This window comes from Eleutherodactylus coqui, chromosome 3 (assembly GCF_035609145.1).
Source record: "Eleutherodactylus coqui strain aEleCoq1 chromosome 3, aEleCoq1.hap1, whole genome shotgun sequence".
In the NCBI taxonomy this organism is placed as follows: domain Eukaryota; kingdom Metazoa; phylum Chordata; class Amphibia; order Anura; family Eleutherodactylidae; genus Eleutherodactylus; species Eleutherodactylus coqui.
This window is the reverse complement of record NC_089839.1, coordinates 288,627,757-288,771,935: the sequence shown is the minus strand read 5'-3', so window position 1 is coordinate 288,771,935 and position 144,179 is coordinate 288,627,757.

The following is a 144,179-nucleotide window of genomic DNA, read 5'->3' as shown; positions in this document are numbered from 1 at the left end:
GATAGATTGTACATTTCAACCAGGCCTCGGACGCAATTTGAAAAGGCGTTGTATGATTCTAACCCTAAATCTAGGAAAATCGCCGCCTTACGAAGACACCTTATCTCTCCAACAGGGCCAATTAAACCCACCCAATTCTCACTTGGTGGGAAAAAGAATTGGAAATTTCTCTTTCCACTAATGATAGCAAGTTAATTCTGAGCACTTCATTTGGCCTCTCTCCCTGTATCCTGGCTCAAGAGAGTCACTATAAATTATTGGTCAGATGGTATAAGACCCCTCAGTGGTTCCATGCCTATAAATTAGCTCCCCATGGAAGATGTTGAAGGTGTAATAGAGAGGAGGGTTCATTTCTACATATATGGTGGAGATACCCGATCTTGACACCCTTCTGGCAGGGAGTGGAGAAGGTAATGAAGAAAAATTTCCCCGGATCTGGCCATCTCCCGTGAGATAATTTTTCTGTGGAAACCCTCTGCGTCGTTTCATCCTCTAAAAAACAAATTGCTGGCCTTTTTAATTGATGCGACTAAAGCCTTGATACCCATACACTGGTTACAAAAAGAACCACCCTCCTTGATACAATGGATTGAGAAGGTTGATTTGATTTTCAACCTGGAGGAGCTTTCTAGTTGGTCTAACGGCATGCACGACAAATTTTTGCAGATATGGAGCCCTTGGAAGAGTTTGAGGCCTCTGATTGGACATTCAGGCTGAGTCATAGTACCTTGTAGATCTTCCCCTTGGTTTAATTAGCTCTCAGTGAAACGATTCTGATTGAGGGGCATTGTATGGAAGTCGCCAAGTCCTTTTCTCTGCAATTCCTTTGATATTATGCACTCTTGTTGGGATGTGCCCCTCTTCCTTCTTCCCCCCCTCCCCACCCCTTGTCCCATTCCTGCCCTTCCCCACCCCCTTTCTATGTGTTTTTTCTTAATTATTTGAGACTCTCTTTCTGTTTTTCACGAGGATGAAGACACTTTCTAGTTTTGCCAATATCATAGCTGTGTCGTTATTATCCAAGCAGTATAGGTTGGATTTTGGCAAGATTCGCTATCTTCACTGAGTAATTCCGATAAGTGACGAGAGTCGGTTGTTATTGTACTTTGAAAGACTTTTCAATAAAAACTGATTTACCCAAAAAAAAAACAATGTATAGTCAAAATAATAACTTTACTGGAGCATTTAGTTGGAGGAGATATTGGTTCTAGGGAATAATAAGGCTTGCAGTGTAGGAAACATAACATCCTCCAAACTCACGGGTAAATTATGTCAATGCTTTCACTGGTCCAAGAGCGTTTCTACTTGGTACCATTGTTCGTTACAACAAATGATTGATAAAACCTTTTGAGATATTTCCTAATGTCCTTGCTGAAGAAAATATTATTCTGCTCTGACAAAACCGTTACGAACTATTATCTTTTCAGTATCACAAAAGTTGAAGTCGCATTCAGACAGTGAAGAGCGAAGATGTGGAAGGACCGTGAACCTTCTCATAGAAGTGTGCAATTCAATTAATTCTGGAACTGGAAGATTTTACTTTGTTGTGCGGCTTGCTTCAGCTCCTTGGGTCAAGAAGGAAATTTCTATGGAATATTTTATTAAGCGGGGTGTCAATAAGGCTGAGAACATCTATTCTGAATATAAAGACTACTGGTATGCTTAATAGAGACCAGCAACAAACTAAAAATTTTGTTTTTCCAAATCTGCCTATTCTAGCTTAAAGTGAACCTGTCACGAGCTTTATATAGACCAAACCACGGGCAACATGAACCCGGGTCAGATATGCCCATTTGGTTCATGTATTTTTATTCTGAAATGCTGCTATTTCTCTCATATCTATCTATCTATCTATCTATCTCCTATCTATCTATCTATCTATCTCATATCTATCTATCTATCTATCTATCTCATATCTATCTATCTATCTATCTCCTATCTATCTATCTCATATCTATCTATCTCATATCTATCTATCTATCTATCTATCTATCTATCTATCTATCTATCTATCTCCTATCTATCTATCTCATATCTATCTATCTCATATCTATCTATCTATCTATCTATCTATCTATCTATCTCATATCTATCTATCTCATATTTATCTATCTATCTATCTCCTATCTATCTATCTCTCTATCTATCTCATATCTATCTATCTATCTCATATTTATCTATCTATCTATCTCCTATCTATCTATCTCTCTATCTATCTCATATCTATCTATCTATCTATCTCCTATCTATCTATCTCTCTATCTATCTCATATCTATCTATCTATCTATCTATCTCCTATCTATCTATCTATCTATCTATCTATCTATCTATCTATCTATCTATCTATCTATCTATCTCATATATATCTATCTCATATTTATCTATCTATCTATCTCCTATCTATCTATCTCTCTATCTATCTCATATCTATCTATCTATCTATCTCATATCTATCTATCTATCTCATATTTATCTATCTATCTATCTCCTATCTATCTATCTCTCTATCTATCTCATATCTATCTATCAATCTCATATCTATCTATCTATCTATCTCATATCTATCTATCTATCTATCTCATATCTATCTATCAATCTCATATTTATCTATCTATCTATCTCATATCTATCTATCTATCTATCTATCTATCTCATATCTATCTATCTATCTATCTCATATCTATCTATCTATCTATCTCATATCTATCTATCTATCTATCTCATATCTATCTATCTATCTATCTATCTATCTCTTTTATCTTTCTTTCTCCAGGCAAGCCGGACAGATCTTACACTTCACCCTTCCTGCCTTATTGTGGTATAAAAGAAGTAAAATTAGAAGACTTGACACTAAAGAAGAGGTCAGTGGCCGAATGATGAGTGACAGGACATGGAGCAGCAGATGACTTCACTTTTAAACTCTATCTCCCTCAGGCCGTTCCTCTGTAAGGAGAAGCAATGAATGGATTTTCCAGATTGGGTCCGGTGGCCCCGCATGTTGACACAGCAATAATTTTTAATGAGAATTTTTTCAGTATTTGTGTGGGGGAGCAGCGAGTGTTGTGTACACAGATGCAGTTGTGCCCACCATGCTGGGAGCCGGGGCACTCCCTAACATGCTGAGTTCAGTCCTAAAACAGATTCCTTTCAGGCTAAGAGAAACATTTAGGCTTACTCACCTTTGAACTGCTTGCAATTATGTTTACTTTGGCAAAGCCAAGAGGCAGCTTTACAGATATTAAATACAGTCCAAAGGGGAATCTGGAGGCCTTCCTAAAATTTAATCACCCAATTTAGCAGATTTTAGTGAGGGGTTACTAGCAAAGAGCGGCTTCTCATCGTACAGAATAAGCTAAGCCTGTGAAGTGTATTTGTTTATCTCTTCCTAGGCTTGGAACCACATTAGAATTCTGGATCACAAATACTTGGATGGAATTAAGCAGCGAGATGTTATTCTTGGTAACAGTTGTGCTGTCAAGTCATGTTCATGTCAGTCGTCGTTACATCATCCAGCAGGAACAGCGGTTAGGATAATAAATTACGATAGATAGATAAATAGATTATATTAGATAGATATTAAATATGTGGATAGATAAATAGATAGATAGATATGAGACAGATATTAGATAGATAGATAAAGATATGAGAGATAAATAGATATGAGATAGATAGATAGATATGAGATAGATAGATAGATAGGAGATAGATAGATATGAGATAGATAGATATGAGATAGATAGATGGATAGATAGATATGAGAGATAAATAGATATGAGATAGATAGATATTAGATAGATAGATAGATAGATATGAGATAGATAGATATGAGATAGATAGATGGATAGATAGATATGAGATAGATAGATAGCTAGATAGCTAGCTGGATAGATAGCTAGATAGCTAGATAGATAGATAGATATTAGTTAGATATGAGATAGATAGATAGATTAATAGATAGATATGAGACAGATAGATAGATATGAGACAGATATTAGATAAATAGATATATAGATAGAGATATGAGAGATAAATAGATATGAGATAGATAGATAGATATGAGATAGATAGATATAAGACAGATAGATATGAGACAGATAGATATGAGATAGACAGATAGATAGATAGATATGAGATAGATAGATGGATATGAGATAGATAGATATGGGACAGATATTAGATAGATAGATACAGATATGAGAGATAAATAGATATGAGATAGATAGATTGATAGATAGATAGATAGATAGATATGAGATAGATAAATAGATAGATATGAGATAGATAGATAGATAGATATGAGATAGATAGATGGATATGAGATAGATAGATATGGGACAGATATTAAATAGATAGATAGATACAGATATGAGAGATAAATAGATATGAGATAGATAGATTGATAGATAGATAGATAGATAGATAGATAGATAGATAGATAGATAGATTAGTAAGGGGTTGACTTCCCCTCCACAAGAGAGCTCACCTTTTATGAGACCGCTGTTGCACTGATAAATCAAAACACTCTTGCCCTATTCATGATGGGGTGACCTAACTCGTGCGTCAGCCACCCAGAAGGACTGAAAAGAAAGAGCGCTAGTTCCTTATGTGACGAGCAGTGACACGGATAATGTATTTCCCCTTCTATCGAAGCAGTAGGTGGGGCCAATCCATAAGCACAGTAGATGACATTTTTGAGTATACTGTATAGCAAACTCTCACATCCCTGCTGGTGGTGACTGCATGACAAGAGGCCTCAGTGGACAGTAAAGGGCCAGGAAGGACCAATGCATGGAAAGCAGTGCAGCCCAAGAGATCCTCAGGGCCAGGGAGGCCTAAAGAGAGACTGTGGTTGTAGGCTCAACAGTTGAGAACCAATGTGTACAAGAGGAGAAGGAGTCCCCTTCCTGCTGTATGAGCTGACTACACCTGAGCGATATTCCTGGCTGGGGAAGAACGCAGTTCCCATAGCTGCAATAAGCTGTAGATAACGGCAGCCAACATTGTGGAAAAGAGATGACAACAGATAGCTACAGCAACCAGCAGGCCGTACACCAGTAACAGTGGGGTGAGCTGACGAGATACGCATGGGAGGACAGGGAGTATTCCTTCTTGCTATATAGCTAGAGGAGGCAAGGTTCAGGAGAAAGAAACACCCAACATCTCGGGCTAGGCGTGGCAAGTTATCAAGGGTTCATGCTTTGGCACATGCCTCAGCCCCTAATGGGCACAGAACCATCGGACACATAATGCCCCGGATAAGTGGATACCACTGTAGGACAAGAGACCCCAAGCCAAAACAGTTACCTGGAGGATAAGACTAAAAGAACTGGTGATAAAATAGCGCAACACTCGAAATGTGAAAGAAATATTGAAGATGAGGCGAAACGTCTCTTTTACTAAATATCGTGCGTGGCCAGCATGGGAAAACGCATTTCGGGGCCAACCCCCTTCATCAGTTCAGCTAGTTAAAATATACAGACTAAGCAATACATAGTAAAAGGTAAGATTCAGAGCGAAGAATAAGAAGTTAATAACAAATTAGAAAAAGAGGGAAATACATCTAAAACACATCATTAGGCCTTAGTCACACGGGCGTTTTTTCACGCGATTTGCGCATCGCATGACGGATGCGCATGCGCAAATCGCGTGACCGGCGCCGAAAAATCGGCCCAAAAATCGCCCGAAAATCTGCTCCTAGCCGCGTTTCATTAGAAACGGGCCGGAGCTGTCCAGCTCATTGCATTCAATGGAGCCGGCAATACAGCGGCTCCATTGAATGCAAGCGCTGCGGGCGAGCCCGGGATGAATTGTCGGGGAGGGGTTAAATATATAACCCCTTTCCTGCAATGCATCCTTAAATGTGAAAAAATAAAAAAAAAGGATGTACTCACCAGCTCCCGGCAGCTGGAGATCCCGGCGGGCGGCCTGCAGTGGGTGTGAAGGAGGTGTGACTCAGACTTGCCCCTGATTGGCTCAGCGCTGAGCCAATCAGAAGCAAGTCTCAGTCACACCCATTCATGAATTCATGAATGGGTGTGACTGAGATCAGCCTCTGATTGGCTCAGGCTGAGCCAATCAGGGGCAAGCCTGAGTCACACCTCCTTCACACCCACTGCAGGCCGACCGCCGGGATCTCCAGCTGCCGGGAGCAGGTGAGTACATCCTTTTTTTTAATTTTTTCACATTTAAGGATGCATTGCAGGTAAGGGGTTATATATTTAACCCCTTCCCGACAATTCATCCCGTGCACGCCGGCAGCCCATTGCTTTCAATGGAGTCGGCTGTATTGCCGCTCCATTGAATTTAATGGGCAAACATTGTTCTTCTCTGCCACAGCTGTTACAGCTGTGGCAGAGAAGAATGATTTGTCTTCTGTATGTTCTCAATGGGGTCGGCGCTGCTGCCGCCGGCCCCGTTGAGCGCATATAGAGAAGAGAACAGGAATCGCAGATCGCAGATAGGTGCGATCTGCGATTTCTGTTCTCTAATTTATCGGACGAGCGCATAAAAAGCGCTCATGTGTCCGATACCATTGCAAAGCAATGGTTTTAAAAAGTCGCCGGACGCATGCGCATGCGCAAATCGCGGCAATAAACGCCCGTGTGACTAAGCCCTTACGGTGACAAAGCACAGTGAATAAAAATTACATACAATAGAATATATGGTATATAAAGTAAACACAAATACTTATGGACAATAATGATAATAGTACAAACTATATGAGAAAAGGTGTCTAAGACATATATGTAAATTAATGTAAAAATGAACATGAAGTGTTACATAAGAAGGTTAAAAAGAGACTGACAGAAATATATAGGTGAGTATGAGACCACAAATGGGGAACCACTACAGTAGTGTAGGATAGAAGTAAGACATAACATGTCATGAAATCACAAGTTAATAGGGTCTTAATTATATAAAAAACATTCTTTAAAAGGTACCCGCTGGGCTCTACAAACAGCTCCTGGGGGCCCTTTTACACGCAAATGAAGGTGATAAAGTGCTACTGGACATGTCCATTAACACTTTCTGCAAAATGATTGCTTAAACTTTCAATCTTTCAATCGATGGAAAGATTGTTTTTGTGTGTAAATGAACCTTAAGGAAAATCATTTACCCAGGAGCTGGATTCTCGCAGACATTGTGGAGTCAGGATGCAAATTAGGGAAAAATATTTTAATAAATATTATTAGTTGTGTGAAGGTCGTAGCCTGATATAAATTATATTTTCACAAGCGGGCGGGCCAGCTGAACAAAATTCACATAAACACATTGGGGTGCGGCACCCAGAACACCCCTGAATGGCATATCCACGTACCTGGTTATAATTTACGTGTCATGTTTGCTATCACTAAATAGTTAAAATCTTGACAGGAAATATGACAGGCATATATTTCCTATTGGAGGTTCTCCTGTGGAAATAGCTGAAATGAGGAATTATGTTTTTTCCACAGGTCCATACACATTCACCCCACCCTTCTTTCAATGACCTCAGATGGGGTGGGGGGGGGAGTTGTGTTTTGGGAAAACTTTTAAACTTAGGGTCTCGGAAAGACCCAGTGTCAGACTTCCGAGATATGCCCAGGAGTAAGGCTGTTTCCATTTGCTTCAGTGACTCTGCATGAATCAAAACCTTGGGCCGGATATTCCCAATCTAGTATCTTTCTTTTATCTTTCTCCTTGTTTTATTTTAAAATACTGTCTTGTTGTGTATGGCTGTATTCCTTTATACTCCTGTGTAACAACCTTCTTGTATATCCTTTATATATATATATATATATATACATACATATATATATATAGACTAGCAGTGCATATACATACATATATATGCACTGCTAGTCTCTTTTAGAATAAATCTGCAATTTATTAGTCGAGCATTGTCCGTTTTAAAACGAACCATAACTCTGAAGAGATTTTGATCATAATTAATAGTCTGTGTTCCAGCTTACCTTTAAAAGTTGGAGGGGCATTGTAGAGTGCTGCGGTGCGTTAGACCAGATCAGCTGGTGATTTGTGCTTTCGGTCTTCACTTGGCAGTACCCTGTAAAAACTGGTTACAAATCTATCTGTAGTCTGGCGACTCCACACTCACAATCTCTCTAGAGTGATTGGACTCTGTCGTAACAAATTGGACGCAATGGTTAGAGCGATCGTCTCTCCTCTCCCTATCTGTGCTAACCACAATTTCTTCATTAGGAAGAAATCTGGGGTTTGATATTAATACAACAGGTCTAAATCTATTTAGCTTCCAGATCATTTATACAAAAGTTGAATAACACTGAGCCAAGGACAGAGCCTTGTGGTAGCCCACTTGCACATTCTTCCAATTGGATGTGCAGCCATTTATGACCACTCTTTGTATGTGAGAAAGCCTTCTGTATGCTTCCGGTCAACATCATGTATTTGTCAGAGCCTCATGTACATATATGTGTCGGGTCAGCATCATGTATACATCAGAGCCTTATGCACTTTATGCATGGGGTCAGTATCACGTGTGCTTTGGAGACTCATGTATGCATTGGATCAATATCATGTATGTGTTTCATCCTCATGTACACCTTGGGTCAGCATTATGTATGTGTCGGAGTTGTACATATGCGTTGGAGCCTCATGTATGCGTTGGTTGGGTCAGCACCATGTTTGTGTTTCATCTTCATGTACACGTTGGGTCAGCATCATATATGTGTTTCATCCTCATGTACATGTTGGGTAAGCATTATCTATGTGTTTCATCCTCATGTACACGTTGGGCCAGCATTATCTATGTGTTTCATCCTCATGTACACGTTGGGTCAGCATTAGAGATGAGCGAGCATACTTGCTAAGGCAAACTACTCGATCGAGTAGTGCCTTTTTCGAGTACCTGCCCGCTCGTCTCTAAAGATTTGGCAGCCGGCGGGGGGCGGGGAGCGTTGGGGAAGAGCGGGGAGGAACGGAGGGGAGATCTCTCTCTCACTCTCTCCCCCCCCCGCTCCCCCCTGCTCACTCCCGCAAGTCACCGCTCACCCGCGCCGGCAGCTGAATCGTTAGAGACGAGCAGGCAAGTACTCGAATAAGGCACTACTCGCTCGAGTAGTTTGCCTTAGCGAGTATGCTCGTTCATCTCTATTCAGCATCATGTATGTGTTTCATCCTCATGTACACGTTGGGTCAGCATTATGTATTTGTCGGTGTCGTATATATGCATTGGAGCCTCGTGTATGCGTTGGGTCAGCATCATGTATGTGTTTCATCCTCATGTACACGTTGGGTCAGCATTATGTATGTGTCAGAGTCGTATATATGCATTGGAGCCTTGTGTATGCGTTGGGTCAACATCATGTATGTGTTAGGTCAGCATCATGTATGCATTGGGTCAGCATCATGTATGCTTTGGGTCAACATCATGTATGCGTTGGGTCAGCATCATGTATGTGTTAGGTCAGCATCATGTATGCGTTGGGTCAGCATCATGTATGTGTTGGGTCAACATCATGTATGTGTTAGGTCAGCATCATGTATGCATTGGGTCAGCATCATGTATGTGTTGGGTCAGCATGATGTATGAGTTGGGTCAGCATGATGTATGCGTTGGGTCAGCATCATGTATGCTTTGGGTCAGCATCATGTATGCGTTGGAGCCTCATGCATGCGGTTGGTCAGCATCATGTATGTGTTGGGTCAACATCATGTATGCGTTGGGTCAGCATCATGTATGTGTAAGGTCAGCATCATGTATGCGTTGGGTCAGCATCATGTATGTGTTAGGTCAGCATCATGTATGCGTTGGGTCAACATCATGTATGTGTTTGGTCAACATCATGTATGTGTTGGGTCAACATCATGTATGTGTTAGGTCAGCATCATGTATGCTTTGGGTCAGCATCATGTATGCGTTGGAGCCTCATGCATGCGGTTGGTCAGCATCATTAACACGCCGTACCTCATATATCACGCATCATGTCATCTGAGGTAGGAAGCAGTGGAGCGTGGTGCCGTTATATAAAATCATTAGCGAGGTTATAATTACACCTCAGTGACAAATGATTATTCGCGGTGAAATATAGAAACACTCAGCCGCTGTCAAGGTTGGATTCCAGTAAAAATAAAAGAAATGTGTTCTCAGCAAAACACACAAACAAAATCTCTGCTGATGTTAAGAAAACATTAGTCTGCCAATGACTCCCTCCTACGCAGTCACCTCCTCCTCGCACTAAACTTCTCCTTTGTTACTTACTGTCCTCCCGGGGTTTATAAACAGGTCCCTCCATACATCCCAAAAACAAGGGCAGTCACATTACATTAGGATGAATACAAGAGCGTAACCCCTTATTATTGCGCAAGCAGAAAACATTCCATAAATCATTATTACGAGCGCCAAGGTAACATGTAGCGGGGTCTATATACTCCGATATAAGTCAATAATGTCTGCTGCGGCGACCTGCAAATGTTGTTCTGACAGCTAAAGCATTTGTTCACATCGTTAGGGACTCTGCCATCATCTATCTTGTTCGTCCTTCACTTTTACACGTTGTGGAGAATATTTTAGGTTTAGTTCAGATAAATATCATATATAATATAATGCATTTTATATATAATGAGAAAAGTTTGGCACCGGGTTACCAGTAGAGCAACATAGAAGGTGCGGAGGTAGCAGTCACGGAACGCCATGACCCCTCTGCCACATAAGAGGAGACCAGTGTTACAGATTGCACATGGTAGTCGGCGCCTTGTTACACATTTTGCATTGGCACCTTTGCTTCGTGTCACGCTCCGCTTTGCTGCATCTATACCTCTTTCCCGTTTCATTGCTGCTTTGTAGAGTTGATCTTTGTTTAATAATAAGAGAAGGCGATAATGCTCAAACCGATGACAAAGATTTGTATTGTGAAATACAGAATAATCCTGTGTTGCTACCTTGTACAAACAGATGAAAGGTCAGATCTTCGCATTATACACACATACAATACCAATAAAAGCTTTATATTTGTTCTTCATATGGACTCATTGTAAAAACCAATCCCTCCCCTAGAAGTTGTCGGAATAGAAGGAAACTTTCTCTGTGTGATTGTAACGCTGATATAAGTGATTACAGTATCAGAGCAAAAGGATCGTTTGTTGCAGAAAACTGAACACTTAAGGGGAGGCTCTAGTAACCCGTGGTACTGCCTCTAGCTTGGATACAAGATGTGATATAGGGGGCATGGAGGTTCTAGTACCCTGTTGTACCACCACTAGCTTGGATACAAGATGTGATATAGGGCGCATTGAGGTTCTAGTACCCTGTTGTACCGCCTCTAGCTTGGATACAAGATGTGATATAGGGGGCATTGAGGTTCTAGTACCCTGTAGTACCGCCTCTAGCTTGGATACAAGATGTGATATGGGTGGGCATGGAGGCTCTAGCACCCTGTTGTACCACCTCTAGCTTGAATACAAGATGTGATATAAGAGGCATGGAGGTTCTAGTACCCTGCCATACCGCCTTTAGCTTGGATACAGGTTGTGATATAGGTGGGCATGGAGGTTCTAGTACCTGCTTGTACCACCTCTAGCTTGGATACAAGATGTGATATGGGTGGGCATGGAGGCTCTGGTACCCTGTTGTACCACCTCTAGCTTGAATACAAGATGTGATATAAGGGGCATGGAGGTTCTAGTACCCTGCTGTACCGCCTTTAGCTTGGATACAAGATGTGACACAGGCGGGCACGGAGGCTCTAGTACCCTGTTGTACCGCTTCTGGTTTGGATACAAGATGTGATACCGGTGTGCATTGACGCTATAGTACCCTGTTGTACCGCCTCTAACTTGGATGCAAGATTTGATATGGGGGTTGGGATGGAGGCTCTAGTACCCTGTTGTACCTCCTCTAGCTTGGATACAAAATGTGATACGGGCCGGCATGGAGGCACCAGTACCCTGTTGAGCCGCCTCTAGCTTGGATACAAGATGTGATACAGGTGGGCATGGAGGCTCTAGTACCCTGTTGAGCCGCCTCTAGCTTGGATACAAGATGTAATACAGGTGGGCATGGAGGCTCTAGTACCCAGTTGCACCGCCTCTAGCTTGGATACAAGATGTGATACGGGCGGGCATGGAGGCATACAGGTACCTTATGGTATCCTGTGGCATATCAGTCCATATTTACTACAACTGAGCCTCTAGATTATGCAAACTCATAGGCTGTCAAAGTTGGTATCACACCTCATAACAGTCTGGTCAGAACGGCCTGGCGGGGGGCAATTTGTTGATATGATCATCCAGTTTCTCACATTCCAATAATGCGCCCCTCTCAGACTCTGGTAACAGGATGACATCTCTTGTCTGTGTCGTAGAGGCGTTTAGTGGTCATCAAGCTCTACATATGAGGAAAAGAGATCACTACACACAAGGAGCCTCCGAGAGCCTCTTATAGGCCAATGGTGGAACCACTTCTAGGGTCTCAGATGGCAAGACCATTCATCTAATCACACCACAACTCCAATCATTTGCATATCTGCCTGAGATGTGACTGCATGCCGAGTTTTGCTGCAAAATGACAACTTTTTCTAGGGGCTTGAATTTTTTTGACAGATTGTATATACATTCTTTCTCTCCTTAGTTAAGTGCACTTTAAACAGTGCATTTAAACTGGCAATATATCGCAGTCAACACGTCACAGTTTTTGCAGCCTCAAGAATTAACTGTATGCAAACTCTCTGCTACTACCAATCCCGCCAACGACCTCCAGATTCAGGAGCAATGTCAGGTAGTTGTTCTGGCTTGGGCTCTCCTCTCCTACAGTGGTATCCACTTATCCGGGGCATTATCTGTCCGATGGTTCTGTGGCCGTTAGGGGCTGATTCAGGTGCCAAAGCATGAACTCTTGATAACCTGCCACCCCTAGCCCAAGATGCTGTGTTTCTTCTTCCTGGACCTTGAGTCATCTAGCAGTATAACATGTAGGGATACTTCCTCTCTTCCCATGCGCATCTCATCAGCTCACCCCTCTGTTCTTGGTCTGTGGCCTGATGGTTGCTGCAGGTGTCTGTTGTCATCACCCTTGGTCATATGAGACTGACCCTCTCTTCAAATACATGGGATCTCTCTCTTGGCCGCCCTGGTGCCTGCGGTCATCTACAGCTCATCGCACCTGTGGAGGTTGCATTCTTCCCTAGCTAGGAATATTGCTCAGGTGTAGTCAGCTCATACAGCAGGCAGGGGACTCCTTCTCCTCTTGCACACACTGGTTCTCATCTGTTGGGCCTACACAGTCTCGATTTAGGCCTCCCTGATGATCTCTTGGGCTGCACATACATTGGTCCTTCCTGGCCCTTGACTGTCCACTGAGGCTTGTTGTCCTACACTCACCACCAGCAGGGATGTGAGAGTTTGCTCAAAAATGGCATCCACCGGTGCTTATATATTGGTCCAACCTACTGCCTCTATAGGTGGGGTAATAAATTAGTTGTGTCTTTGCTAGTCACAAAAGGCACCAGTGCTCTTTCTCTCTGGGTGGTTGATGGGCTAGTCAGGTCATCATGAATAGTACAGGTCTGTCTTGGTCCATCAGTGCAGCGGCTGCTACTATATATTTAGGGGTCAACATGTATTTTTATTAGACACTTTGTGTGGTACAAGCAGTAGGAAAATGATCAGTTTCACAGTTATTCATCACTGTAACACAATCAATGTCAATTCCCATAAACCCAAAGGTCGATGGGTTACGTTCTTACAGATAAAGTGTTTTCCAATGAGGTCTCCGTAGTTTATTATTTTGTTAATCCTCATATTGGTAGGCATTCTATTGAGTTACATTAAATGAATAGATAATGTCTAATCCTAACAATATTATAACATTTCTATACTATTCCAACTACAAGGCATGACCCAGGGGAGCCGTTAGGGGAGGGGAGGGGGAAGAGGGAAGGTTGGGGGGGACGTAGACAGAAGGATTAGATGAAAGAGGAAGGGTGGAAGAGTGGGCGGGGACAGAGAGGAAGAAGGTAGTAGAAGAAAAGAGAAGAAAGTTGCGCCTCACACCAGTACCAGTCAGTTAACCCCTCGCCGGCTAATGATTGGGTAAGGTCCTGTTCGCCAGACACTGTTCAAGCAGATGTGCAAAATGTCAACCGGGTCTCTGTGATTTTCTTTATGTTTTGCTTTTTTTGTGCACAAAAAACGCTTATTTTTTTTAGAGGAATTGCTTTTGTGTCGCCACAGCATTTTTATTTTTCCATTGACGGAGCTCTATGGGGGCTTGTTTTTTGTGGGATGAACCCTAGTCTTCATTTATCCAATTTCTGGAAATAAATAAAATTTTGATTACTTTTTTATTCCAGTTTTTTTCTAGAAGCAAAATCCGCAACCCTGGCATGTTTTTATTTTTAACGGTTTTGTTTTTCGCAAGTTATTTTTCCGCGTGGCTGCATTAAGACATCTGCTTTATTTTTAGGATAACGGTGCTGTGTAAGGCTTTTTTTTTTGCATGTAGAATTGTAGTTTTTAATAGTACCATTTGTTGATCCATATAATTTTTTGATCTTTTTGTATTCCATTTTTTGAAAGGCAAAATTAGCTATTCCCGCTATATTTTCTTTTCATGGCGTGCGCTGGGCAAGTTAAATAATGCACAACATTTTTTTGTGGGTCATTACAAGTGCAGCCATACCAGATTCAATTTCTTTTTTACGTAGTAAAGTGGGAAACGTGGGTTTTGATGTTTTTATTATTAATTAGACTTTTTTAACTTTTTATTTTCGCCCCATTAGGGTACCTGAATATCATATCTTTTATTTTCTTATAATACTCTGCTATACTTCATACACATGGAATATGGCTTGCATATGGCCTCCGAGTGCCTAAGCAACACATCAGGACCCTGAGATCACATTGCGGGTGTCTGATGGATGACAGAGGGAGCCCCTTCCACCTGTCAGCCCTTTACATGTGGCAGTTGCATTCACCACGGCATGTAAAGTGTTAAACTGTGGAGGTCAGAGGTTTTGCCGATGCTTATTCTTAGAGCAAGTGTCAGGCTGTCATCCGACAACCGAGTATCTGCTTCTCCTGGCATGGGAGACCTGTGCCAGGCTTCTAATGCCGTGCTGTGAAAAGGCACATGCATCAGAATAAGGCCCCTTAATGGCTAGCTGTGTGGTCGTTAATGGGTTAATACAGGGATCTTATTGAAGCGGGGTTGTCCGGTAATGAGACAACCCCTTTAATTAAAGTCTCTTTGGGATGCTACTGGCGAGACGTCAAATTTCTGCGCCAAACAATCCAGCCATTTTTCATTACTCGTCATGAAAGGACTGTACTTTATTATGTTTATTGTGCTGGCTTCATATCAGTAGCGAATGAAGTTGGTAACCGCACACAAACAGCAAACAGTTACACAAAATAGACCCGTGCAAAGTCTGGTAATTCGACTAGTTGCCTATAAAAACTGCCTTTGACTTATTTTCTGCTTCAAAGCATGGTGCTGCCTGGGCTTGATGGGCATTGCCAAGAGCAGCACAATGTAGGGTTGGTATTTTCATTGTTCTGCAACAAAGTATCTACAAAGTTATCCCTTGTGCCAACACTATTCATTTAAAATAGATACCCGGGCTCCACCCCGAGGCTTATCTAGGTCACCCTATATAAGGTAGTTACTAGAGATGAGCAAGCACCCAAATGCTCGGGCCCGCGTTATTCGAGTCGAGCTTTTCGTAAAATTCGAGAGCTCTACTCGAGTAACGAACCCCATTGACTTCAATTCGTCTCTCTCTCTCCCCCTTCCCCTTCCCCTCCCTGCCAGACCCAAAATTTTCCAATGACGCGCGCTGCGTCGTGGCAGGGAGGGGCCGAAACAGGCACGTAACAGCGGGGGGGGAGCCAAAAGCTGGGGTGGGGTTGAACGCGATTTGATGCTCGTTCGAGTAACGTGCACCATCGAGTACGCTAATACTCGAACGAGCATCAAGCTTGCCAGAGTATGTTCGCTCAACTCTAGAAGTTACCTGATAATCTTCTTCCCTTATTAGTCTTTTAGTTGCTGGACAATGCTGATTTTCTGATATACTACCTGAACCACGTGCCACACCAGAAAGGCAGCGGGAGATTAGGAAGGTAAACAAGTGGCTCCAGAGTTGGCGCAGGAAGGACGGGTTTGGGTTCCTAGAGAACTGGGCTGACTTTGCTGTTGGCTACAGGTTCTTCTATAGGAATGGGCTGCATCTCAATGGGGAGGGGGCAGTTGTACTGGAGAGAAGATGGCTAGAAGGTTGGAGGAGTGCTTAAACTAGGGACTGGTGGGAGGGCAACAAGAGAGATAGAGGAGAAGATAGTGCAGACAGTGCACTATCCTGGCACATATTATATGTGCATATAGTGCAAGATAGAGTATGAGGATAGGCGGCACACATCAAGTACGCATGTTCGTGTGAGCCTGGCCTAACTAGAGTCTCTGTGATTTGTGTTGAGTTTTGTATATCCTTTTATCATTTATCAGGGGGTTGGACCCGATGACCTTGGAGTTCCCCTCCAACTCTACCATTCTATGATCTATGAGACCTGTTCTGCACTTTAATCCCATATCCATTGGATCCGTGGTTTTATCGCAGTCCCCTTGTGTTGTATTGTTATATGTGTTTTAGGTATGTCTTTAATAAAGTAATTCTTTGGCATTATACTCCTTTCTGCTTTTGGGTTGAAGCATAGCGTTGGAGTAGCCTCACATTGGCCATTGTTACTATGGCGGCCATTGATATATAACGGAGGATATGGCCAGTCCAATATGTTTTTCTATGTACCCTTATAGATAGCAGCCCAATGGAAGCCAAAAGACCCTTCATCACGTGAATGGGGCTTATGGATCCGCTCTCAACATATATGTCAATACCATAACAAACGTGCAGTGTGAAAGTAGCCTAAGGGCGACTTTACACGAGGGTATGAGCAATTGAGCACACCTCAGAACCACAAATTTGTGCTATAAATTAGTTTTTTTTACATGCATGTCGGCGTCTTTTCCTGCACCCATTGTGCCCACAGGGCATGTACACTTGCGTGCAACAGGCAAACATGCGCCAATTTAAATGGCTATTTAGTCTAAATAGTTCCAGATGTGAATTGCGCAGTGTATTGCACATTTTCTCGCATATTGCACACGCACTTGTACACCCCCCATAGACGTCTATGCGGACCAACCCACAAAGTAGAGCATGCTGCATTTTTTTCACACACGTAAAAGATGGAAATGTGAACAAACCCATTAAAATCAATCTATTCATGTTGCACGCAAACACGCCCGTGTGACGTGGCCCTTAGACTAAACACATCCAGGTAATAATGATAACACTAGTAATAATAATACCTTTAAAAGTATTTTTAGGGGGCAACAACTCAACAACTGATCATCTCTATCTTATGGATTTTCCCGGATCTCCAAAAACCTTCACTTCTTAGTAAATGAACAATAAGTCAAACGTATCCTAAAGGTAACGGCTGGAATGTCAGCCTGTGGTGCGAAATGGAATTCTGCAACGAGGAAAAAAAAATGAAAGCAGGAAAGAGACAAAAAAAGATATTTCCTATAAGTCGGAGCTCTGGCTGCTGAGAGCTTCAGCTTCCCCGACCTGTCAGGCTGTTCTCTGCGGGAACACTATCCATGTTGACTTTACTGAGATGGTTGTTATCCACATTTCACTCCTGATTTATTGGTTTTTAACCAGCTCCTTATGTGGAAACCATAAAAAAACAACTCGGTGCAACTCAAGAAGATGCCACAAATGGACACTCATCACATTAGAGAGGGAGAAGATAAGAATCTGCTTTACAAAGTGCTGCTGAAGCGAAGAGATTTTTACACATTGATGCATTGGCTGAAGAGCTGACGATCTAGGCTCTGCTCAGCGCAGGTGAAATGTGTCTCATCGTTGGATTATGGAAGATATTTTTGTGTATTTTTGTGATTTCCAATTCCTTTTTGTTGGAAGGGTCTCTGGACTGTTTACAGGCTGTATAGCTGCTGGGACCCCCTGAGATCAGCTGTAAGGAAACCCTGAATCAAGTGTTCAGTACTCCTGCAGGGGAAACAAGGCATTACATCCTAAATAGAAGACCCTTTACTTAAAGCGGTTTTCTGGGGCTCAACTATTGATGACCTGTCCTCAACATTTCAAAAGTTCAGGTTGGCCGGTCCATTAATTTGGGTTTGGTTCGCATCCGAATTGGTTCGAACCGAACCCAAGCTTCACCAATACCCATAAAACTGGTGCAAAATACTGTCTAAGACACTGTTTCCCAACCTTTTCAGCTTTGGGGCTCTCCCGCGACCAAATTTTTACTGCGAGGCACTCCTATCAAAAATGGAGTGCGGAGAGGGGGCGTGGCTAAAGTGTGGCTTATCAGAACATTTGATTTTATTGCTGATATTCCAGGCACCCAGCAGCCTCTAGTGAGTGCAGCGCCACTTCCACTTCCACATCACCTGACCAGTGGCGCTGCGTTCACTAGAGGCTGCTGAGGCAGAAAGAAGTAGAAGAAGAAAACATTTTATTGGGTTCAGCTGAGACAAACTGCTTGAAGTTTCTGTTTGCACTGAAGAAAACCTTTTGCACAGTTCAACCCGAAATGTTTGACTGTTTCAGTGCACTCAACACAACTCATCAACATTGATCAGCGGGTGTCTGCCACTCAGGGTCCCCACCAATCAGCTATTGGAGTGACGGTGGTGCTTGGGTGGGCTAAAAAGTTAAGCCTTTTTTAGAGATGAGCAAGCGTACTCGGAAAAGCACTACTCGCTCGAGTAATGTGCTTTATCCGAGTATCGCTGTGCTCGTCCCTGAAGATTCGGGTGCCGCTGCGGCTGACAGGTGAGTCGCAGCGGGGAGCAGGGGAGAGCAGGCGGGAGAGAGGGAGAGAAAGATCTTACCTCCGTTCCTCCCCGCTCTCCCCCGCAGCTCCCCGCTCCGTGCCGGCACCCGAATCTTCAGACCCGAGCACAGCGATACTCGGATAAAGCAAATTACTCGAGCGAGTAGTGCTTTTCCGAGTACGCTCGCTCATCTCTAGCCTTTTTATATTCTTGGCGTGGTGCTAATAACGCCAAGGTCGCGGGTTCGATCCCCATGCGGGTGAGATATTTTTAAGTGGTTCGGAATAAGTTGGCGCTATACAAATAAAGATTATTATTATTTATTATTTCTTTATAGCTCTGTATCTGTGAGCCAAATATGCTTCTAACTTAGTATCTGCCTCATTCTATATCTCTAGGTGTCTATATCATCTACCTCCTATGTCACAATCTGCATGCTGTGACTTTCTACACTGTCTGCCTATTACATCTATATGAATGTCACTCTTTTCTGATATCTCCAGTTGATTTTCACCTGTTTTATGAATGTCAAAAAATATAAACTACTAAATATCCTTTTTCTTCTAGTTTATAGTATGAACTATACGGGCGGATGTGCTTTTAATTTTCCTCTTTGTCTTATGTAAATATGTTTTCTCTTGTGGTAACTTGATAAAGGACCACCCGGTCAACAAAGATGTGCTGCATATACAGTATGGTGGAAACCAAGATGTGAGATTAATAAAAGCCTAAACTGCATTCCATAACCCTGCGGTGCCGTTCTATTCATGAGTGTATGCTTTATATATTGAGCACCCGACAATGGGAACAGAAGCAAGCATACAGGTTGACGAAAAGCATACCTACAGATGGGTGCAACCAATGTGTCTTTATTAACGTTGAATAAAGACTGATTATGGGTCTTGGACAACCCTTTCAATAGTTGAAATTCTCCTTTTTTAGGACCCTCACCTATTCGCTAGAGTGAAGAATGGTTACAAAGAGTGTCTTCTACTCTGGTGGGCCCAACATGTCAATGCATTGCTCAGACAGGCTGTTGATTTCAATAGTAACTGTAAATTGCGTCATTCCCACTAGTGTTGAGCAAACTGAATCAGTAGAACTCTGGTTGGGGATGAATTTTCCTAAACGCTCAGTTTGGCACAAACCTGAACCAAACTTTTAGCAAAGTTCTACCCAAACGAGGCTCTACTGGTTTAGCTTTCTCAACACTTGCCCTGAGCACTGGTGTATAACGCAATCAAAGAGCCATAAAAGCCCTCTGTAATACTCTCAGAGTGTTATACAGGGTTCTTATCTCTCTTAGATGTCTCTTACACCAGATTTAGAGGTTTTGGTGAACTTCTTGTTTGGTTCATACCAGTTCAGACTGAACCAAACTTTTTGCAAAAGTTTGGCGAACCGGCCAAACTGAACTTTTTGCAAAAGTTCGCTCATGATTAATTCCCACTGTGGAGGCACTGCAGGGAAATTAAATAATAGATCCCTCCATAAATTGCAGCTGATTACTGAATGTTTCAGCAGCGAGATAACCTGTGATCAACTTCTATCCAAAGGAGCCTTCTAACAAAAAAGCGTCTGTCTAAAATAGTGCAACTTTTAAAAAATATACTTATTGTTTCAATTACAAAAAGTTTACCTTACTTGTATTTGCTATTCTTCCGTCTTCCCTATAGGACCAATATATGAATAACTCCCCACACATCAGAGAAAATACATTCATTACTGCCTTCCAATGTGTTTATTAGCTTTGAAACTGCAAATCGACATAAGAGCCTCCGAACTGGATTTACACATGTGCAGAACATTCGGTATTTATGAGAAGCAGCCTCGAGTGAGACACCAAACCTGATGTGTGCCATGGGAGCGGCCATAAAGCTGTTTCACAAGAACTGTCATGTCTTCATCTTAGAAAGTATGTTAGGCAATCTGTGAAAAAATGTTAGCGCTTGACATTGTGAGAAGCAGTTAAATCTTTATCATAAAGAGAGATTATTGTCGTGCGCACTCGCCTTAGTCCAGTTCATTGAGCGAAGCCAAAGTGGGTTAACTCAATAAAGGAGTCGAGACATAATATCTTATTAAACTACACATATGTTTTATATTGAACATTCCTGGAAGGAGCCTTTATAAGGTGTATTTATAATATGGAGATTTCCCAGAGAAACTGTGATTATTAGGGTAATTCATGTCTAGACTTCACAGCTCCCGCTTTCCATAATAACCATACCCCGTGAGCGGTATATGATGCTATATCTAGGACTTTTCATTTCCATGGTGCAACCTCTTCTGGTGGGTTGGCACTTATTAGGGATAGTTTATTTTTTAATTTATTTTGGCTGCTTATATAGTTCCAATATATTCTATATAGTATAAGGATCGCCACCATTCAACATCAATCCCTGATGCTAGGTCCGTAGCTCCAACACAGACACAATAGGGTTCATTTCTAACAAGGACAATTGTATGTTTTTAGAGTCTGGGAACAAGCAGATAAACGCAGAGAGAACTCACACAAACAGCCGTAGAACATACAAACTCTACGCAGATCCTACCCTTGTTGGGACTTGAACTCATGGACCCCAGCGCTGCAAGCGTTACAATTGCTTTCTATCTCCACTATTTGTCAGATTGAGAAACCCAAATGATTTAGAGCTTGGCATAATGTCAAAGAACATAGTCCATCAAGAACACAATAATAAACTGACCTAGCAATGTCATAACATTTACCGACCAGAAGAGTCTTGGATGGAGCCACATGCAAGGAAAGTTATGACTGCATGATTAGTTAAGGTGGCCACATACATGAAATAACTGTTGGACGAATGCTCAACTAATAACTATTTCTTGTGACCTTCGTAAACATTGATATTAGGCTTGATCGAGCATGCATTGTCAGGATCAGCTGTGCAACACACCTGTTTGACTTTGGGCCAAATCCATAGGCAATGCCTGAGGAACCCCCTTTCTTCACCATTTTATCCCACCAGGCAGGACCTAGGATTTGCTTCCGGGCCCCCAGGCCTTACACTGGAAGTGGTCCCAGTTACGCTAAAATAGACCACTTGTTGAGGAGAAGGGGAGAACATGTTCTACCAACGAGGGGAGGTGAGGAAAGAAGGTGTCCACACTCGTGAATCATTCCATTCATGGTTATTTCAATAGTTAAAGGGAAATAAGCTGCTGTCTGACACATTTGATAGTGGTTTATATCCCACGGAAGCAAAGGATTGGATATGTTGAAATCCAACATGGCCAATTCTACTTTGCTCCAACATCTGTATTTCCCCAATCTTCACATTGGGGAAATACAGATTACTTCCCATATACTTGGCTAAGTCATCTAATCCTGACAAACATGGTGGGTTTGGTCAAGTTTCATCTAGTGCGTATGGGCATCTTTAGATTTGCAGCTATAGCAGAGTAGTTTTAATATTTTCTTCAATGTATTTCCATTGTTGCAGTTGTTATCTACAAGCAATTCCGAGAACCCATGATCATGTTTCTCAAGGGTTTCTCCTGCATGTTCCATCTTCTAGTTGGGTATTTGGGTCTCTCAAAGTATCGTCTTCCTTTCCATTCAAGAACAATAGATTGTCTTTTCCAATCAGCTGAGGATGTCTCGTCTAGCCTAATGTCTAAATAAAGATAAAGCTTAAATCTGGTCATTAACGCCTCAAGTGGAAGGTCAGACTTCATTTGGTCAAGGATCTCCATGTTTGCTTTCCTTTCAGCCCTTGGCATTCTAAAGGCCTTTGTCAACACAAGAAGCATCGATTCTTGTCCTGCCCTGCTCTTTCATTCTCCAGCTTTCCATCTATAAAGTCCACAAAATTCACCATAATTTAGGTAATGATGACATAAACAACGTATCTCCAAACAATTCATACGAAGACCGGGGTCAGAAATGTAGTGGCTGCGATGTGATCATTTATTGTCCTGAAGAATCAGCAAACTATACAAGAATAAGCACAAAATAGCAATATTGAGGAAATCTGGACTTTTTAGACACAAAATTCTATGTTTTTACTAATATTAATTAATTTTAGTAAAAATGTATTGGAAAAGTGAGGTGAAATGGAAAAAAAACTCCAATTTCGCTATTTTTATTTAAATTTTTTCTTACAGTGTTCATGGTGCTATAAAAATGACCCGTTATCTTTATTCTGCGGGTCAGTATGAATACGGCGATATCAAATTTCTATAGTTTTTTTTATGTTGTACTACCCCGTTTCCCTGAATATAAGACATACCCTGAAAATAAGACATAGCATGATTTTCCAGAAGTTTTGAGGATGCAAAATGATTTTTCAGGCTTTTTGAGGATGCTTGAAATATAAGCCCTACTCCAAAATTAAGCCCTGCTAACAGTTAATTTAAAAAGTCAATTTAAATAGTGTCCAGGCAGCTATACATGTAAAAAAGTTAAACCTTTTTCAACAAAAATTAATATAAGACACTGTTTTATTTTCGGGGAAACTTGGTACTTAACAAAAATAAAATACCTTTTAAAAAAGACAAATAAATTCCTTCCTGTCGCCATCATTGTTTTATTTTTCTGTCGATAGGCCATCTTTTTTTTGCTGTAGCCTCCATTGACACCATTTTCGGGTACATAGGACTTTTCATCACTTTTTATTAGAGATGAGCGAGCACCAAAATGCTCGGGTGCTCGTTACTCGAGACGAATTTTTCGCGATGCTCGAGGGTTCGTTTCGAGTAACGAACCCCATTGAAGTCAATGGGCGACCCGAGCATTTTTGTATTTCGCCGATGCTCGCTAAGGTTTTCATGTGTGAAAATCTGGGCAATTCAAGAAAGTGATGGGAACGACACAGAAACGGATAGGGCAGGCGAGGGGCTACATGTTGGGCTGCATCTCAAGTTCCCAGGTCCCACTATTAAGCCACAATAGCGGCAAGAGTGCCCCCCCCCTCCCAACAATTTTTACTTCTGAAAAGCCCTCATTAGCATGGCATACCTTAGCTAAGCACCACACTACCTCCGACAAAGCACAATCACTGCCTGCATGACACTCCGCTGCCACTTCTCTGTTACATGCTGCCAACCCCCCCCCCAACGACCCAGTGTCCACAGCGCACACCAAACTGTCCCTGCCCAGCCTTCAGCTGCCCTCATGCCACGCCACCCTCATGTCTATTTATAAGTGCGTCTGCCACAGGAAAAGCAGGCATACACTGCAGAGGGTTGGCACGGCTAGGCAGCGACCCTCTTTAAAAGGGGCGGGGCGATAGCCCACAATGCTGTACAGAAGCAATGAGAAATCCAATCCTGTGCCACCTCCATCTGGAGCTGCACACGTGGGCATAGCAATGGGGAACCTATGTGCCACACACTATTCATTCTGTCAAGGTGTCTGCATGCCCCAGTCAGACCGCGTTTTTTTATATATAGTCACAAGCAGGTACAACTCCGCAATGGGAATTCCGTGTGCACCCACAGCATGGGTGGCTCCCTGGAACCCACCGGCGGTACATAAATATATCCCATTGCAGTGCCCATCACAGCTGATGTAATGTCGTGCTTAATGCAGGTGGGCTTTGGCCCACACTGCATGCCCCAGTCAGACTGGGGTTCTTTAGAAGTGGAAACAGATGCATTTACAACTCCCTGTGGACCCACAGCATGGGTGGCTCCCTGGAACCCACCGGCGATACATAAATATATCCCATTGCAGTGCCCAACACAGCTGATGTTATGTCAGCTGTAATGCAGGTGGGCCAAAAATTTATTGGATTACACTGTAGGCGAGGGCCCCCAAAAATTGGTGTACCAACAGTACTAATGTACGTCAGAAAAATTGCCCATGCCCAACCGAGAGGGCAGGTGAAACCCATTAATGGCTTTGGTTAATGTGGCTTAATTGGTAACTAGGCCTGGAGGCAGCCCAGTTAAAATAAAAATTGGTGGAGGTGAAAGTTTCAACGCTTTAATGAGCATTGAAACGTATAAAAATTGTTCACAAAAATTATATGACTGAGCCTTGTGGCCCTAAGAAAAATTGCCCGTTCGGCGTGATTACGTGAGGTTTCAGGAGGAGGAGCAGGAGGAGGAGGAGGAATATTATACACAGATTGATGAAGCAAAAAGGTCCCCGTTTTGGATGGTGATAGAGAACGATGCTTCCATCCGCGGGTGCAGCCTACGTATTGCTTAGGTATCGCTGCTGTCCGCTGGTGAAGAAGAGAAGTCTGGGTAAATCCAGGCTTTGTTCATCTTGATGAGTGTAAGCCTGTCGGCACTGTCGGTTGACAGGCAGGTACGCTTATCTGTGATGATTCCCCCAGCCACACTAAACACACTCTCTGACAAGACGCTAGCCGCAGGACAAGCAAGCACCTCCAGGGCATACAGCGCGAGTTCAGGCCACGTGTCCAGCTTCAACACCCAGTAGTTGTAGGGGGCAGAGGCGTCACCGAGGACGGTGCTGCAATCGGCTACGTACTCCCTCACCATCCTTTTACAGTGCTCCCGCCAACTCAGCCTTGACTGGGGACCGGTGACACAGTCTTGCTGGGGAGCCATAAAGCTGTCAAAGGCCTTAGAGAGTGTTCCCCTGCCTGCGCTGTACATGCTGCCTGATCTGTGCGCCTCCCCTGCTACCTGGGCCACGGAAATGCGCCTTCGGCCACTAGCGCTGTCGGATGGGAAGTTTACCATCAGTTTGTCCACCAGCGCCTTGTGGTATAGCATCATTCTCGAACCCATTTCCTCTTCGGGAATGAGAGTGCAAAGTGGATCGTTTTTTCCGAGTAACTGACTACTTGGACGAAAAGATTTTCGTCCAAGTAGTCAGTTACTCAGAAAAAGCGGTGCTCGAGTGCAAAGACGCCCAAACCAAGTTCGTTCGCTCATCTCTAGTTTGTAACCTTTTGCAGCCTGATGAGCTTCAACAACTCTTCTTCTGAGATCCTCAGAAATCTCCTTTCTTTGTCCCATATCCTTCCACAAACATGTTGTGAAGATCGGACTTTGATAGATCTCTCATCTTTAGATAAAACCCCTTATTGTCATCCCATTGATTGAAAACACCTTAAATTACCTGCTATTCCTAAAGGTTCACATACTTTTGCCAATCACAGATAGATATTGTATCATTTTCCTCAATAAATAAATGACCAAGTCTAATATTTTTGCCTGATTTGTTGGATTTGGTTCTCTTTAGATTCAGGGTTATCCAAAAAGAAGGAGCAGATTTGGGGATGTCATTAGAAACAAACTACAAAAAACCGATACACAATCTGCATATTACTGAAAAGAAGAAGGTTCAAAGTTTTTTGTGACATACCAGTTTCGTCCGCTTTCACATGGGTGACAAAATCGCTCAATTTTCTCGCGATGCGACAGCGCTACAAATCGCATGTATGTGAAGCCCTGCTTTCCGATGTGTTCCTTCACATTAGCGATGTTTTGTAGGCTGCTACATTGCGAGAAAAAACTCGGCATGCTCTATACAGCCACAATTTGCTACATTTTGTAGCCCATGTTTCCCTATAGACCCTTTTTTTGTGTTACATGAGTGCGATGCAACTTTTACTGTTTCTCCCTAAAATAAGCCCTAGCTGCATAAAAATACGAAACAAAAAACACTACATCACCTAAGAGGCGCTGTCCACTCCGTCGCACTTCTCCTCCCGAAGCTTCGGCACACTTATCTGCAGTCTTCAGCCAGTGCTTCCTGGTCAGAGGGTTCGATAATCCCACCTCCAGGAATCGCTGGCTCTGATTGGTTTGAGCGCCGTAGCTCAGCCATTCACTGCAGCACTCGATGAACCAATCACAGCCCTCACATTGAATGAACCAATTACAGCCAGCACTTCCTGGAGGTGGGATTTTTGAACCCGCTGAGCAGGAAGGGCTGGCTGAATACTGCAGACAATTGCCGCAGAACTGCCGGAGAAGAAATGCAGCGAAGCGAACAGCGCCTGTTAAGTGATGTTTACGTGACACAAAGGAAGGCTCTAGGGAAACATGAGTTACAAAACCTAGAAAATTGCGAATGTATAGAGCATACAAGTTTTTTTCTCTCGCAATGTAGCAGCCTAAAAAACATCGGTAATGTGAAGGAACCCACAGGAAAGCATGGGCTTCACATACATGCGATTTGTAGCGCTGACGCATTACAAAAAAATCATGCAATTTTGTCGCCCGTGTGAAAGCAGCCTCACGCTTCTCACATAAAAATGTGGAGCGCATTAGAGGCACCCAGCCCTGCAATGTGACAGAAAATGAAACTTACTGGTACCATGTTTCCCTGAAAATAAGACAGTGTCTTATATTAATTTTTGTTCAAAAAGGTTTAACTTTTTTACATGTATAGCTGCCTGGACACTATTTAAATTGACTTTATTCAATTAACTGTTAGCAGGGCTTAATTTTGGAGTAGGGCTTATATTTCAAGCATCCTCAAAAAGCCTGAAAAATCATTTTGCATCCTCAAAAATTCAGGAAAATCATGCTATGTCTTATTTTCAGGGTATGTCTTATTTTCAGGGAAACAGGGTAGGTCATAAAAAATGTGAACCTTCTTCTTTTCAGTGATGTGCGGATTGTGTACCTCTCCTTTATAGTTCGCTCCTTCTTTTTGATTAACCCTGTAGTTGTAGGACTTGTGTGAAAATCGGATGTAGGTTTAGGTTAATTGTAAGCAGAAATATGAAAAATTCTGAAAGGTTCACAAACTTTCAAGCACCATTGTAAAGTCTTTGCTCATACAAACATCATTTGCTCGTACAACTACAATGGTGGGGACATACGATGCCATATAACACTTTATTGCCCCCAAATCCTAATAGTACAAGTCAGGGAAGACAATATAAACCTCTAAGGAGGACTTTAAATAGACCTGTGGATTGAAGCCAAAGTTCAGACTGCTTGACCCGCCTAAGAATCCTCGTGTAGTTCTCCGCTTTGATATAAACATCTACCTCTTCCATTGTTCCCATCTATACAATGGGTCTGTACTGCTGACTTGGGCTCTTTGTGCTTCTTGTTATATGTGCTCTTTCCTCATCCTTGACCTCTGATTAAAAAGCCTAACAAAGATGCAGAAGGGTTTAATACGGCCTTGTGTTGCCAATATGAAAAAAGAGGAAGAAATAACGAGCCGGCCTGTTCTCCGGGCTCATTGTCAGCAAACATCTGCAGAAATCAGGTCAAATTCCTCTAAATGGGCAAATATTTTCCATTAGCGATGTCACTATAAAACCGTGTAGCAAGGAGACATTGTATTTTCTGCATCTCTTGTATCACCTCATCGCTTCAATAAAGAAAATTGTGGTCTGATCTGCTGTAGATGATAAGCTGGACCAAAAATCCATACTAACTAAATATAATAGGATCCCAGTGATGACAACCAATATGGCCGCCATTACAGCTTCCATGGTTGTCACCCAGTTCCAACCAAGCAAAAGAGCCCACCTGGCCACTGCCTTAATCCTTTAGTGACCGGCTTAGTCTGCACCTTAATGACCAAGCTTTTTTCATTGTGGCATTGAAACCGCCTTAACTTATTCTTTTTTAGTTATAGCTATAGCCCCATTTACACGCAACGATTGCTCAAAATTCATTCAAATGATGGCATATAAGCGATAATCATTGTGTGTAAATGCTACCATCGTTTACTTTTCGACTGAATAATGATTTTAAGGTGCGCTTAAAATCCACCATTCAGCCGGAGAGTAGATAGCAGGGACCCCATGCTGTGTTCTCCACAGGAGTGGCTGATTACATTGTATTCTGCCAACAGCCCTTGCGAGAACAAAGGAGCTGATTTCAGTGCTCAGATCCCCTGCTGTGTTCTGCAAACAGCTTCTGCAGGCTCATTTACACACAAATGAAGCTGATAAAATGCTAATGGACATTAGAGTCCATTACCACTTTATGCAAAATAATCGCTAGAACTGTCAATTTTTTAATCATTTTTGTTCTCATTACAAGATCTGGATAAGGACTTATTTTTTGTGGGATAATCTGCACTTTTTATTGGTACCATTTTTGGGCTACAGATGACTTGCTTTTTGTGCTATAGGGTACCCCAGGAGTAAATATGAAGGCTTCTATTGAATGAAAGTAAGCAAAGATACTGAAAACTGTGAGCAATTGATACAGAAAATATATAGAATTTTTTCTTATAATTTTTCATAAAACAAACAGCAATGGCCATTAAGGCAGCTTGTCGTTTTTGGGGGGCCTCCATGCCGGCCGTGTATTTCTCCCCATTAAGCCATGACTGTGGCACGGCCCAGGCCTCTGCATTAGCATGTCCTATTTCTCTTCTGTGATATAAACAGGAATAGGACATGTGATGAAAGACATCAATGTGCTAATCCTACATTCACATGGACAGCACACGGCCTCAAATACACTATTGTGCTGGGGGCCGTAATAAAAAGCTTGCACTATATTGTATATGTAATCAGATGATCGCCTGTTTAACCCTTTGCAATCCAATTTTGGATTCAGGGTTTCCTAGGGGGCTTTCTCTTTCTGCCATTATACAATGGCACCATCTGCTGGCTAGAGCCAGTACTGCGGTATGGGACATGCTGGACAGACCCCCGACAACAGAGCGGCCAGTAATCTACAGTAAGAATACCCTGCCGGATGTCTTCCCACATTGGAGCTGTACAGCCTTCAATCAGAATGTCTTCAGACGTCAGACGGTGGATTGGAAAGGGTTAAGAGCTCAGTCAGACGAGTGGATATACGCGCGTTTTTCCGCGCGGAAAAAAAAATGCACCATAGGTGCGGGCAAAATTCCGCACCTACCAAAGATAGAACATATGGGTGTCAATGGACGTTGTCATGTGGATTTTTCCCCGCACACGCATTGAGTTTTTTTTCCGTGTGGAAAAATGCGCGAATGGCTACCTGCAGACGGAGAATTCTCGCAGCGGGACCCGACCCTAGTCCCTGCCGGGACCAGTGCGGCGCTCACCTCTCCTGTGGCTCCGGCTCTGTGATATGCCAGCTGCCGGCCAGCTGGCACATGCGCAGGGCGGTGCCGGCTGCCCGGGAGTGACATTTCTGTGCGGGCCTCTGCAAGACCACAAATAGAATATGCCGCGATTTGTTTTCTGCGTGTGATGTTACGCGGACAAATCGCAGCCGTCTGCAGAGGATTGCGTTTTGTAATGCAATCCTATGGCAGCTTCCATGGGTGGACATTCTGCGGGAAATCCCTCCGCAGAATGTCCGCCCGTGTGCAGGGGGCCTAAATCCGCTCGTCTGACTGAGCCCTAAGTCCCCAAAAAACAGTAAAAAATAAGTGACATTACATTTTTGTATTCTAAAAATATTAAAAGATCTTTTTATAAAACACCCTTTTTCCATTTTGAAATAGAAAAATCTAAGCAAAAAAACTGTGGTATTGGTAAACCCGATCTATTAAAATAATGCATAATTTAGGGCTTATTCACACGACCGTATATCGGCGGGGTTTTCATGCCTGGCCGATATATGCTGTCCCTTTCTGCAGAGGGAGGAGGCGGGCCGGGAGCAGTGCTCTGAGCTCCCGCCCCCTCTCTGCCCTCTCTCCACACCCTTTCCGCCACTCGCCACTATTTGCAATGGAAAGTGCGGGGCGGGACGTTCATTTGCACGTGGCCAGTAAAAACGCACAGAATGAAATGTCTAATTCGCCTAAAGAGTTCCAGCTAAATGACACCGCACATTACGCATCTCCTTGCATATTGCGTGCATTTGCTTATCACCCATTGACTTCTATGGGGATCTTCAGTGTGCAAATGTGCAGAAACGTAGAGCATGCTGTTTTTTTTTCTTTTTGCGCGACTGAAATGCGTGCACAAAATATGGAAATACGAACAAACGGATTGAATTTCACTTGGTTCTATTCTCTGGGTATGGCACATTCAAATTTTGCGTGTGCAAATATGCCCGTGTAACGCTGGCCCTACCAAGAAATTGCTGAAATATTTCCTGGACTCTAGCCCTGTCCGTCTTCTCCGGTTTATGTCGGAATGCCTACGATATTACAGTTAGATTTTACATTCATTCCTGAAAATTGCATCAATTTTCAAATTTTTGCATTTCTTGCGACCGGAATGTTTCCGAGATCTTCCCTACACATCACTCCCAGTACAGCCATCGGCTCCTATAACCCCCCTGCGTCTGTCCTCTCCACCGCTGTCCACCAACTGCTGCGCCCAGTTGTCTGACCACCTGCAATGCTTCTTTAAAGTTTGTCAGGCCCCCGCGAGGCGTAGATAATGCGGAATAATAATATATGTGTTCCACATTAAACCGCCCGCTCCGTCACACAGGAGGGAACAACAGTTGGCAACATTTCCGAATACAGAAGAAATACTTTTCCTGCTGGACGACAAGCGAAGAACGATGGAAATGATGGGGCTTTATTCACAGCGCTGATGCAAAGGGTTACACATTGGAGAGCGGACCGTCCTGGAGGGAAGAAGATGTGAGACCCAATGTCAGACATTGCAGGGTCCCGGCACACATCTTCTGCTGGGGCCAGGTCCTTGGGAATCCCTTTCTGCAAGTGGTGACGGTCTGCGCCGTAGCGCTGCGCCGCAGCTGCCAAAACAGACAAACATTCACTTTGTTTATTTGCTTGTTTGGGAATCAGCGCAGGCCTGACCCCCCGCCACTTGTGCCAAACATCTCTGCTGTGGAGGAGCTGGCGTCACGTCATAGAAGCTCCTCTGCAACATCAAACATAGAAACTGTTTTTTTCTTGGCTTGTGTTGTGCAGAAAATAAACAAGCTGACATATACAGGGTTTGCAAAAGTATTCACTCCCTTAAAAATGTTAACTCTTCTGTCCGGATTGCAAATGCAACTTTTTATGTAGAATATTTCAGTCCATATTTCTAATTACAAAGTTTTCAAACTTAAAAAAAGAAAAAAAAAAAAAAGAAAAAACATTATTAAAAACGGAAAAAAATGCAGTTTGCATAAATAAGCAACCCCCTGTGCTATAGGAGCTCCAAGTTTACACAAATTAAGGCCTGCGACCCTGCGTACCAGATTGTGGCTCTTTTCTTTTTTTAAATATTAGCCTGCACTCGGGCGGGTCAGATACCGCATGCAGGATTACCTTAGCAGAGTTCCACCCAGTGCCCCCAGCATACCTCTCCACTGTATTCTTTTCTCCTGATGTGCCAGCCAATGCACCAGCGCACATGCCTAGTACAGAGGACGCTGCACCGTCGATATGGCAATGACTCATCATTGCAGAATGGTTGTGGGACGGACGGAAATTGCGTATTGTCATCGCATGCTATGGCTGGATTTGCTGCAGAATCCAGAGGGGGAATCCCGCTCTAGATTTCGCAATGCAAATCCGCCCGTGTGCAGGAGGCCTTAGTATTTCCTGCAACGTCGTTTACTGATCACATTGGTACTGGTGGCCCTTAAGCAATGTCAATGCATATGGGCTGCTGGTCAAATCCGCAGCAAAATAAGAGCATGCTGTGTCCTCAAGTGTGAACGAAAAAGCAATTTTACATGCTTTTCTATGCCCGTGTTTTGCCGTGGATCATCCACATGGTAGCCGATTGCGGATTCCGTAATTGGAACCTACCCATGTGAGCCCTGCCTTAGGCCTCCCTTACACAGGGCGTTTGCAGAAACGCAGCGTTTACTGCAGATTCTGCCCCGTTTCAGCAGCGCTGGCATACTTTATGCCAGCCTTTTGGCTGCGTTTTCAGCCGAGCTGAAAACGCAGCCAAGAATGCTGATAAGAAAAAAAAAAGCAATACTCAGCTAGCCGCTGCAGTCCGGGTTGCAGCCGCTGGTCTCTGCCGCTGATCCGGGCTTCCTCGGCCCTCCCAAGTCTATTGCCGGAAGCCAGGTTTGAGAACCCCACCTCCAGCAATAGAGTGCTGTGATTGGTTGTCAGTGCTTGCTCGATGCCCAATCACAGCCTTTCATTGACTGTCTCAGCCAATCAGAGCTTGCCGGCGCTGATTGGCTGAGACAGTCAATGAAGGGCTGTGATTAGGCATCGAGCGCGCCGACAACCAATCACCGCACTCTATTGCCGGAGGCGGGGTTCTCAAACCTGGCCTACGGTAATAGACTTGTGAATGCAGGGGAAGCCCGGATGAGCGGCAGAGACCAGCGGCCGCGACCCGGACTGCAGCGGCTAGGTGAGTATTACTTTCTTTTTTTCCCCCTATCTAACTGGGACTGATTTTTGGGGTAGGGCTTCTATTGCAAGCCCTCACTCCGAAAATCGGCATGCAGTTAACGCTGCCAAAAACGCGGCACCAAGTGTTGCCGCGTTTTCACCAGTGCTGAAACCGCTGCCCATTCATTTCAATGGGCGACGCAGGGCTGAAAACACCCCAAAATAGAACATGCATCGTTGTCAAAGTGCAGCTTTGGAAGGCGCTGCGTTTTCAGCCCTGTGTGAGCAGCCCCATTGAAATGAATGAGAGCCTCGTACAGCATTTAGCGCTGGGCTGAAAAGGCAGCGCTAAACGCTGTATAAAACGCCCTGTGTGAGGGAGGCCTTAGGCGGTTTACTGAGTTGTATTTTTTTAGTAAAACCCCGTTCCTCATGTTATAACATAACTAATAGAGATGAGCGAGCATGCTCGTCCGAGCATTAGCATACTCAAAGTACTCGTTACTCGAGCCGGCCACCTCACGGTGCTCGGCTGTTTGAGAAAATGGAGCTCTGGGAGAGAGAGAAAGAGATGCAGGCAGCTACCGAGCATGGGTCTGCATGGAAAATGCTCGAGTCTCCCATTGACTTCAATGGGGATTTGTTACTCGAAACGAGCTCTCGAGCATTACAAAAAGTTGGGCTTGAGTAATGAGCACCCGAGCATTTTGGTGCTCGCTCATCTCTAATAACTAATCAACTTATACTCACTTTTTTCCGCTGTGCCCCGTGGTGCTGCTCAGTCTTCCACCCCTTTCTTTACAAGTATTCACTGGGTGTATCCCCTTAAAAAATAACCTTTATTAAATGACTTATTAAAAACGTTTTGTGCCTCACAACACACACGAGCAAACAACGAAAGACGAACAATGGAACAACAAGTTCCACACTGAACCAGAACCAAAACAATGGTCGTAGCTCCTCAGCCGGTTTATGATAATACCAGATATTGTCAAAGGCCACAATAGGGATAGTTAGTGGCAATGCTAAATTGAGGCTTACGGTGCCCTTTTGACGAGAGAATAACAGACAGATGTCCGCTATTCAGATACGGATTTATGGGTACGATGCCCTCTTCTGGAATTTCCACGTTGTAAACAAGGCTAAAGGCCTGCCCAAAAGTCGGTTGATCTTAGAGGTCCCTTGTCGGAAACAACTAGATACCGGTTATTGTTGCAACTGACTAAAAACTTTACAAGTGGCAGTCTCTTCAGGGTTACAGGATGCCACAGGTGCTGCAGCCAATGACAGAGCTCAGCGATTGAGTGCTGAGCTCTGTCATTGGCAGTAGCACCTGTGAAATCTTGGAGCAGCCTGTAAATGAGATGTCAAGAGGGGAGACGTGGAACAGCGAGTGGGGCACAACCAGTAGCCGGGAGAGGTGAGCATACAGTGGTTGGTTATGTTATAGTCTGGGAATGAGGTTTTACTGAAAAAAATACAACTCAGACAACCCCTTAATGATATTGCCCCAATATAGCCTCTGCCTATGAGTCATTACAAAAGCTCAACTTTTCAGCTTACAACCTTGCAGACTGGCTGACATTACATGGGCCCTATGTGATATGATTATGTACGGTATATATGCTATATCATTGTATTATTTGAGCATTCTGTGGTACATGGTAAAGTTGTCCATACACATTAGATAGCTATTGGCTGAACAGCTATCTAGCCTGATACCCCCATGAACGTGCCAAGTGTGCATGTGTTCATAATGCAGAGAGGGTAGAAAGCTGCTCACAGACACCCCTGGCCAGGGGCGTAACTATAGGGGATGCCGGGGATGCGGTTGCACCCGGGCCCAGTAGCCTTAGGGGGCCCATAAGGCTTCTCTTCTCTATAGAGGGAGCCCAGTACTATGAATAAAGCATTATAGTTGGGGGCCCTGTTACAGGTTTTGCATTGGGGCCCAGAAGCTCCAAGTTACGCCTCTGCCCCTGGCAGTGTTTTATGTCCTCAAGAACAAAATAAGTTTGCTAATAAAATCCAGCTTCTCAACCCTTATCTTCCCTGACAAAAATCTTGTGTCCCTCATACACATTTTTGATTGGCTGGACTGAATGTTGCCAGAACTGGTATCACGAGGCAGGTTCAGGATACGATGCAGCCAAAGGAGTTACAAAAATATGTAATATTTATTCAATAGCAAAGAATTACAGAAGATAACTGTACTAATGATGGATGATCCATTAAACAGCTAAGGTAAAGACTTCCCGCAGCTAGCTGTAGTTTTAGCACTTCCAGTGTTTTAAATAAGATATACAGATATGACCACGAAAACTATACATGCGGATATGCAATGATCAAGGAGCATAGCCAAAGCCTCTTGAGCCCCTCTTCCTTCCCGCAGGTTCTTCGCCCGTGGTCCACCCCAAAAATACTATAAATATATACACATACAGATAGTCCCCGACTTGCGAACAGGTTCCATTCCAGGAGCCTGTTCGCAAGTCGATTTGTTCGCAAGTCGAACAAATGGTTGTATGGAGCGGGATCGCGGGTGGATCCCGCTCCATACAACGTCGGGTACCGGCTGTTCTTACGGCGGGCACCCGGCGGCAGCAGTTCCAATGAGCAGCGCCGCTTATCAGAACTGTTAACACTTTAAATACCACTCTGACAGCGGTATTTAAAGTGTTAACAGTGCTGACGAGCAGCGCGGCTCATCAGAACTGCTGCCGCCGGGTGCCCGCTGTAAGAAACAGCCAGCACCCGACGTTCAGGGGGCCCGTACAGCGTCCCACGATGAGATCGCGGGACGCTGTGTGGTTGCTAGGCAGCCGAGGACCTCCTGAAAGGCCCCAGGGCTGCCTATGCAGAGTGCCCATAGAGCGCACGGCTCGATAGGCGCTCTGCATAGACAGCCCTAGGGCCTTTCAGAAGGCCCCCGGCTGCCCAGCAACCGCAACCTGACCGGACAGGCTTCTATCAGGCTTGATAGAAGCCTGCCCGGTCCCTGCACAGTATGATGTAATGCCATAGCATTACATCATACTGTGCAGGACAGATAGTTCGTATCTAGCGAAATTCGTAAGTCGAATGTTCGCAAGTCGGGGACTATCTGTACATATATATGGCTACAATGGCTAAGTTCTAGTAACTCTAAATAGTGCAATCCCCATATTATAGTCATATACCAATTCCACACAGTGATAGTGATTACAGTGCAGTTACCTCCAGTGATCACAAGTGACAAAATCTCTGATTGGTTATCCACTCTCTCTTTTCTTCTCCATTTGGTCCAAACAGCCATGAAGATTTCCTATATCTCCGACTCGTCTCTGCACACTTTCCATCCTGCCACTATCCCCAATGCCTCTCACAGTATCTCCAACAGTAAAAGTGCCCACTCTTGTGCCCCACAAAGTAATACTACTTGCACTCAGCAATAACTCAGCCATGTTGACCACCACAAAGAATAATGCCTGCTTTGTACCCTCACACTGTAAGAACACTTTTTTATGCCCGACATAGAAATCATATTTTTCAGTGTTCCCTGCAAAGCAATAATGCCCATGTTGTGCTCCAGAAAAGTAATAATACCCCCAATGCTTGGAAAGTAATGGAGGTCTCTTTGTGCCCCTTAAAGGGGGTGTTCAAGTTTTTTTTAATCTCCTACTCGCTATGTATAAAAATAATAAACAATGATATACTCACCTCTCCCAGCTGCCTGCAGCAGCTACATTCTGTCCATCAGAACTGTGTTTATAGGCTGCAGTTGACTTTTTTGGGGATGTTACAGGCTGCTGCAGCCAAACACAGTGATTGAATACTGAGATCTATTATTGGCTGCAGCAGCCTGTGACGTCCTGTACACAGGCTGACTGCAGGCTACCAATACAGTACCATATTGGAGACCTGAGTATGTAGCGCTGTAGCTGCTCAAATTCCTGCCAGTCAGCTGATTCCCGGCACTGCTGTCACTGCAGTCAGGAAGTAGAAAGTGCTGACCACAGTGCAGTGGCTCAGGTTGGTACTGCAAGCGTAGTTCCCATTGAATTCAATAGGAGCTGCACTGCAGTATCAACCTAGGCCACTGCAATGCAGTACCAACCTGGGCCACTGCACTGTGGTCAGCGCTTTCTCCTTCCTTAGCTAACCATAGCAACAGCAGCACCAATATTCAACTGATCTGCAAGGATCAAAGCGGCTGGTCCCTATTAGTCGTAAATAACAGAAATAAAAATAGTCCTCAAATATCTCTATTAACTAATAGAGCCCCCTTGTGCCGCTATAGAGAAATAGAGCCCATTTGTGTCACTTTAATGCTAGAGGCCCCAATGTTCCCCATTAAGGTAATAGAGCTCCCTGCACCCCTATTAATAGAGCGTACGTGACTCTATAGTGTATCCTTTATGCCTCAAGAAAAAAATCTTAATGTCTCCCCTGCTCCCTTTGTCTGGCTGAACAATTAGTGCACAGTAACATCTGTTTCACGCACAGCAGTGCTGCACACAGTCACACGTTGTTTGTCGCTCGACTTCCCCGGTACAGTGCTACGTATTCTCAAGTGCTGCCTGTCGCTTGGTTCAATTAAAGGATAGCATGACTCCTCCTCCCTCTTCCTGTTCATTTTGGGGTCGGGTCACAATTGCGACCCTTATTGGTATGCCAGTGCAATGATCCGAAAACATTTAATGAAAAAATGTGAAAAATAACACACAACTTATTATAAGCTTAACACTCTATACATGTCAAAGTGCAATAACCATATTACTCTGGGATCAATGTTGAATGATGACACAATACTTAACATTGTGGGATGATGGAAGACAACCCACAATTAAACTTGTGATGATTTAACTATATGTCTTAACTCAGTCTTCTAGAGAAGTCTCTTATTGGATACTCAGCCAAAGCTTCTTTTACATAACACAGTCTCTCAATCGGAAATGAGTACTCATAACTGGTAGTAAACTTAGTGTCTATGGTGTTGTCCCTATTTTTGCTAACAGGACTGCTACCTCTGTCCCTTTTAGTGTTGAGGCCGGCCTCACTTACGACCCAATGTAGATGAAGTCCTAGACTTTCTCCTCTGGTTCTGAACCATTTTTCCCGGAGCTCAGTCACACACTTTCTCTGTTCTCCAAACAGTCTTCTCTTTTGACTCTCCAACGGTCTCTCAGACAATGAAGCAGTTTGGCAATGGTACAGTCTCTCTCTCTCTGTTCTTCTTGTCCCTTCTGCAGAATCTCGCTCTCTGCATCTCAAGACTATCACGCTTGAGTAGGTTGACAAAAAAATTGGGGGGGTTGAACAATGGGGTTACGGCTGTCTCTAACTTGCACGGCAAAGGATGGACTTTGATTTCTCCACCACTGATTGTAGAAGTATATTAAAAAAATGCTCTGTATGCAATTGTAATGATGGTCACAGGATGGGTTGGGCTGGAGGAAAGGTCTGCTAAGGACACAGACCTCGGGCCTAGTCTTGCTCTGGAGTTTGGCTGGAGAAATCAGGGACCTATTGGTGTCCATCTTGCTCTTAGAGATGCTCACAGGCCAACCCTTGAAACAGGACAAGCCGGTTCCACATGCTTTGCCAATAACTTTATTGAATCTGGGAAACAGTCAAGAAAAACAAGCAGTTCCTTGTACTTATTTCCTGACACAGGCATTCTGGTGTGTTCACTGTAGTGGAGCCACGGTAGAGTGAGGAGGGTGGCACAGAGTCTGCGGAGTTAATCCAGTTCCACCCACTTTTTATTCTCTGGTAAGGTTGCGGGTTCAATCCCTGCATGGTTCAGGTAGCCGGCCCAAGGCTAGCTCAGCCTTCCATCCTTCCGAGGTCGTAAAAATGAGTACCCAGCTGGCTGGGGGGTAAAGTCGACTGGAGAAGGCAATGGCAAAACACCCCAAAAACAGTCTGCCAAGAAAACATCACGATGTTGTAGCGTCCCAGAACAACATCATGGACACCTCTATAATTGTCATATATGTGTTGTCTTTTATAGATGCACTGTGCAAAGCTGTCATGTCTATTTTCTCTATGTGTGTTGCACAGCTGCAGCCTCTGAAGGGTTAACTCCCTTAATTTAATTGCCTGTCAGCTCTGTCTCCTGCTGAATGTATCTATTCTTACTGTGTCATGTGGTACAAGTGAGGTTATAAAAGTGAGTGTCTGAGAGCGGGAAGGAGTTCGGCCTTCTTTCTGTGTTGGAGCAGGGTTCCATCTTACCTGCTGCTCGGAGCTAACACAGAGCCGCATGGGAGCACCATCAGCTTCCATGTTGGCGAAGATGAAAGAAGAGGAATGACTACCTGTAGCGTATGTAGAGTGGATGTAAACGGAGTCCTGCTTCATACAATCCAGGTACCCGTTTACACTACAGGCGTTATTTTTTTCCTGTGTGGCTGTCCGCCAATAGGATCACCACACAGAGGTAGGTGATTTTGACATCCACGCGGAGAATATGCGGGGTGCATCTAGGCTAATCCTTCTTCTAAGTAATTTCATCTTGCCAGAGAGTATGTGGAGGGGATCTTGTCTTTTTTCTCCTCTGGAGTATATTTCATGTCCAGGACCGGTGACATATAGATACGTGGACTATAGGTCTGTATTGTTCCTATAGTTCCAACCAGGGGCGTAACTATAGGGGATGCAGGGGATGCGGTTGCACCCGGGCCCAGGAGCCTTAGGGGGCCCATAAGGCCTCTCTTCTCGACATAGGGAGCCCAGCACTATGAATAAAGCATTATAGTTGGGTGCCCTGTTACAGGTTTTGCATTGGGGCCCAGAAGCTTCAAGTTACGCCTCTGGTTCCAACCTCTGAGCTTCTGCCTGTAACTGCTGCCGTGAATGTATCTGTAACTACCTGTTTGCAAAGTTAAACTAACTAAAGTTTTACCGGGCATCAACCGTCCCGGAGGACCCGAGGTACGATACACTTGTCCAGTGGTATTAATCCGCCGTGTATGAATGCCGGTGTATGGAACGGTGGCTTCATGAACTGACAACTACTACCCCCGTCATCCTCAGGACTACTGGCCCTATCTTCTGCTGCGGTAACTCCTTCCGGGACCAGGAGTTGGTAAGTGCCATCGTGACAGGTCCACCCACTACAACCTCCCCAACTCCAGCCGGATGCATGGGTAGAGAGCCATGCCCCTGCAGTAATTCCCACAAGGGCCTATTACAATCCTTGGTGCCTCTTACAGGGCATTACAAGGACTTTTGGCGTCCCCAACGGGACAATACAATGTGACGTCACGCTAGTAATCAGTCATGACTCGGTGCTTGCACCATGGGACTTTACCTTTACCTAACAACACTGCCAATGCAATTCACTATCACATCTTTTAGGATCCTTCACAGTTGGACCCCTTTTCCTCTTAAAGTAGAATCTGCACTCCCTTCATCTGCTCCATAGCACTTCTCCCTTTTCTGCTCGATCTCTCCACTTTTGCCCTTACTTCCTCCTCCGCTTGCTCTCTCATGCGACCCCTTTGAGGATTTTTTTGTAAAGAGTCAAACGACAGTTAAAAGGACAAGTGCAACCTATTAATAATAAACCTCAGAACGTGCTCTGTGGACACACTCCCTTCCATAATTCCCTAATCAATATGGAACTACGCTTCCAATGAAAGCATCACTCCCTCAGATACACTATAGAAGATTGCAATGTCAGCCTTCCTTTAAGGGTAGTTGACATTTTTCCAACGTCTTATTAACAGTGGCTGTTTTATGGAGACATCGACCAAAGGAATCCTCGTTTCAGGCCTGGACAACTTCCGATTGAGTGAGATGGGTGCATAGAAGACAGTCAGCTTAAGCCCTACAGAATTGCTGTAGCCAAATGAGGAGTACGGAGAACATCTGCAGAATTCATTAGGCTGGTTTGATTGGTCCATGTTAAACAAAGATGGGATAGGGTTACATGCATTTTCTGTGGGAGTCCGGCTTGGATTTCAGCTTGATGATTTAGTCAGGTGTAAGCATGAAGTTTCCAATTTAAAGAAATAAATCTAAAGTGATTTTATTACCCTCTGCTTTACCCTGACACCCTGCTTCACCCTAGCTCTCTGTCAAAACATATGATGTGTTTATATACGGCCGGCCACACTGTCTCAGACTGCCCCGCAACATTGCACAAGGCATAAAATGCACACAGGCTCCATAGGGCTCCAATATTTCATCGCGGTCTCTCTCCATTCCTCCTCAGTCATTTAGTCCTCTTCCTAAATTCTTTGCATTTCTGCTTCCTGAAACATGTGCTCTGCCCCACAGCTGGGTATCCCACACATAAAAAGATTTCTCAAGGAAAACTATTTTTCACAGATACAGAGACATTTGTTTCAGGTCATTCGGCCTCCCTCACACGGCCCGCTGGTAGCTGGAGGTACATGGGGTTAAGGAACATCTTCTCAAGACAGAAAAGGAATCCCCATGATAGAAAACTTTTTGGGAAAGGCTGGGTGGCTTCCAATATGGCAGCCTTACAGAGGATGATTTCCTTTCCTAGATTTTGTAAAACTGTCTAGTTATCAGTGGTGGGCGGAAAAAGGTTGGGGACTCCATAGTAAAGTTCAAAATGGAGTATGGAGTTGAGTTTTGCAACCAGGGAGCCTAGTATTTTTTCACTCCTCTAAGTCATATTTGCCAACTTTTGGAAACTCTCTTCAGGGAGACAACAAAGTCCAGTGTGCTAAACACGCCGCCGCTTTTTACTGCATATGCAAACCTTACTTTCTGCACGCCGTTTCCCCTTACTATAGGCATGCCCTTTATGAATGAGCATTTGGACACCTGGACTGAGTCCAATGAGGCAGTGTCCAGCAACCATGTACAGGAAACCTTGATTGGGCTTCAGGGACGCCTGGGAGACTTGCCAACTCTTCCAAGAGTCCCAGAGGTCTCCCATTTTTTCAGGAGCTTCCTGAACATTTCAGGTGTATCGGCAAATATGCTCTATGCCATTTCCATGATACTTGGGCCCCTTTTTTGTTTCTCTGAGAGGGGAATGTTGCCCAAGTACACAACACCTAATAGTAGAGGGGTGGGACTTGGGCCTTCTCTCTTCAGGGACCCCATCGTACTTACACTAGTTATTCTGTAATACATTCCTATTCTGAGGTTGCTGCATAAGAAAGCTGCAGCTGCAACTGAGGAAATAAGATTTGCCACTAGCTTTTTTCAAGTCAATGTAAGGACTTCTATCCAATTTTGCTTTAAAGCAATTCTCCAGTTTTGGGATAAAATGTTGTCCTGGGACTGGAGAGGCAGTAATATTACAGGCTGTTGGTCTTCTGTGCTGATGCCCCTCTGATCTTCTGGCTTTAGGTCCCATTTTCAGCTATCGATGATGACACAATCTTCAGACTATCTAATCCACACCATGCATTGGTAATTAGACTGCTTGAATGGCCAGTAGCTCTCATACGTTTGTACATCCAGGTGTTTTTCAAAAAATTCAAATGTGATTTTTTTAAAAATTTGGCACTAACATCTAACGATACTTAACGATTCTCCACGGAAGCAAGGAGAGTTTCCTACTGTTTTATTTGTTGTCTCCTTGTAGAGGACAGACGATCACATCTTGAAACATTTGTCTCCTCGTTTAATTAAAACTGAAAACCCAAGCTAAATGTTTTTCTTTCTTCCTTGCCGGTTCTTCTATTCCCCCTGTGCATCAGACGGAGTGTGCCAGGATGTGCAACGTGCTCCGAGATCCAGGTCAAGGACGGCCGGTGGCTGGGACCTGGCTTCCATGAGCGGATTGCTTTAATTAGCTTTTGTTTTGTGTTATAAACTGGCTGATATTTGCCAACCAAAAGGCTTTAGTCTGGCATCCAGGCAAACAAAACCAATTCTAAAGCGGCCATGTTCAAATGCTTTACTAGCTGCGAAAAGAAAACAAGTGAAGCAGAATATTAGAGCGGCTTCTTTTAGTCTTGCATTTAAGTGACTGAATGCTTATAGATTATTATTATTTTTAGATGAGTTAACCCCTTAGCAACCAAACTTTTTTGGTTTTTTCCCCATTTTCATTTTTTCCTCCCCCCCCTTTTAAAAAATCGTAACTCCTTTATTTATCCATCGACATAGCTTGTTTTTTGCGGGACGAGTTGTAATTTTCAATGGTACTACTTGATGTACCATATAATGTACTAAAAAAACGTAAAAAAAATTCTAAGTGGCAAAAAATGGAAAAAAAAAATGAAATTCCGCCATCTTTTGGTGCATCTTGTTTCTACGGCACAGAAACTGCAACAAACATTATTCTTTGGGTCAGTACGATGACTACAAAAGCTATATAGTTTTTTGCTATACTACTTGTATTTTTTTTCAAAGATATTCAATTTTTTTCAATTATTTTCTGCCGCCAATAAGTTTTTTACTTTTCCGTCGACATAGTTGTGCGAGGGCTCATTTTTTTGGCGGGACGTCCTGTAGTTTGCATTGGTCTATTTTGGAATACATACAACTTTTTGATTGCTTTTTATTGCATTCTGTTTTAGAAACAGGGTGACCAAAAAAGTGCATTTCTGGCGTTCTTTATATATTTTTTTGGACGATGTTCATGGCGCAGGGTAAATGAGGCATTACTTTGATAGATCGGACTTTTACGGACGCAGCGATACCAAATATGTATTTTTGTTTTATTATTTAGATAATTTTATTATAAATATGGAAAAAGTAATTTTTTAAACTTGTATTACTTTTTTAATAATAATTAGTAAAACTTTATTGATTTTATTTTATTTTTTTTTTTAGTCTCCCTAAGGCACCACACCTTGCGATGCTTTGATCGCTCCTTCAGTATGATGTAATGCATTACATCCTACTGCGATCTGACAGGTAGTCTATCAAGCCACGTCAAGGGGCATGGCTTGATAGGCATTCTGCCATGACAGCCCTGAGGTCTTTCAGAAGGCCCCCGACTGCCATGACACCCACAAGGCTCCCTGCGATCTCATCATGGGGGGCCCTACGAGAACTCCGAACATCGGTCAGGAGTTTTAAATGCCGCTGTCAGAATTGATTTTGGATTTTCATCCCCACTTTTCAAAAATCATAACTTTTTGTTCGTTGCATGGGTAGCTGGAGTTTTAATCGGTACTATTTTGGGGTACATATAATGTATAATTTTTATTATTTTGGGGGGAGGGTGGGGAAGCATTGTCTGCCTTTTTTATGGTGTTCACTATGTGGTATAAATGGCGCAATAACTTTTTTCTGCAGGTCATTATTATTACTTTTTTTTTTTTTGCAATGCTGCATAGCAATAACTTAAAAAAAAAATTTCATGGACCAAGGTAGCTTTTTTTTTGAGTAAACAGCTATAGTTTTTATTTGCACTATTTTGGGGTACATATGACTTTTTCAATCGCTTTTATTACAATTTTTCAGGGGCAAAATGAACATAAAAGCATTTTGGCTCAGTTTTCTGGGCTCTATTTTTATAGTGTTTGCCTTGTGGGATAAAAAGTTTGTTCATTTTATTGTGCGGGTCGTTACAGATGCGGCGATTTTTTAAACAAAAAAGGGGAAAATGTGTAAAAAAGTTTTTTTTAAAATTATTTTAGTTACCTTTTTGACTTGGATTTTTTTTTACTATTTTAATTTTTGTTCATGCTTATTTTAAAGTCACTGTTGAGGGACTTGAACCTGCGGTCTTATGATCACTCAAATAATACACTGCAGTGTATTACCTCTATTCATTTACACTGAAAGCCATGGCAGACATGGGGGGGTCATTGAATGGCATCTGGTTGCCATGACAACACATTGATCCTTTTTCTTTTTCCTTCTTTTTTTTATTCTTCCTGCTTTTCCTTTTTCTTCTTGTTAGCTCAACATTAATCTAGAGGTATAACTTGCAGCTACTGGGCATCCTCTACGTGTTGAAGAAGGCAGGTTTCATCACCAACATAGTAGGGGGTTCTTTGCTGTAAGAGCAGTGAGACTGTGGAACTCTCTGCCTGAGGACGTGGTGATGGCAAAATCCATAAAGGAGTTTAAGAGGGGACAGGATACCTTTCTAGAGCGCTATGATATTACAGGATATAGACATTAGGTGACCAGCGGGTTGTTGATCCGGGTCTTACAGTCAGGTAGAAACTATCAAACGCTGATCCAGGGATTATTCTGAATGCCATAATGGAGTCAGGAAGGAAATTTTCCCCCCAAATGGGCTAAATTGTCTTCTGCCTCATTGTTTTTTTGCCTTACTCTGGATCAAGAAGGACGGGGTTGAAACAGGCTGAACTAGATGCACATTGCCTTCTTTCAGCCTAACATACTATGTAATGTAAAATGTATAACAGGGACCCCCAACTATAATACTTCTTTTATAATACTAGTCTCCGACTATGGAGCTGATAGACCCTCTGGGCCCCCTAAAGCTCCAGGGCCCAGGTGTGATTGCACCCTCTATAGCTATTATAATAGTATCTATCTATTCTATCTATCTATCTATCTATCTATCTATCTATCTCATATCTATCTATCTATCTATCTCATATCTATCTATCTATCTATCTATCTATCTCATATCTATCTATCTATCTATCTATCTATCTATCTATCTATCTATCTATCTATCTATCTATGTCATATCTATCTATCTCATATCTATCTATCTATCTATCTATCTCATATCTATCTATCTATCTATCTATCTATCTATCTATCTATCTATCTATCTATCTATCGTGTTTCCCCCGAAAATAAGACAGTGTCTTATATTAATTTTTGTTCAAAAAGGTTTAACTTTTTTACATGTATAGCTGCCTGGACACTATTTAAATTGACTTTTTAAATTAACTGTTAGCAGGGCTTAATTTTGGAGTAGGGCTTATATTTCAAGTATTCTCAAAAAGCCTGAAAAATCATTTTGCATCCTCAAAAATTCTGGAAAATCATACTACGTCTTATTTTCAGGGAAACAGGACAGGGGCGTAACTATAGAGGATGCAGGGGATGCGGTTGCACCCGGGCCCAGGAGCCTTGAGGGGCCTATAAGGCCCTTCTTCTCCATATAGGGAACCCAGTACTATTAGTTAAGCATTATAGTTGGGGGCCCTGTTACAAGTTACGCCTCTGAAACAGGGTATCTATCTATCTCATATCTGTCTATCTATCTATCTATCTATCTCTCTCGTATCTATCTAATATTTATCTATCTATCTATTTCATATCTATCTAATATCTATCTATCTATCTATCTATCTATCTATCTATATCTATCTATATCCTATTTATCTATCTATCTCATATCTATCTCATATCTATCTATCTATCTATCTCATATCTATCTCATATCTATCTCATATCTATCTATCTATCTATCTATCTATCTATCTATCTATCTATCTATCTATCTATCTATCTCATATCTATCTATCTATCTATCTATCTATCTATCTATCTATCTATCTATCTCTCTATCTCATATCTATCTTTAACCAACCATTCCCCTTCATTCCATCCATGTGTTAATATAATTGGTCATTTGTCTCCTGCAGCCTGTGGCTGGGGAATAATGCTGCAGACTATTCCAGCTGGCAGCGCCTCGCCTTGTGATGCATTAAGTGACAGCTGTTTGGATGCCTATGATAAAGGACACTAATTGAGCATTAAGATCACACTGAATGACTGACCTACCATAGTAATTATTAGCCTGACTATCTTGTTCTCCAGCCAAGAAATGTAAACAGTTGTCATCTCTATCTGATAGGGGTGGTCCGGGGAAACATGAAGCTTGGCAGAGGGTCCTCAGTCCACTTGTTGGAGCTCCAGCTATTAAACAGAGATTAAGTGCCGCAGATCCTGTGTGCTAAGCAAGTGCTGACTTTCTTATCATTCCTGCGGTTGCAAAACTTCATGCGAAGATGGATGACACTTTATGTTGGGTAAATGTTTTCCTTGGTGGAGAACCTACATCCGAGCCTCATCGCACCATAAAAATAAACAATGCGAGAGTTAAGTCCATGATAATGCACTAAGGCCGGGTTCACATCTCTGCTGGATTCTCTGTTCGGAGGTTCCGTCGCAAATCCAGCATTAAATATCGGAAGAAATAACGCTGCATGCGGGACTTTTTCTTCCGATACAATGCCAGGCAGCTGAGCGAAACAGAACTGACCCCATTATAGTCTATGGGGTCTGTTCGGCGCTGTTCGGTTACGCCATGAGACGGATCCATTCAGCCAGAGGATCCCCTTTTCTGCTTTCCAAATGCAGCGGAGAATAGAACCCTTGAGCACTGCTAGCTCGTTCGCTCTTTGGCAGCCTGTCTAGATCGGCAGATACATCTTTGGCTCGTTCAAACGAGAATTGTTCAGTCCATGTCTAAGCGGATGAGAGCGACTGTATAAGCGCTGATTAAACCAAACAATAAGCTGAAGAGCCAATGATGATAGGAAAGCGGACGATTATCGTTCATTGTTCGGTTGTTGGCTCACATTTAGGCCGAACGATTATCATTCACTTTTGATTGTTTGAACGATTTTTTGAACGATAATCATTTCATCTAATATAGCTCCTTTAGACGGTACTCTGTTATAGAGTGCTTGCTGGTTGTGACACAGTCTGCTGCTGCACACAGACACCTTTCAGCTGGGCTGGTATGAGCGAAAATACGGGCCACAAATCCTTGTGCTGTACATAAGTAGCACCATTCTGTCCGCCTTGGTCATGTTACTGAGTGACATGAAAGTCTTCTGAGAGAGAGGCTGATTTACTAGAGGGAGAAGCTGGTTTACTGGAGGGAGAAGCTGGTTTACTGGAGAGAGAAGCTGTTTACTGGAAGGAGAAGCTGTTTACTAGAGGGAGAAGCTGGTTTACTGGAGGGAGAAGCTGTTTACTGGAGGGAGAAGCTGGTTTACTGGAGAGAGAAGGTGGTTTACTGGAAGGAGAAGCTGTTTACTGGAGGGAGAAGCTTGTTTACTGTAGAGGGAAGCTGTTTACCAGAGGGAGAAGCTGGTTTAATGGAGAGAGAAGCTGTTTACTGGAGGGAGAAGCTGTTTACTAGAGCAAAAATCAGCTTACTGCTGGGAGAAGCTGTTTGAAGGAGAACTCACCACCTCCCATGGTAACCTGTTCCACTCACTGATCATCCTCACTTTCAGAAAGTTTTTTCTAATATCTAATCTGTGTCTCCTCCCTTTCAGTTTCATCCCATTGCTTCTAGTCTTTCCTTGTACAGATGAGAATAGGGCTGATCCCTCTGCACTGTGACAGCCCTTCAGATATTTGTAGACAGCTATTAAGTCTCCTCTCAGCCTTCTTTTTTGCAAGCTAAACATTCCCAGATCCTTTAACCGTTCCTCATAGGCCATGATTTGCAGACCGCTCACCATCTTAGTAACTCTTCTCTGAACTTGCTCCACTTTGTCGATGTCTTTTTTAAAGTGGGGTGCCCAGAACTGGACACAGTATTCCAGATAAAGTCTGACTAAAGGCCCATTAACACCAGCCGAGGATCGCTAAAAAATCGCCAATCGGCGATCGCTTTAGCAATAATCGGTGCATGTAAATGTGCGCCCATCATCCGCATTTCTGGCACTGTTAGCTGATCGTTAAATTCAAGCTAACCTAAAAATCGTCATTCACTTTTATCAGAAGTTCTCCACGGGCAGTGCTGGTAGCATTGTTTCCCAGTGGAGAACAAAGTATCTGAGCGCAGCTAATAGCCCTCGGGCTATTAACTGCCTTCAGTGAAAGCTTCATTTACACACCTAATTAGTACTTAAGTAGCTGAGTAGCTACTTAATACTTTATACAAAATGATCGCTCAAAGCTGTTACGCAAACTGTCCTTTGTGCGATCATCTGCTGGTGTAAATGGCCCTAAAGGAAGAGTAGAGTGGGGTAATTGCCTCACATGATCTAGACTCTATGCTTCTTTTTATACATCCCAGAATTGTGTTTGCCTTTTGTGCTGCTGCATCACATTGTTGACTCATGTTCAATCTATTAGTATACCCAAGTCTAGATTAATTAGACTAATTAGTCACTTTAATGGACCCATCTTTGTTTTCTGCATGCAAATGAACATGTCTTGCAGGTGAAAAAAGTACACACAGTAAATACACTGATACATGTGCAAACAAGACTTGTTCAGTGCGCAAAAAAGTTGCATTGAGGTGCAAAAATGGGCATATGCTCCTGTAAAGGCGGCCTTAACGTCTAGGTGTCAGATTTGACTTAGATTTATGTGTAGATTCCATGCCAAAATCCACATCAGATCCAATCATAATCCACGTCCTAAGTATATGAATGGGGTTTCTGCAACCCATTAACATGCAATGGAAAATTTCCCTGCCATTTTTGGCACTGACAGAAAAAAACAGTCCATCTTAACAATAGTGGCATGTCAGCACACGAAAAAGCGAAGAATTAGCTCCATAGAATGACATTGGGGCTAATCCTCGCAAAAATTCGTCACGCTGCAAACTTCCAATCCACATTAGATTATCTCCATAAAATAACAATTCTGTTAGACATCTGTGTTGTTCTGTTCCTCTTCCTAGCAATTTATGAAAAAAAATTGTCAACTGGGTGTTACCAGTTAGGGGTGTGTCCAGGGGCGTAACTATAGAGGATGCAGGGGATGTGGTTGCACCCAGGCCCAGGAGCATTGGGGGGCCCATAAGGCCTCTCTTCTCCATATAGGGAGCCCAGTACTATAAATAAAGCATTATAGTTGGGGGCCCCGTTCCAGGTTTTGCATTGGGGCCCAGGAGCTTCAAGTTACGCCTCTGGGTGTGTCCCTGCACTGTCTGACATTGCTATCACTGATTGGACAGTGCCACACTGTGAACCAGGAGCGGTGTCGTGTCTCCTTGAGGAGAGCACCCAAAAAGTGTATGGAGATACCTAAAGGGTGAGTGGGTCGGGGGATGGTATAGTTTGTCCCCAAGAAGTGCACCCAAAGGGGTGTGGGGACACCTAAAAGGTGAGTAAGGAGACTTATAAGACTATGCTAGCTCCTCTGGGAAATGTATGCAAATAAGGAAGTTTAAAAAATACCTCTGCAGCGCCATCTATTGGATGGCAGCATTCCTTCAAATCAAAGTGACTTATTAACAAGACTTAACAATCATTGGGAATAGGAAACCAAGCCAGAAAACCATGTACAGACAGCTGTTTTGGGGTGATTGCCCTTCATCAATGTGCAGCAGGCTTCTGGCTTAGTCTGTGAGAGTCCTTTGACATGGGTCAGGAGGGATGTCCTGTCTCCTTAAGGACACACCCCATTGACAGATGGAATGGCAACACCCAATTATCACTATAGTTTTCAGGAGTAACAATAGAGCAACAGAAAGTTGTAACAAAATATATTCCAGAACTGTTACTTTATAGGAAATGCCACAACGAAGAATAAGTCGACAGATGAACAGTAACAGCTCCTCCGGAGAAGAATCCACTGACTTTTACTGTTCTCTAAATGTTTACAGTGCGGTTATTTTTCTTTCCGCTGGTGTAATATAAATGAAAGAAACTTTCTGCAGAGAGAACATTTCCTCTCTCTCTGTAGCTGCCCGTGGCTACGTGTTTTAATGTTCTTTCCGTTACCATGTGTCAGCCAGGGCACCATTAACAAATCAAGTATAAAAATAATGTCTGTCCTCCCTATCTGCTTGTTTCTGCAGGGTGGGAAGAAAAACATTTTCCAGTGTAAGCCATTTACTGCAAAATGGGAGAAACTGTCACTTTTGTACAAGCCAGCGCCGAGACATAAGTCAGAGCGATTTGCACCGGGATTAGAACTGGTTATTTTCTTCACACCAGCAGAAAACGTCCATGTGGTATCATTTCCTACGGGAAGAAGTACGTCTGGTTTCCACATTTGCCTTTGATGAAAAATGTAAGCACAGTTAAAGAGAACCTGTCATGTCCTTATGTCAGCGAGGTCGGCTGCATAACTTTGCAGCCCCACTAATTCCAAAGATGTCTTTTTTTATACTGACCCCCATTCCCTAGTACAGGCTCTTGTTAGATTCAGCTACCGGCACTGGGATATATGATGTAGGTGAACCCCACCACTCGCTGTCATTCGGTGACGTCAGACTTGATTGACAATGAGCAGTAGAGACCACCCACTTGACACATTCACAGCTATGCCGGTGATCGGCGGTGAGTATAAACGAAAAGGAAGACATCTTTAGCGGCATCATGGACATCAGAACATGGCAGGTCCTCCTTAACAAGTTGATCATTGAATTAATGATGAGACTGATGTGGAGTGTAGCGGCACTGAAGTGAGGTGAGATCTCAGATTTAAAGGTATATTTTTAATTTGCTAACTACTTAGCTTGACTATTGCTCACTGAGGCAGTAAAGAATAAAACTTTTCTGGAAAGTTTTTGAATATGTCAAGAGCACCAATAACAGAATTGGACATTTAAAGGGGGTGTCCATTCGGACAACCACTCCTTAAATTGATGCCATCCCAGCTATTCAGTGATTACTGGCTGAAAGCCCAAATGTTGGATCAGGTATATACAGTGCAGGAAGCTAAGTGACCATGTAATACATGAAAGCCTTTTTACCAGCTTCCCACTCTAACTATAAACAGAAATATCAAAAAATATTAACAACAGTGGGAATAATTTCCTGCTAGGTATCCGTCCTTACCAGAGCAGATGTCCTACAATTAGGGGTATAAATAACACAGGAGCATTACTAGATGGGGGCTACTGGGCGCTGAGTGCCAGTGAGTCGCAACAAGCCCCTTTACCTTGGCCAGGGTATTTAAATGCAGAACTAGGGCAGCACACATAACCTTTGCCCCAGGTAGGCGGTAATGAGTTTGCAGTTCCACCCCGGGCCCAAGTTCCTGAGAGAGCCAGGAAACCCTTTTGTCATACAAGCACACAGCAGTACTGTAAAGGAGATGCACATGCTGGGAGCCTCTAGTACAGAACGAGCTGCAATAATCGAGCTGAGAGTGGATGAGGGCAACAGTAAGCATTCTTAGTGTGTCCATGGTGAGAAAGGGCTGGATTCTTGTGATGTAGGTGGCATGTCCGGGTCAAAGATTGGATGCAGGGAGTAAAGAAGAGATCATAGTCAAATATACCCCAAGGCAGCGGGCGTGCTGGGAGTTATGGTGTTGCCACACTGCTGCACTCGAATACCCCATGTACAGATGTGTGACCACTAGAGATGATAGAGCGTACTCGCTAAGGCAAACAACTCGAGCGAGTAATGCCTTATGCGAGTACCTGCCTGCTTGTCTCAAAAGATTCGGGTGTCGGCAGGGGAGAGCGGTGAGTTGAGGGAGTGAGCAGGTGGGAGCAGGGAGGAGAGAGTGAGAGATCTCCCCCCGCCACTCCCCGCCCCCCGACGACACCCGAATCTTTTTAGATGAGCAGGCAGGTACTCGCATAAGGCACTACTCGCTCGAGTAGTTTGCCTTAGCGAGTACGCTCGCTTATCTCTAGTGACCACCATTCCATTCACTCCTATGAGATGGAGGGAAATTCCTGAGAGCATTAACGGTTGCCTGTCCCATAGAGGGAATGGGGTGACGGTCACATATATGCACATGGGACATCAGATGCACCAGTCTCAGGGGTGACTCCCGACAATCAGACATTTATTTTCTATCCTGTGTATGCTGTACATAAGGGATAAATGTTTTTGGTACCCCCAACAGTCACATTGAATTTGAAAAAACCCATACAAAAATATCACTAAGGCCCCCTGTCCACGGACGTGATTCCACCGGCAGTAAATCGATGGCGAATCACGCGGTCTGAAGCTTTCCATAGCATTGCTATGGAAAGTGCCGGTCCCCTGTCCATGAGCAGAGAATCATTGCGATTCTCCACTCACAGCCGGAAATTCGCAAAAAAGCTGTGAATTGCCGCGATTCTCCGTGGTCAGCCTATCCATCTGACGGCTCCTGCTCCCAGACGGCAGCTCCCACAGCAGAGATCCGCTGCGGGATACCACAACGCCCGTGGACAGGCAGCCTTAGGGCTCAGTCAGACGGGCGTTTTAATGAACAAATTTTTGAACGCATAACTGATGCTTTCAAAAATTTGTGTGACCTAAGCGGACGTGACGGCGGAAAAAATGCTGCTAGCATTGTTTATCCGCTCAAAAGGGCTCGGTCGCATGGACGTTTTGACGCTCCAAAAGAATGCTGCCTGCTATGCCCTGCTGCGACTGTAACAGCTGTGGCAGACGAGCGCAATGTTCTCCCATTGAATTCAATGGAGCCGGCAACACAATTACTCCATTGAAAGTAATGGACAAGCGCTCCAGTGATATTCGGAGAAGGGCTTCAAATATAAGCCCTTCCCTAAAAAACAACCCAAAGATTTGTTTAAAAAAATCTATACTCACCTTCCTGCAGCTGCCGGGGCTCAGCTTCGTCCAGCCAGCTCTTCTCCTGCATTGCTCTGAGTAGTATTCAGCAGGCGGGGATTTAAAATCCTCGCCTTCTGAATGGGCTGCCTCTGATTGGCTGAGCACTGTGACCAATTGGAGGCAGCTCTCAACTATTGAATAACAGCTGAGCGCTGCCTCTGATTGGTCGCTGCGCTCAGCTTTTTTTTAACACATTTTTAGGTTGTTTTTTAGGGAAGGGCTTATATTTGAAGCCCTTCCCCGAAAATAAATGCAGCACTTGCTGGCAGCCCATTGCTTTCAATGGAGCTGGCTTTATTGCCAGCTCCATTGAATTCAATGTGAGAACATCGCGCTCCTCTGCTACAGCTGTGGCAGAGGATCATGATCTTTAGTATATGTTCTCAATGGGGTCGGCGCTGCTGCCGCCGACCCCATTGAGTGCAAGGTGAAACCCCTGGATGCTAATGCTAAATTACATGCGTTCTGCGAACCGGTGTCCTATAATTTCCGCCACAGCCGTTGTTCAGCGTGTCAGCTTCGCACATGTGACCGCTGCCATTGAAAAGCATTGGTTCTATCTAGTGCAAATTTCTGAATGTGTGAAAAAACGCATGTAAAAAAAGCCTGAGCCCTTACTTTTATAATGAATTTGGAATTTATGTCTCATGTAAATATACATGGCACAGAACGTAGTCATCCTAAGTGCCTTTTTAACTCCTCAGTGACATAACTAATTTTAGACTTAAGAGCTAATAAATTGTTTCTCCTTTTGTATTCGAGCAAAACTGTAGTGTCCTTTTTCTGCAGAACAAACAGACCTCCTTGTAAACTGTATGGGGGCTATTGGGAAAGCCCCTTTAAATTTAAAGAGGACCTGTAGGCTTTCCTGGTGTGTCTATTTCAGTATATTGCATTCCCATCAAATGAGAATTATGGAGCATCTGTTTGGTATAAGTGGGCTGTGCCATCCTCTATTATTCCTTCTGGAAATGTGAGTAAAACCGGCGACTTGAAGGTGGGTCCTTACTAAGTCTGACACCATCCAGTCAGTGCCCCCAGTATTACATACTTGAGAAAGGGTAACGCCCAGTTGTCAATTTATTCACATTACTCACACAAGTAATATCAGAGGAACAGCACAAGCGCAGAGCGCTAATAAAAAATATTTCGGAATTCTTATTTCATGGGGAATATACTAATAATTTGGTAATAAAGACTTATCAGGAGTGACAGATCCTTTTATAAGTCGGCAATTTGTATCCACTCTGTGTGGGAGAACACACCACCATACGTTGACCCCCCTCTATATTAAGAACTGGTATGGAGGCGCAACACTCTAAGCTACTAGAAGATGTAGATCAAAGTCCAATGTGTGATGGTGAAAGCACTTCTTTTTTATTATTTTTTCAGAAATTAAAAACCAGCAATGGAATACGCGTTTCGGGGAAGAACCCCTTCGTCAGTTCGGCTGGATAGGACTGTGTGATAAGTACAAATAGATAATGGAGGAGTGATTAACAAAGAAAGGGGAGGAGAGGGGAGAGGGGAAAAAAAAACTAAATTCATATACATAATGAAGTCTCACAAATGTGTCAATAAGAACAATAAATATATGATGAAAACATCGATCTGAATAGTGATAAAATATATATGAGACAAAAAACATATATATATATTTTTTTTTTTCTTCTCATTTTTACATACATATACACATTTATTTATGCACCCCCTTGGGTGTAGCAATCATATCATGTTTCCCAATAGGCTGTACATGCATTTTAATTCTGTAGTCATTCCATTCAGCTGAAAGCAACCACACGACTTTGAGTCCATCCGCTCTCATATTGGTACTTTTAAGATTGGTATTTTACTCAGGATTGTCTTCATCCTATTTTAACAGATATTTGTTTTGTATAAATCTCATGTTAATTTACATGTACGGATGCTCATATTCTTTTTTATGTTTTTTGTCTCATATATATTTTATCACTGTTCAGATCGATGCTTTCATCATATATTTATTGTTCTTATTGACACATTTGTGAGACTTCATTATGTATATGAATTTTGTTCTTTTTTTTCCCCCTCTCCTCCCCTTTCTTTGTTAATCACTCCTCCATTATCTATTTGTACTTATCACACAGTCCTATCCAGCCGAACTGACGAAGGGGTTCTTCCCCGAAACGCGTATTCCATTGCTGGTTTTTAATTTCTGAAAAAATAATAAAAAAGAAGTGCTTTCACCATCACACATTGGACTTTGATCTACATCTTCTAGTAGCTTAGAGTGTTGCGCCTCCATACCAGTTCTTTTCACATCCTTTTCGCTACACTTACGCCCACACTGGTGGAGCGTCATCTGGTTGGCAGCACCTCCACCATTCAAAATACTCAATCATTGAAAACTCTTTGTACTCCATAAATATTCCACCACCCTCACTGGGTCTTGCTCCACCCTCCTTTTTCATTTCTTTTACTCTATATTAAGAGGCAGTGTGAGTGGCTGTCGCATCGGTGTCCCTCACAGGTGTAATTAGCTCCCTCATTTGGTAGTCTGCTGCCTGCATGGTGAGAGTATGCAGCGTTCTGCCCTTAAAGGGGTTGTCCCGCGGCAGCAAGTGGGTCTATACACTTCTGTATGGCCATAATAATGCACTTTGTAATATACATTGTGCATTAATTATGAGCCATACAGAAGTTATAAAAAGTTTTATACTTACCTGCTCCGTTGCTGGCGTCCTCGTCTCCATGGTGCCGACTAATTTTCGCCCTCCGATGGCCAAATTAGCCGCGCTTGCGCAGTCCGGGTCTTCTCCTGTTCTCTATGGGGCTCCGTGTAGCTCCGTGTAGCTCCGCCCCGTCACGTGCCGATTCCAGCCAATCAGGAGGCTGGAATCGGCAATGGACCGCACAGAAGAGCTGCGGTCCACGGAGGAGGAGGATGCCGGCGGCCATCTTCACCGGTAAGTATAGAAGTCACCGGAGCGCGGGGATTAAGGTAAGCGCTCCGGTAAGCTTTCTTTAGGTCCCTGCATCGGGGTTGTCTCGCGCCGAACGGGGGGGGGGGGGTTGAAAAAAAAAAAAAACCCGTTTCGGCGCGGGACAACCCCTTTAAGTATATGGCCATGCTCTGTGATTGCTTTTATTTTTTATATTTCCCCTTCTGTGACGTAGCCATTGATACAGAGTTCATATTATAAAGGTATGTTTAGACGGTGAAATCTGCAATGGATTTTTCAGCATGGATTTTGCAGAATGGTAGACATCCGTGGTGTGCTGCTGGTTTATACTGTGCAATTGCACTGCTACAGATCTACATAAGTTAAGGACTGACATGTAAATCCTTTTTTTTCCATGTGCTGATTTCAGACAATGAAGCAGAACAGGTGAGCTGCCCCCCCTCTATCTATATCTGTACCCGTACCCATACCTAAACCATGCTGCATAGAGGCATAACTTGAAGCTTCTGGGCTCCAATGCAAAACCTGTAACAGGGCCCCCAACTATAATGCTTTATTCATAGTACTGGGCTCCCTATATAGAGAAGAGAGGCCTTATGGGCCCCCTAAGGCTCCTGGACCGGGTGCAACCGCATCCCCTGCACCCTCTTTAGTTACGTCCCTGACGCAGAATCCTATTCGAGGCAATGAGGCAGTTAAGGATGTGAATTTTGCTAGGATGTGATGGGGAATCAACATGGAATTGACGCGGTTCCGTGTCGAAGATGCGTAGAGTTTATTACATGTTTTTGCCCACGATATACACCGATTCACAGAGAAAATGTTGCACCATAAAGCCTTGTTCAGATGAGCGTTTTTCTGCGCACAAATAGCCGTGCTAAAAGTTTGCCGCTCGCCTGTGGAAAAATCGCGTGAACAGAGCTAAAGGCGCAATCTACATTCGGCATCATTTGCTCATTCACACGATCCATGGTGTGTGCTGCGTGTTAATTCAGCTCCATAGGAGCCAATGGGAACTCCTGCGCAAAACACACCAAAGATAGGTCAAGTCCTATCTTTTCTCACAGCACGCACCTTAGATGCGTGTTTTGTAGCCATGCATGTTCTACCCTTTGCGAGAATTTTGCGTATCTAAAAATCGTTCATGTGAATGCTTCAATAGGAAACCATTGGTTCTAATAGACGTGTTTTTTTCGCACGGCTAGTTGTGCGCAAAAAAAAGCTCATCTGAACAAGGCTTTAAGTTCTGAACAATCAAATTTTATTTTCAAACAATTACATATATCCTGCGGTCCAATGAACTGCATGATCAATAAGTAGTGGGGCCACCATGTTGGGTAATACACTCATTAACTCGACATAACATCAATTCAGAGAATGCCGGAATCCTGTCCTGGGGTGGCGCTGACCACGTGGTATTGCCATAGCCCGCAGTTCATCTTCACTACGAGGCTGTAGGAGAGCGATCATTCCACATCCAATCATGTCCCACAGATTCTCCATTGGAGAGAGATCTGGGGATCGTGCTGGTCAAGGAATCATCCGGACACAAAGCCTGCCTACTGATGGTCACTGTATGAGCCCATGTGTCATCCTGATGGAAAACGATATTGGGTACGCCTTGCAGATATGGTAGTGTGATGGCTGCAACACCTCATCAACATAATTGCGTATCATCAATGTGACCCTGATATGTAGTAGAGGGGATCGTCTGTTAATGGTAATGGCATCCCAAACCTTGACCCTATTTTGGTGAGCTGTGTGGCTCTCTAAAATGGCAGAAATATCAGCTCAATGGCCACGTTGCTTTCAGACCCTCCCTTGGTGATATGTACTAGAGGTGATTGGCTGTCTATGCCAACGGCACCCCAAACCTTATACCCATGTTGATGAAATGTTGGCTTTCCAAAATGGAAGAAACATCAGCTCAATTGCCATCTAGACTTCAGACTCGCTCTAGGTAGATCTGGAGTGACAACACTACAAGATTTCACGATGTTGCAATGTGATGGCAGTCTTTGTAAAAGTTGACTTGACCAAAATCAAGCCTTAGCCAATCTTTTTTTATCCATACTGGGGCATTTTCTCTTTATTTTGTGGCATTTTCTCGGTCATGCCATGTACATAGGCCAGTCTTTTTCAATTTAGGCTTATAGTACATTTTTGAAATCATAGGATCAAGCCAGGTCATAAGTTGATCCAAGTTACCCCCTTGCAATGTAGTTTATCCCTTAGTTCAGCTAGCTTTACTAAGTATTTGAACTGGAGAAACTTAGAAGATGTAGGAGATACATATATTTGACATTTTGCATTTTAAACACTTAAGACTGATCTCCTTTAAACCGAATGTAATATAAACTTTTGCAGTATGTCACACATTAAGATAGTATCGTATGTTTCTAGAGCCAAACATTCCAGACTCGCTCTACCAGGATCATTCATTTAACTGTATTCACCTTTTGAATCGATCTTATCTGGATTTGCATTAGTAGTTTGAAGAAAAGAAAACAGATTTATTCAGCAAACTGCTTGTGATTGGAGTCTGAAGTCTTTACTGTTCTCATCTTGGTTGACATAAGAAAACATATCCTAATCGGGATAACTTGTCAAGGAACAATCGTGGAGATTGTTTAACACAACATTTGGGGAGTTAATGGGAAATAAATGCAAATAGTGATCTGTTTGACTCATAACAATGGAAGGCTCTGACTTTGGGGATGAAAACTTTTGTAGCGTGTCCAGAGGTCAGTTACCAACTAAAAAAAGTCACAGTTACATGAGTACCTCCTCATTACCTTCTTTTGGCTCAAGATTCTTTAAAGCAATGCTTGGGTTTTAGGACAAAATTCTGCAACAGAACCAGGGGAGTAACTAAAGACTCAGGGGGCCCTGATGCAAAACGTGAGCTAGGGCCCCCCCTCTATCTGTATCTGTACCCGTACCCATACCTAAACCATGCTGCACAGAGACATAACTTGAAGCTTCTGGGTCCCAATGCAAAACCTGTAACAGGGCCCCCAACTATAATGCTTTATTCATAGTACTGGGCTCCCTATATGGAGAAGAGAGGCCTTATGGGCCCCCCAAGGCTCCTGGGCCCGGGTACAACCGCATCCCCTGCACCTTCTATAGTTACGCCCTTGAACAGAACCAGAGGGGTCAGGGGGTATATTACCTGCAATTGTTCTTCTCTGCCATCTCTCTGATCCAGGTTCTGTTTTCAGCTGTCCAAGATGGTCGACATAATCTTCAGACTCCCTAATCATTACAGTGCATTGGTAATGTTAGAATACAAATGCACTATACTTGATCTTTGATTAGCTAGAGCTGTCATGTGATCAGCACTGGCCAATCAGAGAGCAGTGCACAGTGTGCATTAGATAGTTAAAAAATTGCTGTAGCCATACTGGAAAGCCTAAAAACAAGGCATGAAACTGGCAAATTGGAGAGGCAACAGAGAAGAACTGCAAATAATATAGCCCCCTCCCCCGGTGGATCCAGTGCAGATTCATGTCCAGAAACTCAGGAGCCGCTTTAACTCCTCACCCCCAATTTTCAGTGTTCCCATATTGACCCTCTTCTGTCTTGTCCTATAAAGGATAGCCTCACATTATGCCCCTTGTTCCACTCCACAATATGGTCCCCCATATTCTCACTTCATCTTGCCCCCCCCCCCTACAAGTAGAAAACTTTTCAAATTGCCAGATATCCCTGTTTTCTATCTTGCCTCTCTCCTCAGTCTTTTAGAGGGGCTGCCAAATAAAACACAGATGTTGCAATAGATTCATAATTACATGTAGCACAACCCTTAACTAGAATTGGAGATCTCAACCAATGCAGGCATTCCCACCAGATTGGGGTTGGGGACTGTAGGCTATGCAGTCCGCTTTATGATGCTGCTGTGGCTCTCTTAGGGGCTACCTTTGCCACAGCCTACCCCAACTATATGCTACTCATGGGGTCGCACCAGTCACCTTGAAAAGAACCAGTCTATACCTAAGTGGGATTTCCTGGTGACTACATGGCTACCTTTTACAGATCCTAACGTCCCAAGGACACAAACATGTAAAGTGTCCATTGCGTGATCTTTAGGCTGGGGTTGGGGGGAAATAGTCCCAGGTGCAGCGGAGAAATTCCAATTTCAATCCAAGTCCAAATAATTAAAGGTATTGTCTCTGTAAGGACTGCACAAACATGCACTTTAGTTGCAACAAATCATGAATATCCTAATAATTTGCAAGACACTGGTCAGGTTCATGATGACCCTACTACAGCGCTTAATTCTCAACAAACAGGAAAAGGAGGAGTGTTTTAGGGGGAGTTGATCAATGGCTCACCAGTCCGCTCACTCTGTCATTCCCAAGGACAGAAGACTTGCCTGTCCAGTGATCAGCGTCCACGAGTTTCCTCCTCACCCAAGAAAGCTGTCCCTTTACTTGTCTATAGTATAAAATGTCACATTTATAGCTCCAGATGGTCAAGAGGGGTGTCGTGTCTCCTTAAGGAGAGCACGCAGAAGATGTGTGGAGACACCTAGGAGGTGAGATGGTTGGGAGGGGCCTAGTCTCTCCCCAAGTAAAGCACCCAAAAGGGTTGTGGGGACACCTAGAAGATGAGTGATGAGACTTATAAGGCCATGCAAGCTCCTCTGGGTAATTTATGCTAATAAAGAAGATGGAACAATACCTCTACAGCACCACCTATCGAATGGCAGCATTCCTTCAGATAGTATGCTCTTATTCAATAACTCTCAGCTATGCGTTGATCGACTACCGATCTTGCGACTCATCCACTTTTATTGTGATGTTCAATGCTGCCATAACTGTGTCACAGATAGCGCCATTGTTAATGCACAGTGAATAATCCACAATGAATCACAATTAAGAGTCACAACACACACAGGTATGTTGAGAGACACAACAAAGAGTGGTTGGCCTTAATATCCTGGTGCATCGTGGATAGAGCTTTCAAGGTAAGTATTTCTATTTTCAGACTTTTGAAGAAGAGACACGGAGTGCTACAGCCACTTCTAATAACCCGCACATCATTGTTATCAGGGGTTTCATATATCTGCTGTATTCACTTTAGAATTTATGGCATTCATTATTGTTGTCGACTCGCACAAGATTAGATTCATACAATTTCAATTATTCTCATTGACCTTGCTTATGCATCTACCGTAGAATCCCGAACCGTTTTCCAGACTATTGGAAGACATCAAAAATAAAACATGTATATTGTTTCCTTCTTTTTAAAATCAAGCAAGATGTCTTGCAAGAACATGGGGAGAACCTATGGTTAATCGGTATATACACACCTGATAATTAAAAGGTCTATCCAGGGATTCCTTACTGGCACCTGATGTGTCAGAAATGGAGGAAAATTTGGTTCCCTTGAAGTGTTTCTTCAAAATTAAAAAAAGATGATAGTCCAAGGGTGCCAGATCAGGCAAATAAGGAGGATGATCCAGCACCTCGAGTCTCAAGTCATCCAATTTCCTCTAGGTGATGGCCACTGTGTGGGGCAAGGCATTGTTTTGCAAGAACATGACACCTTGGTTCAACTTTTCTAGCTTTTAGACTTCAATTCCTACTTCAATTTTGTACAAGTATTGTGTAATACAAAACCTAAACAGTAGACCCCCAGGGGCGTAACTAAAGGCTCAGGGGCCCTGATGCAAAACGTGAGCTGCCCCCCCCCATCTGTATCTGTACCCGTACCCATACCTAAACCATGCTGCACAGAGACATAACTTGAAGTTCCTGGGCCCCGATGCAAAGCCTGTAACAGGGCCCCCAACTATAATGCTTTATTCATAGTACTGGGCTCCCTATATACAGAAGAGAGGCCTTATGGGCCCCCTAAGCCTCCTGGCCCGGGTGCAACCGCATCCCCTGCACCCTCTATAGTTACGCCCATGTCTACAAGCAGTATCCCACCTTCATCCCAGAATACAGATACCATCACCTTGGATGACGACTTCTGAACTTTAGAAGAAATAGACAAAAAATAAAAAAAAGAGACTCTGCACTCATAACAGTTAGGCCTCCTGCCCACGGCCGTGTCGGACTCCGCCAGCGGAATATTGCAGCGGAGTCAGACACGGCGCCCACAAAAACCTCATACTCACCTCTCCGGATCTGTCACGAGAGTACCTTGCAGCGAGCCGGCGCGCATGCGTAGTGCAGCGCATGACGCACCGGCGGTGCTCACAGCAGAAGTATTGCATGACGATGGCTTCCATTGACTACAATGGCATCCGGTCGCGCGTTTTTCCACAGCAAATAGAACATGCCACAATTTCTTTCACGCTGCAGAAATCCACGGTAGAATACCGCAGCATAAACATTGCAAGGCAGAAAGCTATTAGGTTCAATAAAACCAAATCTATTATTCTGCAGAATACAGGCCCTCATGGACAGGAAGCTTTGTGGTTGCAACAAATTAGATGGACGTACTGACAAACTTTAGCCTGTCTACGTGCTGACCAATAACCGCTTATGTTCTGTGTGAATATTAGCTTATGAACACCTGGGATCTTTGTGTCAATGTGTTGAGCGAATCAAAATATTAGAACCTTGTTTTGGGTCGAACTCGGCTAAAAGTTCAGTTCGTAACATACCCGAATCTCAGGCATTTCGTCTCGGCCGAATCCACTAAAATGGCATCTGCCACATGGCAGAAAGGATAAAGAGGAAGGATCACATGCCCTCAGGGTAGCCCATAATGCCCTGTAAACAGATCTTCTTCCTCCTCCTCTTCTTCCTCTTTTCCTTCGTCCTCCTCATCTTCTTCCTCTTTTTCTTCGTCTTCCTCCTCTTCTCCTTCATCTTCCTCTTCTTCTTCTTTTTCTTCTTTATTAGCTTCACTTTAAAAACAGCTCAAAAGTACTTAGCTACACTCCTATGGTAGGTGACCTAAGAGTGTTATGAAGGGCTTTTATAGCTTTTGGGCAGTGCTATTCACCAGTTTTAGAGGTCTTGGTGAAGTTCCATTTAGGTTCTAACTAATTCAGAACAAACTTATTGCCAAAATTTGGCGAACTGACCAAAGTGAAGTTTTCAAAAGTTTGTTCATAAGTTGTGCCAAACATTGTCTCCCCAAAGACCTCAGTGACACTTGACAGGCATTTTGCTACTCTTGGGAAGAATGATAAAGAAGGGTCATCAACTAAATCCATGGATGCACATAGGCTTAGACTTTTAGGTCTACCTAGTATTTCTATGACTTTATTAGATAGGTATATGTTTGCATTACACATAGGGCGATTACGAGCCGTTTGGCCGCCCACAATATGTTAAGTATATTGTTATGTTTTATATGCCTCTTCTGAATGGTGAAATGATGGCCATAAAACAGATTATCTTACTGGGGTGGGGTCCATTTTCTGTTTCAGCCTGTAAATAGATCAGTGGCCGGCAAGACATTCTGTCTGCACACTTTATGGCATTGTCATTGAGAACATAAATTAGAAGAATGTTTGTCCTGTTAAACTGAAGGTTAAGTAGACCAAACAGGTGCTAACTTTAGTGTTCCTTACAGGGGGCGACTGACATAACAAGAGCAATGCTTAAAGTGTAAGTGCAGTCATTGTCTTCAGTGTTTAGTTAAGATGAAGGTCAAAATGAAGTTCTTGAATAAAGTTAGGGAAGATCTTCAGAATTTTCTTACTTTCCTATGATTCTTTCCTTTTATTAGCTCTATGAATGTATTGTACTGTACTCAGGAGGCCAAAGAAGAATAAAAATACATATTGCAGGTTGGCTTTACACTTGTGTGTCTCAGGGGTTACTGTTTCTCCTTGTAGAGATTGACATTGCTGATTTAGGCAATCTTGTAGACCAGGCAATGTTCCCTGGGAAAAAGAGTATGCAAATTAGTTGCCCTCTAGGAAAAAGAAAAATTGTCTCTCCAGTGCCACCTATTGGAAGTGAGACTAGTAGCAGGTAAAAAAAAAACAAGGACAGAACTCTTTTGTGGTAGCACTATGGGTATAGAACTTCAAATGAGGTGAGCTATAGAGGTAGTGTGCACTTAGTGGGAAGGTGCTGCCAGTCTAAGGTAAGCTAGCTCAAAACATGGGGTCAGCATCTAGAACTGTGCTTCATATGGAAGGTAAAAGGGTTGGATGGAGGCGCAAAAGAATGTCACTCAGGGCCTAGAAATAAAACTTGACTTCTTTTAGCTGGAGCCTTGTTGAGAAAAGTAGTATCTTTTCTGAGCAGGGATCCAGCTAAGATCACACCCTGCTATAGCTGATGATCCTCCAGCAGTCAGAGGAAAAGTTTGTTTAACCTAAAAATGTGTCATTAGGGACAAAATCTAGAGGAATGAAGTTTTACATGACTTTCTCTACATAAGGTTAGGCCAAAATCCGGGCCTGTTATTTCCCATATCCCACACCTATTGGAAGATAGATACTCTATAAGTCAATGTCCCTCCCTTTAAAAGACCTTGAAGCACGTATTACTACGAAAATCTTTAGATTGACTAATACACACTAATTGTAAAAAAATCCCTTCCCTATGAGGAGTTAGAAATATCACAAGCAGCACACCACACTCGCGATATGGGTAGGAACTTGTCATACGATGCAGCAGCCACCTGGGTTTTGACCAAGTCCCAAAGTTAGCAGACGATGAAAAAGATGGCAGCATCAAAACGGTGCAAATATTCCAAAGTTTTATTCTCCCATAGCCAAAAGAAACGCGACATTTCGACCCACAATTAGGTCTTTGTCAATATTTGCACCGTTTTGATGCTGCCACCGTTTTTATTGTCCCCTAGAAGGAGTTTTTGGAATTTAATGAAACTCTCTCTGTGATTGTAACGCTGACATAAGTTATTACAATATCAGAGCAAAATGATCATTTATTTAGGAAAACTCAACCCTTGAAGGGAGGCTCTAGTACCCTGTTGTACCGCCAATAGCTTGGAAACAAGATGTGATATGGGCAGGCATGGAGGCTCTAGTACCCTGTTGTACCGCCTCTAGCTTGGATACAAGATGTGATATGGGCAGGCATGGAGGCTCTAGTACCCTGTTGTACCGCCTACAGCTTGGAAACAAGATGTGATATGGGCAGGCATGGAGGCTCTAGTACCCTGTTGTACTGCCTATAGCTTGGACGCAAAATGTGATATGGGCAGGCATGGAGGCTCTAGTACCCTGTTGTACCGCCAATAGCTTGGAAAGAAGATGTGATATGGGCAGGCATGGAGGCTCTAGTACCCTGTTGTACCGCCTCTAGCTTGGATACAATATGTGATATGGGCAGGCATGGAGGCTCTAGTACCCTGTTGTACTGCCTATAGCTTGGATGCAAAATGTGATACGGGCAGGCATGGAGGCATACAGGTTCTGTATTGTATCCTGCGGCATATCAGTCCACATTTACTGTAACTGAGCCTCCAGATCATGCAAACTCGTAGGCTGTTGAAATTGTCATCCCAGATATTCCCATACATGTTCTATTGGTAATATATCTGGTGACTGGGCGGCCATGGAAGTGTGATAATCTTCTGGGGACATTTCTGTGACCATCTTATGTGTGCGGCTGAGCATTAGCCTGCTGGAAGCCTCTTGGAAGCCACCATGAGAGGAACACATGTCGCTGAAGGATGTCCTAAACATATCGCTGAGCTGTCATTGTCCCTCGTACCACTACTAGGGGGGACCGACTGTCATATGCGATGGCCCCCCAGATCATCTCACCAGCAGGGGGCAGTGTGCCGCTCCACAGCAAAGACAAGATTGAGGCGCTCACCCCGAGGTCTCTAGACACGAACACGGCCGTCGTCACTGCCTAAACTAAACCTGGATTCATTGCTGACGACAACCTGGTTCCACTCCAAAACACTCGGTTTTGTTGTTCATGACACCACTGCAAATGGAGGCGATGGTGGATGTCAAAGGCAGTACACATAATGGGTGCTGTGAAACCAAATGTCCTTCAGCTAAACACCTGAGAATGGTTCTGAGAAACACAGGGGTGTAACAATGGCGCCACCTGTCTCTGGATGGCGGACAATGAAACAGTTGGAGCTGATCATGTTTGTCATACGAACAGCCAATCCTCTCTGTTGGTGGTCTGTCTGGGGCTCCCTGAGCCCGGTCGCCTTGTTTGCGCACTCTCATGTATCTATTGGTCCCACCACCTCCTAACAGTCTGGTCAGAAAAGCCAAGGTGTTGGGCAATTTGTCAATATGACCATCCAGCTTCTCATATTCCAATAATGCGTCCCCTCTCAAACTCCATTAACTGAGTGACATCTATTTAATTACATTGTAGAGGCGTTCAGTGGTCAACAAGCTCTACACAAGCGGAAGGAGAGGTCACTGCACATAAGAAGCCTCCGATAGCCTCCATTATAAACCAAGGCTGGAACCACTTTTAGAGCCTCAGGTGGCAAGACCATTCATCTAATCACACCACAACTCTAGTGATTTGCATATCTGCCTGAGATGTAACTGCATGCCAAATTTTTCAGCAAAACAAGAACTCCATCTACATACTAGATTATTTTTGATCACTAATGTATTTAGTCATGTATCGCATTATTTGCGGTTTGAGAAAAGTACTCTACGATGGAGTTATTATGTAACATTCAAGTACCATGCCCCCCTATGCAGCGAAAAGTTATCTGCATAGATCCAGTTCAGTAAAGTTTATTTTAGGAAAAAACGGAACCTCGGCCTGTCACCACCGCACCGCCTCGCATCCCGCTTCAATTACAGCAAATCTGTTTGTGAATCCGGCGTGGAGAATAACCTGTTTTTATCAAGTTGTTCTAAAGTACAACAACATTATAAGAAGCGTATTGTAAAACGTTGGATGGCAAACATGTAAATATTGTGCCAAATAAAGTGTTCAACCCACAACATATAAAAGCTCTGTGCCAAGTGGGCAAGGAGGGCAAAACCATAGAGGCGGAAGATGTTATTGTAAGGTGGAATTTCCTCAATTAGCCACAATAATATATGTTTTGGATGTGATCTCCAACAGCTGTGAGGTATATCATTGCTTCTTACTGCTGGACATTAATATACAGTAGCATTAACCCCTTAATGACGCGGCCCTTTTTTTTGTTTTTCCATTTTCAGTTTTTCCTCCTCACTTTCAAAAAATCAGAACTCTTTTATTTATCCATCGACGCAGATGCCTGAGGGCTTGTTTTTTTCTTTTGCTGGACAAGTTGTATTTTTTCAACGGTACCATGCAATGTAAGCTCATTCTTTGTGAGACATCCTGTAGTTTCTGTTGGTACCGTTTTGGAGGACCTATGACTTTTCAATCACGTTTTTTCTTGGAGGCAAGGGTGACTAAAAAAGTGCAATTCTAATGTGATTTTTTTTTTTCTCCTGAAGATCACTGTGTAGGATAAATAATGCGTTACTTTGATTGAGTGGACTTCTATAGATGCAGTGATCTGTTTTCTTTTCATTTTGTATTATTATAAATATGGGAAAAGTTTTTTTTTGTACTTTTATTACCTTTTATTTTTTCTAATAATTAATAAAACTTTTTAAAAGTAATTTCAATTTTTTTTTTTAGTCCCCATAGGGGTCTTGAACTTGCTATCTTTCGATCGGTCATAGAGTATAGTGTAGTGCAATACCATAGACGGCTCTGTTCCCATTGCAGTGGCCTGGTTTGTAATTGCAGGCCAACATCCTATTAAAATGAACGGGAACTTGACCTGTAATACCAAGTCTGCCCACTGCAGTGGAAGTGGAGCTGTCTGCTGTAACAGCCCAGCTAACAGCTGATTGGAGGTAATCCCGGAATGTGGATTTCTACATCGGAGGCCTTATTCAGAACTAGAGATATACAGTATGGAAGATAAAGTACTGATGATAGGGGAGGGGGTTGCTGACTTCATGTCTGTAATTCTACTAAAAGTAACTTGTGAGTCTTTTCACAGCCTGAAATGACTGATAACAGAGAAGAGTAAACTATACTTACTGCATTACAAACGAATAGAGATGAGCGAGTATACTCGCTAAGGCACATTACTCGAGCGAGTAGTGCCTTAGCCGAGTATCTCCCCGCTCGTCTCTAAAGATTCGGGGGCTGGTGGGGGGAGGGGAGCGGGGAGGAATGTAGGGGAAATCTCTCTCTCCCTCTGCTCCCCCCCGCTCCCCGCCGCAACTCAGCTGTCACCCGCGGCGGCCCCCGAATCTTTAGAGACGAGTGGGGAGATACTCGGCTAAGGCAGTACTCGCTCGAGTAATGTGCCTTAGCGAGTATACTCGCTCATCTGTACACATGAACAATAGGCTTAGTACCCCTTGAAAGAGCACCTGTGATGTCTCCTGAAATGTCTGCTTTACTAAATACTTGTATCCCCTATTCTGGAGCATCACAAGATGCAATGAGATCACAAGATATCGTCCAGGTGTCATGGTAGCCGGGATCCTTCTGAGGGCCCCCAGATTGCCATGTATTTCTGCCTTTTGAGATGGGCCTTCAGTATTGCAGTATATTATGGTGTAGGCCATCAAACATTCATGTCCACTATGGGAACTATAAAAACCGCAAATATAATTAAAACAATGTCACAGTGAGCACGGGAGTTGGCACCTCCATTTCCACATCCCCCTGAGTACACAGGGCTGACCCACCCTCATCATCCTCTTCTGAGGAAAACAATGACTGGGCATCAGTGCATTTAATGTCTTGGTCTTCTCCCTCTAATTATTTGGATTGCCCAGTTGACATCCATGACACTGAATGATCAAACAGCTCCTCAGACCAGGGGCGTAACTATAGAGAATGCAGGGGATGCGGTTGCACCCGGGCCCAGGAGCCTTAGGGGGCCCATAAGGCCTCTTTTCTCGATATAGGAAGCCCAGTACTATGAATAAAGCATTATAGTTGGAGACCCTATTACAGTTTTTGCATCGGGGCCTGGGAGCTTCAAGTTATGCCTCTGCCTCAGACTGATCCATCTGGACTACATCTGCAATATTCCCTACTCCCTACCTAAGAGTATTATTAAGCTGTCTGCTTTGCTGCTATATATGTTGGCAGCAGCAAAACTATCCCGTCTCCCAATGTACAGACCACGTTTTGTACAGACATATAAATGTGGTGCAGCTTCTTTCTCTCCTCCCTCCGATAGAACCCTGTTTATGTTCTCTGCTGGTATACAAGCTTTCATACCAGCAGCAATATGTCCTCTGTAGAATATCTGTCCCTAACAACAGACCACATGTTATATAGGCATATAAATGTGGTGCAGCTTCTTTCTCTGCTCCCTCCGATAGAACCCTGTTTATGTTCTCTACTGGTATACAAGCTTTCACACCAGCAGCAATATATCCTCTGTAGAATATCTGTCCCTAACAACAGACCACATGTTATATAGGCATATAAATGTGGTGCAGCTTCTTTCTCTGCTCCCTCCGATAGAACCCTGTTTATGTTCTCTACCGGTATACAAGCTTTCATACCAGCAGCAATATATCCTCTGTAGAATATCTGTCCCTAACAACAGACTACGTGTTATGCAGGCATATAAATGTGATGCAGCTTTTCTGTCCGCTGCTCAACTGTAAAACAGCCGCTGGTTACATTTTGCCTATGTTACATATGGCTATGTCCTGTGATGCAGGCATCCAATGCAACTGCTACCCATATGCAAGATGGAGGATACATTTAGTGACATCAGCCAGCCAACTTGGCTGCTGATTTGCTGCACACTGACCTTTGCAGCAGGCATTATGGGAAATTAGATTTTTTTTTTGCCATTTTCACCAGAAATCGTTTTGGACTTACCTGATTCGATTTTGCTAAGATTAGGGAGATTTTATCACCCAACCAATCAAGATGAACAGCACTAGTCACCACTGATAATAATCATATAGGGTAGTGATGTCATTACTTCAAAAGTCCATATAGACATTTGGAATTGCTTTGGCATAATTTTGCAGATGCTTTTGCATTAGTGAAACCCTTATAAAAGGCAGAATGTATCTCTGTTGCTTCATAGCTATATCATTTACAGCGGGGAGTACATAATCTCATATACAATGACCTTTATTGTATACAAGTTGTCAGAATTGTATCTACTTGATAAAGGGCAAAAGACAGAATTATACGAGACTCCAGCAGGTCAATGAGCTACATTGTATCTAATCTTATGCTTCTACATAAACTATATGGCTTTTTTGTGTAGGATGCATCCACAATAGGGATGATATCGTCGCTTCTCCATATGTGGGGGATTTTACCAGCACATTTTATTGCCAGGTAATATCTATAAAATATAATATGTACATTAATCTCCATTTATGAGCTATTCTAGGAAACCCAAGTATAGCAGAAGTCTGAAAGACGTAGTACAATGTCCTTGGGTGCACGGAGCGCTGTATACATAAAGAGGCGTACAGCTCTTCATGCATTCCGCGCATCCTGATGGCTCAGCGCGCCTAGACAGAAATGTACACTAGGTATGCCATGGCTGGAATATTTTACAGCAGTTTCTAGCATAAATTATACATACATTTGTGGTTTATTTGTAGGGATTTTTGATGCGCAAATGCTCAGAAAAGTAGACCATGCTGGGGAGGGGAGGGGGGGGGGGGGGGTGTTGCGCTGCCGTAATGCACGGGCAGAATACGGAAATGTGAACAAAGACAATGGGTTTTATTCTCTGCATTTTGCACACGCAAATGTGTGCACAAATTCATCCATGTGAAGTAGGCCTAAATGTGCCCCTCTAAGTACGCAGAATAACAACGCAGAATTAGACATCATTCAGGGTCAATTTAAAGCTGGGTGACAACCTGTGCAAACCTGAGGTCTACTGCACTATCTATCTTTCTTTTTTTCTATTTATCTCACATCTATCATCTATCTCATATCTATCTATCTATCTATCTATCTATCTATCTATCTATCTATCTATCTATCTATCTATCTCATATCTATCTATCATCTATCTATCTATCTCATATCTACCCTGTTTCCCTGAAAATAAGACATGCCCTGAAAATAAGACATAGCATGATTTTCCAGAATTTTTGTGGATGCAAAATGATTTTTCAGGCTTTTTGAGGATGCTTGAAATATAAGCCCTACTCCAAAATTAAGCCCTGCTAACAGTTAATTTAAAAATTCAATTTAAATAGTGTCCAGGCAGCTATACATGTAAAAAAGTTAAACCTTTTTGAACAAAAATTAATATAGGACACTGTCTTATTTTCGGGGAAACACGGTATCTATCTATCTGCTATCTATCTATCTATCTCATATCTATCTATCCATCCATCCATCCAAGTCATATCTATCTATCTATCTCATATCCATCTATCTATCTATCTCATATCTATCTATCTATCTATCTATCTATCTCATATCTATCTATCTATCCATCCAAGTCATATCTATCTATCTATCTATCTCATATCTATCTATCTATCTATCTATCTATCTATCTATCTATCTATCTCATATCTATCCATCTATCTATCTATCTATCTCATATCTATCTATCTATCTATCTCATATCTATCTATCTATCTCATATCTATCTATCTATCTATCTATCTATCTCATATCTATCTATCTATCTATCTCATATCTATCCATCTATCTATCTATCTATCTATCTCATATCTATCTATCTATCTATCTATCTATCTATCTATCTATCTATCTCATATCTATCTATCTATCCATCCAAGTCATATCTATCTATCTATCTATCTATCTATCTATCTATCTATCTATCTATCTATCTATCTATCTATCTATCTATCTATCTAACTATCTCATATCTATCTATCTATCCATCCAAGTCATATCTATCTATCTATCTATCTATCTATCTATCTATCTATCTATCTCATATCTATATATCTCCTATCTATCTATCTATCTATCTATCTATCTATCTATCTATCTATCTATCTATCTCATATCTTTCTATCTCATATCTATCTATCTATCTATCTATCTATCTATCTATCTATCTATGATCTATCTCCTATCTATCCATCTCACATATAGCTCTCTGTTTTATATTATATCTATCTATGTATCTAATTTTGACTTTCTTCCTTTTTCACTTATATCTATCACTTTCTTGTCTTTTTTATACATTGGTATGTTTGTGTAGAATAATGCCGGTATCTTGCACTTGCAGGCCAAGTACAAAGTCATTGTAGTACGTGCTGCATGCAGTGTTATATGATGGGCTGAGTATCCAAGGTCACAGCCACTGAAATGTGAAAAAGCTGTAAAATAACAGATCCTTGTTTATGAGGCTAATCATTCACCATCGTTCTTTATTGGTTGTAACATTCACAGGAGCCGTGGACTCTGATTGGCCATTGCTGCTCGTTTCTATATACACTCCTATAAACAGGGAATGACTGTTATTTAGAACAGTATGTCAGCTCCATGTCATAATTTGGTTTTTGTGCCGGGTCAATATTTTGCTCCATTCAGACAGCTCTCTACCACAAAGGCTTGGCTGCTCAACCATATAACATCTGACACAATAACATGTTCACTCAAGTACTTAATGACATTCATGATTTGCGCAAAATGCCATACATGTATGGCATGTAGATAGTTCAGGCTCAGGAGCTGAGCCTGCGCCATCAGCAGAGGATGCCGGCTATTAGAACCATTGTTTTTTTATGGTGTTTTGACATGTCCGTGCTTTACAGGCGTGCAAATACATGTACCTGCAAAGCATAGGACATGCGTGCACCATAGGTCCGTGGTGCTCGTCAATATTTCCCAGCGGGTAGTCTCCTTGTCACTGAACACTGTGACTGATCACAGTGATCAGTGCCAAGAGGACTCCCCTCAGGGAGTAAAGAATCCCCTGCCACAGCTGTGACAGCTGTGGCAGAGGATCGCAATTTTCTCCCATTGCTTTCAATGGGACCGGCACTTCTGCAGTCCCATTGAAAGCAATGGGCTGCTGGCCAGCCCTGCAGGGATTTTCAGGGAAGGGCTTTAAATATGAGCACTTCCCTGAAAAATCATCCCTGTAAAGTGTTAAAATTAAAAAGAAATTATACTCACCTCTCCTTAGCTGTCAGGGCTCAGGCGCGTCTAGTCTGTCTTCTCCCTGCACTGCACTGAAGCGCTTTCAGCAGGTGGGGATTTAAAATTGAATGACAGCTGAGTGCTGCCTGTGATTGGTCACAGCACTCAGCCAATCACAGGCAGTGCTTGGCCATTCATTGAATTCTATTTTTTTTTACATAAACACGGACGATTTTCAGGGAAGGGCTTATATTTCAAGCCCTTCCCTGAAAACCACTGCAGGGGTTGTCGGCATCCCATTGCGTTCAATGGGGCCACTGGCAGCAGCCGCGGCCCCATTGAAAGCACTGCTGCACGGACCTGCATTCATGCGTGCTTGTGCACGTACGTGGGTGCACGATTTTGTGCACATCTATGCACGGCACACACACACGCTCGTGTGAATGCACCCATACATGCTGTGATAAATGATGATTGCGCTATTTAAGCAGTTTACAGAGAAAGTAAGCTTCTTTTGTAACATCATTGGCCCTCCACCATACAATGGTGGAGGGCCGATGGGTTTGTTATTGCAACCGGACATATGGCAATAGCCTATGTGCCTGCCATTGCTTGTAATGGCAAAGATGAGAGATAATACACAGCGGTATAGTGCATGCACTGTAGATAATACATGGCTTGTGATGGCAAAGATGAGAGATCATAGGATTGTAAGTTGAGATTCCCTATAGTCACATACTAAAAGTAAGAAAAAATAGGAATAGTCAAAAGAATATGCAAGTAAAAATAATAATAAAAGACCCATTTTGTGCACTTTTCCTTAAAAAAAAAAAACAGAATGAAAAAAAAAAGAATTTGGTATTGCCAAAACCGTGAACACCGTTCAATAAATTACATACACTTTATATCCCGTATGGCAAACACTATAAAAAAGAAAAAAAAACAACAAAAATGTAGACAAAAAGTCGTATGTACCCCAAGGTAGTACCAATAAAAACTACAGCTCGTCACACAATAAATAAGCCCACACACAACTCCGTCCAGGCAAAAATAAAAGACGTTCTGGGTCTTTGAATGTAGCAATGCCATAAACAAATTATTTTCCAAAAAGGGTTATTATTGTGTAAAAGTGGAAGGACTTAAAAAAATATAATTTTGGTATTGTCATAATCCTACCAACCCACAGAAAAAGTTATCTTGTCATTTTTACTGCATAGTGAACATCGTGAAAAAAAAGGCAAAATTAATGTTTTTTCACCCTGCTCCCCCCAAAAATTAATAAAGTTAGACAATGCATCATATGTACCCTAAAATGGTACCAATAAAAACTACAGCCCCTCACATAATGAACAAGTCCTCATATGGCTATGCTAATGTAACAATAAAAAAGTTATGGCTTTTGAAAACTGGAGTTGAAAATTCCAAAAAATCATTTCGCCCTTAAAGGGGGGATTCACACGGGAGGAATTGCCATGGAATGAGGGGTGCATTCCACTCAGGAATTCATGATGAAACCCACTTCAAAATGCATATTATCAAATTCTGCAACACCTCAGCCCTAACAACCAATCAGGTTGAATCAGCCAACCCAAACAACCAATCAGGTTGAGTCAGCTAACCCAGACAACCAATGAGGTTGCTGGAATTGTGAATCAGAACCAATCTGGTTGCTGGAATTACTGAATACGGCTGAGGTGTTGCAGAATTTGATAATATGCCTTCAAAGTACACACCAAATGGTGCGGCTGATCTGCAGCAGAACTCTCGCTGTAGACTTTCCGCTGGAAATCAGCCCCGTGTGGGCCAAGCCTTAGTATTAAACTAGCCTGCATACTTGAAAGTTAAAATGTAACACGTCTTAAAGGGGTTACCCATGATGAACATTTATCACCTATCTCTAGACTTTTATACAAAGCAGCTTCAACCAAACATGCTCCATATTTGCCACTATTATATAATTTCATCATTTTGGTTTTAGTTGACAATGACAGTTTAAAAACTAGATATTTGTCAAATGAGGCATGTGGTTCACAGAATTACCTTATTAGGAAATTCTGAGTTAATAGAGGGGGTCTCCCATGAGTTTCATCTATTAGCCGAAAAATAGATTTTCTACAAAAACCGTAACTTATTTTATTCTGGAGTGGAGGACCTTGCATGTCGATGGATTGCATATTGTTATGTGTTTCTAGTTCTTTGGGCTACCAAAAGAACACTTCCACAGGTGTGGGATGATTGAGCTAGCTGGCTGCTTCAGCCAACCAATCACCACTGATCTGTGCTGATAGGTTCCAGACCCTTTTGCTAGAGGGTGCTGGACAGAAGCGTAACTTGAAGCTCCCGGGCCCCAATGCAAAATTTGTAACAGGGCCCTCAACTATAATGCTTTATTCATAGTACTGGGCTCCCTATATGGAGAAGAGAGGCCTTATGGGCCCCCTAAGGCTCGTGGGCCAGGGTGCAGCCGCATCCTCTGCATCTACTATTGTTACACCCGTGGTGCTGCACAATTTTATCCATTTACATAATTCCATCTCAGAACTTTGGTAGCTTGTGTTATACATGTTGCTTGTTTGAGTTGTTTCCCCTACCTTCCCTGAAGATGGTCTGGACACCTGATCTCCTTCTCTGCATGTTCTGTGGGATGCTTTTTCCTTCCCTTTTATCAGGTACGATCTCCAGACATCCAATGTCCTTTGTTCTGAGTCATCTGGGTGATGCCTGACACCATGCTCCCTGTTGCAGTCAGATGGGTGATGCACTTCTCCCTTTCTTGGTTTGTGGACACTTGAACTAGGTCCTGTTTATCTATGCATGCATGGGGTTCTGAGTGAGGTTTCCTTCTGTCTGTGAAGTGAGCAGACTTAAGGTGTGAACAATGACTTGTTCACTGTATGGCTTAAGGTACGGACTGCACTTGGTGTGAAATGTCTTGTTCAGTGTATGTCTGATAGTGTGGACTACACTAAGTATGAACAAGGTCCTGTTCACTGTATGTCTGAAGTTGTGGACTACATTAAGTGTGAACAATGACTTATTCTGTCTGGTGTTCCCCGTTTGTTGTAGTCACTTGGTGTGAACAGGTCCAAAGATAAAAGAAAAATGACCCAAGCGCTTCCCGGGATAAAATAGGTCAACTTTATGGATAATAAGTCCTAAAGCTTTATTACAACGCGTTTCAGCCCACACAAGGGGCCTTTTTTCAAGCATACATCATAATACATGACAATCATTTATATAGAAGAAAGAGTAACTTACAATTGAAAACCCATTTGCTCTCCTGTGGCGGTCGCCATCTTGTGGGTGGAGTTTCCTATGAGAGTTCTATTGCGTGATGACATCAGTACGTCCTAGTATCTCAGAAGCTGTGACCGTAAGATAATACAATTATCATAAATGGTATAGCTAAAAGTACCAATACCTGATAGGTGTTCCTATTTAGAATAGCAATGGTGATGTTTTATCCCTGGTTGGGGGTATAGTGTATTACTAAACGTTACTGGCGTGTTTGCGTCAGTAGCGTAACGAGTGTGGATAAATAAATCTTGTTATTTGTATAGCGCCAACTTATTCCGCAGCGCTTTCAGGTAATTATTACTGATTACCCCCCACCAAGCTGGGTTCTCATTTTACCGACCTCGGAAGGATGGAAGGCTGAGTCAACCTTGAGCCGGCTACCTGAATCACGCGGGATTAAAACGTCCTGACGTTCAACGTCATATACGTCATGGCGTTATTCTAATTTGCGGCTTAGTCTCAATACGTCATTACGTCTAATGCACGACAGGTCGTGTTCTGTGAATGTCTGTAGGTGCTGATCACTAGGTGTGAGCTGTGCTGTTCGGTGCGTATTATTTTGTATTTCCCTTGTCTGGTGCTCCTGGTTATTACCATCTAAGGCAAATAGTGACCTCTGTGTTCCAGTGTGGGCCCGTCCCTATTAGGACAATCGCCCCACTTGTAGGCAGGGTCCCCCTTTTCTTTGTTGTAGTTGTCTTGTTAGTGTAGGGACTCACAAGACAACGAGGACCCTTGACGTGGGCTTGTGAGCATATGTGTTATGGCCAAAATTCAAACCAATACTTCGTACCTAGCAATAGATATTTCCATCTGTCTGGTTGTTTAGTTAATTGGTAAGTATGAGGCCACCCGATGTGTTGTTGGGTCTGTTGTCCCTGTTTCCCCTGTGGGTATTTCAATGCACGTCTGGATTATATTTGCTGTTAGTGTCCGGTCGTTTATGTACATCCCAACCCCCTTTCTCCTTTCCAGTCATACAACTGGTTGCGTTTGTGTAGGTCGCTGTTTCCATGGCCTTCACGGACGTAACACATGGACAGTCCATTTAGTGGAACTGTGCAATGCTTCATTTCTACTGTAGTGGTGCTGCAGGGCGATCGAACACCTGCTGCCAACAGATAATTGTCCCAAAGTGGACAACCCTATTAAAGTGTATTAGAAATGGAATATTAATGGTTTGTGTGTCTCAGTTAGTATAATATGTCCCATATTTCATGTTATTGACATACCGGCCATATATATGAGCTTCTGTTGAATTACAAGTTGAAAGAGAAACATGTTACGTAGAACTAAACATTCCAGCATTAATTATTCTTCAAGTTGTTTAGTTATGTACACATATTGTAACTTTATAGGCTATAAATCAGTTTAAAGGTCCTGATCTGTCTGACACATCCCAGATGGTCACATAGCGTTTGGTCACGATACCTGATCCCATTTCTCACACTCCAGGGGTAGTTTTAGTCTACCATGTGTCGGCTCAGTGGGAAGAAAGATAGTTCTCTTACTGTGGTTTACTAACAGAGACAACCTGGGAAATGATGACCCTCTGGGTGACTAGGTGACAGAAATCTTATCCCCATGAGAGCTAATATGGCTGATAATAGCCATCAGACAGCTACTTCCTGTACAAGAAAGTGATGAAGTACAAACACCCAGAGCTTAGTAAGAAAGACAAAGGTTTTCCATTTTAGTTAAGTAATGATGAACATGAACGCTCGCATGCTAAGACATTGACCATACATGTACAGCTGATTTCGGGTGTCATTAAATATAGATGGCTTTGGAGCTCTATACACAGCATGTGTCGGCTATCTTTGACAGCTGACACCCAGCCACAACTGCCGGGAATGGAAATAACCTATCTCTGAAGTTAATACTTTAGATGCCAATGTCAGTTCTGACAGCAACATTTTAATAGCTTGACACCCAAATGGCTCACTCGCAATGAGATTCCTTTACCATAACAATCTGGGGCCTAGTAAAAGCCCCCAAGTTTGCCATAGATATCTTCCTATGAATCCCAGCTACAGGCAGGGCTTAATAAGATGCCTGTAAGAGTATAATATACTGCAATACTGAAGTACTGTATTGCAGTACATTGTACATGCAATCAGGTGATCATGAGTTCAAGTTTCCTATAGGAATAAAAAAAAAAAGATAAAAATAAGATTAGACACTTTTTTTGTTAGTAAATTTAACTTTAAGAATCCCCACTTTTCCAAGTCGTCACATTATAAAGATAAAAAAATAAATAAATGTAATCAGTGTGTTCAGAAAAGGCTGATTTATTAAACTATTACATTATTTATCCCACTCCTTGAGCTATGCTTAGAAATATACCCACAATGCCAGAAATGCATTTCTTTGGTCAGACCGTCTCTAAGAAAAAAATAAATATAAAGCGATAAAAGTGTTTGCACAGCTGGGTGTGTCCTTAAACACATGCTGGGCTCTGCAAATGACTAGTCCGGGTCCTTTTATATGCAAATGAAGATGATAAAGTGTTAATGGCCATTACACATTATGCAAATAGATCACTAAATCGCTCAATCTTTCAGTTGTTTGAAAGATTATCTTTGCATGTAAAAGGGCCTTTGGATTTTTGCAGGATTTGTTACTTTTGACAGCAGAAAGGTGTAACTTTGGTTGTTGTCCACTTGTGATTGGACACTATACTTTCTTATGTTCTGTTTTGCATGATAATTAAAGATAACACTGGGCTGGGTGGGTCAGAAAAAGCACAGTGGTGACTTCACACAATTAATGTCTCTTGTTCTTTCTCCACTGATCATTGTAAATTAGTTTGGACATGTGGGACGAATCTGATCCTGGTAGCCTTATTGCTAATTTTAAATTTAAAGGAGTACTACAATAGTTTGTTGGTGGAGAATGCTGGCAGACTAAGATGCCCAGTGAATTGCCAAATACTGACAGAGGGTACGAATCAGTAAATTAAAAGCTGCAGTAATTAACAAAATTTGTTTTGTTACAACTATTTAATGATGCTTTAGCTTCTGTCGCTGTGCAATTCATGGATTCACAGTCTGAGTAAGTGATTTCTCTCATGTATGAATTGAATGTTTCATTTATGTTTTTCTGAGTGTATATATTCTATTAAGGTAGAGATGGTAAGAGACTCTTGTAGACTTGTGTGTGTTTATAACATCCAATCTCCTGTTAGAGGATTGACAGACCGACAGAATAAAAAATGTATTATCTACAATTGCCATGCTGTTCCCCTCCCTAAGCGACGATATAGAGATAACTAGTCTTTAGGTGGAACGTAGTGGCTGATCTCAGCCCTGTGTGCCCTGGCAGATAGACTGCTAGAACAGGAGAAATTTCTTTTGACTTGTGAATCTGGGTCACAGGAAATAGAGTCTATGTTCAAGGTTAAACAATTAAAATTATTTATTAATCTTAGAGGAGTGCACATGAATATCCTCTGCCAATATATGTAACACATTGTGAGATTGATCTGTGCTGAATAGATATATATTATGTTGAAGGTTTTAGTTTTATACTGGTAGTTTTGTGTTTATTCAATGTTGGGGCTTCCCAAATGCCAGATTGCTGCAACTGGACTTTGGGACTCTGGACTAATGAATTAAAAGACTTCATGGAAGTTTTTTTTAGGTACTTATTCAAAGAATGACATTGCAGCAGGGATTCTGAATTAGCAGAATTTCAAATTAGTGGATTCAAGGACTTCAGTGAAGTGTCCATCAAGTAATTAATCATTCAGGGAACAACATAGCAGCTGCAACTTGATGGGATGAGTAAATAAATGTTGGAGGGACAAAGGGATAACTCACTGGAAGTCATGCTCAATTATTCTGGAAAAAGGGGAATCTAGGCGTGCCAAAAGATTGAGGTATCTCAAAGACTGGAAATTTGAATGTGGATAGATAGAGAAAGTTTGCAAGTGATTGTAAATGATCATGGATTGAGAATGATGGGCTTCGTATAGAGGGTCCTGCTTGGAAAGATGTGAGATTTTAGTCAGTGCATGTAGAAATGAGAATGAAAGCAGTCTAATCTGTTATCTAATCTGTGCCTAGAAGGTAGATTCCAGTGGGAGAGCTTTGCTTTAGCCAGAGAACAGAGTATAGTTCAGAGAAATTATATTGTAAGAAGCTGTGAATATTACTGCAAGAAAGATAGATATAATTTTAGTTAAATCTGATTTTGTTATTTTTATGAACTTTTTAGTGTGAAGGGCACTTATATGTGTCTTATTAGATGGTTCATGGGCAACATTTGATGGCTGGGCATAGACTGGGAGAGACACGCCCAAACAGTTAGCCAGATCACAAGGGGTGGAGCTATGTGATATAATGGAAGGGAGGAGACTACATAGGATTTCTCTGATGTGACAGTTTTCTTGCCCCTTCTTAACACAGACCAACTTAGCAGAGGGGAAACTTATCTCAGTTTGAATATATATATATATATATATATATATATATATATATATATATATATATATACATACTGCAGTATATATACTTTTGCAGTATGATGTATACAGTCAGTTGCTAAAGTGATATGTTCTAACTGTAATATATTGTTATTTTTAAGGTGCCATGTCTCAAGCCATGGACAGGTGGTTTATTGCTGTACAACTAGACACTGTCCGCTTTCTTGTATTAGTGCCATAGTTGCTTCTGTGTCTCTCACAGATGAAGTTACAGATATAATCGTAGAATATGATTTAATTCTACTGGTCCTCAATGGAGTTAATGAAATTCTTAATGAACTATGTACTTTTCTGCTGCTAGGCTCACTAAATACAGTACAAGGGTGCTCTCCAACCCCTTCTAATCTCACCATTGGGAGATGCTTTGTGTTGAACCCACCTATATAGGTTCACAGGGGAAAAGAGAAGACAAAAGTAAGCAGAAAGCCAGTAAAGACTACAATGGCTTTTAACTCATCGAATCAGAAAATTAAGAAATGGTAAAGAGAATTCCATTGCTTATGTAGTTTTTAAGTTTTTCTGTAGATGGCTTCAAATAATACAAAGATGTATTATGCAAGACAGGATACACACTAACCATGCAAGGTGAAGTACTGTTATGGTAACCACTCCAGTTACCACTATGACAACCACTCCTACCTAGAATGTCAGCCTAGGAGGTAGAGCTGAAGGCACTCACTGATGCATGTAAAATGGATGGAGGTAAGACTGTAAGCTACACACAAGTTCCAGATACTCTTTAGGTATCTCCTGCAATTTGGCCCATTGGCATGCTTTTTGAGGTCTTTGGGAAAGCCAATCAGAAATGCAGTAGCTGTATCAGACTTGTTATTGTTAAGTCTACCCAAAGAGCTTTTAATAGTCAAAGTCCAGGCTCACACCAAAGAGACCACTCCAGAGGTGAAAAGAAACAGGAAGCCCCCCCCCCCTGAAAAGAGGATAGACCTTTCTTTGTTCTCTGTGTTGCAGAAACAAGCTCCACAGAGTGAGGGAGGAGGAGTCAAAAGTAAAAGGAGCAGAACAAGGAGGTAATGGTATCTGGAAGAGAGGTAAACTGTCCCGCCTCCTACTAGTCTTATCCATGGTCTGACACATGAGTCAAAGATGTAATGTGTATCATAGTGTCTTCTGCTTGGATTTCCCCAGAGTTTACCAGTATCATAACAAGGCTTGTATAGCTTGGTCTTATCTGTGCCTGTCATAGCCCAGTTAAAATAGTAAAGGTATCTGCCCAACACATTGTATGACCATCTTACCTGTTTTACAGACTACAAATGGACCTCATTCAATGCCAGAGGCAGAGTGTATCTTTGGCTGCCTTGATCTCTTTTTTGGTTGAAACCACGACTACAGAAAATAATATGGCTAATAAGCTATTGTCTGAGGTAGTATTTCAATATGGAGTCCCCTGAAGTAATAGAGGATGATAGGAGACCACATTTTGTTAATGGAGTTTTTGAGTGGATTCAAAATCTCTTGAAGATTGTACAAGTGTCTCACACTTCACGGTTCACAAAGTAGCGGCAATGAAAATAGGCTCAATGGTAATCTCAACCTTTAACCTCTTAGTGACGAAGCCTGTTTGCGCATTAGTGACAAAGCCAAATTTTGGAAATCTGACATATGTCACTTTAATATAGAATAACTCTGTAAAGGTTTTCAATATCCAAGTGATTCTGACATTGTTTTTTTCGCCACATATTGTACTTCATTTGGGTAGTAAAAATAGACCAATAGAATTTGTGTAAATTTATTAAATGCGCCAAAATTAGGAACATTTTGAAAAAAATTGTCATTTTTTAACATTTTCAACTGCAATAGCTCAAATATGTGCAAACATACTGTACACCTTTTTGATAACATATGTATTTCCATCTGTTTACTTTATTCTGGAAGCACATTGGAAAAACTTTAGTTTTTTTTTTAACCATTTAGGGGTCCCACCAATTTAACATTGATTATAAACATTTTGGTGAACCTTTTCTTTAACTACATCAAGCGAAAATTGCAAAGGCTCAAAGGTGTCAGAATGATAGACACCCCTACAAATGACCCCATTCAAACTACGCCCCTTGATATATTCATATATATATATATATATATATATATATATATATATATATATATATATATATATATATATATATATATATATACCCAGGAGTGTCATGAGTATTTTGACAGTTTCTTTTCAGGAATTAATGTAATTTAGAGGAGAAATTAAAAAAAAAATGTTTTTGCAAATGTGTGTTTGTCAAGGACAGTTTTTTTGTTCTATAGTGCACATGAAAATGAAGATTTGCACCCCAAAATGGATACCCCTGCTTGTCCTGTGTTCAGAAACATACCCGTTGTATGTCTGTATGCACAATGGGGCCCAAAACTTAATGAGCAGCTGATGGCTTTCAGAGCAGACATTTTGCTTGAAGGCGTTTTAGGCCCCATTGCCCACTTGTAGAGCCCTTGAGTGGCCAAAACAACAGAGAACCCCCACAAATGACCCCATGTTGAAAATTAGACACTTTAATGAATTCATCTAGGGGTGTACTGTGTATTTTAATCCCACAGTTTTTGAATGAATCTAAGCAAAGCAGAAGGAAAAAATTACGATTTTAATTTTTTGGGCAACTGTCATTTTAAAAACAATTTTTGTGCAGCACACATATGAATGAAGACTTTCACCCCAAAATGGATACCCCTGTGTGTACTGTGTTCAGAAACATACCCATTGTGACACTAATATTATGCCTGTATGCACAAACTGAAAGCAGCACCTGATTTTTAGACATTTTGCTTGGAGGTGTTTTAGGCACCACAGCACACTTGCAGAGCCCTTGAGCGGCCAAAACGATGAAGAACCCCACAAATAACCCCATTTTAAAAACTACACCCCTTAAAACTGTACTTTTTTGTACAGTACATGTATAAATGAAGACTTCCACCGCATAATGTAATTTGAGGAGAAAATTTAAAAAAAATGTTTTTGCATATGTGTTTTTTAAGGACAGGTTTTCTGTTCTGTAATGCACATGAAAATGAGGATTTGCACCCCAAAATGGATACCCCTGTTTGTCATGAGTTTAGAGACATAACCATTGTGGCCCTAATATTATGTCTGCATGCACAAAGGGGCCCAAACCGAACAGAGCAATAAACTTCAACCTTTTAAAACTTTTACGTGATTGCCATTATCCATTAGATAATAAATTTATTAAATGCGCCAAAATTAGGAACATTTTGAAAAAAATTGTCATTTTTTAACATTTTCAACTGCAATAGCTCAAATATGTGCAAACATACTGTACACCTTTTTGATAACATATGTATTTCCATCTGTTTACTTTATTCTGGAAGCACATTGGAAAAACTTTAGTTTTTTTTTTAACCATTTAGGGGTCCCACCAATTTAACATTGATTATAAACATTTTGGTGAACCTTTTCTTTAACTACATCAAGCGAAAATTGCAAAGGCTCAAAGGTGTCAGAATGATAGACACCCCTACAAATGACCCCATTCAAACTACGCCCCTTGATATATTCATATATATATATATATATATATATATATATATACCCAGGAGTGTCATGAGTATTTTGACAGTTTCTTTTCAGGAATTAATGTAATTTAGAGGAGAAATTTAAAAAAAAATGTTTTTGCAAATGTGTGTTTGTCAAGGACAGTTTTTTTGTTCTATAGTGCACATGAAAATGAAGATTTGCACCCCAAAATGGATACCCCTGCTTGTCCTGTGTTCAGAAACATACCCGTTGTATGTCTGTATGCACAATGGGGCCCAAAACTTAATGAGCAGCTGATGGCTTTCAGAGCAGACATTTTGCTTGAAGGCGTTTTAGGCCCCATTGCCCACTTGTAGAGCCCTTGAGTGGCCAAAACAACAGAGAACCCCCACAAATGACCCCATGTTGAAAATTAGACACTTTAATGAATTCATCTAGGGGTGTACTGTGTATTTTAATCCCACAGTTTTTGAATGAATCTAAGCAAAGCAGAAGGAAAAAATTACGATTTTAATTTTTTGGGCAACTGTCATTTTAAAAACAATTTTTGTGCAGCACACATATGAATGAAGACTTTCACCCCAAAATGGATACCCCTGTGTGTACTGTGTTCAGAAACATACCCATTGTGACACTAATATTATGCCTGTATGCACAAACTGAAAGCAGCACCTGATTTTTAGACATTTTGCTTGGAGGTGTTTTAGGCACCACAGCACACTTGCAGAGCCCTTGAGCGGCCAAAACGATGAAGAACCCCACAAATAACCCCATTTTAAAAACTACACCCCTTAAAACTGTACTTTTTTGTACAGTACATGTATAAATGAAGACTTCCACCCCATAATGTAATTTGAGGAGAAAATTTAAAAAAAATGTTTTTGCATATGTGTTTTTTAAGGACAGGTTTTCTGTTCTGTAATGCACATGAAAATGAGGATTTGCACCCCAAAATGGATACCCCTGTTTGTCATGAGTTTAGAGACATAACCATTGTGGCCCTAATATTATGTCTGCATGCACAAAGGGGCCCAAACCGAACAGAGCAATAAACTTCAACCTTTTAAAACTTTTACGTGATTGCCATTATCCATTAGATAATGGCGATCATGTGACCGGAGACCACTCACCGTGGCCCTTGGTCACTGCTCCAGGCTCTTGGCTACCTTTAGTAGCCCCGGAGATTTTACTTTTGTCAGGCCCTCCCCAACGTCTGCGCTTACACCTGCCATTTTGCCGACAGGCGCATGCACCAAAGTATGTGAAAGGTCCGTGGATAAAGATCCTGTCGGAGGACATCTCTAGAGACCTTAGTTAAGTAATTTCATCTCCCCTTATGGATCTGATCTGTGATGGGAGGTGAAATTTTAACTTTTTTCTACATGATCGCCATTATCCATTGGATAGCGGCAATGACGTGACCAGGGATTGCATACCACGGCCCCCCCTTGTGAAATCTCCAGGCCCTTGTCTACATTTGGTAGCCAGGAGCAGGGAGATTTTAAATTACTCTGGCAATTCACGGCTTTTGCGCATACGTCCGCCATTTTGGCAACGGGCTGTTGCGCAGAAGCCGGGGAAAGCTCCATGGATAAATCCAGGGGCCTTAGGTAAGTAATTTCATCTTCCCTAATGGATATGATCTGGGAGCAGAGACATTTTAAATTTCCTGGGCCGCAAGTCCTTCTGTGCACGTACCCAATGTTTGCTTCTGGCGCGCATGCGCAGAAGATGACGTCAGGTCTTGGAAGGACAAGAATGTCTGGGGACATCTTTCAGCTCCGCGGTGATATCTCTCTGCTCCCAGCTACATTTCCTGGGCCTCGGGCTGTTCTACGCATGCGCCCAATGTTTACATTGGGCACGCATGCGCAGAAGACAACGTCAAGTCCTAGAAGGACCAGAGCATCACAGGACATCGCGGAGAACAGAGGTGAGTACTTTCAGCTCCCCTCATGGATCCGAAAATTGGGGTTAATATTTGTTATTAGCATACAACAGGGATATCAGGACATGGTGGAACCCGGCAGATCAGGAAAACAGCGTACTAACGGTAATAAAACTGCAGTAGGGAAATTTAACAAGGCCGTAATAAATTTGTGCTTGATATATTTTCATTCTGTGGTGCTGTCTGACTTATGGACATTGCTAAGTAGACCCTGTGACAGCTCCAGGTTGTTGGCTACCTCCGGCAGCCGACAGCATGAGGCTGTAACATCCACAGGCCCCACGGTTTTAATCCTCAGAGCAAGTGTGTTTTTAGGGCCTTGAGGATTAAAGCCCAGCCAGCAGGACGTAAAAAGGCAATGGGGCCATCACTAAAGGGTTAAGAATCGCAAGGCCAAAGAGGAGAAAAAAAAAACCGTGGATAAAGTCTATTCATTACTTTATATATCAGGAATACCCTATGTAAATGTGTCACTGATGCCTGTCTGAGGATGTATTTGTGCAGTAGTTTGGCATAATCTTGCACTTCATTAGCAGCAGCCAGACACAGAGGACCACAGGAAGTAGTCCCTGATATTCATGAGCTGCAGACTAGCTCCGCCCACCCTACCCTCCAACCACTGATTGAATGATTCTGCCTATTACTGTACATATAGAGACAACAGTCAATTAATGGCTGGGGGATGGGGTGGGCATGGCTAGTTGCAGCTCATTAACATGGAGGACTATAAAATAGAAGTTTCTCACAAACTACTGCACAGATACATACAGTAGACATATCACTGCAATCAGCAAGCCTGTCACTGACTGCGGCTTCTCCTGGCAAAATCAGCTGTTTGCCATGAGTGCCAAGAGCGGGACTGAGGGTGAGCTACTAATTGCCTTGAACCCCTCACTCTCAAAGGGGTTCGGCCTTCAATGCTGGGTGGTTTTAGTTTCCCAGAGACCCCATGGAAATGTGGGTTCTGGTAATTGCTCAATTCTGCACACCCTAAATTGCCTCTTGCTTTCGGGATTCTGTGTGCAGCCATACAGAATCTACTTAGCAATGTCCATATGTCAGACTGAAAAGATATCGCACACACATTTATTACGGCCTTGTTAAATTTCCCTACTGCCGTTTTATTACCGTTAGTACGCTGTTTCCCTGATCTGCCGGGTTCCACCATACCCCGGCATCCCTGTTGTATGCTAATAACAAATAATAACCCCAATAATTGCACTTGTGGCTTTTATACTGTAAAAGTGCAGTCGGTATAACTCAGGCAAAGTTGTTTTTTTTGGGGGGGAGACCTCAGTAAAATAAATGTTTAGGGTCAAGAATCCCGCATAGTGATTTTATTAAAAGTTCATTAGAATTTGTTAGCATAAAGATATTCGGTTTTACAAGGTTCTAAACACAGGCTGCGGCATAAAGACGTTTTTGGTTTTCCCAGGATTGTGAACTGAGAAGATGGGATCTCAAAGTCCTGCCTTTCCCGGCTGTGTTAAACCAGAGATATGCTGTTCTGTACAGAGACCCTCATGTCTTGCTCTTTGGGTGGTCCCAGATAAATGTGGAGTAGCCTTCGGTAGCCTGCAGGCATAATTGCCATGCATGCTGTTGTATCAAAGATAGCTTAATAAAGCATTACATATATCAGTGCTCCCATATTTATTACCTAACCCAGTGCATATGGTCGGCCTGTAATTAGCTTCAGCTGTGTTTTTGCTTGCTGTTAAAGGATGAAGTATAAGTTTCGCTGCAAATTCTTTGAAATGGAATAATGTGATGCACACAGAGATAAAGGGGAAAGGGGGAATAATTAATCCCATAAGCCTGGTGTGTGATTGTAATGCTCCAGGTGCTACCCAGTCCTCGTTTTTGCATGACTTCAATGTAAATAGTAGCCCCTATGTCAAGGCCGTGAGATGTATGTTAGTTTTTGATATATACCTTGTGAGTGTTTTTTTTTTATTGCTTTCGCTAGGAAGAATAGAAGAAGAGGGGCAATGAGGTTCAAGGATCCAGATACAAAAAAAAAAATCAATAAAGGTTAAGGGTTGAGAATGCCATCAGGGTAATCAAGTGGATAAGGATACTTGTACATAGGCTTAAGCGACCAACAGTCGTCCTAACGATTATTGCTTCTGTGCTTTCACGGCGGAGAGATGATATCTAACTGAATGGAAGAGCAACGCACTGGAGATCTCTTCCAGGCGCCAGCATTCATTTAAAGTAAATAGGCAGTAAATACAGCATAGATGAGCAACTGCCTGCCTGGAGCTTCGACAAACGAGTGATTGTTGCTCAGTTGCCCGCCTGTAATCGCTCCTTTGAACGATCACTTGTATCATCCCATGTAAAAATATTCTTAGATTCATGAGAACTGGAGCTGATATGAAGAAGAACAATTATAGCATGTGTACAGCTTTAGGGTGCATTCAGACGACTGTATATCGGCCGGGTATTCACGCCGGCCGATATACGGCGTCTCTCTCTGCAGGGGGAGGAGGCTGGAAGAGCCGGGAGCAGTGCTCTGAGCTCCCGCCCCCTCTCTGCCTCCTCTCCACCCCCTCTCCGCCCCTCTGCACTATTTGCAATGAGAGGAGGCGGGACGGGGCGAGGCTAAGTTCCGTGAATTAGCTCCGCCCCATCCCGCCTCTCCTCATTGCAAATAGTGCAGAGGGGCGAAGAGGAAACAGAGAGGAGGCGGGAGCTCAGAGCACTGCTCCCAGCTCTTCCAACTTCCTCCCCCTGCAGAGTGAGGCGCCGTATATCGGCCGTCGTGAATACCCAGTTGATATACGGTCATCTGAATGCACCCTGAAAGTGGTTGTATCAAGATGGACTTCTATCACCTATCCACCGGATAAGGGATAAAAGTCATAACAGTAGGGTTTTCACTGCTGGAACCCCCACCGATCCTGAGAACAGGGGTCCAATATCACCCTCTCCTCTTCACTACAGGCTTTCTGCACCCACACACAGTGACCAGGAGAATGAATGAAGTGGCAGTCTCACATGAGTGGCACTGCTCCATTCATCTCAAATGGGGTGAAGAAGCGCAAAAGCGCTCAACTGTCTCTAGTACTCCGATGGAAGATCAAGAGAGCGTCATGGCGCATGCACGATTGCTGCTCCATTCAATCTCCACCTCACCTTGGACAGGGCAGTGAGCCCATATTGAGGAGGAAAGGAGGTGCAGGATGCCCATTATTGGGATTGGTAGGGATCTCATTGGTGAGACCCCCACAGATTAGCCATTTATCACCTATCCTGTGGATAGGTGATAAAAGTCAATCTTGACACAACCCCTTTAACAATGTGCAATAATGACCGGAATTACAGTTCACACTATGCCCATGTGTTGTGCCCAGACCATCTTAATGCCCAAGACAGTGGTATTAAGATGCCCCATTGGCCCTTGTAATTTAGGAATCATCATTTGTTTAAAGGACTTGTCTAGTTTAGAAAACTCATGCTATACTGTATTTGGAAGGGGACGTCCCATGTTCTGGATCCTCATCTACTAGCCAGGGTGGAAAGTGGTTACTAAGACAGTCTCTTGCTCTGGAGGACCAGTCCTGTCATGCATTATGCAGATAATACATTGATATGAAACAACACTGTGTAATGCTTGAGTCCCCTGCGGAGGTGCTATAGGGAAAATGAACACTTACGGCCAGCGTTCCCCACGGATTACAGCTGGTCACTAAGGGTCCCAGAAGAGGGATACGATGATCAGCTTATTGTCAAGGGACCCTTCTAGTAAGTAAGCTCCTTTACCCATTAATCTATATTCTTCTCTTTTATAGTACACGCTTCCCATTTCTATCATCCTATGTCTCTTCCACACATGTGCAGTTTTCAATGCAGGGCCTGACGAACACCATAACATATGCTTGACTGCCATTATGGAGTCGGGAAGGAATATTTTCTACTAAATCATGGTAAATTGGCTTCTGCCGCATTGGGATTTTGTCTTGCCTTCCTGGATCAACAAGAGGGGGGGGGGGGGGTTGATACAGGCTGCACTGGTAGAGCATTAATGTCACTTTTTGGATTCTGTAACTACACCTCCAATAGTGCCTTAGGCAGCCATCTACTCTGCTTAATCTTTGTTCCAATCCTAATATTGACCAAAAAAGTTGATACCCATTTTTACTGATCAACTGGACCTATTATCCTTCCCGATATCCCCCTATGCAAATGCACATTTGGCTCAGGCTATGTGCATATGCGCATATGTTAGCAATGAGGGGACTAAGGGTTCATTTACATGGGCTGGTAGAGGTATTTGACAAGTGCAAATTCAGCCCCTAGACATAGGGGATGGTGGATAGAGGTAATCCCGTGCCCTCCACAGATCCTGAAAAAATCACTAGCAGCTCGTCAAGATATAAGAAACTTGGTATTTGTGTCACAGGGAGATACCAGGGTCAGGAGGACTAACCTCACTTCTTAGGGAGAGCACCAAGAAGGCGAATGAGGAGACTTATAAGGCCACCCATGCTCCTTTGGGTAATATGCAAATAAGGAGATGGAACAGGAAACATGAGCTTCTTTGAGGAGGCTAATACAAAGGCTGAGAAGGAATGCCATTTCTGTGGTGGCCCTGATTTCTGGAGCAAAGTAGAGTGCTCAGGACACCATCCCATACAATTGAGGAATCTGGCATTTGCGACAGAGGAACTCTGGGTACTCTGTGGAGTCTGCTGGTGTCATGGAGCATTGAAGGTGACACAGCCTGCAGACAAGAGTACAAGTGCTGTGGCAAATGGGCCCTGTGATAGTGGACTGAGTAAGCGAAGATTGACTAAGGAAGTTGCTCACAAGTTACGGACAGAGGCCTAATGTGGCTTATCGAAGCAAGCTATAGTAGGAAGGATGTGTGGTTTATTATACTGTTGGCAGTGAGTGGAGCCTTTTCTAAGAAATACTTTGTATATAGTTTTGTTACTCCGTGATCTGCTTCATATTCCTTTAACTTGAGTCACATCTACCACCCCCGGCAGATAGTGGCATTTGTTGAGTGCCAATCATTGAAATTAGCGTTTGTTTTCCTGGCCTTTTACACAGACTGATTCAGACTCTAGAAGGATGAATGATCATTCATGCGATCATTGTCCCCTATTTACTTTCATGGCTATCAGCAGTGCATTAGCCCCCTCCAATCACACATGAGGGGATCTGCTGCCAAGAACAACGATTTATCTGGCTGCATAAAGATGTGATCAGCCAATGAGGGAGAGTCTGTTTGTTCATTTGCTGATCCCCGCCTTGTTGACATGGGGCAACCCTAGATGAACGAGCAATCAGAGAATGTTTGTTAACAGTCCTTGACCGTGTAAAAGGGCCTTGAGCCACTGCCAAACACCTCTGGTGGTGGCTTACCTCTCCTGATTCTTCTCTCCCCTGACATCTGCCATCGGGGAAGAGTCATGAATCCCCCATACACTTCAGGTGGTCAGGCAATCCCACCCAAAAACGTTGGGCCAACATTCATCTAATGCACACCAAACGAAAAATATATCCACAACAGCAGCACTTTAAATCCCCATAGGGGTGGGCCGAACCTGCGATGCAGCAGCCACCGGGACACGGATCAAATCCCAAAGTTGCAGAAATAAAGATGAAGTGGCAGCATCAAATGGTGCAAAGAATTTCAAGTGCTGTATGGGAAAATAAACGCACTTGAATTTCTTTGCACCATTTGATGCTGCTACTTCATCTTTATTTATTCATCTAATGCCCATGTGTCAAACACAAGGCCCGCGGGCTGAATCCGGCTTGCTGCCTCATTTTATGTGGCCCGTGGTGTGCCGACGGCCGCTCACCACTGAAGCGATTACAAGGTGGGGTGCCGCAGCTCCCCGCTGGTAATCATGCTGGCAGCGCTGATCCCAGCACACACTCTGACGTCAGTGTGCAGCCAGGATCCTCCTCTCCTGAGTCCACTGCTCCTCAGTTCCGCAGGAGAGGACTAAGGGAGGAAGCGCGTCGGGCGCTGTCAGTATGCACTCGTGCTCAGCGCGAGTAGAGGGGAAGTGGCACTAACAGCAAGTAGGAGGTAAGTATATTGGTTGGGACACACACACACTATTATTTATGAGGGGGGGATTAATGTTGCTGCGGGGGGTCACTGGTTGCTACTGAAGGGGGGGTTAAGGGTGGCTGCTGAGGGGGGGGGTTAATGGTGGCTGCTGAGGGGGAGTTGATGGTGGCTGCTGAGGGGGGTTAATGGTGGCTGCTGAGGGGGGGTTAATGGTGGCTGCTGAGGGGGGGTTAATGGCGGCTGCTGAGGGGGAGTTGATGGTGGCTGCTGAGAGGGGTTAATGGTGGCTGCTGAGGGGGGGTTAAGGGTGGCTGCTGAGGGGGGGGGGTTCAATGGTGGCTGCTGAGGGGGGGTTAATGGTGGCTGCTGAGGGAGGAAGGGTTAATGGTGCCTGCTGAGGGGTGGGGTTAATGGTGGCTGCTGAGCGGGGGTTAATGGTGGCTGCTGAGGGGGGGTTAAGGGTGGCTGCTGAGGGGGGGGGGGTTTAATGGTGGCTGCTGAGGGGGGGTTAATGGTGGCTGCTGAAGGAGGAAGGGTTAATGGTGCCTGCTGAGGGGTGGGGTTAATGGTGGCTGCTGAGCGGGGGTTATTGGTGGCTGCTGAGGGGGGAGGGGTTAATGTTACTACTGGGGCCACTGTGGTGGTCACTATTAGGGTTTGTTCACATGGGCGTAATCGTATTTTGGTCACACAAATACACTGAGATTTGTACAATCAAAAATCGCTTATGGCTGAATACTTGGGCACACAAAAAAGAATGCAGATGGACCCTCTGAAATGGTGAGCAAATATGCAGTGAATATATAGGTTTCCTGCTCATTCACCACGTATTTGCACGGCCCATTCACTTCAATGGCCTATTGGGGTTCGTAGGACACAACAAAATAGGTCATGCTGTATGAAAATATACATCATGTGAATGAACTCATTGAAATCTATGGCTTCTATTCACTGCATATTATGTACGCAAATACGTTTGTGTGAACGGGCCCTTACTGTACCGTCTTACAATCGGCCCTTTGAAGTCAACCATAAGCCTGATGTGGCCCTCGGTGAAAATGAGTTTGACACCCCTGATCTAATGTGTATGGCCATCTTTAAATACTACACTTCATTATAATCAAAGCCACATAGTGCTACAGATGCTAGTGGGAAGCGCGGCCCCCCATAGTGACGTATCCCGCACAGCACGGTCATTTTTGAGTTCTGCTGTAGTATAATTACTTGCATATATTTCTCATGCAGGGAACTTTTTGTAATATAAATAATTAAATTAATTGCAGGCTGTTTGTACAGCAGAAGACAACCGATATATTTGGATTTAATTAATCTTCTAGAACAAAGGAGAAAATCTTTGACATTTAATTAGAAAAACAAACATATTTAGATTTCTGTAATAAAAACAACTGACGTTGTTTAGCAGCCAATGGAGCTTATTCAGCTGGTATATTGAGTTCAGTGTCTGACTCCTATAAACCTATATAACCAAATGCTATCTCATAAAAGAAACTATGAGCTTAAAAGGAACATGTCAGGCAGGGCTGCTTTATCCATAGGGCAAATGCTGCATCTGCACCGGCTCCCCGACAGCAGCACTACTACTGTGTTTCCCCAAAAATAAGACAGTATCTTATATTAATTTTTTTTCAAAAAGGTTTAACTTTTTTACATGTATAGCTGCCTGGACACTATTTAAATTGACTTTTTTAATTAACTGTTACCAGGGCTTAATTTTGGAGTAGGGCTTATATTTCAAGCATCCTCAAAAAGCCTTAAAAATCATTTTGCATCCTCAAAATTCAGGAAAATCATGCTGTGTCTTATTTTCAGGGTATGTCTTATTTTCAGGGAAATAGGGTATCAACTGTATCCATATATTTGGGATTCTAGTACAGTTTAAAAGTATTCTAGAGCTTTCAAAAAATAATTAAGTTTATACTCGCCTCTTGCGTATCCCCTGTAGCGGGCCAGACCGAGGAGGAGGGCAGCAAAATGGTGGTAGTCACGGTGGCACGGCTGCTCCTCTCCAATTGGAAAAATGCAGCCTGGCTCAGCACTGCACAGTGGTAATTTGGCAGTTCTTATTGCGTGCTGCCCGTGGGGTCAGGCAGGGTAAGATAGTAATACCCCAGTGGGGCTCTACCTGCAGAGTCGGGTGGGGGAAGATGTTGTTTTGTCATGACGCCAGTCTATGTACAGGTAGGGACCTGTTCTGGACAAAATAATCATTACAAAAAAGGGGAGAAATAAATATAATGGGTGTAGAACCTCTATGCCCCTGGAGCACGTAGTGTGGTACCTCAGTACAGGTGTTAGGTTGGTGGAAAGGGACTCCGGGAGTCAGGTTGCAAAGTAAACCAAAACAGATTTATTTCCCAAGAGCAAATGAGAGTTCATATTGACTGGCTTCACACAGTTCACATAAGATGACTTTGAAATAAACAGTTACATTTGCAGGCATTAATCAGTTCTGCATTATCCTCAGGGAATTGGTACAAGAAACTACATTTGTACACTTTGCTTTTCCTTACAGTTTTTCTGCCTGGCTGTGCCTATGACTGACTGACTTTGTTTCCGTCCTTTTCTTAGCTTCTCCTCTTGCTATTCAGATCTCCTTCTTTCCTTTTTCCCTCTGATGCTCTCAACTATCCAGTTCTCGCTCTTGAGTACTCACACTTTAGATATTATTCCTTCCCACCACACTGGCTGCTCTGCAATGACTAGGCAGAGGCTTTTTGTCCTTCTCCCCGTTCTTTATCGCAGAATCCTCTGGACTAGACTGATTTAGCTCCACCCACTCACTTCTATCATACTGTCCCACTAGCTCAACCTCTAAAAGGGATACTATTCTACCAGTCACAGGCCCTCTTTTCTTGCTAAGCCTGGCTAGTCACTCCCCAGCTCTTGCTAGGTGACCTCTACTTACTAGAGACTGGAGAACATTGCCAGCTAACATCATACAGTGAATTAAACCTCTGCATAACCACAGAAGGGCAGTAGAACCCAACTCTGGGGTATTACACCTCGATGCTCTGGTTCTTGCAGTCTTTGCTAACTTCCAGGTCCAGTCCTGTCTAGACATGTCCCCGCTGTGGCCAGCTACCAATCTCAATACCCGTTGAGACCAGTGATTGAATGTAGCGGAGCAGCAATCAAGTGCATAGATGGGCACATGACTGCTAGAGCCGGACATGAATGGAGACCGTGGGGAAGCCGCATAGAGGAATGCAGCCTGCTGGATTGAGTATTAGTGTTTATTTTTTTATGGTACAATAATGCTAATGGACAAAGGGGCATGGTGATGGTGGAGTGGGTGGGGTGATATGAAGAGGTGGGAGGATGGTGTAGGGTGAACTGTTTTAATACCCATGCACTGGGCCTACCCGGATATTGAGACTATTCTGCTGTTAGGTCCTTTAACGCCCATAAGCTAAATTTACGCACTTATAGGACAGAAGGTGCTTAAGTCCAGGGAAGTAATTTGTATTCTCCCCTGCCTCTAGATTCCATCACTGTCCGCCCATAAATCCACAGCACTGTGCATTGAGCAGACTCCTTCTCCTCATGACATGAGAAGAAAGTGTGCGAATGTGCATGCAATGAGGAGTCCGTTCAATGGACCTAGCAGCAGCTTTACAGCTTAACAAGTGGACATCAAGAGAACCTGTAGAGACCGGTAACTTTCAACTTACTGCTAAGTGTAATTTTTCTGTGCCGGAAGAACAACTTTCTAAAAAAAATAAGGATATTAAATAAAGGTTCCTCCATTGGTGCCCCAACGGGAGGGTGGAAACATCCAACTAAGAATATCAGATTGCTTACTTTGTACTCATCGAAGAGAGTCTGGGTAATATGATCAAGGGAACTTCTCTGCAACCATTCCAATGGAAGCCAGGAGTTTGTAAGGACCCCCAAGCTTGCTAGAACTTTATCACGACCTGTTTTTTTTACGATACACTCTTCTTACTAGCCTTATAGCAACACTTAACTTACAGTTGTAATCAGAGGCGTAACGTAAGGCCCCAATGCAAAATCTGTAACGGGGCACCAAACTATAATGCTTTAGTCACATTACTGGGCTCCCTATATAGAAAAGAGAAGCTATATGGTCCCCCTAAGGCTTGTGGGCTCGGCATGCAACTTCATCATTTGTATCTCCTATGGTTAAGCCCCTGGTTGTAATGCATTGTGGTATAGAAGGGGGATCGGGTCTCTAGATCTACTACACAGTAATCAGCTTCCTAGCTTTGTACAACCTTGAGAGTAAGCCCAAGCCTACATCTCCTTCCACTGCTTCATCTCCCAAATAACAAAGTATGCAAACTATTTGGTCCACACTGTAACAATGCAGGATCTAGATGAGAAAAATGATATTTGCTATCGGCTCAATCTCTTTAACGGGAGCCCAACCCAACGTTTTTGAAAGCTGCTCAGAAGGCTGTAAAGGTATGAAAGAAGTCACCTCACCTGATCTCCTGCCGCTCCTGTTCCACCAATGCCTGATTCCCTGCTGCAGCAGTGACATCACAAACTCAAGGGACATGTGACTGCTGCAGCCAATCAACACTTTCCTTCTGGCTGGAGTTAGCTGCAGCTGTCACATGGCCTTTTGTTGTGACGTCATTGCTGCTGCAGTGGGATGTGAAGGGCAACGGAGGACCTAGCATTGGGTGATCAGGAGCGGCGGGTGGGAGGGGAGTAGGGGTGGTTGAATGAGGTGACTATGACTTCTTCTATGTTTTTCAACATTTTTGATTTAGCTGGGTAACCTCTTGAACTCCTGGACAACCCCTTTAAGGTACTTTCCATAGTGTTCGACACTATATCTATCTCTTCTCTTATTTTTTATATAAATTACATTTTTTGAAGTGCCTAAAATACTAATATGTAACCTATAGAGGATTCATTTTCAGCAACTGTTTCACCAGTAAAGTGAAGCATTTAAAGATTTTGTGAACTCGTACCTGATGTTATCCTGGAAAATTTCCAGAACTGTTCGCTCAAATAGCATTTTCGATTTTCCACACGTCTTGCACCTCCAGTTTGACTGACGTGTATATTCTTCCTTCCTTGACCCAGAACACACAGATCTTACGGACTACTGCGGCGTTTGCACAATCTTGAAGCATTTATTTCAAAAGTTTGCTTTTCCCTGAGGGGGAACTCTGCTCCGGCCCGATTCAAAGCCAGATGAAAAGAAAACAAACAAATAATCTGTTCGCAGGCATTTCCAGAGCACAGTGCTTTAGTAGGACCCACCAGCATAATATGGTTGGAGGTCTGACAACTGCCGGTGCCTGAGGCGGCCAGCGAGGCTGCATGTGTTTACAACCATTTCACATTCACAGGCCAAGCAAGGAAACAAGGAAAATGTCAAAGAATTACAAATAAAACAGTTGACCATCAAAGTCAGTGAGGCCTGCAGATGAATAATTTTTAGACTGGAGGTATCAGGTTTCTTAAATATTTGTCACAGCTGTGCAAGGAAAGAGTTCTGTTCAAAAGTGCAGCCACACACAGCTTAGTCCAAAAATGTATTTATTTAACATTATTTTGGCCTAGCTGGCGTGTGGCTGCAACTTTAACTGTTTTTTTTTCTTCAACTCCTATATTTTTTTTTCTCGGGAAAGGTCCAATAGGACGGTCTCGTTTTGAGCCAAGATGTTTCTTCTAAAAATAAGAACTTGATATTTTGTCAGAAAGAGGATACCCAGCGGTAAGCAGCCATGTGCTCTTTGGAGGCATTTTCTAAATGTGGTGTTCCTCTGTTCAGGATCACTTCCATGACTTAAACTAGGGGTGTCCAACATTTTGACGTCATCGGGCCACATTGGAAGAAGAAGAGTTGTCTTGGACCACATGTTTAATACACAAACACGTTGGAATTCCGCACATGGATTTTGTTCATTGACTGGGATAAATCCATTGTGGTTCCATGGCAAAAAGCACAGCAGAAAGTCATGGGTTTTGCCAAAGTGTTTAGAGGTGGAATTCACGCATGTGAAAAATTTCAGCTTGTGAATGTATCCTTAGGGTTCACATAATCCATTAACATCACCTGAGACACAGAGGCAGGCAGAACTGACCTGATGACTTCTGGGGTGACTGACCTGGCTAGTCTACTAACTAGTGTCTGCCCAGGGTTGTCCACTCATTCACTCACTAATTCACAGTACTGCTCCCAGGCACTTGGCGCTGGCCTAGCTGCAGCCCCAGAGAATTAGAGGGGGCAGGAAGAAGCCGAGCCAACAACAGTGCCAAGCGGCTGCTGAGTACATCCCTATACCTCCAAGTTGGCAGCATGTCATGTGATCAGCATAGTCTGGAGGTAGCACCACTCAGTGCTGGACCAATGAGGGGGCTCACTGGCTAAGACTCGGCTCCTTATTGGTCCTTCTCTCCACAGTGACTCTCCTACAACCTGGAGCAGCAACGGCTGAACTATAAGTGCCCATGTGCCGGGCTCCAACGCCTTGTGTGTCAGGGTCTCTGTATTCCATTACTTCACAGTCACACACAGTAGTAGCTGGGCAGGCAGGCAGGCTGCTGCATTTCTTATACACAGGGCAAGACACATGTAGTTAAGTTGTCGCTGACAGCAGCTGGCACTTTACACAATGATGTGCAGCAGCTGACCCACAGAGAAGTCAACCCACCAGAAATTTCCCTGTTGCAGTAAGTAGCCAACCTGCCCCAGTGGACCACATTCATAGCCATCCTGGACCTCATATGGCCTGCAGTCCTCAGATTGGACACTCGGGACTTAAACCTTCTTCCACATGTGGCTCCTGTTTTGGAAAATGGTGTCTGCAAAAAGGCTGTATATGACAACAATAGGGCTGCATCTTGCCCTTTTGAAAATTTAGCAGTTCTGAGCACTTTGATCACTCAAAAAGTGCAGGATCCAATTTATTGGAGCATCAAAAACGAAGCAATTAGAGATGAGCGAGTATACTCGCTAAGGCACATTACTCGAGCGAGTAGTGCCTTAGCCGAGTATCTCCCCGCTCGTCTCTAAAGATGCGGGGGCCGGCGCGGGTGACAGGTGAGTTGCGGCGGGGAGCAGGGGGGAGTGGGAGGGAGAGAGGGAGATAGAGATCTCCCCTCCGTTCCTCCCCGCTCTCCCCCGCTGCTCCCCGCCCGCCGCCGGCCCCCGAATCTTTAGAGACGAGCGGGGAGTTACCCGGCTAAGGCACTACTCGCTCGAGTAATGTGCCTTAGCGAGTATACTCGCTCATCTCTAGAAGCAATGCATTTCAGGAACTGGGGTCTTCTTTCTTGAGAAATATGACTCTAGTTTCCGAAACATGTTGCTTCCTTTTTGATTTTTCAATAGATCATCTTTTAACTCCATTGGATTCTGCACTTTTTGGCTGATCAAAGTATTCATCACTGCTATTCTGTTCATGTGGGAGGAATATGGCAACCTGCCGAGGGAGACTATTCGCCGCAGCAGCATTTCCTAGTAGATTACCCATGGTTGTAGTATTACTGTATGCCTATTGTGTAACTTAATCAAGTGAGATTATATGACCTTATTGTATTTCCAATTTTGGATGTACTCTCCCTATGTGGCGCTCCTCTAACTCTCTTTCACATGAGCCGTTTTTGGAAAATTTAGGAATGACATGATGTGCTTTGTTTTTCCACAGTGATGTAAGTTGATCCTAGCTTGGAAAGTTCCATGGTTATTCCAAAATAAGTCTTAGTTCAAAAATAGTCAACTTTTGTAGAGGTGGACCTTACTCTTTCTACTCAAGTCAAGATTCTTTTGTTGTCATCTTGGCCAAATTCAGGGTGGTGGAGGACCCTGGCAGACAAAACATGTATGGGTCTCCCTACGGATTTTGGGTAAGAGAAGAATTATGAGCACTGCTGCAATAAACATCTCCATGGCAAGAATTTGAGATGATCTGCCAAAGAGGAAACCTAAGGCCCCCATTCACCTTCGACAAATGATCCCCCATACAAATGAATGTTCGACTTGGCCAATCGTTCATGTTTTTACTGAGTTATGCTTCAGCCAGATAGCTTTACCAGCATCTTATCTTCCGAAGAACAAACGGACCAGGCATTGGAATTCAAAGTCCTTGATTTTTCTTTCTCTGACATAATCTGTCGAGGGAAACTTGAGTCATCCCATACACATTAGAGAATTGTCGGAACCTGTTATTAGTGGGTTTGGATGACTAAATTCTAATGCATATGGGGGCCTTCAGAGATCTTTGCTTGAGGCTGGCATAGCATAGTGAAGGCCGCCAAATGGTGGAGGTGTCAGCACAATTATTGTTCTTCATGCCATGGTTCAAAAATAAAACTTTAGCTGATATCATTCGCAGTGTCCTAAAATCTGTAATGGGTTATGGGGCAATTAAAAAGGTACTACTTTATTAAAAATTAAGAAAAAAAACATGTAGCACATTTCTATTGAAAGTGTATTCAAAAGCTACATGATGCTCCAAGAGCTTGGACGGCGTTTAGAAGTTACATATGGTGACCTACGGTCATCAGTCAAGAAGGTCATCGGTGTGATTCATCGTGAATATCATGGAAGATCTTTGCTTGAGGCTGGCATAGCATAGTGAAGGCCGCCAAATGGTGGAGGTGTCAGCACAATTATTGTTCTTCATGCCATGGTTCAAAAATAAAACTTTAGCTGATATCATTCGCACTGTCCTAAAATCTGTAATGGGTTATGGGGCAATTAAAAAGGTACTACTTTATTAAAAATTAAGAAAAAAAAACATGTAGCACATTTCTATTGAAAGTGCATTCAAAAGCTACATGATGCTCCAAGAGCTTGGACGGCGTTTAGAAGTTACATACGGTGACCTATGGTCATCAGTCAAGAAGGTCATCGGTGTGATTCATCGTGAATATCATGGAAGAGCAAGTGTAATAAACTCTTCCCTCCAAACACATGGAATGATGTGTTTGTTTTGCAAAGTGTCTGAATGAAACACAAGACTTCTGAAATAATATTCTTTCACAGCAAGAAAGTTTTTTTTTTTCTTTTAATTACAATCTTTGGCGATAACCAAGTACAATGAATCACCCGAAGAACTTCATAGTAGCCTTCAAGAACACCCGTGAAGGGGTGATGATTTGGGGTTGTTTTTTTGCCACCTGACCTTGATGCCTCACGCTCATCCTTCATACGCTTCTCTTTATATTAGGGTATTCAAGAAAGGTCATGGGAGGCCACCTCTTTGAAATTGGATCATGCTATGGGACAATGATTTTAAGCACACATTCTACTAATGAACACCAGCCAACAGTCCCAATTGCAACTCTGTGGAAAATTATACCGTGACTTCAATGGCTTAGATCTGCCCAGACAGACAATGATCCCAGCCACCTTTTCCTTGACACTACATTCCTTTCGGACTCCAGGATTGTTGACTAGGATGCTGATTCAGGTAGACACAAAAAATGTGGAATACAATTCTATGGGTACAAAGGTTTTAATCTCTGGCTAGACAATATGAAAAGGGTGACAGCAAATATATTTTCTGACATTTTTTTTTTTATCATCATGAAATCCAGTTATGCAATTGGGAACCCACGTACTTTTGGAACAGTGACTAAACCCTCTGGTAGTGTTGAGTGAACCGAACCAGTAGAACCCTGTTTCAAGTTGAACTTTACCAAAAGTTCTGTTTGGCACGAACCTGAACCAAGCTTTTAGCAAAGTTCTACCCAAATCAGGGGTCTACTGTTTCGGTTTGCTCAACACTAGTCCTGAACACTGGTGTATAACACTGTCTATGAGCCCTAAAAGCCTGTAAAGCACTCTTTAGAGTGCTATACAGGGCCTTTATGGCTCTTGCATCAGTTTGAGGGTTTTTGGTGACATTTGGATTGTTTTGCTTTAGTTGGAAGCTTGACATTTTATCTAAGCGTCCCCCTGATCTACTTACTTTTTTGTGACCAGTGACCTATTTTTTGCACAAGTCATCTTTTCTTGAGGTTAGTTGGTAGTTGTCATTTAATTGCAGATGTAAATGGAGCACAATGAGAAAATAGTTGCAAAGACCAAATTTAAAAAAATTCTTTTTTTAGTAGAACAGGGAGCAGCCAGAATGTATCCCTCAACATTTAACGGTATTTCTGGGACAAAATTTTTGGTGACTTATCCTCAGGATAGGCCATCAATAGTTGATTGGCGTGGTCTGCCACTAGGGATCCTCACCAATAACACATGCACAGTGGCCTCTTATCAGACCTGGAACATAACATTCATTGGTGACAAGACCTGGGAGCAATCAGTCCTATTCAATTGAATGGGAATGTATTATTATACCAGGCACAGCCAATATACAGTGTATGGCACTGTGCCTGGTATGAATGGAAGTGTGTATCATGCTTGGAACCTATAATGGTACTAAACTAGGAGAACAGCAGGTGAAACCACAGGCACAGGCTATGTGCTCCATCTCACTAATTCAAGGTGCTTGATCATATAGTGAAGGCTGAAAATCACAGATTAGGACCGCCCAATGGACTCTAGTATAGAAAGATCAGGGATTTAAATGACTAAATGCAAGTTACGGTGCATTCAGACACAAAGATGATCGTTTAAAAGATGGCTTGTTTTGAAGAATCATTTTGCATAATCTACTAATTGGTACTAATGCCTATTAGTACCAATTAGCAGCATGTGAGCCTCCATGCTGAATTTTTTGAATAAATTCTCTTTGTTCTGCTGGGGGGGCTGACAGCTGAGAAGAGCTGAGACAATGCAATCAGCTGTTATCAGCGGTCCCTGGGCAGAGCACAGCGTGCGGTCAGTCTTATCAGCTGTTCTGCTGAACAACAGATTTCAAGCCGTACTGAAATCCATTGTTCGGCAGAAAACTGAAAGATGGGCATATTTACATGCAACGATTATCGCTCAAAATATGGCTTTTGAGCGAATTTCGAGCGATAATCGTTATGTCTAAATGGGCCTTAATACTAAATCTCTTCCCATAACACTATATATCAACCTGCTCAGCTCCTCCCACTCTATAAGACGCTCCCTACAGATCAGACACCATGCTCAATGTGACAGGTTAGCTTTAAAGAGTTTGTACCTGGATTGACTCTTATCATCTATCCCGTGGAGTAAGTCTGGTAAGTGGAGGTCCCGTGTCCCCCTCTTCTCTTCACTGTGGGCTTGCTGTTTCGCCGTGCGGTGAGGCGGAAATTGACCCCACAACTATCATGCACTCGCAGCGTGGCTCCATTCATTTCAATGGAACTGATGGAAAATTGATGGAAGTACAAGCGCTTGGCTATGTCCGTCAGTCCTGTTGAATATGAATGGAGTAGCACCATGTATGCGTGACCACCACTCCATTTCATATTCTCCTCACTGCAGAGGAAGAAAGGGGGAAACAGGACCCCCATACGGAGGACCGGGCAGAGTCTCAGTGCTAAGACCCTCACCGATCAGACTTTAGTGCTATAGACAGGTGGTAAAAGTCCATCTTGGTACAAGTCCTTTAGGTCCTGCCGCCGGCTCTGACTAGTAAGTAGCAGACTTACTGAATATACAGAACACCGTTCTTTATGCTACCAAGTTTTTTTTTCTATTACGGGGATTAAAAAAGAATAAAAAGCATTGTGCCATAGTTTCTCCAGAAAATCAGTTCAAAGTGAACCGTGTTTTTCTGGCATCTGGCAGGTTTCCTTTAATCAAATACAAATTACAGTCTGGCGGATGAATATTTTGTATAATATTATGCAGTCTGATTGCAAACATCAGAAGGTGGGCATTCATTACCCAGCGAGTCTTCGGGGCAGACTTTCCTAGTAATCTGCTTAAACCAACACATGCGGGAAAGGTGAGACATGGATGTGAGCGGGGCCTGAACACATTAGCATGTCTGTCTATGGCGTGAGTTCTAGTCCTGCTAGGGTCCTACATCACAAGCAGATGCGTGAAACTGCAGGAAGGTTTTACAATGCAGCATTAATAGGATACTAAGGCTCCAACAGAGGAGCGTATGTGCGAAGGCATGAACAAGGCTTGGAGATGGCAATACTCAGGCTGTTACGCACGAGCCAGCGCAGAACACTGTAATTTTTGCGCTTGAAATGCCAGTTTTCGCACACGCACGTGTTACCCCCTTTCCGTGGGATAGAATAGCTATTTAAAGAGTCATCAGTCTTCTTCTGAGTTGTTCGCAGTGTCACACCCTTCTGTTTGATTTTTTGACCCTGCCATAGGGCTAATGGACATGGACGGATTATTGCTACGGAATTTGCGGTCAGACACCTGCCGCGAATTCCACAGCAATGTCCGTCCATAGACATGCTGTGTAATAAGATTCTCCCCTGCCCACGGAATCAACTGTGATTTTTCTCTCGTGGGGGAGAATCGCAGCATGTTCTATTCCAATGCGGAAAATCGCACGAACGGCTTCCCTTGCAGTCAATGGAAGCTATCCGTCCCGCGTAACAGCGGAAGTATCGTGGGAATCTGCGCCACAGCCAAGTGCGACATGCGCTGCACTGTGCATGTGCGTTGGCTTGCCAGTAGAGACATTCGCGGCGGATCCGGAGAGGTGAATATAGGGTGTCTGGGGGGCACCAGGTCTAATTCCGCTGTGATATTTCACTGTGGGAATCTGACCCGGACGTGGGCATGAACCCATAGACTTCTATGGCATTTTGCTGGGTAAAAAACAGAAAGATAGGGCACGTCCTAGGAATTGCGCACGAACAAAAAAGGTTCATGAGAACGAACCTATTAAAATCAATGGGTTCTGTTCATCATGTTTTATGGGGGTGAGGTGTGGGTATGTCCCGCGCCAATGTGAACGGTCCCTGGCAGTGCAGAAAGTATAGAAAAATGTGCAAAAACAAGTGCGACGGCGCAAAATTTACAGCATAAAAAGTCACGCTATCGCAATCGTTTTTGCACTTACGGTTATCTGAAGCCACTCGAAGTGCCTAAGGGACCTTTCGCACGGGGCAGATTTAGTCCGGACATTTCTGCATCACAATGTGATCCCTATGGCGCTGGCATAAATTGCACCAGAAATCTACGCCAGATTCTGATGCACAGAGAAGCAGAGATTCGCCTAATATACGAAGAGGGGGGCGCGCAGCTCTGGTTGGTCCCATCCCATTTGTTACGGGGGATAACGACTCTGGGTTCAGAATTCCCATCTGCAAAGTAAGTGCATGTTTGGCCACCAAGGGGATGAGCAATTGATCCAAGGACAATGCAAAGGGCATGGAGAGGAAACATGTACAGGCCTTCTGTTTTGGGTGGAAAAACTCTAGCACCACAATACGGGGTGTTTTTGATCTTTTCTAGCGGGTCTTTTCTTTACTATTTATACCACTAATGGGACTTGTAGTGCAGATCCTATAGTACAGCTGTCTTACAGTCACATGAAACTAGCTTAATTCAAAACGTTTTTTTGATGCATCTACCATGTGAAGTGGCCCAGGGTTAATGGGGGTCCCCTCCAGGATGTTTTATGTTGGTCTCATGTCACTGTCTTGTTTGTGGAATGCATCAGATTTATGTGTAATACTGTTTGCAGGACTGAAAGCGTTAATGTCTGGTATGTCCTGTCCTGTCTGGAAAATGTATCGTTTTGTGTGTATGGTTTGTGGTCAGGTGAGGAGGTTTAATATATGTGTTTGCAAGAATACAATGCGAGGGAGTTGTTGCAAGAGAGTTATGGAGTGCTAGGAGCTCTGGAGGTTGCAAGGCAGTCGGAGTCTAAGCAAGAGATGCAAGAGAGAGAGCAGCTTCAGTGAGAGAGGAGAGAGTCTGGGAAACCCGACAGAGAGACTGCCAGGTTGGTTGGTCGGTATGTGTGGAGAATGGAGGAGGCCCAGGAGTTCTCTATACCGCTGCTGTCTGCTAAGAAAGAAACCGCTTAACAGCAATAAAAGAGACAACGTCAGTGTGAGTGTGTTGCCGGTGAAAAAAGTGATTACTGGGAGTGAAAGACCCTGCAGATAACTAGGACTGTGGATTGTTAATTACCCTGTGATCTTCACCGTGAGATAACGTTTTGTACACTGATTTATCTCAACTGTTTGGAGTGTTTTCTAAGAAGTTAAGTAAATGGCAAAACCAACTGTTCCCAATTTTGTTCCAAAACTACTCTTCTGGTGTTGGACTATTTTATTCATCCACGAGATCCATTCCAGGAGAAGGAACGGTGGCGTCACGAGTGACAACTGGACTTAAGGTAACCCCTGGTTACTATTTGAAAAGGTTCCCCAGTTAGTCGCAAGGTAGCGTTCCTTAGTTTCCCTATGGGAGGGAGACGGTAAAGCCCAGTGACAAGGCTTAATATCTCTACCACGCTGTCTCCCCGGCTGAGGGCCCGCTTCTTGGACACGGCACATGCAGCCTTTGGGAGTCAAATGACAAACTCAACAAATATTACATTAAAGGGGTTGTCCAGTTGTAAACTACTGATGACTTATAGGCGATATATAGTGGATCGGCAAAGGTCTGCAGCCAGGGATTCCTGATGATCAGCTATTTGCCAGTTCGTTCTGCTCATGCACTGAGCTAATTTTTTCAGGAAGTGAACAGCTCTGTTCCCACTGCAGTGGCCAGGCTTGGCATTGCAGACCAAGTTCCCATTGAAGCGAATGGGAACTTTGCTTGTAATACCAAGCCTGGCCACTGCAGTAAGAACGAAGCTGTCTATGTCCTGTAAAAATCAGCTTCTCAAACAGCTAATTGGCAAGGGTCTAGCTGATCTACTACTGATGAAGTTTATAAGTAGTTTATAAGTGAACAACCCCTTAAATGTACTAATTACCTAATAATATTTTATTCCAAGGGGGAACACAAAGTACTCTATATATGTATGACCCCTTCATTCAGTTACTAGCGGTAACTCTGTAGGCTTTTTTCTTTAGAATTATTGTTTTATTGGTCCGACTTGTACTTTTTTGCTTCCATATGAAATGAATTCTAGAGGAATTAGGCTCCCTCTATCCCCTCTATACTAGTCTGGGCAATTACTCCCAGCACAGTGCAGTGCAATCTTTCCTTTCAGGCATAAAATGAGTCACAAAGCTGCTAATCAGGCGGCGGCGCAGGAGGGGCGCTCGCTTACATAATGTATGCCCCACATTTGCATGCCTGGCTATTTAATTTTGTAAGATTAAAGGCAGCTCCCCAAAGCTGGATCTGCCCATTACTTTCCCTGTTATTGAGAGAAATTGCAGACACCCATATTTACCGGTAATGGATCTAACCTTTAGGACCCAATTAAAATAAACTTCTATGTACTGATTTTTAAACATTAGTGATTTTCCAAAAAAGACATGAAGTGTGTCCGCCAAACGCCCGTATCTTTGTTGCTACTGATATGATTTAGCTGCACTTCTAATCCTTTTAACTCGTTGCTAGGATTTAAATGGGGTCATTTTTTGTAAGCGAAGTCTGCAGGAAGTAGTGATGCCTTCCAGTGCAGCAATGTTGGGTAAGTTTTCATCAGAGGAGTTGAAGCATTCAGCCCTGTTCCTCCAGATCTGAATGCTCTTAACTCCCCATTGAAACCAAGCTTGTTAATTTATAGTTACCTTCTTCCCACTGTCATTGTAGACCAAACGTCAAGCCCAATAGTCTCTGCTTATTTTGGCTTGGGTAGTGATGAGCGAACATTGGAAAAGTTCAGTTAGGATCTTTTGATGAACTTTTGCAAGAAGTTTGCTTTGGTCTGCATAAGGGCTTCTTGCACACATAAAATATACGCTTGCGATGCGCAGAGAATTGACCCCATTTATATCAATGCGTTTGTTCTCAAGAACATGTTTTGCACGAGCAGAAATAATTAGGGCCTGCGCTATTTTTCTGCGTATTTGCATACCAGGGGCTGCATAGACGTCTATGGGAGGTGCACGAATACGCACTCAATATGCACGCAAATGCGCAATATGTGGTACAATTCCGTGAAAAAAAGAACACATCTGGACTTCATTAGGCTAAATAGCCTCTTAAATCACAAAGGGACGGGTGGGTGGGCGCTCATTTTTTGTGTGGGCAACATGTACAGTACTATCCTTTGATACGCATGCAAATCTACGCTATATACCTTGTTCATGATGAAAATGCATGCTGCTGAAGCGTGCGCAATTGCGCATGTGGTTGTCTGAAGCCGCCCTTAGGCCCAATGCCCACTGACGGATTTTCGTTGCGAAATTCGCTACCAGACACCCGCGACAAATTCCGCAGCAATGTCCGTCCATAGACATGCTATATTAAAAGATTCTTCCCTGGCCACGAGTGGAAGAGAGAATCGTTGCATGTTCTATTCTGTGCGGAAAATCACACGGACGGCTTCCATTGCAGTCAATGGAAGCAGTCCGTCCTGCGATACTTCAATAGTGGGCACAGCAGAAGTATCGCAGGAATCCTCGTCATAGCCCAGTGCCAGCGCGTCCTCGTCATAGCCCAGCGCCAGCGCGTCCTCGTCATAGCCCAGCGCCAGCGCGTCCTCGTCATAGCCCAGTGCCAGCGCGTCCTCGTCATAGCCCAGCACATGTGCAGTGTCGCTACACTGCACATGTGCGCCGGCTGAGACACTCACAGCAGACCCAGAGAGGTGTGTGTAGGGACTCAGGGGGGCACCGGGTCTGATTACGCTGCAAGATTTTGCAGTTGGAATCCGACCCAGACGTGGGTATGAAGCCTTAGTTTGAACTGAACTAGAAGTTTACCAAAAGCCCTAAAAGCACACATGCAGAATATTTCTGCAAGATGCAGCTAAAAGGGGACCTAAAAACGCAGCTTAATCTGCTGCTCCAGATTTTTGCTTCATAACTGACATTTATACGTGCAGAATTTTCTGAACCTCTAAATGTGTCTTGCAGAAATATTCCACACGTGTAAAAAGGTCCCTAGTGCTGCCCTGGGGCTCATGTCATGACCGCGTGTTCACCGCATATTACGGGTGCTTGGAACGGCTGCATGATACGCGGTGAATAGAGATGAGCGAGTATACTCGCTAAGGCACATTACTTGAGCGAATAGTGCCTTAGCCGAGTATCTACCCGCTCGTCTCTAAAGATTCGGAACATGTGCGTGTCCTTACGCATGAGAAACAGATCGGTGTAGCTGCTTGACATAACTTTTGGAAAAACTTTGGTTCAGTCTGGAAGTTCATCAAACCCCCTAAAATTAGTGTATAACACTAAGAACCATACAGGCTCTGTACAACACTCTGAGAGGGTTATACATGCTTTTATAGCTCTACTGTTTGGGTTGCTCAACATTAATCCTAAATGCTGGGTTCCAGGAAGCACTACCAAGCCTTTCTGCCCTAGTCACAGTATCAATAGACAGTACTAAGAGAATGAATCGAACATGCAGCCATTGCAGCTTTTATGTACCCATGATGGGGATGCCAAAACACAGGGCCGTGAGACCTATGTCGGGCATCCATTGACTACTTCCACCCTTCTCTCCTACTAGCAAACATCAGTCATTTCATCTCATCATGGGGGTCCGTGGTGGTATAAACCACCACCAGGACGATGGGGGAAGGAGTTACACCTCGACCCCCTGCTTTCCCAGTAAAACTATGACCCATATTCTTCCGTCACTTCATTTACACTCTCTTAGTAAATAAACTCAGTGTGTCTGCCCATGGCCTGGACACCAATAGTCCCAGATTCGGTGCATAAAACAAGATTTGTGTAATTGGCCCCTCCGTTATGTAGGAAACGTAAGTTATATAAGACTACCAGTACAACCTGCTGATTTAACGCGTGGTAGGAATACTACACAGAACCTATTAATATCTGACACCACCCCACATTTGCAGCCACACGTTCCCAAAAAAAAAAAAAAAAAGGGGGCCACTAATCAATGCATCCAAAACAAGAGTCTTTTAAGTGTTTTTATAAGGCCAGATACGTGTAAAGCAGACTTATTAGATGTGAAGGGAATGGTTATTTGCACAAAGTGAGCCGAACATGTGCAATAATATTGTAAAATGTTTATGAGTCTAGAGTGTGTTAGATTTTCCTAAAATACATCAGCTTCTCAGCTTGCAGTTAATATAGTGTTGTGTGTTATGTCATATCCTTCCCAGACTATTTTCAGTTTGAGTTATACTTTTTCCTTGCTAAATTACAGTATTATATTATTAATAAAAGAAAAAAATGGCGAAAAGCAAATGGCCAGGAAAAGAGAGGCGTATATTTCCATCTTACTCCAAATCTTGCGGGTTGACACTCCATTCTCTCCCCTCCCCACCCACCCCCTTTCTCGACGTGGAGCTGTTTATAAGACGCATTGTTAAGTCATGCTTGCCGTAATACTTCCCTTCCACTCTACGGTTAATACAGCTTAATTTTCTTGGTGTTAATGCTAAACAAATATATATCTTTAAGCTCCAGTTGCTAAGCAGAAAAACCCCTGGATCTCCTACTCTGTGGCTCTTTTGTAGGCAAGAAAAAGAGAGGTGGGCCAATTCGACGTCTGGCATTAAATTGGGATTTAAGTAAACACTACTTTACCCAAAAAAATGGGATTTCATAAAACAGACCGCAAGCAAAGTCTGCCCAGGATTGTGGATTGGTGTTTAGGAATTGCTTTAATTGATGGAAAATAGAAATAAATATAAAAAAAATGGTTTCAAACGAGTAACCGGCTGCGGTTTGTAGACTTAAGGCGGCCATGCTTCTTTCAAGGAAAAAAAGGGGAATTTTAACTGGGTGTGTTTCGCTATTACAGATTCTTTTTTTTTTTAGGAAGCGAAGAAGAAAAAATGAAAGTGTTCGAATTTTTGGACAATTTATTAGTGTAAACAGTAGAGATGAGCGAGCACGCTCGGATGAGGCAGTTACTCGAGCGCGCGTTGCTCTTCAGGAGTAACTGCATTCTCGTCCAAGCGGGCTCGAGGGGGGGGGCGGAGGGGGTGAGCGAGGGGAAGTGAGAGATCTCTCTCACTCTCCCACCCGAGCCTGCTCAGACAAGAATGCAGTTACTCGAGAAGAGCGATGCTCGCTCGAGTAACTGCTTTATCCGAGCGTGCTCATAGTAAACAGCAATAAAATGGAGATAATGGTATATAATGGTATGTATGTATGTATATATATATATATATATATATATATATATATATATATATATATATATATATATATATATATGTGAAGCGACATGAGCAGGTGGCAATGGTGTCTCATTTCTGGTCAGAAATGCTATCTTTTTTCCTTAGGGAGAGCAGCTAGATGGTGAGTGAGGAGACTCAAAAGGCCATTCATGGTCTTCTGGGTAATATGCAATTCCACCTCCCTTATTTGCATATTACCCAGAGGAGCATGAATGTTCTTTTAAGTCTCCTCACTCACCGTCTAGGTGCTCTCCTTAAGGAGAAAAGATAGCGTTTCTGAACAGAAATGAAGCACCATTACCACCATCCCAGGCCTCTCACTAGCAAAGCCAGACTCCTACTGTACACTGATGAAGGGCAAATACCTTGAAACAGCTGTCTGTACATGGAGTCTGGCTTTGCCTTTAATTCCCAGTCATTGTTACAAGGCTTGTATAAAGAGTCTAGCTTTGGCTTGAATGAATGCTGCCTTCCAATGGGTGGCACTGTGGAGGTATTATTCCATCTCCCTCATTTCTGGTCGGAACAGGCCTGGCGGTAGTGATGAGCAAACTTTTCAAATGTTCAGTTTGGCCGGTTCCCCACAGATTTGGGCAAAACATTTAGTTCAAATTAAAGTGAACCTGAACTTCACTAATACTCCTAAATCTGGTAAAGAAAAAGAGGATGGAGATGAGGAAGAAATGGAAAAGGAAGAAGGAGGAATGAAGAGTGTGAAAAAGAAACAATTTTAGTGGGTTTGGCTAAAAAATCTGCCCAAGGTTTGGGTTCGCACTTTTATCAAAGTTCAACCCGAAACGGGGTACAACTGTTTGGTTCGTTCAACACTACCCAGGTAGGGTGTGTGTGATCAGGGTATTGGCAGTCAGCTTACCAGATACTTGCTGGGACCTCATTACCTCTTGAGGTGTCTTGAAACCCCACATGGCCAATTGATCATCGGCTCCTGTCCATGCTCATAGAAGTATGCAAAACGCTAGTGGGTAGTCACCCTAACTTTTATTAAATGCAACAGAGTCTTCTGCACAGTCGTACAGTTTGTTAGAGGCCAATTGCTCTGGCAGGTTAGATCTGCGGTGACCAATGCATAAAAGCTCTCCTTAGGGCTAACATGGGTGTTGCGTCCTCCGGAAATGCAACCTCAAAAACACAAACATAAGGCACAACTGTACAAAAGGAAACAAAAACTAAAGGAGAATGCTCTCCCTTGCGTCCTCTAACCCGGGAGGGGGCCCTGCCTATTCGGCGGACCGACCGCTCTGACAAGTGCGAGCCCGCACGTGTGCCTGGGCCACTGACAAGTCCCTATAGGGGAGCCCTAGCACAACAGAAAGTCAAAACCGCAAACCAAACAAAGCATAAAAGAACTTAGCTAGGAGCTTCAGCCAAGGTGTGTTCCTCCGTCGCTGTCCAAAGGTAACTGAAGGATTGACCAGCACAGGAGATCATGCTGGCACTGTTTAAGTAGGAGTCAAGCTACTCAGCACCAGGTGCTGACTGACGTTACTCCTGCAACTATCATGCTCCTCAGCTCCAGGAGAAGCAAGGGCACACCCAAAACCTGGTCTGGCCTGCAAGCCCGGTGCAGGCCTCAGAATGGCTGCAACAGTGGGGCTGTAAACTCAAGGTCTAGCCATGACTCACAGCGCCCTCTCTCTCTCTGCGCTTTCTCCAACTTACGAAAAAAATAAACATGATGGCGCTCACACCTTCCCCCTTTCCTTCCCGCCATAGCTGTTGGCCTCTATCATTACATTATGAAAGAAAAATACACCTTAAAATAAAGTTAACCCTTTACCTTTTTACATAATATAAGTAGCATTCTTTAGTCATATTGAACTAGGATGCAGTGATAGAAGGGGAATGTATAGCATTTACCCACATTGATACCAACCCCAGTGATAAGGATGAGGGGTAGGCAGAGTGGGTGGCAGCTTAGAGCACAATTAAAGGGAAGGGGGTGCAATAGGTGGATAATAACATAACAAAGCATAATAAAACAACAGTGAATAACATTGACTTTCTAGTTAGAATGGCATCAGTCAAGTTGTTGAATATATAAGAGAATGAGTGAACAGTCATATCTTGATGTTGATGTGTTGGAAGCAGGAAAAATGGGTGAGGATAAGGATCTGAGCAACTTTGATGAGTACAACATTTTGATTGTTGCACGACTGGGTCAGACATCTGCTAAATGGTCGGTATTGTTGGGTGTTCTTGGTTTGTAGTGGTTAGTACGTAGCAAAAGTGGTTCAAAAAGGAAAAAAATAGGGAAGTGGCGGCAGGGTGATGGTTGCCCAAGGCTCATTAATATGTGTGCAGAGTGAAGGCTAGTCTGTCTGCTCTGATCCCACAAAGGGGCTACTGTAGAGCAAACAAATGAAGAAGTTACTGTTAGCTCTGATAGAAAGGTGTTTAAGAGGTTGGAAAAAGTTGCACCATGATGCACCATGAGAAGAGGACGAAACCGATGCGGGCGGTGTGATGCTGTGGGCAGTGTTCTACTGGGGCACTTTGGGTTCTGCATTCATGTGGATGCTACTTTGACATGTACCATCTGCCTAAATATAGTACAGATAAGTACCTGCCTTTATGGTAGTGCCTTCTTTCAGCAGAATAATGCACCCTGCCAAACTGCAGGGATGGTTTGAGGAACATGACAGAGAGATCAAGGTGTTGACTCAATCTGATGGAGAATCTGTGGGATGTGCTGGAAAACAGCTGATAGCTAGTAGGCAGGACTTTAGGGACAGAAAACAGAGGAGGTAAACTTTGAAACCCCTGCTTGAGGTACCTATAGAGCTTGTCCCACCTTTGGTAACAAGGGTATAGGAACTCACTTGAGAGGAACAGGTTTTTCCCACTGCAATTGTAAGGCTGCCTGTCACCGGGTGTTTTTGCATTGCCTTCTCCGTAGCGACAATCGAGATCTGTCAGCTGGCTCCTGCTCCCGGCGGAGTTCCGCTGCGGGATATCGCAACGCCAGTGGACAGGCGGCCTAATGGAAAGCTAAGAAAAAGCAAAGTACCGTGCGTGAGCAAATAACAGAGAAAGGAACCATGAGAACTAATATGATTGACAACAGACAACTATTTACTCTCCCAGAAAAAGAAGGAGAACCTTGGAACCAAAGAGTAGAAAAGAAGGACACAATCAGTACACATGAGTATTCAGGAGTTCAGTCATGCTCAGGGTTAACCTATTGATGTTGGATGATACATTGCATTGCATCTTCTGTTGAGATGCCCCCCCCCTTATTGTATTTTTGGTCATACTTTACCCAAATAATCATACCATACAGCACCTAAGAAGCCCAAATAATAGTGACATACATTGGCCAAATAATACTTTCATACAGTTGTAGAAAAAATACTAAACACTTCCACCCAAGTACTTCACTAATATACAGTTGCAATCCAAATTATTTCCCCTCCCCCATTGCATATTACGTTAATTTGCCAAATTTACAAGCTTTTAGCTGTTTACAAAAGAAACAATCAAATATGAACAATTTAATGAGCTCAGCACAACTAATATAACCCGAGGAAGAAGCCAGTTCTAGGCTTTGTACGCATTGGGATCTTTTGGGCACCGGCGGCCATTGTAACCAGCTGTGTGATGTCACAATTTAGCCCTCAGTCTCCTCTCACACTGCCGCTTCCGTCCGGAGCGATGTGTGCTTTTACGACTTAGCGCCAGTGTGCATTCTCGTTTACATTCAGCATGCAGCGATAACCACTCAAAAACGAAGCTTGTGAGGAGCCGTTCACACCAGACTTCTCTTCGGGGGTGGTAAATCAGGACAACACCACTATACAGGACTTCTTTAGAAGGTATCTCCCTGCTGACTAACAGGTTCCCTGGGATCTATGGTGACTGATTTGTACATATACTGTTTTATTTCACTTACCAAATTGGGATGCTTTGGTATTACTAGTTGAGGTATTGCTTTTACCTCATATAAATCCCCAATTTGATTTTGTTGTGTAGAGCTTTATGATTCGTTTTTTTGCGCACCGTTCTTTTTTTTAAAATATAACAAGTGGTTTCTCCAACACAAAATACCACTTTTACTGACTACTGCAGTCTCAGAACTATTCCCTCCATGAATAAAATCCCTCATAAAAGCACACATTTGCAAATCAGATTTTATCTCAACCACACCTGATGCAATTAGCCAAGGGCTTCATTAGTTGCATCAGGTGTGCTTAAGATAAAACACATCAAATACCTGTACTTATTATACTTAGCTAGTAGGCTCGGTTCAGGTCTCTCTTGTAGCTCTCCGGAGCTCCGACACGCTGAGCTGTGGCATTGATTGACCCTTTCATAAATCCCGCCTCCACAACGTGATGGCTGTGATTGGTTCTTTGACCACAGCTCAGCTAATCAATGCAGCGCTCGATGAACCAATCACAGCCATCGCATTGGTTCATCGAGCGCTGCATTGATTGGCTGAGCAGCGCTCGAGAACCAATCAGGGCCATCGTTTCCTGGAGGTGGGATTTATGAATCCCGTAACCAGGAAGTGATCTTCTGTGGGTGAACAAGGACTGCAGGATGCACAACAGAGCTCCGGACAGCAGCAGGAAGACCCAGACTGAGCCTGCTAGATAAGTATTCCTTTTTTTTTTTTTTTCTTTTTATGTAATGCAGCTAGGGCTTATTTTCATGGTGGGGCCTATATTTCAAGCCTCCCCGAAAAGTGTGGGTAGGTCTTATTTTCAGGGAAACAGGGTAGTAGTGATCCCATCAGCAGAAGCATCTAATGTGCTGTGTGTTACTATGGACACAGTCAGCATAAGACCATTGCTGCAAAATTGCTGAGCTAAAGACGTGACGAGAGAATAGAAGGATCCTATATCCTTTGTTGCTTCACTCTTTCCTCCTTTTTGAGATTCATTGCTGCAAATTTGAGAATCATATTTAAAGTTCAAAGGGATTTTCCAGGAGTTTTGAAAAAGTTCCTAAGGGCAAGGAAGGAGCTGATATAAGAAAATGCACAGTACTCACCCATCACATAGCCTTGCAGTCCAGTGCTGACACCACAGTCTTCGGTGCTCTGGTCCCAGAAGCTCCTGGAGCAGCCACATGCCATTTATCATTGCTGCCTACTCTGGCCAGTGACTGGCTGCAGCAGCTATGTGAATTATGAATGGCATATGACCCAGAAGAGCTTCTGGGACCACAGCGCTTCAAGGCCCTTTTACACACAGTGATTATCACTCAAAATTCACTCAAAAGCCATCTTTTGAGCGATCATTGTATGTAAATGTGTGCCCATTGCGCACTTTTTGTCCATCACTGACTTCAGGTCTGCATGAAATCCTCATCTCTCAGGACAATAATATAAGACGAACCACAGGCTGAGTTCTCCGCAGGCAGCGCTGATATCAGCTGATAACATTCTTTAACAGCCACTGGAGAACAATAGCGATGTATTTAGAGAACAGACCACCCGCTGTTCTCTAAATACATGCAATAAAGTACTAAAAGGCTGATTAGCCCATTAGTACCTATGCAAAATGAATTTTGAGCTATCATCTGTGTGTGTGAATGCAAATTTGCTCTGGACTGAAGGGGAATTTTTTGGGATGAACGCTGCTTAGTTTTTTTTTTATATAGTGTAGTCCTTTCCTTGTTTTTTGGAACTTTTTAACAATTCGTGAAAAACCCCTTCAATACAGCCTTGAGCTTACAAACAGGAGTGTAGCTATAAGGTTGGCTTCATCACGGCTTTTGTTGCAGAATATAAGGCTTAACTTGGAATATAAGCAGCAAATCCACAAGGAAAACTGTGGCTAAATCTATATAATTTCCGTGCAGATTTGGTCACTGCAGTTTTCCACCGTAAGGCCGCCTTCAGCAACGGAATATCCACAGCAATTATGCTTGAAAACGGCAAATCTGCACTTAAAATGTTTTTTTCTTGCGGATCTACTACTGGATTTAACCGCAATGATTACGCCAAGTGTAAAAGTGGCCAAAGAGGTGCAAAGGTAGCGGTTGCTCCTGGTCGCTGGATTCTGAGGTGTCCCAAAAGCTTCTCTACCACACAAGAATACGGACCCAGGAGCTTCTAGTTACACTTCTGCTGTACGGCCATCATGGTGTAAGATACTGTAGATCGCGAGACATTCGCAGTAATGTCCTAGGAGACACTCTAGTTGGTGTCGCTTTACTTTCAGTCTTTCGGCATTTAACCCCTTAGCCAGCTCGTGGCATTACCATATCTTAGGAATGTGTTTGGTACTGAAGGGGTTACCTCCATTTGCTTTTCTAATATAAACCTAATATGACATAATGTATAATCTAATTTGGAAATTACAGTTTGCTTGAAAGGATTATGCAGCTCGCCAATACCAACATGGGAGAGCAATGATTGAGAAAAGTTTCTTTTTCTTGGTTACAGTGTGGATAATTTATTTTTCCTCTAGAAGATTACTTCTTATTCTTTACGACATTTCCTTCCAATGTGATTTCTTGCTTTGCGATTAAATAAACTTTTCCATGCTTATGCAATAAAGTCTGCAGAGTTTTCCTTGCATTAAACAAAGGTGCAAATGATTTTCTAATTATGGAACGGTGTCTGGATTTTAACTGGCGTTATAAAGACTTTCATTTGTTTTTAATAATTACAAGACTGCAGTTAAAGCCGTAGAGCCTCTTCCACTGCAGAGCTGGAACCCATTGGGAGCTCTCAACCCTGTGACCCCTGTCATTTCAAGAACGTGAGGTCCGATATTGGGACCCACTCTTCTAGACCATTCATTCGAGAGTGAGGAAATTAGTGGGGCTCTTAACATGTTAAGGTTCTTGGATTATCAAATATCTAATCAGCCCCACTCTTGTCAAGACTCAAAATGTCAACATTTTATCGTATATTTTGTTGACCTCCCAAATGAATTGTGAGACTGACTGGAGTTCCAGAGAACCCAATTCTGAGATATTCACTACAAGGTATTAAGAACCTTTTGCTTTTGGAATTCCTGAAGTAGTAAATGCAAGACAGAGACAGTCAATGGAGCACACAATGCATAGTATGTATCTGTCATGTCTGAACATGATGTACGGAAACCGGTCCCCCAAACAGTTCCTGGGCTATGTTTACACAGTGGAACAAATAATATAAACCACCATAGGTAACATGTGGAATAACAGATGGAGAGGGGAACTTCCCTATATGACTCAGAATAAGTAACTGTACCTGCTTACAGCGGATGTCCTGTCCTGATAAGAACGCACCCAACCCACGATCCTTGGCCACTCACCGTCCCTATCAGAAGTAAACAACTAAGTAAGAATACAACTACCACCAGTAACCACAGTACTGAACTTGAAATGAGCAAGAAAATACAGAAGACCAAGATCCAGCTCTGGTTCCAACAACCATCAGATGAAGACGGAGAATAATCAGCACAGATCCACAGCCAGGACAGGAATAAAATGCCTCCCTAATTACTAGGCAGGTGCAACAGGTAGCAGAACACTCCCATAGACACTCCCACCAGTGCTAGAGAAAGCTGAGAGGAAATCCAGAACAGCACTAGCATAAACCAGACCTCCCTGAATGAAAACTAAAACCTGCCGCAATAGTATCCAATGGTGTAGGAAAAAAGAGGTATAGTATCCACCAGGGTTTTGATACCTAATGGAACCATAATATATCCACAGTATATATATATTGACCAGAAAGGCAAACACCATTATCTAACTGACAAGTAGCCACCTTCACAAAACAGGTCCAACAGTGTAGGAACATAAAGGTAAACAGCAAAGGGATAAAGCACTCAGTCAGTTTGAATACTGGTTAGAAAAAGTAACAACTTTGGAAAAGCAGTGCACACTTACATCTATGGCAGGAAGAACCATATCCACTATCCAGAAGTAGGACCACCGGGTGCAATAATGTTCCAAATACTTTAGTATGTGCATTTCTTTTCTTGAGTTGATTGGTTGGCTTAGAGGTGTGTATCCCAACTGACCAATCAGCTTTAGTTTGTACACATTTATTCTGGCTTCTCCTCACAGAGGACGCTGGTTATACTCTCTATCTCTGGTCCGTTCACTGGTTTATGGTTTAGTCTTGAGCCTCTGTTCAGATAAGCCTGTTTGGTTATTCCGTTTTATCTGTGGTGTTGTTACATTTTATCTCCTGAGCATTGTGGTTCATGTACTTGTGTAACCACATTCCTTGTTTCCAACAAGGGAGAGTCAGAGTTGTCCTGATGTGGGGTCGCCCTCATCAGGGTGAGGCTCTCCTTTTTGGTGGGGCCTCCTTGCATAAATAGGTAAAGGTAAGACTCCCCAGTTTCCTACTTTTTGGGTTCCTTATATAATGCTTTGCATTATTGTCATTTGTGTGTACATTAATACTTTTAGCGAACAATATTATGTCCGATGCTGACGTGGTGATTTGCATCCAGTTCAGATGCAACAAGAGCTTCTGGGACTGCATTTGTGTAGTAATTTTTCTGGCCTAGTACCTAGCTATCTATCTCGCATATCTATCTATCTATCTATCTATCTATCTATCTATCTATCTATCTATCTATCTATCTATCTATCATCTATCTATCTATCTATGTATGTATCATCTATCTATTTCATATCTATCTATCTCATATCTATCTATCTATCTCATATCTATCTATCTATCTATCTATCTATCTATGTATGTATCATCTATCTATTTCATATCTATCTATCTCATATCTATCTCTCTATCTCATATCTATCTATCTATCTATCTATCTATCTATCTATCTATCTATCTATCTATCCCACTGAAAACAACATGCCCTCCTAAGATCCAATTTGTCACTCTTAATCCTATTAATTGTAGACCACGAATATAAATATCATCAATATCTATTTACTGTATGTTCATCCTAAGGAATGTAGCAGCAGAATGCGATCGGCACATACTATGTATTATGACTCAGGTATAACTCACATAGTCATTTGGATTTGAACATATTTCTCATGGAAGCCGCGTCCATTTTTACTGCAGAACAGCTGGAAGCGTTTGTCTGGAGTGCTAGCGATCAGGTTGATAGCGCGGAGCTCCACACCTCTGTCCTCTGAGTTCATACGAGGTCAGCGCTGACCAAGAAATTACTTCCATGTGGAAGGGTCTCAGATGCTTTGTGAGTAGCAGAAACTAGCTGGTGGTCCATGTCTGTTTCTCACTAAGACGGTTCTCAGTAGCATTACAAATGTCATAAGTGATTCCCCACATAAAATGTCATAAATCCCATAATAAACCATTCTAGAGTTGGTCATACCCAAGAGATAGCTGTCCGCTGATTGCTCATTCCGCTGACAGCTATTTCACCTGACTCCAACACAAATATGTGTGCTTGGCTTGGCGGGGCATGTATACTTGTTTTGAGAAGAATAGGGGAATAAGCCTCTGCCAGATGAGAGTACAAGATAGACAGATAGATAGACAGATGATAAAAGTCTGCTCAAGAATAAGGCTCCCCTCTCCTCCTCATTGCGGGTTCAATGAGCCCCCATAGTGAGGATGAGATGGAATTGAATAGCAGTCAAGCATGTAGAGCACTGCTCCATTTATCTTCATTGGGAGTGCCTTATTGAATTGAATGGAGCAGCACTGTGCATGCTTGGCTGCCGCTCTAGTCAATTTCCACATCACTGCTCGGTGTGTACTAAGCCTGCATTGAGGGGAAGGGGGGACATGGGACCCCTGTTCTTGGAATCGGTAGGGGTTTCAGCAGTGAGACCCCAACCAATCAGACTATCCATACAGAAAGTCCATTTTGTGAATACCTCTTTAACCCTATCAAGATGCTGTGGCACGACCTGAAGAGAGCTGTGCAGACAAGGCATCCCAGAAATACTGATGAACTGAAACACATTTTCTGTGAGGAATAATCCAAAATTCTTCCTCAACTCTGGACACATCTTATTTGCAGCCACAGGAAACATTTGGTGGAGGTGATTGCTGCTAAAGTTAGATCTACAGCTTATTAAATTCAAGAGTTCACTTCTCTGAACTGTAGATGTTTATTCAATGTCCTCCATAAAGGCCATGCATGGTACAACTGCTTGTGTGTTATTAGTTTATTTAGATTGTGTTTGTCTTAGGCTTTATTCACATGAGCATTTTTACGCGGCTTTCACGCTTGGACGGTATATATGACCATCTCAGGCATTGGATTCCAATGTATTCGTTCACACGGGCAAATTTGCGGTGCGTAAAAATGTTGCACCGGAAAAAATAGAACACATGCGACCAAAATCGGGGGGTGTTTTTACACGCGGCTGGAAAAGATAGTTTTGGTTCTATCTTTCGACCGATATGAGCTGGCGGCTCCCATAGACTCATATGGGAGCTGGAAAAAAAAGGGAGGGAGAGGCAGTTTAGCAGCATCAAACGCAGGGAAAAGCTTACAGATGCGTCTATATGGGCATTTGAAGTTATTTCAAAGATTTATGCCGAGCGAGGGATTTCCAGGCTGTGACGTATTTTTTTGCTAATACGTCTGTGTGGATAGATGGGAAAATGATAATTAACTCGAGACTCGATCAGGGAAAATCGTGCGAATTGACGACGCAGACAAGTGAGAGTAAAAGTGCCTATGCTCGTGTGAAGGAGCCCTTAAACTGTGACTTAGATAACAATCAGATCACATTTTATTAGTAATCATTCCAGAAATCCAGGTAATTTCAAAGGGTTCACTTACTTTTTCTAGCAAATGTACTTACAATGCATTTTGAGGTAGATCTATCCCTTTCCTCTGGTTTATATAGCCTAGTGAATGAGTTTAGAATATATGATTCTATGTAACAGATGCTCATGTATCATACACAATTATATAGGTGCTGTTGCTCTATTCTAATTGCCCATTGCTGGGACATGCAAATGAGCCTCTGGTCAGTGCTGGTGGGCTGATGGCTGAAAAGATCAATTGATTAATCAGGAGCACCTGTTAAAACAGAAGGTATGAATGACAACCCCACTATTAAATCACTGGCACAATGAAAACTATTCATTGCTTGCTTACGTTCTCAAGACCAACCTGAGGCCATCTTGGTGCAATCACTGGGGTAGAGCGAGACATGACCATCACCATCTATGCATCTTATAATGGTTCTACAAACATCTCAGTGACCTGAAAGGAGAACGTGCAGCAGAATTGCAGATATACCCGAGGTTGTTATTAGGTGTCTTATTAGCATTATCTAAATGGTTATGGGTTCTTTCGGAGTTTATGGATTAACAAGACTTTCATTTGCTTAGTTAGTATATATCAGGTGTAGGCAGAGGCGTAACTTGAAGCTCTTCGGCCCCAATGCAAAATCTGTAACAGGGCCCCCAACTATAATGCTTTATTCACACTACTAGGCTTACTATATGGTGAAGAGAGGCCTTATGGGCCCCTGAGGCTCCTGGGCCTGGGTGCAACTGCATCCTCTGCACCCCCCATGGTTATGCTAGTGGGTGTAGGCCAGTGTTTCCCAACTCCAGTCCTCATGGCACTTCAATAGGTCACGTTTTTAGGATTTCTTCAGTATTGTACAGGTGATGCAATTATTGTCAGTGCCTCAGACAATGCTACAGGTGTCCTTACTCCAGGATATCCTGAAAACATCCCCTGTTGGGGCGCCTTGAGGACTGGAGTTGGGAAACACTGGTGTAGTCAAAATGCCTGATGCAGCGCTATATCTCAATACTAGTGTCATACTGAAATAACAATAGTGTACTTGAATAGGAAGGCATGGATGCGCTACATGATGGTATGATGCATGGGCCCGGGAACATGGATTTCAATTTGGTGTTGTTTCCTCCGTACAAGAAAGAAAGTAATACCCAATTGCAAAGTTGAAGAGTAGAGTGAACCCATGTGTCGAATTTGGCATGATCGCCATGTTGGACTTCATTCCAGGGACTCAATGTGGATCGGCACATGACTCTCCTGTAGACGTTGATGGATGACTTCCTGGATGATCTGTCCTTATCATAACAGAAGGAAGTCACTTTGAGTACACTTTCCTTACTTCAGTCATAACTGTGATCCCACCAGACTTGGAGAAACGCGGAAAGCGGATTTCTGCTTCTCACATGCTACTTCAACTTTGCAATTGGGTTTTACTCTCTATCGCTTACAAAGAATGCAAAACAAAATTGAAATCTATGTTGCTGCGCCTCGGGGCCCCCAGGGGCCGTGCACCATACCATCATGTACCGCATTCATGGCTCCTTATTCAATAACACTATTGTTATTTAAATATAGGGCACTCATATTGAGCTATAGCGCTGGATCCGTCTTTTTGACTACGCCCCGCAGATTATTTAGCTTGTTATGTAATGTATATATTTATAGTAGGGAAGTTCGGCTTCTTTCACATAAGCAATGCGTCTTTACGCAAGTCGTACCGCATAAAAATAATTGCAATGCAAAAGGAATTAGCCATATCTCGTGAAAAGGACGCTGAAGCGCCAGTTGGCAGAATGGCTCTATTTAGCTTAAACTTTTTCCCCCTCACTTCTTTTTCAGCTCCCTTAGGAATCTATGGAAGCTCCCTGCGATTTTCGTCAAAAGATAGGCCAAGAAGACTGTTGTGCCGGAGAGCTGAGCCGGATGGCTCTTCTAGGTGAGTCTAATTTTTTTTTTTACCTTTTTTTACAGCTAGGGATGATTTTCCGGGAAGGGCTTATATTTCCAGCCCTTCCCCAAAAATCATCGCTGCAATCAATGGGGCTGTAGCAGTGTCGACCCCATTGAAAGCAATGGGATAACATCACCGACTTCTGTCACAGGTGTGGCAGAGGATTCCTTCATTCCCGTGGTCCCCGCGTGGATGAAGGAATACTCTGCCATAGCTGTCATAGCTGTCACAGAAACCCACGATGTACTCTCTATGTTTTCAATGGGGCTGGTGCTGCTGCCGCCGGCCCCGTTGCAGGTACTTAGCGATATCGCAGAGTTTTCTCTGCGAAGCGCTCACTTTCGCATCGCAAGAAAATATATCGCTAGTGGGTGGGCACTAGCATTACATATTTTTCATTACGTAGTTTTTTTAATGTAAATGCTTATAGCAATGTAAGTAACACATTTAATGGACACTTTAGCGCTTATTTACTATTCAAAACTTAAGTGTTTTTTGGCGCAAATTCCACCAGAAAACTGTCTTACATGCTTACATGCTTATGTGTTTTTAGACACTTTCAAACCGTTTTTCAAACTTGCCAGAATAAAAAAGGAATTGCCTAAATTGCGCCAAAAAATGTGCCAAATTGTAGCAAATTTTAGCCACGTTTTGGTGTAAACTAAGCCAACTAATACAGCAGGTGTCTAAAACGAGACTACAAAGTCTGAAAATTAGAAAAATGTATCAATCAGTGATAAATCTGGCACATTTTAAGACTGGCTAGTTTAAGTTGGCGCTGTCTAACTTTCAAACAGTATTAATGAATACTCCCCATTAGTCCGGTCATTAGCTGCGTCCAAAAATCAGGCAAAAACCGCGACCATCTGAAGAATTGGATTCCAATGTATTCATTCAGATTAACGATTTTTGGGCACATAACAAAATCACACCAGGAAAAATAGCACATCGGTGACCCTTGTTGGTCTCTCTGCATCCACAGACAGGTCTTGCCCTATTTTTGGCTGAAACTCCTATGGGAGCTGAAAAAAACAGAGGGGGAGGGAATTTAGCTGCGTCCCACGCTGTGAAAAAAAGACAGCTGGTTCTATTTAAGCATTAGTAGTCATTCCGAGGATTTCTGCAGATCAAGGGATTTCCTGGCCGCAGCGTATTTTTTTGCCGATACGCAGCAGCAGCCCGTGTGAACGGCAGGAAATACGTGGTTAAAGATCGGGACCCGATCGCGGCTTTTCTTCATTCATGCGTACAGACGACCATTAAAATATAAACGATTGTGTGAAATAGGCCTAAAGATCATGAAGGAGGGTACATGATGAGGAATCAAGTTATGTGCTTCCCATTTAAGTCTATGGAGAAGAGAAGAGGAGGAAGACAGAGAGACTCACAAAAACACTGCTGGTGAAGGCTCTAGTAAATATTTTAATGTCTCACCCAAGTGCTGGAAACACATCTACACTGCTCGGTACAGCTGAATAATGTCATCCATGCCACTACTGCCTCTGAGGGTGTGCTACAGAGAGATAGAACAACAGGAATTCTTCTCTGTGTGTGCTGTGTATAGAAGCCATCATAACAGCTATTCTACAACATCTACCTGCTCAGGGAAGAACTGAGAATTGGATATGAAGACTGGAGAGGGAGAACCTGGTAAAAAGTGCAGGATGCAAGTCAGATAGTGGTCAGAAATCATGCTACTCCTTAAATACACATGATAGCATATTCTGATACCTGAAACAACAGGTTTATCTATGTATCTAATATCTATCTATCTATTTCATATCTATCTATCTAATATCTATCTATCTCATATATATTTATCTCATATCTATCTATCTATCTATCTCATATCTATCTATCTATTTATTTATCTCATATCTATCTATCTATCTCATATCTATCTATCTATCTATCTATCTCATATCTATCTATCTATCTATCTCATATCTATCTATCTATCTATCTATCTATCTATCCCATATCTATGTATCTCATATCTATCTATCTATCTATCTCACATCTATCTATATCATATCTATCTATCTATCTATCTCACATCTATCTATATCATATCTATCTATCCCATATCTATGTATCTCATATCTATCCATCTATCTATCTATCTATCTATCTATCTAATATCTATCTATCTATCTATCTATCTAATATCTATCTATCTATCTATCTCATCATATCTATCTATCTCATATCATATCTATCTATCCCATATCTATGTACCTCATATCTATCTATCTATCTATCTATCTATCTATCTCTCTCTCATATCTATCTATCTATCTATCTATCCATCTCATATATATCTATCTATTTCATATCTATATATCTATCTATCTAATTTTTCTATCTTTAACAGACACCATTGTGTTGAGAAAGAAGAAGCCTTTTTCTTCCTGTAACTTTTTAGATGATTGACCTTACTCCTATCTCATTTTATATGGCTGTAAATGTATGATCATTGACTCAAATTAACTAAACTACTTAGAAACATTGTGGAAATGTCTTTTTTCTCAGAGTAAGGAACAATATATGTATGTGGTTTCTAAAAATAAAATGGAAGCTCTTGAAAAAATCTAACCCTAAATTACTCCTGATTGACCTGATGACCTGCTCAATTATTTGACTACAAACCAAGGGCACCAGGGGAGAACTGCTGGAGTTCAAAGGGTAAAGAACACCAATTTATAGCTATCAATCTACCTAGGCAGAAAAACACATAGATAGATAGATAGATAGATAGATAGATAGATAGATAGATAGATAGATAGATAGATAGATAGATAGATAGACAGATAGATAGATATGAGATAGATAGATATGAGATAGATAGATAGATATGAGATAGATATGAGATAGATAGATAGATAGATAGATAGATAGATATGAGATAGATAGACAGACAGATAGATAGATAGATATGAGATAGATAAATATGAGATAGATATGAGATAGATAGATAGATAGATATGAGATAGATATGAGATAGATAGATAGATAGATAGATAGATAGATAGATAGATATGAGATAGATTGATAGATAGATATGAGATAGACAGATAGATAGATAGATAGATAGATAGATAGATAGATAGATAGATAGATAGATAGGAGACAGATAGATATGAGATAGATATGAGATAGATAGATAGATAGATAGATAGATAGATAGATAGATAGATAGATAGATAGATAGATATGAGATAGATTGATAGATAGATATGAGATAAATGAATAGATAGATGTGAGATAGATAGATACATATATAGATAGATATGGGATAGATAGGAGATAGATAGATAGATAGATAGATAGATAGATAGATAGATAGATAGATAGATAGATAGATAGATAGATAGATAGGGGATAGATAGATAGATGAGAGATAGATATGAGATAGATAAATAGATAGATAGATATGAGATAGATAGATAGATATGAGATAGATAAATAGATAGATAGATATGAGATAGATAGATAGATAGATATGAGATAGATAAATAGATAGATAGATATGAGAGATAGATAGATAGATGAGAGATAGATAGATAGATATGAGATAGATAGATAAAAAAGTGTTATTCGTTTTTTCGTGAAATAACAAAATAAACCTATTCTCTACATATTTGCGCACAGAAATACATCTGTGTGAAGCCAGCCTAAAGGGTTAAATTATTAAGGAGGAATGTGTCTCTTAATAAATTCGATGTATCTCACCCCACTGCTGTTTATATATAGACGGGAAAGGTTTGTCTTGATAAATCTCCTTCATTGTAGTTGGAAGCCGATGCTAATTATTTACCATCCTGATATTTTATCTCCAAACCTGAAATTAGATCAAAAATTGAGGCAAACAGGATCCGCTTAATGGATCAAAACTCGATTTTGAAAAAAAAAAGAAAACAAATATGGAGGACCCATATCAGAACCTCGGAGTGGAAGCCTGGCCTCCGACATGTGAGCTGCTCACAAACCCTCCTTCTGGCCTTTGCCGAGGATCATAGCATTGTACAATAAAATCACAACTGTGTTCTCCCTAACAGCAGATGACAGCGAGGAAACACAAAAAAATCCATCGCCTGCAATTATCCTTCTAGTAAACACATATTTGCTCTGACCTCAAAGTCAGCAACTGAGAAAATCCCTAAATCAGCTCCTATCAATTAAATGTCAGCTTGTCTAAGTGGATGTAATTACCATTAACCTCTGGAAGAGAATCCAATCTACTCTCACATTTGCTGATAAACTAATCTTTACAGACCGATTATTCTGCAAATAACTCCCTGTGTCACCGGAGACGCGGCGTTACCGCTTGGAGCTGCTGTCATCGAATGTGACAAGACTGTGTAATGTTGTGTACTGAATGGGTTATGCTAAGGAAGATGTGTCAGTCACTGCAAAGACCTCGGGATATTTACCAGATAACCCAAGACTGCTATGGTGGTGGCTACAGTAGGCCCCGCTGAAAGTAGCCCAGAACTTTGGGAGTAGTCCTTATACACTACAGGCAAAAATACTCACTATACATAGAAACAGGGGCATAACTATAGAGGATGCAGGGGATGCGGTTGCACCCGGGCCCAGGAGCCTTTGGGGGCCCATAAGGCCTCTCTTCTCCATATGTGGAACCCAGTACTATGAGTAAAGCATTATAGTTGGGGGCCCTGTTACAGGTTTTGCATCGGGCCCGGGAGCTTCAAGTTACACCTCTGCATAGAAAATACCTAAAAGAATTAAAAAATATATCCCTGCTCTTCCTTTCTTAATCTGCTCCTTTCCTTTGACTATCCTTACCTCCCCCCTTTCACACTCTGTAAGATAACTGCCTGCAGCAGGAGCCTCTCCCCATTGCAATGTTTGCAGTAAGACAAAAAGTTTGTAAAGCCATGACTCGTTCACCCCTTGTCAGCCATTCGCCACTGAAAGAAGAACAGGCCAGCAGGAATTCAACAAGACTGCTTCCGGAACACAAAGAGAGTACGTCCGACTGACAAACAGAAAGGGGTAAGATGGATCGCCTATAAGGTAAGTGATAAATGTCTGATTTTTGAGAGTCCTACTAAAGGGAACCTCAGTGATGAAGAGAATGAGCATGGTAAGAATTTGCACAAGGCAGAAGTGTTGTGTGCAGCTACTGAAATCACCCTCCCTTCTTCCTTCTGATGTTGCAAGGCGGCACTGTCAGCTCATCAGTGTCCCAGCAACACGATCACATAGATCTGCTATTGTAATTATAGTATAAGCTTGGCTCTGGTGCTGTATTTAAGATATGAACTTGGTTCTGGTACTGTATGCTACGAGTCTTAGTTGTGGTACTGCATTTATTCATTGAACTATTTTGGTGTAGGTATGTTGCTATCTTGCAGGCAAACTGCTTATCAGTGCTATATATATAATTATTTTCTTATGACAAGCGGGGTCGCCAAAAATGATTCCGCACAAGGTGCCATCTCAACCCAAGGCCAACACCGAAAATGAATGTCCCTTGTCACCCTCTCCTTTTCACTGCACTTCCTGCGGCGAGGAGGAACTCGGTACTTGGCTTTGCTTCGGTGATGCCATAGAGTTGAATGGAACGCTAGAGCGCATGCGCAGCCACCATTCCCTTCAAGCTCCTCCTTACTGTGGAGAGTGCAATAAAGAGGAGCGAGGGACACAGGAATGCTGTTCTTGTGATAGTTGGGGGTTCTAGCCCCCGCTATCAGACATTTATCACCTATCCCGGATAGGTGATACAGTTTGACTCTCAGAATACCTCTTTACCTAAGAAGTGATCACTGCATAATTGATGTTAAAGGGGCTGTCCCATCTCATCACTTCCTGGCTCAGATGAGAAACTCGTGGCTGGTTTCCTGACCACTGGGTGTTACGGAAACAGCTGAGCGTGGCAGCCTTATGCCATTTCCTAAACTTCCACTGAAGTGAATTGGGGTTACGGAAAGACCATAGCACAGCGCAAAATCTGTACATTGGCTTACAGCGAGTTCTATGAATATACTGGCATCATCACCACAGCAGGCAGCTCTCCAGGCAAAAACCTTGGGGGCCAACAGAAGAATCCCTTTAAGGTCTAATGCTTTTTAAAGGTATGATTCCAGATGTGAAAATTCTTCCATTCATTCTCAAGTTATAGTCACAGGGGTCCAAGAATCAAAAATAGTTGTGCTTCTGACTAAATCTTAGATTTGCCCAACTGGGCTACAAAATTTCACACCACATACAGTCCACGTTCCTATGATCGACCTACATTTTTTGGTGCCGTTTCAATAACTCTAATTGACTTCAATGGGAGTTATGGAAACGGCATAAGGCTTTGGTTGTTTCCGTAACACCTACTGAGATGGTTGGGAAACCAGATGCGGATTTCTCCAGGAAATGCTGAGATGGGACGACCCCTTTAGTATTCACTGCACTTTAAAGAAACTTTGAGTTCATTTGACGGGGCACATACATTGTAACATGAGGAGTATCAATAACTAACAGCAACAGTAAATAAACTTGGAAAAAATTACTAGGGAAAGTTTGGGTTTTGAGGTGGAAACTAAATAATTGAATTGTCTATGGCTGTATTTTATATCTATTGGACTCAGGAAATGAAGGTTCCGTCATTTTTCACATTTTGTGCCATACTGGAACACATGTTTGTGTTTTCATGCGTCTGTCCGGCATCCTCTCCACTTGCTCTGATCTGGGAAATGTCAGGTTTTTCTCACAGCCTAAAGATGAGATGCTGATGCTGGAGGTATCCGAGGTACAAACCGTAGGAACTTTGTGCTTAAATGTTTTCATGTCTGTGCATTGATCTCAGGCAAAGGAAAACACATGGAGAAAATGGAAATCAGTGATTTTAGTACTAATTGGATGTGCATGTTTATACGGACTTCTGTGAAATTAGACCTTGGAGCAAAACTGTTTCCTGGATTGTCTCACATGCACTTTGGCTACCAGGTTAAAAAACTCTAATATATGGAAACATTTACATTGGTTTACAGCAAGTTATGGTGGCATGGTCATGGGTTCTTTACACCCTCCAGGGCGAAAACGTCATGGAGTTTCTTTGGGTTTCCACCTGCAGTTTAGCAATTTCCCACGCAAGGTCTGCTTGGTACATGTGCTTGAGATCAAGGATTAGTTTGGGTAATCTATACAAACTCTTTCCTTTTGGTATATCCTTGATAAGGTCTAAGGATACGTGCTATGAAAAATGGGTTTTGTAATGGAGGATTGTAGTAATCTATTATTGCAAATGGATTTCAATGGATATTCTGCAGTGCTTCATTATCACCGCTGCAGGCAGCATTCTGTGCTAAAACTTTGGGGACAAACACAACAATCCCTTTAAGGTCTAATGCTACTTAAAAAGTATAACTTCAGATGTGGAAATTCTTCCTTTTATTCCCAAATTATATTCGCAAGGGTCCAAGAATCAAAAATAGACATGTATATGGCTAAATCTTAGATTTGTCGAAGTGGGCTACAAGATTCCATACCATATACAGTCTACGTTCCTATGATGGATCTACATTTTTTGGTGCACATTATAAGAGAGAATTTATAATTTAACCATTTTCATATACCCTTCAGGGAATTCTGAATTGATAGTCTGGGCTCCCCTGTTTAGGATCATCTTGGCCAGATTGAAGAGCTGTTACAAAGATTATTTTTTTCTCTGGAGGACCTGCCCTATTCTGCATTGCACAGACAACCCGTTGGTGTGAATGTGCACCGTGTAATGCATCATTTGCCCTGTAGGAGTGCTGTAGGTAAATTAAATACTTACGGTACTTTTACACAGGTTGACTTTTGGGCACATAAGCACATGGCAGCCATCCCACAGTCTATCACGCGTGTTCTCTCACATAAGTGCGATAGTCTTTCAGAGAATGCAGGCAGAGTGGGCCAGAGATCTCTTCCGGCCGCCCGCCTCCAATCACTGCAAACAGGCAGTTTGTTACGGCACTCTGCCCCCCGAGCGCCAAGTGGGATGCCCTGATCTTCCCGCACCCCACTGTCCCTGCCTACTTGCCTCGGCCCTGGCTAACCCCAGGCGGACAACTGGACGGCGGTCCCTGCACTGGCTAGGGACCTGGCGGCTGACAAGCAGGAAACTACCTAATGGGGGGAACAGAGTGCCGACAGAGGAGGCAGGTGTAACAGACCAAACAAAACTGACAAGGCTGGAGATGGAACTCACAGGCAAACTGGCAGAGTGCTGGATAGCAACTAGTGCTGACTGGGCCAGACTAGATTAGAGGCAAACAGAACCAACAAAAACAGACTGAGTGAAAGGGGACCAGAGGGAGCTGACCGAACACTAGGGACTGACTGAGGAGAACCGCAGACAGACTGGCTAGGTGCATGCAGAACCAATAACTGGCAGTGAGCTCAGTTCACTGCCAGTCTTTTAACCACAAGGTTCCGCCCAGGGGCGGAGAGTGGGAGGAGGCAACTCCACCCACTGCTGTATAAGAAGCACAGAGGAGTGCGGGCGGCACCCTACGGGCGGGCACGCCCACGCCGCCGCCCACTGGCCAACCCAAGCTGCTGGGATGACCTCGACACAGGGCTCCAGGCTGCTGGAGCCGACGCCGGAGCGACGCGCGCCGACCGCGGGACCCCATGCCGCACTGTATGGTAACACAGTTGTTCATAGATGAATGACTCTCTGTTTACATGGACCGACAGCTGCTTGGTTTTTAGGTGATCTAAAAACCAAGCATCTCCAACAGGTGAGGGATTTTTCACTCAGTGTCCTGTCGGTGGCCACGGCTATACGAGACGACAATCACCCTAAATTGCTGTTCCCAGAGATGATTCTGGTAATAATTGCCTTGTGTAAAATGCAGCGTCCCGTAGGGTGACCCTGGACACATGGCATATGCTGAGGAGCAGGCAGGGCAAAATGCTGGCTTGTCACGGCGGCACTTACCTAGCTCTCTCCCGGAGAGACGCACGCAGCCAAGGCCAGGGCAGCGCTGGGCCTCTTCCGGAAACCCTCGACATGGAGATGCCCAATAAACAGTAGAACAGGTGAAGGGGTTGTTACAGGTGATGCCACCATTTTGGCACCCACCGGCATGAACATCGGCGGGGAAATAACGAGCCACAGACAGGAGTATAGTACCTCAGGCCCCCTGGAACGGTCAGAGCCTGGAATAACTTTACTGGGTAACAACTCCAACGATACAAGGCAAAAATAAACAATATTCCAAGTGCAGGTAAAATTAGAGATATATACAGACAGACATGAAGATGAGTATCCCCACATAGCGATCACAGACTTCAGGATGCCTGAGTGTGTGAGAATTGTAGACGCGTACATCCACCCATGGGTCCCAGACTTCAGGAAGCTTGGGGTGAACAATTGAGAAGAAGAGTACCTCTGCACTGGGCCTTGAGTAGAAAACTTAGCATTGGCTCACGCTCTCTCTCTTTGGGGGCTCACTCAATGCTCATGCTGATCCTTGCATTCGGGAAATCTCTCCACCTCCTCCATTCTTCACTACATGAGGGCTGAAGGTGCCCCAATGTAGCTGGCACTCTTTAGCAGGAACCCAGAAAAAATGGAACTCCCTTCCCGCTCTCAAGCACTCACATTTATACCTTCACTCATACCATGTGACAGGATAGAATTGCTACATTTACAGACAGTCAGCTCACACTTTGCAGACATTAACCTCTCATTTGCTGCAGCTGTGCAATACACATAACAGAATGATAAGACAGTTTTGCACAGAGCATCTACACATACATGTATGACATTATGGAGGGGGCCAGGAAAATTTATACTGGGCCACTACATAAAATACTTTTACTGCCAGTTTACCCCACAGATAATAGCTGATAACTGGGGGTCCCAGCAGAGAGACATTTGTGATCAGACCTATCAAACCTCCCTTATTTGGTAGTCTGCTACCTGCATGTTGAGGCGATGCAGTTCTCTGCCCTCCTTAGTCAGTAAGTATATGGCCATTCTCTGTGATTGTCCATACATATGGTAGGTTATAGGTTTAAACTGAGTCTATAGAAATAGAGACAGTCTCCATTGGTATTGATCCCTTGTATACAATTTCTTTTGTACCTATAACCTTGAGAAAGAGCGAATCATTCATCTTATATAAATGTTTATCTGGTGAAATTCCATAATTCTTAAGCTATTATTATATAAAACAGGCAGTCCGCGGGTTACAAGCACATAAGCTTCTGTAGGTTTGTTCTTAAAGGGGTTGTCCCGCGGCAGCAAGTGGGTCTATACACTTCTGTATGGCCATAATAATGCACTTTGTAATGTACATTGTGCATTAATTATGAGCCATGCAGAAGTTATAAAAAGTTTTATACTTACCTGCTCCGTTGCTGGCGTCCTCGTCTCCATGGTGCCGACTAATTTTCGCCCTCCGATGGCCAAATTAGCCGCGCTTGCGCAGTCCGGGTCTTCTTCTTTTCTGAATGGGGCTCCGTGTAGCTCCGTGTAGCTCCGCCCCGTCACGTGCCGATTCCAGCCAATCAGGAGGCTGGAATCGGCAATGGACCGCACAGAAGCCCTGCGGTCCATGAAGACAGAGGATCCCGGCGGCCATCTTCAGCAGGTGAGTATGAAGACGCCGGACCGCCGGGATTCAGGTAAGCGCTGTGCGGGTGGTTTTTTTAACCCCTGCATCGGGGTTGTCTCGCACCGAACGGGGGGGGGGGGGGGGGGGGGGGTTTAAAAAAAAAAAAAACCGTTTCGGCGCGGGACAACCCCTTTAAGTTGAACTCTCATGTTAGTTGGAATAGATACATTTTTTAAGTGTAGATCCAGCCCAAAAATGGCTTTGAGCTTTTTCTTGTTTCAAAGACAGACTGATGGGCATATTACGCTGATTTTGGTCTTCCACCAATATTGTCGAAAGCCTTTCCATCTCGATAACCGAACCACTGTGTTGCTTGGTAATAATCGTAGCGCTCGTTGGGGTTTGGCCTTTGACATGCTCCACTATTCTATCTTTAGCTTTTGAAATTGTAACGATTGTGGACCGGCTGTAACCAAATGCTCTTCCAATGGACGATGGAGTTACACCTCTCTCTGATCTCTATTATTTTAACTTTTTTATGTAGAGTACGTCTAGATCTTCGGAGCCGTACTCAGGCCGGTGAACGTTACAAAAGCATGAAAGTTTTCTAAACTAACAATAATTTCTAGAAAACGAGTACAACAACAGTGTTAGGGCTCCTGCCCACTAGCGTTTTTTTCTCCACTGCGCTGCGAGAGTAAGTGAAAACTCTCGCAGAGCAGTGCGAGAAAACCGCTGCGATATCGCTGCGACAGTCCCTTCAATGAGGCCAGCGGCAGCAGTGCTAACCCCATTGAAAAGATATGGAGAATGCTGCGGACTTCTGCCACAGCTGTGACAGCTGTCACAGCTGTGGCAGGAGTTTCTTTCATCCCCGCAGGGACCGCGGGGATGAAGGAACCCTCTGTCACAGCTGTCACAGCTGTGGCAGAAGTCAGCGGCATGCTATCCCATTGCTTTCAATGCCATTGAAAGCAGTGGTTTCTGACAAGCCCTGCAGAATGATTATCAGAGAAGGGCTTGAGATATAAGCCCTTCCCTGATAATCATAAAAAAGTGGTTAAAAAAATAATTAAAAAGTTACTCACCTCTCCTGTTGTCAGCCATGTCCTCCTCCGGCTGGCTTCCCGGTACTGCTACCCGCCTCCTGAAAGGGCTGTGCAGATTGGCTGAGGGCTCAGCCAATAGCAGCTAGTGCTTAGCTATTGGCTGAGCGCTCAGCCAATGGCGGGGATGAAGGAAACTCCTGCCACAGCTGTGACAGCTGTGGCAGAAGTCCGCGCCATTCTCCATATCTTTTCAATGGGGCTAGCGCTGCTGCCGCTGGCCCCATTGAAAAGACTGGCAATGTCGCAGCGATATCCCAGCGATTTTGGGATATCTGCCTGCGTTTTTCTCGCACTGCGATGCGAGAGTTTAACTTTAGAATTGCATCGCAGTGGAGAAAAAAACGCCAGTGGGTGGGAGCCCTTAAACATCATATTGTAAAGTGGAAGGACCAATGTACCTAGCAACAAGAGCCTGACCTCAGTATTGCGTTATTGGGTGATGAAATAGTGCTGCCATCTTGAGGTACTAAAATCGCCGCGTGGCTAAGAATAAGTGTAGTTCTGGAGTCCGGCGTGCTATCACGTCGTGTGAAGTGTCCTTTGATTCATCTCATTAAGTTCTAGAAGTATACAGCAAAAAAAAATTAAAAAAATTTGTGAACATTTGATGAAATTGTGGTACGAAGAAGTTCGAAAAATGTATCTCGCATATGGATAATAAATGGCTTCATCAAAAACGTATTTGAGAGGATAGAGCAGCTCGTGAGAATGAAAAAAGTCTAGAATCACTAATGCCAAATGTCAAAAGACTTATTGGGAGCATCTCAAAGTTAGAGCGGCCGAGTGTCAGGTCTCCATCTCTGATTTGGAAACTCTGCTGTTCGAGGAATATGATGGCTTACTCCAAGACTACGAAGAAGATCAGTGGCACCATGACAGTCGATACAAAAGTGTCTGTCATACTAGTTGGAGATCTCAATAACGATGCCAAACTGCACTTACACACTTTAAGCTTCATGGAAACGCATTTTAATCTAGATTATCTGCCCATCGAATCTTCCTTGAATCTGGGTGGTACAAATATGGATTTCATTTTCGTCCGGTATATTGATATCGATCTCTTACCATATGTATGTTCTCATATCACCGACCCGTTGGACATCTTCTATGGAAGATGTGGAAATTTGTTTAGAATTAAGTAAAACTTCAAACGTTTACTGACTATAGATAATGTTTTTTGACAATACCCATCATGCAGTTTGTATTCTACGTCCCTAAAGACTTATGTCCGTGACCCCGACACAGCCCCGTTTAATTGTTTTTTCCATGGTGATGGTTTTTCTTTTCGTTGCCGTATCACCAGTACTTGCATCAGATTTGTGTTTCCGTGGCATCATTGTAGGGCAGTACATGGTATAGTACTTACAAGGATATGACAATGACGAGAGCCAACTTCCTGTAAAGTACAGAACCAGAACCGGAAGAAGAGGCGGGAAACCCCTGGTGTGCATGTCCAACAAGAGCCAACTTCCTGTAATGTACAGACAGTACTACGAAATGGACTCGGAAAGGTGGTCAGTCCTTGTCAGTTTGAGTGCTGAATACTGCGTGGCAGGCTTTGGCTGGCCCTGTACATAGGGCTTGTTCAAGCCGGTATAAGCGCATTTCGGTCGTATTACTGAGCCTTCCATTTATAAGTATAAGTCATACGTAAATCGGATGTTCACAACTTGGGGACTACCTGGAAACTTGTATTACCATGTCCTTGACAAATGGATTTCCAACCCTTATAGACCTTTCACACAGATGGAATAATCTGCAGGACGCAGTGAAGATGTAGATTTTCTTAATTAGTGCAGATGTTGCTGCATTTTTAATAGCGGACTGCGTTCTGTGGAATTTAATGCTTTTTTCCCGCAGACTTCAATAGGGGAATTACATCTCCTGTATGTTAGAAATCCACAACATCAATTCCGCAAGACGTCTTTAAGGCCTCATGTCCACGGGGAAAATCAGGCCCGCTACAGATTCTCCATGGAGAATCTGCAGCGGGTCCCTCCTGCCCCGCGGGCATGAGCGCTGAAAATAAGAATAAATCAGAATAAACTTACCTCCCGCATGCTGCGGATCCTTACTTCGCTGCCGCGTCATCTTCTCTGCGTCGCGGCCGGATCTTCTTTCTTCGGCCCGGCGGATGCGCAGGATGACGTCGGTGACGTGCCCCGCGCATGCGCCGGCCCGAAGCAAAATGATCTGGCCGCGACTGAGAGAAGATGGCGCCGCGGCGAAGAGAAGAAACGGAGCGAGTGAGTAAAATCTGATTTTTGTCTCCCGCGGATCCGGATGGCTTCCATAGGCTTCAATAGAAGCCCGCGGGAGCCGTCCCTGCGGGAGACCCGCACGAAAATGGAGCATGGTCCAGATTTTTTCATGATCCATTTTTTTTAAAATCACTTTTATTGACCATCCGCGGGTATTTATCTACCCGCGGGTGGTCAATGCATCCCTACGGGATGCGGATCCGCGGGCAGGAGAAGACATGAGGCCTAATTCCGCGGTAGAAAGCTTTTCCACTGCGGAATTTAATCTAGCGGTTTTGAAGTAAAGTCGGGCAGATTTTAACAGTACGGAATTCAAACCCCATAGGGAGAACGATGTGACGCAGAAATGCCCGGACTAATTCCGTCCCGTATGAAAGGTCCCTAAAAGGAACCTCAGTAAATATGGCCCCATTTGTGTAACATTTAGAAGATGTGACATTTCACAATCCAGGGCTGAGAAGCGGCACAGACATTACCGTAGAAACAAAGGAAAAGTAGAAAGAAAATCTCAAGAGATGGAAGATTATCAGCCGATCCTCTTATTAGCTTCAGGAACAATGTCATTTTCTGAAGACAGGAACACCCATACGAGGTGCATGTATATCTGACACCTTAAGATCAAGGTAAATGAGGAATAAGGCGGAGGAGACATGAAGCAGAGAATTAGCAGGATAAATGGCTTTGTTCGGAATACCGAAATCCTTTGGATTATTAGTTGGGATTTACATTTAATCTGCTTTCTCAGGCTGTGTTCACACATGGTGATTTCAATGCGGATTTTAATTGCGGTTCTTCTGCAATTAAAAAAACGCATCCAAAAACTGCAACAAAAATGCCACGTGTGAACGTAGTCTAAGGGCGCCCACCCACTGGCGTTTTTTTACCTGCGTTTTGCGTTTTGCGTTTTTCCTGCACAGGCATAGAGATAACATGTGTTCCTGTCCACTGGCGTTTTTTTTGCGTTGCGTTTGCGTTTTTAACATAGGAACTGTTAGTTGCATATGTGTCCTTATTTTTCTCCTAATGCACCCATGAAAGTCAATGGAAATTAATGGAAAAGCCGCGAAAACGCCGCGAAAAATGCGCGAAAAAATCGCGGTAAACGCGGCGAAAACGCTGCATTTTTTTCACGCACGAAAATCGCAAACGCCAGTGGGTGGGCGCCCTTATAGTTGACTTTTCATGCGATTATTTTAATTGATATGATACAACCTGTATTGGTTTTGTGGATTTATGGGTTTAGTCCTAAATATATTTTGTTTTGTCCTGTATAGCCAGTGTAGTTTAGAATCTCTGGTGCACATGTAGCCTCCGAGGAGCAGGCCCACAGCCTAGGAGACAGCGGAGTAGAGTTTGGGCCTTGTCAAGGGGCTCTACCATCTCCCACCCTGAGGGTAGCATGGGACCCATCCCAGTTGCTGCTGGAGGGCACAGGGGTAACCCAATCTGTGGTTTACCTTAACAGTCTTTTGTCACGGGTGACGCCACCGTTCCTTCTTCTGCGGTGAATCCAGATGATGGAATAAATGGTCCACACACACAGGAAACTTTAAATAGCAAAGCCGGGAACGTTCGGCAGTGCTTGTTTAGTTGAAAGAAAATATTTACAGTCCAACCAATTGTATATTTGGGGCCAGCAGGAATAATGGTGCAGAAATCACAAAGTGGTGCGAGAGGGAGGAAAATCACAGGGCAGCAGAAGAAGCTACAATCCTAGTTATCTGTAGGGTTCTGGCCTGGTAAAAACTCCTTTACACTCGCCAGCTCTCTTCCGGTCAGCACTCACATTTTGGCAGGCGCTCCACGCTGTTTGGCAGATCCACTGTCTCTCTCTCTCTCTCTCTCTTCTAGTGGCTCTGGGCACCACTGGCATCTCCTGGGTAAAGCAGGGCCAGGGAAGGCTGAGGATACCTTTTGGCCTCTTCCATTCCTAGCCACACAGAACTGATGGTGTCTGTGTGGCTCACTGGCAGCTTAGAACAGAAGCTCCACTCTGGCTCAGACTGGAATGGTCTCTAACCAGACACTTTGCAAAGACATATATACAAAACATGATCACATGACTAACAACAAAATACATTTCTCAGACATCCCACATACCAGACAATTAACTCATTCAGTGCTGCAGTTATGCAATACACATCATATTCATACAACATGAAAAACACTGACAATACACAGGCATGAGACAAATGCATACACACATTATGAAGGGGCCCCGTTAACACCAGTCCACTACACACAGATGGGCAAAGATGGGGCTTGATGAAAAAATTTCAAATAATCCCAGAATGGTGGAATAATGAAGGGGAATACAGTTGCATATAATTGTTTTTTTGTTTACATGATGTTCTGCTCTGCAAGATAATTGTAGTTTACTGTGGCATTAAGAGGGGATGGGAACAAGGAGCAAGTCTCTGAGTGGAAAAACAACTGGAAGTGGTTAGAGTGGGCAGCTATGCTGTTAAGAGAGAAGCTAGAGATGGTCTCCTATGCAATACTGTGGGGAAGCAGTGACTGCCCTAAAGGCTTGGATGCCTCAGTGAGAAGGGACTTTTAGGAAAAGTTTCAGAGACTGCGACCTCCTGGTTCCCTCTCGTTCTCTCGACTGCAACTGTTGGTTTGAGAGAACAAGGACTTATTGCCCCAGTATCCGGGTAAGAGCTTTGAGAAACCAAATATATGGGTACTGAACTGTTAACACAACTTTACTAATGCGGATTCTCAGCAATAGCTGCCCGGTACACCTGAGTGACCCCGGAAGGGGACTTAAAGGCATTCTGTTGCAGCATCGGAAGAGCGGGCCCCAGCCTAGGAGACATCGGGGTAGATTTTGGGCCCTGTCACGGTGGCTCTACCGTCTCCCACCCAGAGGGTAACCGGTGACATGTCCAAGGGGCCGAGGTCAGGCTATTAAACAGGGGAACCCAATGATGGATTACCTTAGTCCTTTAATGTCACGCGTTCCATCGTCTGCGGTGAATGCAGTTGTTGGTAATAAAGAGTCCACACACAGGGAGTTAACTTTCTGAGCCAAACCGAGAACGGTCGGTGAAGCTCGTTTACTTGAAGCAACTTTATTACAATCCAAGAATACACGCCAGCAGTAAAACAGTGCAAAACTCAAGACGGTGTGACAGGGAGGAACCACAGTCCTGTTATCTGTGGGTCCTTATCCCGGCAACACTCTTTCTTCTCTTCAACTTGTACTGGATAGTATTTTCTTCAGCAGGTTTCAGGGTATTCTGTAGCTTCCTAATTGTATAGTATGGCATGCGCAAGCCAACCGAGTCAGACACAAGCTCTAAGTCTCAAGTCTAAACTGGATCTTGGCATACAATGCTTAGACCCTCAATTTATTGAAACACATAATACCTGCCCTTTATGGGCGTATAACAGATTACATCAGTAACATATAGAATTCTCATTCATTGGGCCATATAGAATTCCCTGCCCCACTCCCCACCTCTCTCTCAAGTCCAGTGTATGAGCCAACCTTTGCCCCCTCAACATGCAATCAGGCAAAAGTAGTTTCTTTGTCTCAGAAGTTGAGAGTGAGGGAGGGCTGGGAAGGCGCCCAACGTGGATACAAGTAATACAGTATAGGAATGTGACTTTAACTCTCAGAGGCTGGAGAGGAGCTTTATATTAGGCTAACGTTGTAACACACATCTTTCACCATGCCATTGTCCAGCAATTACCATAATGAAATTATGTGGCCATTAGCCTCTACGAAGTTAAATCACTACAGCTGCGTAATACATCTAGTTTATACAAATCAATAGACATTTTACGCTAACTAATCATCATGTCTACTACAAACTCTCTACTGGTCCAAACTCACATTTAAAGAAAGATGCACTGCATGGCGGCTCCTCATTCTCTATCTCTCTCTCCCTCTCTGTCCCAGGGCAACACTGGCATCTCCTGGGTGAAGTCGGCCCAGATTAGACTTTGGTTATCTCTCAGACTCTTCCATTCTGGGCCACACAGGTTGAAGGTGCCTGTGTGACTCCCTTGCAGAACTCCCAACATGCCTCTCTCTTGCAAACCCATAACAGAACTCTCTTGCACACACCTTGCAATCACATATATCAAGCATGGTCAGGTGACCACCAACTCACAACATAAAACAATACATTTTCAGACAAACATCTCACATACCAGACAGTTAACTCTTTCAGTGTTGCAGCTATGCAATACACATCAATCATGCAACACAGAAGACACTGACATTACAGTGGACAAACACATACACACTATTATGGAGGGGCCCCATTGTTCTGGGCCACTACACTGTCATCAGAAAAAAAATCAATGCTTACCTATTCCTCCCCAGGCAGCCTTCTTACCACATCCTCTCCTCGCTGATCTTCTCTAGTCCCCCGGGACACCTCACCACAAGCCAGCTGGATCCTATTCTTCTTGTTATGGGGTGTCCATTCTCAGCAAACTTCTTCCTGCAGGTCAGTGAAGGTTACATCACTAGTGAATGCTGAGCTACTGCAGAGACTGCACATATGTGCTGTCTCACCACGAGTGTTCATATAATATTGCAGAGAGACAGCGCGCATACGTAGTCTCGTCATTAGCTCGGCACTCCCTGCTAGGCTGTGAATGCTACGTCACTAGTGATGTAGCATACATTGCCCTGCAGAAAGGAGAATTGCTGTGAATGTACACTTCATCACAGGAAGAAGAAGAATCGGCCGGCTGGAGGTGAGGTGACCCGGGGGACTGCAGGAGCCAGGAGAGGATTGGTGAGGAGACGGTGCAGTAAGTAAACTCACGGGGGAGGGATAGGCAAGTATAGAATTTTTTTTTCTAATGACAAAACCCCATTAAACTGTTTATCTATTTTTCTTATGTTACATTAAAACTTATTACTAAAAACATAGCTGTCCACTCCCAGCCCTACGTGAGTCATTCCTGGAGCCTCTAGCATAATTTTCAGAACCAGCTCTCTTCCGAACTGTTCTGGCTAGAATTGCGGCAGGATTTCTTGTTGGCACCTTTGTCTGAATATGTGGATAAAGGCACAATGTTGGATCAAAAAGAACTGGGCCTGGCACTCCCGGCCTCAAAGCTGTAACCACAAGCGTAACTATAGAGGATGCAGGGGATGCGGTTGCACCCGGGCCCAGGAGCCTTAGGGGGCCCATAAGGCCTCTCTTCTCCATATAGGGAGCCCATTACTATGAATAAAGCATTATAGTTGGGGGCCCTGTTACAGATTTTGCATTGGGGCCCAGGAGCTTCAAGTTACGCCTCTGGCTGGAACCACTCACTGCAACCCAAACAAATCTCTGGAACTTCTGGAAAGGGGAAACTCTGAGCCAGATATCAGGACCCTCTCACAATTTCAAATTATAAATGAGCAATAATAATAAAAGAAGCCATCCTCACCTTCCCTGCTCCTGTTCTTCTGATGCCTGATCCTCTGCCGGTCTTCACTTCCAGCTGTAGAGCAATGGTATTCCAATAAAGGGATATGTGACCACTCCAGCTAATGACTGACTGAAGAAAGTCAGTAACTGGTTGCATGTCCCTGGTGTCAGTGATGTCATTGCTGCCTCATTGAAGCAGGGACTGAAGAAGTGTGGAGGGCCGAGCGGCAAAGAAACAGCAGTGGCGGATTAGTCAGGAAAATGAGTATGGTTTCTTTCATGTTATTCCACCATTCTGGGCCTCGTTTAGAAAAGTCCTCCCTGGATAACCCGCTTACTCTATATGGTGGGTGAAGAAAACACTTACCTATGACTAGTCAGATACTTAAGAGATCAACTAACAAAAAAACCATCTAAACTTCACAAAGTAATTGACTGACAAAGCTAGCCACTCAGCTTGTAAAAATCCCCAGACACTGGGAAATTAATAACTACTCAATATTCTTCTTGGTGGATCTCCAGCAGACCCTTTAGTCTATGCTATTGTTACTAATC